At 42.6% G+C, this 142704-nt stretch overlaps 8 protein-coding genes across 18 annotated transcripts in view; 2 read left to right on the top strand and 6 right to left on the bottom strand.

Annotated features, from left to right (window-relative positions):
- Nucleotides 1-22023: 22023 nt before the first annotated feature.
- dmap1 (DNA methyltransferase 1 associated protein 1) lies at nt 22024-28384 on the bottom strand. The gene is made up of 11 exons (XM_042057711.1): nt 28254-28384; nt 27571-27681; nt 27340-27431; nt 26851-27049; nt 26432-26590; nt 26050-26217; nt 24954-25139; nt 24646-24717; nt 23761-23833; nt 23226-23509; nt 22024-22914 (listed from the first exon to the last, which is right to left on the bottom strand). Exons 2-11 carry the CDS (start codon nt 27661-27663, stop codon nt 22855-22857), a joined length of 1386 nt encoding a protein of 461 aa, XP_041913645.1. The 5' UTR covers nt 27664-27681; nt 28254-28384; the 3' UTR covers nt 22024-22854.
- Nucleotides 28385-28621: 237 nt separating this feature from the next.
- obscna (obscurin, cytoskeletal calmodulin and titin-interacting RhoGEF a) lies at nt 28622-76303 on the bottom strand. 3 transcript variants are annotated; one of them, XM_042057638.1, is made up of 75 exons: nt 76082-76303; nt 75032-75128; nt 74010-74276; nt 73674-73835; nt 73312-73416; nt 72830-73096; nt 72197-72466; nt 71660-71926; nt 71091-71354; nt 70474-70740; nt 70037-70306; nt 69667-69933; nt 69021-69287; nt 68384-68656; nt 67960-68223; nt 67502-67768; nt 67056-67322; nt 66172-66438; nt 65722-65988; nt 65327-65593; nt 64563-64829; nt 64034-64300; nt 63221-63487; nt 62789-63055; nt 62400-62666; nt 61817-62083; nt 61273-61542; nt 60685-60963; nt 60258-60515; nt 59655-59921; nt 57873-58139; nt 57093-57359; nt 55930-56196; nt 54819-55085; nt 54367-54633; nt 51548-54115; nt 51290-51371; nt 51097-51209; nt 50551-50660; nt 50039-50239; nt 49690-49775; nt 48926-49099; nt 48317-48476; nt 47886-47993; nt 47328-47492; nt 46612-46770; nt 46075-46252; nt 45748-45861; nt 45346-45513; nt 44929-45031; nt 44205-44334; nt 43968-44073; nt 41735-41849; nt 41426-41586; nt 41217-41329; nt 40713-40884; nt 40370-40460; nt 40026-40226; nt 39861-39921; nt 39679-39756; nt 39150-39322; nt 39021-39047; nt 38724-38876; nt 38487-38532; nt 38321-38398; nt 35595-37362; nt 35116-35277; nt 34851-34973; nt 34224-34397; nt 33180-33285; nt 32532-32771; nt 31929-32152; nt 31310-31406; nt 30845-30994; nt 28622-29599 (listed from the first exon to the last, which is right to left on the bottom strand). In XM_042057638.1, exons 2-75 carry the CDS (start codon nt 75066-75068, stop codon nt 29416-29418), a joined length of 18015 nt encoding a protein of 6004 aa, XP_041913572.1. In that variant the 5' UTR covers nt 75069-75128; nt 76082-76303; the 3' UTR covers nt 28622-29415. The 3 variants fall into 3 exon arrangements, with proteins under 3 accessions (XP_041913572.1, XP_041913574.1, XP_041913573.1); XM_042057640.1 differs by having other exon boundaries at nt 31310-31385; XM_042057639.1 differs by having other exon boundaries at nt 50551-50657.
- A 3229-nt stretch (nt 76304-79532) lies between these two features.
- Nucleotides 79533-88146, bottom strand: zgc:153738 (uncharacterized protein LOC558115 homolog). Of its 2 annotated transcripts, XM_042057673.1 has the most exons (19): nt 87991-88145; nt 87360-87687; nt 87079-87198; nt 86628-86819; nt 86431-86502; nt 85704-85909; nt 85003-85087; nt 84625-84735; nt 84401-84476; nt 84178-84284; nt 83871-83957; nt 83674-83735; nt 83453-83535; nt 83133-83240; nt 82188-82387; nt 81984-82070; nt 80971-81148; nt 79890-80128; nt 79533-79742 (listed from the first exon to the last, which is right to left on the bottom strand). In XM_042057673.1, exons 1-19 carry the CDS (start codon nt 87999-88001, stop codon nt 79626-79628), a joined length of 2469 nt encoding a protein of 822 aa, XP_041913607.1. In that variant the 5' UTR covers nt 88002-88145; the 3' UTR covers nt 79533-79625. The 2 variants fall into 2 exon arrangements, with proteins under 2 accessions (XP_041913607.1, XP_041913608.1); XM_042057674.1 differs by lacking the exon at nt 79890-80128 and having other exon boundaries at nt 87991-88146.
- A 956-nt stretch (nt 88147-89102) lies between these two features.
- Nucleotides 89103-97163, top strand: alkal1 (ALK and LTK ligand 1). 2 transcript variants are annotated; one of them, XM_042057756.1, is made up of 6 exons: nt 89103-89557; nt 89960-90238; nt 92571-92624; nt 93320-93400; nt 95359-95434; nt 96602-97163. In XM_042057756.1, exons 1-5 carry the CDS (start codon nt 89416-89418, stop codon nt 95421-95423), a joined length of 621 nt encoding a protein of 206 aa, XP_041913690.1. In that variant the 5' UTR covers nt 89103-89415; the 3' UTR covers nt 95424-95434; nt 96602-97163. The 2 variants fall into 2 exon arrangements, with proteins under 2 accessions (XP_041913690.1, XP_041913689.1); XM_042057755.1 differs by having other exon boundaries at nt 93317-93400.
- Nucleotides 97164-109525: 12362 nt separating this feature from the next.
- On the bottom strand, nt 109526-116866 carry mindy4 (MINDY lysine 48 deubiquitinase 4). Of its 2 annotated transcripts, none has more exons than XM_042057697.1 (18): nt 116527-116866; nt 116108-116227; nt 115715-115938; nt 115330-115597; nt 114954-115216; nt 114678-114730; nt 114288-114400; nt 114059-114175; nt 113689-113777; nt 113478-113579; nt 113295-113358; nt 113101-113166; nt 112885-112952; nt 112453-112516; nt 112109-112270; nt 111326-111506; nt 110571-110649; nt 109526-110211 (listed from the first exon to the last, which is right to left on the bottom strand). In XM_042057697.1, exons 1-18 carry the CDS (start codon nt 116626-116628, stop codon nt 110163-110165), a joined length of 2184 nt encoding a protein of 727 aa, XP_041913631.1. In that variant the 5' UTR covers nt 116629-116866; the 3' UTR covers nt 109526-110162. The 2 variants fall into 2 exon arrangements, with proteins under 2 accessions (XP_041913631.1, XP_041913630.1); XM_042057696.1 differs by having other exon boundaries at nt 110571-110655; nt 116527-116865.
- A 3378-nt stretch (nt 116867-120244) lies between these two features.
- Nucleotides 120245-132957, bottom strand: nexn (nexilin (F actin binding protein)). 4 transcript variants are annotated; one of them, XM_042057659.1, is made up of 15 exons: nt 132820-132957; nt 129707-130367; nt 129280-129471; nt 128673-128754; nt 128399-128547; nt 126893-127111; nt 126080-126256; nt 125341-125529; nt 124743-124934; nt 124152-124202; nt 122746-122940; nt 122295-122516; nt 121872-122060; nt 121342-121705; nt 120245-121103 (listed from the first exon to the last, which is right to left on the bottom strand). In XM_042057659.1, the coding sequence occupies exons 2-15, from the start codon at nt 130307-130309 to the stop codon at nt 121090-121092; spliced, it is 2838 nt and encodes a 945-aa protein (XP_041913593.1). In that variant the 5' UTR covers nt 130310-130367; nt 132820-132957; the 3' UTR covers nt 120245-121089. The 4 variants fall into 4 exon arrangements, with proteins under 4 accessions (XP_041913593.1, XP_041913594.1, XP_041913595.1 ...); XM_042057660.1 differs by having other exon boundaries at nt 126893-127093; XM_042057661.1 differs by lacking the exon at nt 124152-124202.
- A 7665-nt stretch (nt 132958-140622) lies between these two features.
- Nucleotides 140623-142412, bottom strand: LOC121678297. Its single transcript, XM_042057729.1, has 4 exons — nt 141838-142412; nt 141672-141729; nt 141193-141533; nt 140623-140865 (listed from the first exon to the last, which is right to left on the bottom strand). The coding sequence occupies exons 1-4, from the start codon at nt 142311-142313 to the stop codon at nt 140658-140660; spliced, it is 1083 nt and encodes a 360-aa protein (XP_041913663.1). The 5' UTR covers nt 142314-142412; the 3' UTR covers nt 140623-140657.
- A 71-nt stretch (nt 142413-142483) lies between these two features.
- Nucleotides 142484-142704, top strand: part of si:ch211-201h21.5 (uncharacterized protein LOC555526 homolog) — a 2407-nt gene continuing 2186 nt past the window's right edge. For 2 of the 3 annotated variants that reach the window (XM_042057733.1, XM_042057731.1), the window contains exon 1: nt 142485-142640. The gene's annotated coding sequence lies outside the window, so the exon portion shown is untranslated. Of the gene's footprint in view, nt 142641-142704 lie in introns of all 3 variants that reach the window. The other variant, XM_042057732.1, reaches the window with a different exon arrangement.

The raw sequence follows: 142704 nt of genomic DNA, 5'->3' as shown, positions 1-142704 counted from the left end.
ACAAAAACAAAAAATGTGGGTTTACTTGTAGGTACGAGGTGCACTGACTTCTAACAAGAGGAGAAGAAAGTGTGTTGGGAAAAAATAGATGTGTGGGTATTGGCGCCGTGACGCTCTGCCCGAGAAGCTTGACACTGTCTCTAATACAAGTGTTTAAATATTTGATGCGGTGGGATAAAGAGGACTCTCCTTTGAATGGAATTGAGTGTCTGGTGGAGAATCTATTACCGGGAGCCTGATGCGATTTGACGGCGGCAAAGCAGCCCCAATGTTATTCTTCAGTGGTTCCCCAATCCCCTTTCATTACTTCACTTAAATGTTTTTTTCGCTGTGCTTCAGTTCACGCTGATTACACCCTTTTTGGGGAGGCTCAGGGGAGGAGGAGGAGGCGACGTGACAAGACATGGGGAGAGCCGAATAGAAGCCGCCGTCCAGGGGCCATCTCTGGCCAAGCCGATTGTGCCGGCTGATTCAATCACAGTCAGAGAAAAGGACGCATTGTGGTGTCCCAATAGTTTTATGTTCAGCGGTTCCTCTTTTGGTTGAGTGCAATGTTTGTCCTCTCCCTCTCTCTAGCTGTTTCTTTCTCTCTCTGTGTGTTGTTGCCGCTGAAAGAATGTTTTTCGATCGCGGGGTCAAGGCAAGAGCAGCGCAGTTTGGAAGTTCGCCTTCACACCAGACTGGAGTCTCTGGGAGGGAGCGGCTGCCAAGGAGTCTGTTGTTTTAGCCTTTTCAGTCGCAAGAGTGGGTTCTGAATCATTCTCCCCATGATGCTTGTCTCTGAGTGGCTAGAATGTCTGGTATCCCGCAGCTACTTGGCAAATATTTTTAGAGCTTGATGCGGTACTGCATGAAGTAGTACAGTGAGGGAAACTACAGTTTATTTCAACATACACATTTACCTCATAGATCATATACAGTAATTACATCACATTTATATATGTCTGAAAGGGGTTGGCAGAGAGAGGTGAACAATGAATATGTATTTGGGTAAACTTATTGTGAAGAGCCTGATGTGTTGTTTATACACATATAGCATATCATATGTATATCATGTTTACAACTGCACATACCCAAATGTGGTTTATCCAGAAAGTGAACATTATTGGCACTGAAATATGTAGTTGTGCACATGTCTGGATTTTATACTCTCACAAAAGCTTCAGCTATTAACACCATGATACTTGCATCAGATAGCTACTGTATTTTCAGTTCCCCTATGTGTTGTATCTGTACTGTGCTGTATAACAAATGTATGTATTTATATATGTATGTGCTAAGAAAGCTAAAAGTGATTAGTACTGGATGTGTGCAAATGTACGTGTCTTGCCAGGAGAGGTGAGCGTGATGGGCACTGGATGTGTGGTTATGCATGCGTACTCTGATGTGGCACTTGTATTGTTTGTTAGTGGTGACACCTTCCCTGTCACACTCCCATCCTCTCCAACGTCTGTCCCAGCGCCAGGCGGAGGTCTCCCAGCCCTGGTTTGTGTTCTGCCGCGTCTCCAACAGATCAATAGGCTCTGCCACTTCCTTCCACAAACCAGGAAAAACAATTAAAAGCCATCGATCCTGCGCCTGGGCCTGCCATGAATATGCATGTCTCCTTGACCTTCAGATTGCATGTTCATGTGTGTTGGGGTGGCTCTTAAACATACCTATATCTATTAATGGCATATAATTATTAATGGCCTATCTTTATGGTATTGGACTACAAGCAATGACTTACAGATAGATTCATCCTTCTTCTGCGACTGCATTCTGGGCTTCAGGAAAACTGCTTTCACATACAAATCCCATCTCAGGGAAAAACTAAATGATTTGCACAGACAATTTAACATCAATTAATGGTTATTGTATATTCAGACACAATGGCATTAAATTACATTTTGTTTTATTGTGAAGGCAATATGATTCTTGATGACGACAAACTGTATATATAGGTCTTTGTAAAAAATAAGCATAAATATAACAGCTTGCTGTACATTTATCGCCATGCAAGATTCGGGACACTGTTCACAGAAAGCTCTTGCGTGGATGTATGTGTGTGTAGGTGTGTGTGTTTCCCTGCTGTCATTGTCAAAGTGGCGTGTGAGGACTTTAGGTGGATGTCCTGCTTCATCGGACCACTGACCCAGATTTGCGGGCAGAAAATAAACTGTGCGGATTGTATCCAGTGCCCTCTACAAGACACGGAGTAATTGGCCCAGCCACCCACACACACTCCTATGGACACCTCCTCTGGTTATATATCCAGGGCCTCTCACACCTCTCCCGTCTGGATTGGTGTGTCTGGATTTAAATCTCACACTGCTCGGAGGCATGGGGGGTGCTGTGTGTGTGTGTGTGTGTTGTGTGGAGGGGGTGGGGGGGTAGATTGGGCGGTCGGTCGCGAGAAGAGGAGGGAGGTAGACGGAACCTTTGGCATGTGCGTGGCTGCATCTCAGCTCTGATTTCCTCCCTAATGTGTCTCTCTTTACCGGGGACATCATTACGGGGCCTGCTGGCAGCAGGCAATCAGACAGCCCGAGCAGGGACAGGCACGCAGAGCAGAGCAGCCCAGAGCAGACGCTGGCAGAGGGGAGGGAGATGAGTTGGGGGTAGGTGGGTGGGGATCGGAGGGTGGGGGCAGGCTAGAGGTGGACCTGATGGATGTGATGGAGTTAATCAGCACTGGCCTCCCGCAGCAGATCGCACCGCTCATCCCACCCTAAACTGAGAGCTGCTCGAGCGCAGCCTTGGCACCCAGTGACACCCCTCCCTTCACCACCCTCTCCACCCACTCTCTCTCTCTCTCTCTCTCTCTCTCTTTCTCTCTCTCTCTCTCTCTGCCTGCAAGCATGTCTGTTAAACACATGACTTCTTTTTCTGCAGCCATTGTATGTGCATAGATTTCCAGGTGCAAATAACATTTTCAATTAACAACTTTTTCTTTTAAAAAAAAAAAAAAAATACTGTGACTTTGGTGACAATCTGCTCCATTTTTTTAGTTTCAGAACCTGCCTCAGATGGACAGCATAGCTCAGGCTCTCCTCGTCCTTCCCCTCATCTCTCTCTCTCCCCGCGCGTCTCAAGGGAAATCTGCCTCCGGATGAGGGGGGGCCTCTTTTTTTTAGCCATGGACGAACGCTGCTCTTTTAAAGCCCCACTCTGCTCCGCTCACAGGATGTTAAGTGGGAGCAGACGTCCCCCTGAGCATCTTCGTCCTGCCTAATTACCGCGGCGGCGAGGACATCTACATGTTAGTGCCATCGCGCCGCTGCCGCGCATTACCGCGCTTAGCGTGATGGACCCCGTGGCCACTGCCAGGCCCTGGCAAGGACGGCCATGTGCCACGTCACCCCGCATTAGCATACCCTGTGGTGCCCACAGGGCGTGCGTGTGTGTATGTGTGTGTGTGTGTGTGTGTGTGCATATGGAATGTCACACAGAGAGTCACAACGACAGCTGTCAGCCACCTTGTGCCTCCTGCCAAGCTGACCTGCCGGGCTGCACGCTTTAATGCAACAAGAACTCATTGGAAAACAAATGAGAAAAAAAGTCTTTGTTTCTGATGTACAGTAGATCAAACCACCTCAGCGCCGAAATGGAGACTCCTTAGTGGCTGTGTCTTACAGGACTCAGAGGAGGGAATGTGAGGATGGATGTGGGAATGGAATGTCGTTGTTTTTGCACTGGCACGTTAAAATATTTTCTTTGCACATTTTTGCCTTATTTTCTGTCTCTTGGGAAATGCTGGCCCTGGTACTGCTGTCAGCTGACCCTGATGGCTGTTTGGGGGAGATCCACAAACAGAAATGCCTGAATATGTCAGACATATTCCTAGAAGACATATCTCATCTCCTTCCCTCGCCCTCCCTCTCCCTCTTCCAGTCTCCTTTCTCTGTTTTTGTGTAAGCACATACAACACAACACGGTGTGGCATCCTTGACAAAAACAACAGTGACTTCTCCCTCCCTGGCAGCATCGGCAGAAGAGCAAAGCAAGATGGACATCAAGGACATGGCAGGAAACTCTGGAGCCGGCCCTCTCTGTCACATCCCAGCCTGTGTGAGTGAAGGCCGAGAGGAGCACGCGATGTGTGTGTATGTGTGTATGTGTGTGTGTGTGTGTGTGTGTGTGTGTGAGAGAGAGAGAAGAGGGGTTTGGAATGGGGGGTTGAGAGGGCCGACATCTCCCCTGTCTAATTGGAAAGGAAATGAGCTGAGAGGGGGCAAGGATGAAGTCAGTCACACACACACACACACACACACACACACACACACACACACACACTCTGGCAGTGCATTATCCCTGCTTCCCAGGGACAGGGATGCCTGGCTGGCTTCACTTCTCCTCTCACTCTCCCCGCCGTTGATACGAATGTCAGGTCACCGCCAAGAGAGAAGCCACAACCATCACCCCCCTACATACACACATACACACATACACACACACACACACACACACACACACATACACATAGTCGCACACACACCTTCTCACTCTGGTTCAAACAGACGCTCCTTGCCACCACTGCCACCAAGCTGTCCATCTGATGCTGATTGGCTGCCGGAACCTTGTGGCAGGACGGCACGGCTGTCAGAGACTGGTCACAAGGCATTTACTTAGAGACTAGATTCCAATTAGCCTACGGAAGGGAAGGGTGTCACCGCTGAGAGAGAGAGAGAGAGAGAGAGAGAGAGAGAGAGAGAGAGAGAGTAGAGGACAGAGAGGACTTGGACAAGGTGAGAGGAGATGAGCACGTCTGAGCTTTGTCCAAACAGGCGGAGGGTTTGGACAGTGAATTCTGATCCGAACACTTCCACCCTCCGGTGAGCGTGTGCACATAGACACAGACAGAAACACACACGCAAACACAAACACATGTGCACACAAACTCAGAAAGACAGAGAATCATCTTATTATCAGACCACAACAGCCAAATGACTGTGCAGATTTTCAGGGAATGAAAGCCAGCCAGATGTGCCTGAGGAGGAGGTGATGCCGATGTGATGCCAGTCTACAGCTCACACCCATGGGAGAGATGAACAATTTATTGGCCCTTCACTCTCCAGCTATTATCCCAAAATGTAATTACCGGTAGTGGTAGGTGGAATATGTCATTTTTTGGGTACATGATCAGCTCTCTCCTCTGCTACATCTCATCTTCTCTTCTCTCGGTCCACCTCCCCTCTCCATCTCCTCTGCTCTGCTATTTGGCCACCTCCACTCTCCCTGCCTTCTCCTCTCCTCGCTATCCACCTCTTCCTCTCCTCCACGCTTCTCTCTATCCACCTCTGCTCCTCTCCTCTCCTCTTCTCTTCTCTCCTCTCCTCTCCATCCACCTCCCCTTTCCCTCTCCTCTGCTCTGTGTCCACCTCCACAAATGCACGTGCGATGTCAGGGTGAAGCAGCTGGCGGCGTGTTTAACAGGTCGGAGAGATTGGCTGACAGCGGCGTGTCAGGGGACAGCGTCTGGCTGTGGCCCGGGTCACAACACATTTACTTAGTGACACACTTCTAATTAATAGCAACAACTGTGTCACCCTCATCACACAGATAGGGCCACGGCGGATGACCCCCTCCTGGAATTACAAACCCCCGACCCTCCGACCCCCCACCCACCTTTATCTTACAGCTCCCATCCCCCTCCCCTATCTCTCCCCTCACCTTTTATGTGCTCACCCCTCACTCCTTTGGAGATGGCTGCGTCTGGCCCCTTGCAGATTGCCAAATACATCATGCTAGTCGACACCTGCCTAAGTACACGACACAGAGTCGGCAGCCAGTCTTATGTGCACTGAATTCAGCGTATGAGGAAGATACAAAACACAAAAGTGCATTTTACAAGCACAACTGGATTATATGTGGTGTGAAGTGTATGGTGTTCATATTTTCTTCCTTTTTTATAAATATAAGCATTTTAGTTGAAGAAATAATGAATCGGAAACATTATTTCAATGATAAAACATAGGTTATAAGGAAAAACATATTTCACAAATACATTTTTCCACATTTCTCTTTCACTTCACTGACACAGAATGATACAGTAACATATAAAGAAACAAAGACATGGTAAGTAAAAAAACTGAAACAATAAATTTCAACTATTTTTATTCTACTTCACATAGCGGTAATTTGTCATGGATTACTATTTACACAGTGCTAAGAACTTGACTGTGCCTTAGCTTTTGAAATGCCTACTGAAAAACATCTCTTTCTTCCTCTCTCGGGGTGAGTGAGGGGTTAATATGGTAGGTAGTTAACACAGGGGAGTAATACGGTGCTGAGCAATAAATACAAGGCCAGGGGGTCAAAGTTCATTCCAATTATGTCCTGTGCAGGAGCTGGTTAAGGTGATGTGATTCCCTGCGTGCTGAGGAGTGCAGCTGCTTGGAGAGCTCTCTTAATGGACAGTGATTAAGACATGCGTGTTTTGATATATTTTTAAAGTTCTGCTTATCATAGTCTATTATGGGAGGTAATCCTAGTGAATATTTGGAGTACCTGGACTGTAAAAAATATGCATCACTGAAATAAGAGAAAGTGAATGCAGGTACCATCAACAAATTATAGATAGATTGTCTTTATTGTCCCAAAGGGATATTCATGTTCACACATATGTGTTCCAGTATATGTTCCATTGCAAAAACAGAAGGTAGGAAAAGGAAGTTAGACAAATTTCCCTTGGAATGTGGTGGGTCTGTCTGTGTGTCCATTTCCTGACACGACCACAGTGTTTGTTATCCTCAGTGGATTCCCTTTCAGCAAACTGCCCACTGTGACATGAGACTATCTTTCCATTCAGTTCACTCCCCCCACCACCTTTGTAAAGAGCTCACAGACGTGTCAGGGGAGCCTGTGGCTTCCAGTGTCTCACAATGGGACAGTGTCTCTCTGTTACTCCTCTTCTCTCTTCACTCCCTCTCCGTCTCTGTCCCTGCGTCTCCCTCTCCACATGAAGTGGACCGTGACAGATACTCAGTCACAAACAAAGCGAAGGGAAGATTGCCCAACGTCTGGATCGATAGTGAATTAGCCAGTGCACTGGTTTCACAGTGCAGTGTTTTGGCAGATCGATCCCCTTGTAGCTCCAGGGTGGCAAGGGGTGTGTGTGTGTGGGAGGGTGACATCAGTTGGGAAACGTAGGCAAGGGACAGGCGACTTCATGCCACCAGGAAATATATGCAGGATCAAATCTCTCCTGGTTGTGTGTGCCCTCCTCAAACTCACACAGACACACACACACACACACGTACACACACACACACATACACACGTACACACACACACACACACACACACACACATACACACATGCACACACACAGACACACACACACACGTACACACACACACACACACACACACACACACAAACCTGTAAGTAGAGTGTGATAGTGCTGTAGTTTATGGGCTTCCTTTTCCACTCTGGTGAGCCACAGGGGAGAGCCATACTCCCTCCATCTCCAGTGCCATAGGTGGGACTTGAGCTGAGCTGAGCGCCTCACTAAGCAATCCGCATTGTTCATCTCCACCTCTCAAGATCCAGGGGGGGCCCCCACAGGATTGGGAAGGGAGCGATGCATGTGTGTGAGTGTGTGTGTGTGTGTGTGACGGTGGGTGTGATGATGGACGAGCATGGAGGACTGATGGATTGGACCGATCGCGGGCGGGACAACATGATGAACACCATGTTCGGACGGGCCCAGAGCCCAGGAGGCTCATCTCCTCTCAGGCATTTACCTTTCCCCAGTCCATTACACTGCACCGCGCCGCAGCCATGGCCAGTTCCTCTCCACGCTGTCCCCATCACGCTCAGATACTTGGCTGCGCACATCACTAAACAAGTGACGAGGTGCTGGGGATATACTGTAAGGCGGGATAATGTTCCTCTCCGAGAGGGTCTCTAGAGTGACCCATACAGAGAGGATGCGTGCAAGCTGCATTATGCCATGGGTGACCACTCGGTCACTGTTTCCTGGTGACTGACAGCAGATGCATGTTACAAAGTTGAGTCTGTTTTACTGAGTCATTGTTACTTCTTTAAAAAAAAGTTTGATAAAAGGTTTTAATTTGAACCGGAAATTAATAAAAAGGTATTATTGTGTGGCTGAGCTGTGACAAATATGTATTTGGATCAATGATAGGCAGAAGACACAAGTCCCCCTCTATGAGGCCTCATGAAGTGATGAGACTCCAACTTGAGTACAAGCCTGTCATCTCATATTTCAGTTTTAGTTTGGTGTTACTTAATTCTTTTCTTCTTTTTTCTTTCTAACACATACCCTCTCTCACACACACTCACACACTACATACACACACACACACACACACACGCACGCACGCACGGATGGGCACACATGCACATTGTTTCTTCAAAAGCATCTGTTCATTAGCCCCCGTGGTAAGATAAGCGGTGTTATCTGTGCAGAGGGACTGCGTGATAATGGCTTTCACCAAATCCCCTGCGCTGTCACAGATTAAAATGCCCGACAGACACACATTAGGAATCTCCATTTTATCTTGCCTCTTTGTCTCCCTGCGCCATTAGATTTCTGAGCCAATCTATTGTCACACACCTGTCAGAGACACAAGGAGAAGTCAACTCCAATCTGATAGACCATTGTTTGCTTTCCCCTCCTTCAACCTCCGCTGCGATTTCACGTTCATGGTATTGATCGCCACTCTGCGCGCTTTGCTTGTCACCTTGGCAAGAAATTAAATATATGTTTGTGTATTCCTCAGACGTCCTCCCCAACTAGCTGCCCCGGGATCGATCGCCAGCGCAGGATCGAAGTGCTAAAGAGGCCACGAGTGCCATTGCTCGTTTTAAAGCATGCTTCCTACAGGAGGAGCATGACTGAACACCCTGGAGTGGCAGCTGCATGGAAACAAATCTTTGCTCTTTGTCTTTTTCTATCAGACAAACATAAAGGGGAGCAGAAAGAAGGAAGTACATGGCTGGGGCAGCCAAAGAGTAAGACATGGGGATGATCCACATGCTTCTACACCTCAAGTGGGTTGTAATACCATATGTTTAATAGCACTCCTATGGCCTTTTCAAATGAATCTTTTTTCAATTTAAAAATATTAATACAATTTCAAATTACAATGTAATTAACTGAAAGTTTTTGACTGCAGTTCATTGATATACGTAACTCACTTATGATGTTATGTATACCATTGAGGAGAGCTTTGAGACCACTGAGGATTTAGATATAAAATCAGATCATGTCCAAAAAGAGCAATTTTATTCCTGATAGGCCTAAGGTTTATATACCCTACAATATTGGGAAACAGATAGTAACAAACAATTATGCAATTTTGATGTGGTAGTTTTGAAAGTCTGAAACAACATAAACACTTTTTGTTGCAGTGAAGCGGTTTCTCTTAATTCCCAAGTGCCATTCCTCAGCACAATTGCGTATCTTCTCATCATCCTCTCAACCATATTCCTTGACATTTTGTCAATAGACAGCTGAGTGAATGAGTTTGCATTACACATCGCATTGCACAATAATTGATTCCACCCCCCCCCCCCCCCCCCCCCACACCCACACCCACACCCACCAAGCTAACAGACTCCAACTTGAGAGGGTCCAGGATTCCAATTTTTGCCCAGGTAATTGTGGCCGGGCCGGGAGTGGGCGAAGGCTGTGTGGCGCACGGTGATTCAGCTCTGCCGCTGCCTGACAGCTGGCGTGAGTAAATTAGGAGGAAGATTGGATCTCCTCCAGCTGATTGGGGAGGTAAATGAGTCCTCATCTATGAGAGGGTCTGTCTATGGCGGACGCAGTAGGGTGGCAGCTGTGGTCTGTGGTTCTGACTCAGTCGCTCAGCTCCGCTAACTTTTTTTTTGTAGTGGTGGTATTGCTGTGGGTATGTGTCTGTCTATTATTGAGTCAGAAGAACAGCCACATTTTCATGACAGAACACAGTTCAAACAGAAACATCTAATTTTATGAATTTATGTATAATTAACATAATACTACAATAATTTCCTTCAAAGTTCATTTTAGTTTCTAGAGAATAACCAAGCTTTGACTTTTATTGTTTATACTGTATTATATTAACCAACATACATCGTACCCACATATTAATGTTTTCTGTTAACATCCACCCACTACAACCGACTCTCAGCAGGTAAAACACAACCTCCACTCTGGTGAACAAATAAATTAACTTTACACTTCGAGGATGTGCAGGTAACAGACAAACAGCCACTGAGCCTTAACCAGTACCATAGAGGACAGGAGGGATGATTTCAGGGCAGTGTGTGTGTGTGTGTGTGTGTGTGTGTGTGTGTGTGTACGGGAGAGAGAAAGAGAGTGAGAGAGAGATCTGCGGGGGAGGGGGACAGACGTGAGTGTCTCACCCATGCCTTACAGCCACGACTGTCATCTCGCCGTTATTATGAAGAGTGAACGTAACGCATTGCCGTATGAATAGGATTGTCGGCCTGATTGTGATGTATAGGTTTTCATTACTGTTCCCTGGCCTTTGCCATTCGCCATGTAGGAAATCCTATTTATCCCCTAATTTGAGAGCCCCTCAACCCTGTCTGATAGCAATCAAAGACTGTAATTGTGTCCTAGGCTGACAGAGGGAGAGGGGTAAGGAGAGAGCAAGGGAGAGTGAGAGAAAGAAAGAAAGAGAATAAAATCTCCAACCAGACCATGCTCAACCCATTGTCCAAGCACACAAAGAAAAAATGGTATAGGATGATAGAGTATAGGTGTTTAGATGGATAAATGTTGTGTGTGTATATATATAAACTATAAAAACTATAAGTGATATAGTATACATGTCTATTTCCTTGTACTTGTTCTAATTCATGTTGACAAAAAATATTTTGCACAATGATTTTTGATTTGTCACTCCGTTTTAAAGATATACATTAATCATATTTCAGGGTGTTTCCAATTATGATTCTATTGCCTATACCTTCTAGTGTGAAGGTAAAATCTCATCTAAACTTATCTGTGCACACAATAACAAAATTATTTGGACGCACACCAGATTTCACTAAATTCCATCCATAGGGGGCGCTACACTTATCATAATTAGACCTGGCCTCATTCCATAATTTTCCCAAGTGCCAACTGACTCACTCTTTAAAATGACCGTCAACGGCCAATCAAATTTCAGCTATCAATACATGCCATTGTAAATGGCTAATCCACATAAACTTCATAGGTTAAATCCTAATGACATATACAAGCTATGTATCAAATATGACATACATTGGCCACAAGGGGATTCTATGATACAGTATGCACGTTTACATTTTAGCTCATATAGAAACTTCAGGAGATTGCACAAATAATATTTTCCTGCTTCATTCCTTTTTGCATTTGCATTGGATCTACACACATCTACACACCATGTTAACACAATTGCTTTCTCAAACTTTAGATTCGTTACTTCTTTTCAAAATCACACATCTATAAAAATTTCAGGATGTGGTCCATAATGATTCTATGGCCATTATTTTCTCAGATAAAGGTTCTATCATAACCAAACTTGGTTCACAGAATCTCCACCACACCCCAAGGACATTGTGCTTGGACACTGGTAATCACCACTAGCGGTTATATTAGTAGCTATATATTTTTTATTTAAAATATAAAACCATGATGTGTCTACTCTGTATCGCTCCTACTTTTGAGTGCTAATATCCACACCTAATTTTAAGTGGTGTTGACTCAATTATATTGATTTATGACACAATTTCAAACAAATTGCTTAATCATTTCTTAATGACCGATATCTAGCCCTCAACCCCTGATATCACATTTCCTCCATGTCTAAATAGTTAACATGTTAACTCTTTTATTAGTTCTCTTGCAACAGTCTGTGATCAAGACAAACATGTTATGCATATTAAGCTCTATTGAATGCCCTGTGGTTCATATAGTGCCTTTCTAATTGACAATTTTATGAAGAGCCTTCCAAAAGTAGACCTTTGCATTAAATGTTTGATTGCCCCTATATTAGACATCATTAACTCTGTTTGCCTTAATAAGAGGTTAATGAAGCTATCATAAAGCTTCTCCACTTCTCAGTTCATGCTTGCCACTGTATTTGTCCTCTTTTTAAACAGTAATAATGAGCAATGATGTCTGTGTTAAACCTGGAAAGGTCCTAAGAGGCCAATACATGTTACCTCTTGAAACTTGAATTTGTCTTTTTTGTGGGATACTGGCAAACATGCATCCTGAACATTTCGACACATTTGGTTAGTTAATTATCAGTTAAAATCACATCATGTGGAAATCACAGACTGAAATGTTGGAGGAAAAATGACCTGACAGCCAATATTATAAATATCTTAGGCAAAGCACTTTTCACTTCTTGATTCTCTGTTGCTTTGAATCAAATTAATAATTTAAAAAAGCTCTGAATGAAACATTTTAATCACACTTGGGTGCTGAACTGAATTGTAGAAATAAAACCCCCAAACTGTAGAGAGCATAGTGGCATCTTCAGCTAAGACTCAATCTTTCTCAGTCTCTCTCACTTACTCCCTCATCTGTAATTAACCCCACAGAGAAGCACTGCTGCTGTTAAGGCCATTGATTTTCCTGTGCTGGGATCCGGCCAGAATTACACTGGATGTCACCCTTAGTGTGGAATTAATGCACAGGCCTCAGGGGACATTTATCCACACCTGAAGGCTAGCTAAAGCAGTTAGCTAATTGTTTGTAGAATGATGCCTCAGCTGGCTTGGAAGTGGGCACTTGTACTATACACAATTCTATATGTTATCATATACTTTTACATACCTTAAATTATTTAATCTTACTGAGATGTTGTATGTCCAAATGAGTCTTTGTTTATCAAATGTAAATATTAAGCCTTGTGCAGTGTCATCATGAGGCTAGCTCAGCTGAACTAAAAGGACCCTGTGAAGTTATTAGTCTCACCTCCAATAATCAAAATAGCACAGCCTGGGACTCTCCAAAGATAGAGAGAAGTACAGCAATTAGTTCTGGACAATGTTATCCAATACCATCAAGGGTAGACTTTTTCAATGACTTTGACTGGGTTCTACTTTATTCTTTTTCCCTGTGCTTCAATACCAGGACACTAGTCACCATTGATCACATTTGGGAGAGCACCATTACACTCGGGTGGTTGGACACTGAATGTGAATGTTTGTTTAAAGTAAGCAGGGACTGCGTTGCATTGGGTCAAACCTGTTCAAAGTGGCTTGCATGTCCGGGTGTGCACATTACTATCTCTACCATGCCTTTTGGCCCCGGGGCACACCCCTTTGATTTATTAGAGGTGATGTATAATTTTAATGCTGAGCTATGGCTCTCAGACAGGGAGGTTCTGCTGTTGTGCCCCATGCTATAAAACATAGAGACAGTTTAAATATGGATCTGCTGGGCTGAGACTGACCACACATTCATCTCCGCCTGCAGTCCCAGCCTGTTACCCCCACCACACTCCTCTCACTCTCTGCTGACCCATTGGACCGGATCATACCGCTAATTAGCCAAACTCAACGGGTATCTGCCACGTACTTCACAGCCCAGCGTCCCAAAGTAAGTGTAAAAACATGGTCACGGTCCAGACCACTCCGCTCGTTTGGGGTGGCTGCACGCCCTGATCGACACCTTGTTTGAGACAGCTTTATATGTGTCACAAAGTACAACATGAAGTGATTAATTTACAGTTGTAAAAAAAACATGCTCCTTGAATTTGTATGGAAGTCCTTTCTCTAAAGTTTGGTGTGATCCATCCCAACTTTCCGGAGTTATGAATTATTCCATCCAGTTATGAGCCGCAGCCGCCTTTCTTAGACATTTCTCTCCCTCTCTCTCTCTCTACAAGTTCTTCCTCTGTCCATTAATCTCTCCAGTCTACAGTCACTAGAATGACAGGAGGGAGGGAAAAAAAATGCTGTCAACCGTGGCAGATATGGGACACGTCGGTCGTCAGGCTGAAGAATATCTCTAAGCTCTGTGCTTCGTCTGGGATTAGCCTGGCGGTCGAGCCCTGGATAACCCCACAGTCGCCAGAGCCTACACACACTCACCGCTACCACACAGTCTGCCGGCTAAACTTCTTCCTGCTCCCCGCTAAATGGGACCACTACCTCAGCTCAGGTGCGCTAACCACCTGTTTTAGGGCTTACCTGCATGCCATCGCTTTCCCCCAGAAGCTGCAGCTGTTTTCTCTCACTCTCTCTCTCTGTGTGTGTGTGTGTGTGTGTGTGTGTGTGTATGGGACCGAGGTGGTGAGGGGAGAGGCTGTGGATCTTGGGGAGAGTGGGGAGTGGGGGGGGGGCTCTTTGTCTCAGACTCCATGCCCCACCTCAGCAACTCAAGGCTCAGGGATCAGCTGCAGCATCTAATGAAATGTCAGTGACATCATTGGACGATTGCCAGTTCACATAACATAGCAGTGAGGACAGGTGAATGTCCTCTGCACAAAACCCTGCTGTTGGGATGTTGGGATGCAATTTTGCAAGAGACATAAACAACAACGAGAGTCTGACTGAAGGACTTTGAGGGGGCAGGCTCACAATAATAATAAAAAGGATTATTTCACATGATGAGTATATAGTGTACAGTCAATATGAATAAACCAACCCGGTCTCACGGAATAAACACATTTAAACAGGCTGTGTGTCAAGAAAGGAGGAAAAAGAAACTGTTGGGCAATGTTAACCTTAATTCTTTGATGTGTTTTGCTTAGCATCATAGCACTATGACACTAATGCTTCCTCTATCATCATTTCCTTTGGGCTAAAACACACTTTTATATGAGACCATCCCACCGACTTAATCTAAGCAAGGTGTCCTCAGAAGTGAACAAAGAGCCTTCCCAGGAGAGCATTCCAATTTAATCACACTCAATCTCCTCTTTGCTGTCTTAAGGGCATGAATATGAACACTGCCCCTGAAGAGAACACTACAGTGATGCCTATGATTGGGAACATAACCTCATCCACTGGCTGAAAGAAGTGGGGATGAAGGCCTGCAGGCACAGATGGATTGTGGGACAGGAGTGGAGACTCAAAGAACCTTCCTCACATTTTCTGATTTCAAGTTGTCAAGTCTGCATAGGGAATGTTAACAATCTTGTCCAATGTAGGAGATCTAACACAGAGGGTTCTCATAGGACATCTTGTAACCTCAAATTTCCATTTTTCATCTCTTGGAACAAAACGTATACCTCTACAAAACCCACTAGTCATGATATCCCAAAGCATGAAAACCATCAAGAACATCAGACAAGATCAAAATAGTCCCCACTAGATGGTGCCAATATTATTGCTCTACACCATCTGTTATTTTGACCATCCTCGTTTGCATTGTGCAAAAAAGTCTGATGGGGAAGATCAGCTTGTATCTACAGAACAGAGTGCTTAGCTCTGTCTACCAGGGGCCTGAGTTCTCAATCACAAGGCTCGGCTGAGTGCGCCTCGGCAGCTGATGCCCGCGCCCCCCGACAGTGACGTATAAGCACAATTAGCCCTGGGGAGAGTTCAATTATGATAAAAACCCTTCACACCTCTTAGGCCGTGATGGAGAGGCCGTCTTCCCCTGGCCCAAGCACGCTTGATAGAGAGAGAGAGAGAGAGAGTGAGAGAGAGAGAGAGAGAGAGAAAGAGAGAGAGAGAGAGAGTCTGGATTGTACACCCCTCTGCATTTCCAACCCCCTTCTCTCATACTGCCCTCCCCACTGGCTTCCGTCGCAGATAGATGTTTGGCCATTTTGATCATTTACACATGAGCAGCTAAGCAGTGCTTACCGCAGCCACCCAGCAACCAAATCTCCATTTGGACGCTGTGGTCGTTAATACCTATGCTAACCCTCCCCCTCTCAACGACATATAGAGGTATTTCACCACACAGCCAGAGATGTAGCGGGAAACTAAAAGGCAAGTTAAAGAGTAAATAACTTGAACAAGGTCCAGGACTCCAAGACTGTCACCAAAACAGCTCAAGCAGATCTCAGAGATTTTCATCACATAAAAGTCACCCTTACAGTTACGGGTTTGATAAATGGTTACCCCATAATGAGATGGAGACATCAAAGGGGGATTGAGAGAAAAGGGGGAAGACAGAGGGGTGGGGGGGGCGAAAGAGGGGCTGCAACCCAGCTGAAGTGAAGCTTCAGTAGATGGTGGGGGACAGAGGGTTGGAGAGGGAGGAAAAAGAAGGATCGCCTTTCGACTGTGTTCTGTCAAGGGAGAAATTACACACTTACCGAGGTTTTTTCTATAGACGACGGCATCCATAGATCAAACCACTGGATTTACGAGCCAATTTTCGACATGAAATATAGACGCCAGGAATCAATTTTACCAGTGTTTTCCTGCATTTTCCTCCTCAGTGGATCACAGCTGGTAGCTCCTACAGAGATTATCCTCTATATTAACTCTATTATTCTTCACCTTTGATGGGTTAATTCACCAAACCACACACACACACAAAACTATACAAGTGTAAACATCCAGTTTAAAATAAGCCAAGACCAACTTCTTAAATTAAGATCTTCACATAACAATGAGTTAAACAAAAAAAATATAGCTCGAAACCACATAATATATGGGGTCTCTAACCGCATATTGTCATTTTTTGTTCAACCCGACCCATGAGATGACCTTGGAAAGACAAGGTTCTGGCTTCTATGGTTTTGTTGTAATTGTTATTTACAATAAACCTAACACTAAAATATTAGCCCACGTCACTGTATGTAATTGAAGGGTTTCGGGGCTTTTGCCATTTGAATTACAGTTTTTCTCAGTCGCTTTGGTGTATTTCTCAAATCATCATTAATATTTGCATAACAGTTAGTGCATTTTCAAAATGATTAGAGCAAACTGCACCGCATAGTGGATTACCTGCAAAAGTGCGTATCTTGCTAATAATGCTTTGTTTATGCCTCAAAAGCAAATATTTAGACCAATGAAACTGTCAGTGGAATCAAAATGATCAATCAAAAGCCCTAATGCCATTGTTTATGTCAAGCTAGTCAAACTGTTCAGTGTTGTTGTCAATATTTTGTAAATATGTAAGTATTTTCTAATGAACAATGCAAGGCAGCACTATTTTCTATTTCAAAACTACAAAGTTAGACATATTAGATAGATATTGCGTGTGGAGGGGGTTGATTGCAAGACAGTGGATACTGTATGTTTCAAAGTTTTTTTTCTGTTGACAGACATTGTGACACTATACAGTTTTTTCTCAGTTGCTTTGGCACATTTCTCAGATCAGAATTGATATTCTCAAAACTGTTCAAAGTCCATATCATCTTATCACTTGTGCACATCATTAAAGCAAGTTTTTCCTCATCTTGAACAAATAGCAATGCTTTAGTACATCCATGCAATTGGTTTTGTACAAATGTCTACTGTTTTTTTTTTTTTCAATTGCTAATGTCATGTTGGTCAAAATGCACTATACTGGTCCTACCCCATAAAACAAATTGTCTTTATTTCATTGCTTGTGTCATTACATGCAAATGTGTTGAACTGGCTGTCATACATAGTTGTCATAGTACTGTTGGAAAACCTTATCAGACTGCAATACAATGGTTAGTTTCTGCTATCTCAAAGTGTAAGCTATCCATTTGCTGTCTAACTGTGGTTTTGAGCCGGGTCCTCAACAGTTCTGCTCTCTAAATCAACATGAATTAATCACACCGCAGAATAAAAATGACATATCAATTATGAATGTTTCCTGTCAAATCCAATACTGTAATGGATTTACTGGAAAGGGTCTTTATCGTCATCACATCATGAAGTGGTGATCTGTGATAGGCCTCGTGTTGTCATCTGTGCGGTCGCTGTTATTGATGCGTCTTCTTGACAGCCAATTTACAGGCAGTGAGCAGAGCGACTTCCTGCTGTGCTGAAAAACTAGTGAACATGATGGATGTGCCGGGGAGACTTGGCAGGATCCTATCTTGATCACTTCTGCACATAGCCTATTTATCTACTGTCCATTAATTAATCTGTTATTTTGTATATCAAGGTTTCACTATCAAGTCTTCAACCTATGTGAAACCAAATAGGCTTTTGAGTCATTCACTCCAACACCAGAAAATGAGTTTCATATCAATTGGCCTGACAAATGGAGGTGCGATCTTTCCAAGAGCCAAGCTTAATTCTGTCTCACCCCTTCATTTTACGAGTCTATCAGCACTGAAATTAACCCACTTCCACACGGCCATTTGCATACAAATGACTTTCTAATTACACATAGGCCTTTAACTGACATCCAAAAGAAATATAAGCACTAGCCATCTCATTCAGGTTGAGAGCTCACCACGCTGACAGCCCATCTGGAGCACCAGGACATTTCCTTGTGGCCTGAGGGTCATTTAGGTCATGAACCAACTTGACAAGCGATAACATAAGTAGGAATGAGTTAACAAAACTCTAAAAGCAGGTGTGACTCCGACATTCACCGCAAAAACCAATACCAATTTTAGACAACTCAACCAGTGAAGAGGATGGTCAGAAAAAGAGGACTGGTGGAGTAGAGTAAAAAAAGAAAACAAAAAATCCTTGCAAGCGCAAAAATAAATGCTACCCTGGAAATCCAGAGTTCTCGCAAGAGCTAAATTTGAATTTGCTCAGCGAGTGACTCTGGCGACAAGTAATGATGCTCATTACCTATGCCCATGAAACCGAGCTGCACCAATCACATTGGTGTATCTGATATAGGCGGGCCAGAGGCGAGCTAAACAGATGACGACAGCGCCGCAATGTCGATTTCCGGAAACATTGGTCGCAGTGTTATCCAATTGTGCTGACATCCGGAATCGCTCAGTAAATACTGGTCGTAGTGTTTTTATCCAATTGCGTGCAGTGATATTTCCAAATGCATGCCGACCCTCGAGTCTGGCCATTTTCATTACTCCCAGACCCGTAATCTTTCGGATTGCTTCTGGTCCTCCAGGCTAAATAAATGGGCCTACGGTCCGGAAGTAAATTTTCTATTAATTTCTCCCATTGACGCCTAGGCTGACCAGCTATGATGTGACTCGTAATTATCACCAGTTCATGTCAAACAAAAAAACAGAAAAACTTTTTAAAAAATTGCGAATCACATTGTGCTACATTTTCCTATGTTTCTAAACTATCGTCAGCCTGACCTACCACCCAAGTGTAAGGCTATTTTGCACTTTGTCAGTGGTCTGAAAATAGCGGGTTTGTTTTACATATATGCCTGCTGTAACAAACTATAAACCATTTCGTTGCTGATGAAAACAACTGTCTAGTTCAAAACTCCTCTGATAGGCGGGGGGGGAGTTTACTCTACTCCACCAGTCCTACCGTAGCTAGCATAGCGCTCAGATTTAATCCGATTTTTTTTTCTTTAGGTCATTTTGTGTTAACGATTCCCAGAACACTGAAAGACCGGGCTGCACAAAACTTGGTGGGCATGTAGCCCCACAAGGATGACACGGAACCACTGATTTTCGTTTTGATCTGTCGCTCACCCGCTGCTCCGAAAAGGAGGGTATGCCGGACAGTTTTCTGTGAATATCTCGAGAACCGTAGGACCTAGGATGACCAACTTTTTTTCGTATGTTGGTGTCAAGGGGCAATGTCAACCCATCCCATATCTGCTCATTTAAGGTATAGCGCCACCTAGTTAAAAATGAAAAGGCAAAAACGAGGCGTTATCGCAGGTTTGTCTGACATGTTCAAAATGGCACGAAATTTGAAGTGTAGGATCATTATGACACCCTCTGATGCAGGCAAAGTTGTGTGGAATTCGGTTCATTGGGGGCCATATCAGCTACACACACGCTCACACATAGGCACACACGCTCACACATAGGCACACACACTCACATAAACAGACACACACATAAACACACACGCATGCACGACACATAAACACACAGCCTACACACACATGCACAGGCTCACACACCATTCCTGTCAACATTTAGCTTTCCAAAAACGGTCAGTGTTTGCATATTTAACATGTTTCATACACGTGTTTCAACACTGCATTTCGGTAGTTGCTTTTACCTTACCATTACCTTATGCATGCCAGTTATGTAGGCCTATCCACTACTTAAAACTCCAAAGCTGCTTGCTGTCTGATTTTGGTTCCGAGGACACAAGTTCAGTGTATCAACAACACTCAATAACAGTTTATGTGATGTGTTAATCAATTAAATTCCCAACAACTTCACAACAGCTAGTTCTGGAGTAGACAGTTCAACTAGCCCGCTTGCTTAAGAGATTCAGGCTGCGCACTGCGCTGTCAGCACCCGCTGCCTTATTTGGGTTTTGGGTTGCCAGGTTTTAACCCTATGACAAAACGGTTGACATTGAAAGTAAGTGATTGTATATATGTAGGGTGTATTTCATACACAATCTGGCAACCTGGAAGATGTCAGACTAATAGAAAAAATGAATGGATCAATGATTTTAAAATGAAGTTTGAAGGCCATGCAAATTACGGGAGTTTTCCGGGAGAAATAACAAAACGGGAGGCCGGGTGATGACATTGAAATACGGGAGAACCCGGGAAAAACGGAGGTGTTGACAGGTATGGCACACACACAAACACGCACGCAGACACACATAAACACACTCACACACACAAAATCATACACACATGCAGGCAGCAGGCACACGCATGCACACACGCACACCATTAACCCACATACACACTCACAAGGGAGCACACATACCTGTATACAAAAAACAAACACATTCTATGCACACGCTCACACAAAAGTTACAAGGGTAGGGGATGTAGTAAGAGATGGAGACAAATTCACAAGCGTGATTTATTTTTTGCTGAGAGAATGTGCAGGACTGAGCGGCGGTCATATTTTGTACATCTAGTTTTTAAAATAAATTGTCGTCAACTTGATTTTCAGTTTAAATCTATTTTTAATGTAATTTTGACATCAATGTTTAAGGTCATATTGGTGTTGAATTGACATTGAATGATATCAAAATAGCAGCAAAATGACCTCAACAGAGCTAAATATTTTTGATGTCAAGCGTATTCTGAATTGACATCAAATGACAACAAAGCTTGACATTTAAATGATATCAAAATGCCATCTACAGACACACATTAACTTTTCATAAAATGTTCATTCTTGACAAAATGTTGACATCAATGTTGAAATCATATTGATAATGAATTGACATCAAATGTCCACTGGGCTATCAAGTGGAATTGAGTTTTATGAAAATAGTGTTTAGTAGCCAATGCTAGGCCTGCTTAACAGTTCAGAAACTGACAAGAGGACAGCTTGCCACACCCCGACGTCGCAAGTTTGGGGCACACACACACCCGCGATGCATCGGAGGGCTGTCAACACGAAGTGGGAGTTGAGGCCGTGTTCATGTTGTTGTCTGTAAGCCTACATGCACCTTGAGTGATCCTTCAGAGGGGTCAAAAAGACGCTAAGCCTATCAAACTGTCTGGGGTAAATGGGTAGCCTAATTACCACAGATCGCTGCCCCTCTGTTCAGACAGAAACAGAAGTTCTCTCTACATTCTACATAATTTTTAATGCTAGGCTACCTCGAATCAGTGCACGTTGATGGACTATTTACCAAGAGCCAAATTGGACCAGAAATTCAGATTTTGGTCAGTTTTTTTACTTTTGTAATCCACCCCAGAGATGACCATATGGGGCAAATGTTGATGATGTAGTCCAGATGATGACGTGAACAGTTTGAGATTGGGGTCACATTCTCTGCCTGGATTAAGGTTTCAGTCAATCCCTGGGCCTACCTAGCACACCACACCACATTACCCGTTTTAACAGAATGCGGTCAGTGACCTGACCATGCAGTGGTTTAACACTTCCACATCTACATCAGGGTCAGCACTTAAAACAGGCCACAATTGGTTTACTTTGTGTGACTCACTAGCAAACCATAAAATCAGATCGAATTCATCCAGTTTCCTTTGAGCCTTTCTATAAAAATACAACTAAGTTAAAAATTGAGGGTTCTCTCCGATTCTCTTTCTTGCTTACACACACACACACACAAATGATAGAAATAAACTATACACCAAGTTGAGAAAAAAGCAAAATACAAAAGCACAACATTTATTATTTTTTTTCAGAGGCCACTGTAGAGCAGGGAGAATGTGGTTGCCTTTTTGAAGCAGGTGTCACAGCATCAACCACCTATCTGCTCTGTAACAATCAGAGCACTGCACATAGAGGGCAAAGAGTGAAACCATAAACAAGAGATGCCTTGCTTTGCCCCCCATGTCAAAGCAGGACATTCACAACACAGTTTATTAGATTGAGGTCTGGACATACCAGTGACTAGAGAAGACAAAAAAAAAAAACATAGTACCCACAATTCCCTCAGAGTAGGAAAGCAGGATGAATCTGGCTTCCCCTTCCCCTCTCAATGCTTAATTTTGCACAGACAGGCCAGTACTGTTGCAGGTATCCATTAGCCCTGGCTGCCAATTTACAGTTCATCCGGCCTCGGCACGGCCAGGCTGGCCCGTGGTGGGACAGAGGCGGGGGAAGTGGTAATGGAATGGAATGTCAGCGGTGGTCTGTGTCACGGTGACGCTTGAGTCGAGTCCGGTGGATGCAGAAGAAGGGAGGTGGGGCGGTGGAGGAAGAATAGTTGGATTGGGGAGGAGGGGGGGGGGGTCTAGCGAGAGCGCCATCCGCGATTAGGAGGAGAGCCAGGGCTTTGGCTCTTCCTGGGGCGCTTGATGGATGACTAGCCCTATGAAATAATCCACCCCCCTCCTCCTCCATCCTCCTGCCTGTCCCTCCTCCCACCACATGGCCCCCTCTGCTGCGGGCAAATCCTGGAAACATGCCCTCTGCTCCCCCCTCAGTGCAATATGTCCATCTGATTAAAACACATCGTCCGCGTCAGGGCTTCTTCACCTTCTTGATGGATGAGGAACTGGAGGCCGATTCCCGTCGTTTCCGCTGCAAAACAGGACATGGACACGTTAAAAGCACTACACAGCTGTAAAATAATTAAAACATACTATTTGAGCTGTTATACATCAATGCAAAACCTTTATTGTTCAGTGAACTCTGGAAGGTATTTATTGTACATAGTTTCTTGAGCCTGTTCTACACAATCACATTCCTCTGTCAATCAAAAGGAAATATACAGTCAAGCCTACCGGAGTCTTGCATCCAGCATGGAAATGCATACAAATTCTTGTACAAGTTCATGTGTTTTATTAAAAACAGAAAAAAAAAAGCATCTTGGGTTTTTTCCTTCTACTCACCGAGTTCGGAGTGAGTGGGGCCCCCACCACATCGATGATCTGCTCCTTGGCCTCCGTCTTGATGTCATCAGCAGACGGCCAACTCTGACTTTCGATGCCCAGGCCCTCGCCCTGCGGAGGGACGGCCCCGCCGGCCTTGAGCAGGGCCTCGTAGCGGTGGCGCAGCATCTGCTGCTCATACTCGCAGTTGCTGTGCGCCTGCTTGAGCTCGTACAGCAGCACCAGGTCGCTGCGCAGCTCGTTGAACATCTGCACAATCTCCTCCGTGGGCATTGGGTTCAGATCTGTGACGGAAGGAAGACGGGAATTTGACGTTTTTTTTATTTCAAGAGTAACTTCTTGCTCCTTGTTTGAAATTGCTCTATAGAAAAGGGCATATTTGTAATGAGAGTCTTTGCACAATGAATAATAGTTAAGGACAGGTACTGGCAGAGTTTAACATTACATCAGCAGTGTGACGCCCGAGTGAGTGTTTGTGTATTACTGCAGCATAATAGTTTGTACATGTGTATCTGCATATATTCATAGAACTCACCAACGCCCTGTTCTGTGAGAATCTGCTCAATAGCTTTGATCTTCTTCTGGCCAACAGAGCTAGGGAGCTTCATCTGAGACACACACAAAAGCAAACAATCAGCACAGCACAAATAAGAGTTTACATCTACTAGACAGACTTCTTAACATTGCAAAAGGAAATTACACATTTTGACCAAGTGCAAATAGCAGAGAGCAAATAAAGTAGAACATTGGCGCAAATGGCCTAAAGTCTGCTTTAGTCTCAAGTCTATACTCTTAAGAAAACAGGAGAGCCTCTGGTCATAGACTCCTCGGTGGTGGCGCTACTCCATCTGGAGCGATCCCATCTCAAATCTCCAGTGGCTACCGACTGGAAAGGAGTGTGAGAGTGATGGCCAAAGAGAGGCCCCATCCCTCACGCACTTAATACCTATGAAATGCACTGCGGAGGGGGGCCGATCAAAATGTGTTTATCCACTGGAGCCTGGCAAACAGATCGCCCGGGAGATGTGAGTAATACACTTCTGCGGGCGCTTTAATGTATTTTGCATAGAGAGCTAGCACCCCTCATCACTCTTTAAGATGAATCCCACAGTGAGCCACTATTACTTTGCAGCCGCACACATACATCTCACGGGTGCTAATTACAGAAAAGGGCTACGCACGCACGCGCGCGCACACACACACACGCACGCGCACACACGCGCACACACGCGCACACACGCGCACACACACCACACACGGCACACTCAAGAAGCTGGTGAGGTTAGTGTAGTCTGGGCTTGACTGGGGCTATGTTGCAGGACAAAAGCAATGTCTAAAGAGAGTGAGGGGTGATGGAGCAGTGATGGAGCAGTGATAGGTAGTGTGTGTGTGAGAGTGTGTGAGTGAGTGTGCGTCTTACCCTCTGGCTGCGAAGCGTGACTCCAGCTGATTTGAAGTCTGGGAACTTGATGCCAGCTGTTTCAGGAACAGCCTGTCATGACAGAGAGAGAGAGAGACAGGACACAGAAAAAGAGAGAGTGAGAGAGATGACATACACAGAGTAAAAAAAGTCAGCCTCCCACTGCTGAGAGATTAAAAGGATGAAATATGATACAAGCATAATTTAGACAAAATTGTAAGGAATTTGACTGAATTTCATTTCACAGAAAATGGGATTTTATAGCTTTCCAAAATGTAACAGCTTGTGTGTGGTGCTGGGTGAGGTACCGGTTTCTCTGTCTCGCGTTTCTGTGGTAGCTTCTTCTTGGTGGCTTTGCGCTCAGCACGGCGCATCTCTGTGTTGGTGTCAGCCGCTGTGATGAGCTTCTGCAGGTCCTGGGCCTTCTTCTCACGCTCCTTCTTCCTCGTCTCAATCTTCCGCAGCTCCTGGACAAGATACTCTTCTTCTGCCACCTGCAGGAGGGCAGTGGAGAAGTAACATGATATGGTTCCATCAGAGCATCTAAAAAAACTCTGGTGGCTGTAAATAAGCAATTTTTAGAGATGTCTCAAATCATCAAAATCTATTAGTTAATTCAAACTCCATATACTGGTACTTCTTAAATACAGGGTTCCCACTCTTAAGTGAAATGTAAAATTCAATGACTTTTCCCTGACAAAAAACCTTAATTTCCATGACCTACTATATAATAAAGGGTACAATATAACCTTCATACAGATTATAGAACACCACGTAGCGTTCAGAAATCGTTTACTTTTTTGTAGATGAATAAATTGGTATTGAATAAACAAAGTTGGGCTAACCACAACTACTCAAGCAAGAAGTAAAGCTAATAACCAGATATACACCAAGTCTGAGTGGAAATATATTTTGGCAAGTACATTTTAAACTGCTACAACAGAATTCCCTGATATTCCAGGACTTTGTCCGCAAAATGATAAAAGTCCCTGACTTTCTATGTCTGGAACAGACTTTCCAAAATTCCATGATATTTGGGAAATTCCATGACCCGTGGGAACCCTGTAAATACTACTTACTTGAATTATAAATATACAAATATAGATTTGCAGGGGGAATTAAAGTAACATATCAAAGAAAAACAATAGACAAAAAAATGAAAATTAAAAATAACCCCACTCCTGATATACAGCTGTGTAGCTTATGAGTTGCTGCCACCTACAGGTGTACCAGCAGCAAAGCAGGACCACTTGCATCCATGACATTCACAAAGACCTCTCATTCACGCTGTTAATGTACACTCAAAGCACATATTGCAAAATCCATCGAAAGCTTTGGGTAGTAATAGCGATGGCATATATGTACATGTGAGTGAGTGTGTGTGTGTGTGTGTGTGTGTCTCACCTGCTCTGGGGTACGGTTAAAAAGTCTCTCCAGCTGCTCTTTCCTTCGCCGCTCATGTCCCGCATCGAAAATATAGATTTTAGGCTCTGTCCCCGTAGCAGCGCGTACTTTAGTGAGCTTGCCACAGATGGTATAGTAGCGCTCCTTCAGGTCCTCCACAGAGCGTTTCTGTTGGACGAGTCACAGCAAAGATGAGAAAAACACTCTATATATATGATGTGGTTTCCTTCTTTAAGTAAGTGAGTCCGTAAAAATCAACCTAAATCCATACATGGTCTGAGACTTTTGAAGGTTCAAATCTAGAGCAAAATGAAAAAAACAAAAAAAAAAAAAAAAAAACAACTACATATGTTACAGCTGGGAGCAATGGGTATGGTCTTACCCTGTACTGTTGATGGTCATAGCGGTCATGGATGACGATAAAGCGCAGGTCGAAGCGTTTACACAGGTCGAACAGGTGATCCGTCTCTGTCTTAGTCCAGCCGTCGTCATGCAGATACATCTGATATTCTTGTTCAGAGTACACAGGCACCTGTACTGCCTAAAACACACACAAAAAAGAGAGAGCAGTCAGTTGACTGCGGACTCTCGCCCCTGTCCAGCAAAATAAAAGCAAAGTGAAGCTAAATCCCTTCATTTACATTCTGAGCTGGATCCAGATGATCATGTCAGGACCAAGATATAGTGACCCTCTGCCTTGTATAAGAATATGAGGTACATTGGTCCAGTTCTTTTAATGTTATATAAGTGGGCACACAGATGATACCCACTGATTCTCACTGGCTCTGATGCATCTCTTACCTTGTTGAAACGGGCAAAGGGATAGTCCTTGCCCTCTTCCGCCACTCGTCTCCAGTGGTGGAATATGGCTCCGTCCCGCCTGGCTGGGTTGGCAAAGGGCATCCATTTCCAGGGCCGTACCTTCTTGCAGCCCAGCTTGGCTTTCACAGTGCGGTATCCCTGAGTAGTGTCACTGGGCAGCAGCGGCGGAGCGTCTCTACTTGAATACAAACAAACGACATTCTCTACATTTACTTTCATTCTGTTATCAGACACTGTTGTCCAAGCACAAACAGGATTGACATTTGGAACATCGGGGTGTGTGCTGGCTGATAAGTGATAACCCAACTGACACTGGTGTTCTTATAGGCTTTACAAATTGATCTACCAGAGTTTTCCCATTTCACAATGCACTGTTGATATAGCCTATATATATAGGAAAAAGCAACAAGTTAATTAGCAATTATGAACACTGCATTAAAGCAATGATAGCAAAGATTTAGTACTTACTTTTTGTCTGAATAGAGGAGAGCATAAACCTCTCTGTGCATGCCCTCTGGCCGTTTGAATGTTAGCGTCTCTGTCGTTTTCTTCACTTTTTTCTATATCAGGCAGAGGACACAAATCAAGAACTGAAAATGCCCATAAGCACAATTTCAGAAATAACAGGGCTGGTCCCCAGATAAGAGTGTAGACAGAAAACATGTCACTCCGGCACAGACAGCTTTTCTTCCCTCTTACCTTGTCAGAGTTGATGATGTCTTTTTTACTGATGGGTCCAGCATCGTCTCCACCTGCCAGCTCCAAGATGTCTCTCACATCAGCACCGGCCATGATGTAACTTTACCGACACTACAGACAAACACGGTTTTACATTTGACACGCTAAATGACAGTACAGTATCGAGATACCGCTACACACAATTTCTGCGTGCGTGCTCTAGGAATAGGACGAAGACTGGGCCACAGCGCACCAGCAAGCCCATAACACATAGCTAGCAACCTAAGGTCAATTACCTTGCCAAGGTAAAGCAAAGCAGACACTACGACGTCAAAATAAGTAGCTAGCGATGGCTAGCTATCGACGTGTGTTAAGGTAACGTTGTAGTTAACGGACATGTTAGCTAATGGGCTACAGAATGGGATTTCTGGCATGTAGATATTAGTCACCGTTCTGAATATTATAACAATACAGTTCTAACGTGTTTCTCGTAAGTCGCAACTGGGATATTAGGCAATCGAATACACAGAACAAAACAATAACGTTACAGGACTAACGTTACAACTGCGTTAGCTAACTCGCAAAGCTAAGTTAGCTGACTCCTAGCTGCGCGGGATTCACGGGAAAACACATGCACTGCAGTTATCAGATTTACACGTCCATTTGTATGGTGAAATTACACTTCTGCTGAAAATTCAATTTACCTGTCCACTTAATTGCTTCTTGTGTAGTTTATCTGTCCAGATTTGATTAGCTTAGCTAGTTTACTGCACTCTTCATTGATACAATGCAAGCCAGTTGAGTATTTCTTTGGTTTTAAATAGTGCATTGAACTTAGCTCATCGCCATCTAGTGGCGTGGCGTATCATTACAGCGAAACTTTTGAGGATTTTGATAAGGCTGGTATGGGCCTATTAGTGAAATGTTCCTAGCATATTATTCATGGACTTGATTTTATTAGATAGCCTAACATCCAATCTCTTCATCCATAATATGTTGGGTATTATCTGTAGTTATGAAAAATTGCAACCACCTCCTGTAGTGCTTAACAATAACATTATTCAATGGCTCCTAATTGTCAAACAAGTCTTTATTTGCAGTTTTAAGGCACAGAACCAGTGCAAGCTAAACAATACATTCTGAACATTCCCAAAACCCACAAAGACAGAATCGTATAGGCAGCAGACTGAAAAGAAGTTAATGCAACAGCCAAAAATGACTTGCCTCCATGCACTGATGTCCTATTATTGTAAGCGTATCCCTGATATCACAAAGGAAATGTATAAATACACATGAGCCAGAATTAAGCTTATTTCAAATATTAACCTTGTGTTTGAAAAACATTGACAAAAAACTGCAATACACTGTTTTCTTATGGTAAGATAAACTGAGATTCTAGGTTCAAACTAACCAAAGAATTTACAAACCTATGCAAAAAGGTCAATCTATTAAAAGTATTCATTTTAAATAAACAAAACCCTGTTCCAATGGCCTCTTTAAATCACACATTTTCAGTTACTCTCCATGTCACTTCCATGTAAACAAAAACAAAGTTGTTTACTAGCTATAAACATAGCAGTTCATAAAGTGACAAGTATGCTGTTTGTATACCATAAATTAAATTTAGACTTTTTGCACACTATTGTTGACAAATGTCTCATAGGCTACTAAAACCCTTTTCATGTTAAACACAATTATACAGCACTTCTTCATAACATGCTAAGTCCATGTTAGAATGACAGCAGCGTTAAAAAACAAAATTTCTCACAATATCTCATTCAAAGATCTCACAAATAGATTCACATTTTCACATTTTAAAGCAGTTCCCCTGTTGACAGTTCAGGGCCCCCTCCCTCCAGAAGTCCCCTACTGCAGAAGCGGGACCTTAGCCTTGGTTCGGATATGGTCTCGCTTGACCTCACGCTCCTGGAGGAAGGCCTGCAGTTTGTCAGTGGAGAAGCAGACCATGGAGTCTCTGGGTCTGGCCGCGGCACGGGCGTCCCCGCGGATCCAGGGGTTCTGGAGGCACTCCCCAGCCGAGGGTCTCCCCCTGCAGACAGGCAGGCAGCAGCCACGGCCATTTATTTATTTATGTATTTATTTATTGCACACTTTTATTTATGTATTTATTTATTGCACACTTTTTAGATACTTTCATCCTAACCAACTTCCAATACAGTGCTGATATACATTCTGGGTGGATGGTTGGATAGATATACAGACACACATACAGACAGACAGACAGACAGACAGACAGACAGATTTATTTCCTCATCAGTATGTGTGGGGATTGATCCCATGACCCCATGCAGCATTGAGCAACAGGAACACAATGCTGAAAACACGTATGTTGTGCCGAGACACATGAAAAGCCAGCAGCAGACACTCAGGGCCCTGCGCCTTCTGGCACCAAGATCAACAAAACAACAGTGCCAAGCTATAGTGTGCAATGAACATGATATACAACCATTGCTGTGCCTGGTGAAATAAAATGTGGAAAAGGTCTGACAATAAGCATGATGCACTTTGGCAGGATTCAAACCACTTTCATCTTTGTGACAACAGTTTTTTTTTTATGTAGCCCATTATTTACACATGGCCATTATACGCCCAGACGTAGAAATGTATTGGCTTATAAATAATGTTACTTTCAAAATGATTGAGTATTTCAGTAAATCCTGTATTATACTCACAGGAATGTGCAACACCACTCTTTTCAGGAAGAGCGACAGTAAGTCTGCCCTGATTAAAAAAGATTTCTCAGTATACCACCACATCAATGAAAACAATTAATAAAATCCAACTACTGTATTAAATGTTTTCCCCAAATCTCTCTTTGAGCTATCCCACAAGGAATGGCATTTCATTCATGAAATTTATGTGGCTTTAAGTAGCAAACCCATAAGTCCAATATTTATTTTTTAAAGGGATTCATACATTCTATCACTATTTTACTGAAGAAACTGTTTGGTATAACAACACTCTCAGTATTTGGGTTTTGTATTCAACATGTCTATTATCCCCATGATGTTAATGTATGCTGATAGCTATTGTAATTAATACCCCCTACTGTAGCCAGTTTGCACATCTGGAACTGCTAGTTGAGATGTGCACACTCACCAAATACAGACACATGGAGCCTGCTCATGGATGTGTGTGAGAAAGACCGGGCCTGTGGAATTAACATGACTCAACAGAAGTGTGTGTGTGTGTGTGTGTGTGTGTGTGTGTGTGTGTGTGTGTGTGTGTGTGTGTGCATGTATACATGCTTGCGTGTGTGTGTGTGTTTGCTCACCAGGCTTTGTTGTTGAGCGTGCTCTTCATGAAGTTGATGGCTCCTTCCGACAGGCCTGGGTAGCAGCGGCCAAACTGGATCTTGCCCTTCTTGATGTTGCGATCCCTTTCCCAGTTCAGGTCGGCATGAAACGGGCTGTCTGCGCTGAGCCTGAGCACATTATATGGGAACACCATAAGATGATGTGGTGCTTTTCTGACTAAGATGAAGTGTTGCTGCTATGCTGTCATGGCCACAGCGTGCCAGTGTGGAGCCATTGTGGAACACAGACGGTTTACTTGCTCCCATGACATCATTCCAGTGTTCTTAGCCAGGTGTTTATGGCATCTATGTGTTTTATTACCAAATATGACAGCTTAAGATATTGCAATTCTCAAAAAAGTCAAATGATTGTCAATATGGCACTATGTTGACAGGAAAGGATTAACCTCTGAAGTGGTAAATTCAGATTCAAGACATACTCACATGATAAAAGCCAATACGCCAATCGCCCAGATATCTGTTTCAGGTCCAACTCCTTGGCCTTCCAAGATTTCAGGAGCTTTGGGAAGGACAATGTAAACTGACAAAAACATAACAGTTGGATAAAATGTATCCTTAAAAACTGATGATATGTTGTCATCCTCTGGATTTCACATTTTGTAGATCCATTTTTCAATGCAGTACATTTGGAAATTGCATACACTCACTCATACACTCACACACACACTCATATACTGTATAGACAAGCATTTCTGTATCTATACAGTACATATAAGTCTATACACATACATACATAGATACATGCATACAGATAGACAGACATACAGACATTCAGTGGAAATAAAGTTAGCATATCTGACTACATTGTCCCAGTTTGAGTCATGTAGAGACTTTGAGTCATTTTGTAAGAATATTATAAGTACTAGGTAGGCTAGTATTCATGAGACACTTAGAGACTAACTGTATATCATATTCTTTGTCAGAGTACAAAATGTGTTTTATAACAGACCTTTGGATAAAAGACTGATGAAACCTCTGAGAGAGGATCTCTCTGGCCAGATCGGACGTGTGTGGTGTGTGTGTGTCACATGACTTTCCTCACCCTTGCTCTCCGTCAGCTCTTTGAGGTGTTCCACGTTGACAGCCTGGCCCGGCGTGTAGAGCTGCGCCGAGCCCAAGTCCACAATCTTCACCACATTGCCGTCCGTCACCAGCATATTGTCCGACTTGAGGTCTAGGTGCATCATGCGGCGGCTGTGCAGGTAGTCCACAGCACTCAGGATCTGCACCAGTAACTCACTTACATCCATCTCTGCATAGGCATCCCTGAAGCACAGCAGACGTAATTACAATGGACCTTAAGGAATAGAAAGACTCATATTTATAGGTCATTGACCCTTCAGTCTCAGTAAATGTCAATGGAGACTGCTGGCCTGGTCCCTCTAATGCAGGCAGGCCAGACAGTGTGACATCTGCACAACATGCTTTGACATTTGGAGGAGTGTTAGTGACGCACAGCGCCCAAGATAGCAGCTGACTCTAAAAAAAGATCCTTTTTTTTTTTGGATCCATGCCAGACCTGGGTCAAATCTAGGCCAGACCTGGGCCAGATCTGAGACACATTTGAGCCAAATCGGATCTATGCCAGATATGCTCCGGAGCCGCCTGCTATCCTGTTGCATCGCAGCTTTGCGGCGTCACTTGCCTCTCAGCCAGGTTGTAGAGGAGCTCCCGTCCGGCACACAGCTCCTCCAGGAGCACCAGGTAGTCGGGGCTGATGATGGCCGAATGCAGCTGCACAAGGTGTGGGTGGTTGAGCCTCTTGAGAAGCTGGTACTCCCGTAGGACCAGCTGCCGCTGCTCGGCCCGGTAGGGCGTGATCTTGGCCGCCAGGTGCTGCTGGCTCTGCTCCTCACGGCACTGGGCGACCACACTGAAGCGACCCCTATTGGAGGAGACACCAGCACACTTTAATACTCCACACTAATTATCACACCAAGCCACCACAGTGAAGCTACCCCACATGAACACTGGGCTACTGTAACTCACTGACACAACCCATTTTCACAAAAACCTAACTGGACCTGACAAAGGAGACTGAACCACAAATTAATATGGACCTGGGAATCAATTGTCACGGTTTCAATGTTATGATTTTGATATACTGTAAGGCTGAAACAAAAAAAACCTGATGCAACATGATAATACTGAATTACTATGCTACTATCTCAATAAATATGATGAATTGAACCGAATGGCATTACACTGAAATATGCCACTAGGGGTGTCAATAATGTGTGGAAATGTGATGTCCTAATATTCCAATGAATCACAAACAGACTTAGTTTGGTACCTGTTGATCTCAGAGAGGAAAGAGTAAATCTTGTGGGCCCCCTGGGCCCCTGATACAATGACCTTTGATCTGAGCGATTCCTTTTGAATGAGAGGAATGTGGGAGTCTGGAGAAGAAGGAGAATTAGGGAGAATTAAGCACCCGTCATGCGGGATTCATTGTATTCAAGCTTAATGCCACTTTAAAAGATTAGTTTTACGCCACAGTTAGATGACTTTCACTTAAGGAGGATTTTCCTTGCGTCAGCCTACTGCCAATTCTTTTCACTCTTATTACTTCATTGTGTTAAGCTGGCTTGAAAAGCCAACTCACCCCTTTCTTCTTAGTATTTGGGCTTGTTATTTTAGGCTTTCCTTAAACTTCTGAACAGTATCTCCTCCCACAGATTTCTACAACTTCCAAACCTAGCACATTAGCTTCCATCTAGCATGTGACAAGTCAGGCAGCTTAGGCAGTTGCATTGATACTCTTACCTTTTAAAAAACATTTATAAAACCTGGTGTTTAAATATTACTGTATGAGCATTCAGAGCAGGATAATGTAATGTTCTATTGGCTGAAGATCTTACAGAGGCACTTCACCTTTGAACTCAACTACTGCCTTGAATTCTCTTCTTTAATTTCCTCATGTTTGTCAACTACTGCTATGATTACTGCAACAGTAGCATCCACATTACATTTAGCAGACACTTCTTGACCAAAGTGACTTACATATGTCAGCTATATTACAAGGGATCACATTGTCCCCGGAGCAACTTGGGGTTAAGTGCCTTGCTCAAGGGCACAACGGTGGAAGCCGGGAATTGAACCGACAACTTTCAGGCTACTGCACGCTAATCCAGCTCCTTAACCACTACACTACCACCGCCACAAATATGTACATGTGTTCAAAGTAATTTTCAGTTAGCTGCAGTAATGTTTGCTAGTACACACTGCATACACTTTTAAAATGGTAAACTAATCCTCATCTTTTCTTTTCAATGTCATTGTTAATATATTTTACGGCTTAGGTAGCTCTTTTTTTTGTTTGAAGTCCAGGTCTTGCCTTCATGTTGGACCACCATGAAGGCCAGGATTGTGGGATCACTAAAGGGTCCGGCTCCTGTTTTAGTGACGCAGCCGACTCTGAACACATAGCCCGGACCCTTGGGCAAGGTGGTGACGGTGTAGCAGCTGTCAGTCACGTCCTCTGCCAACAGCTTCCACTCCACAACGCCACCTGTGATGGCATGACACAGGCCGAAAGAGTATCAGTGTATTGTTTTACTACTACCTCATCTGGTCACAAACAGAATCAGTGTCTGTGCATCTTTCACCACAAGCTCTGAACATGCACTATCTGTGCATTTTTACAACCATCTTACAATCACCATTTCTCAGTACACTAATTGTGTTAACTGTGTGATCCATGTATGACTGATACTACTGGCTTTTCTGCTTTTCTGTACTAAAATACTAGCAGATCTCATCTTAGGTGTGTACCAGTTGTGCTGAACAATAAGTAGTACCAGCACGACTTTGCTGAAGACCTTGGATCTCAGTCTACCTGCAGTGTTGTACTGTAGGCAGTAGATGAAGGTCTGCTTACCTGCAGTAATGTACTCTAGGCAGTAGGTGGAGATGTGCTTACCTGTAGTGCTGTACTGTAGGCAATAAGTGAGCGTGTGCTTACCTGCAGTGCTGTACTGTAGGCAGTAGGTGAAGGTCTCGCTGGACTTGACAGGTCTCCACACCAGCAACACGCCACCTCCTGCCAGCTGGTGCACATCTGGCCTTGCTGGGCGGACTGCCACCTCTGGGGAACACAAAGGCATGGTGTGGAAACAGACCATGAGGCTGCCTTCATACCCTATCTGGCCTCATATAATTCAGTGTTCATATTTCCCACCTGTTAAGTGAAGGATTCAACTTATTTCATAGAGTATATTTTTCATCACCTTTGCTTTTCTTGAAGGTGGGCACTTTAATGGACTTTAAGAGCTTGGCGGCTTTCTTCTGAGGGCTGCTTGGGGCGGAGGCGGTCAGTGCAGGTGCAGAGCGAGTGTGGGCCTTCTGCTTCTTCTCTGGAGCCACTGGGGAAGGACCTTTGTAAATGGGCCCTAAAAGACCACAGCACTTAAGGTCACTTCACTCTGACATTTCCACTAATAAATGCAATAAAAGACCATTTATCCATACTGGAGATTTTTTGTTAGATACATTGTTATTGTTATAGTTATGGTTATTGTTATGGTTGGCATTAACCCTTAAAGGAGTACCGTCACACCGGTGTGATGGGAATGTTGGGAAATGAACGTTCTAAAGAATATCTGGGTTCATTGAATTCAACATAGAATTTTAGAACCTTTAATTGTTTCGGAACTTAGAACGTTCAAAAACCTACACCTTTAAGGGTTTTAAGCAGTTAATAGCTCACCGCCTTTCTTCTCCTCTTTGCTGGACTGTCTGGTGAACAGCTTGGTGAGACTGGAGGCCGAGGCCCTCATCTTCTTCTTCAGCGTGAGCATGGGGCTTTTGGGCACGGCCTGCTCCGCTTCCTTCTGCTTCCTGTCCACTCCCTCCGGCTGGGAGGACGAGTGGCCCGTCCAGGACTGCCGACGGAACAGCTTCATGAGGCCGATCTTGGGGGACTTGCCGCTGGGTGGCTTGACCTCCAGGGCCGGGGCAGAGGCATGCCTCTGGAGGACCTCGCCGCTGCCCGGGATGGTCGTAGGCACCTGGTCAGAGAGTCGTGAGGGACTGCGCTTCAGGGAGAGGTCGCCCCTCTCGACTTGCAGGCTGAGCCTTGATCCGTATCTCCGGCTCGGGGGTGTAGGGGGCTTGCGAGCTTCCTCCTGCTCTTCCTCCTCCTCATCGGAGCCATGCAGGAAAGACGAAGGCGAGGTCATCCCAGAGGAGGACAGCCGTCTCCTGGGAGCGGCCAGGCGACCAGGGGAGAAGTCGTCCAAGGAGCCTGTTCTGCTGGAGACTCCAGAGCCTGGTTCGTAAGACTCCGCGAGAGAAGCCTGGGAGCTGCTCAAGTTCTCCCCACCGGCCAGAGGCCTGGACGCCTCTCGTGTCCTCTCAGGAGCCTGGGGCTGGCTGTCCACAGTGCTATCCTCCTCCGCAACCTCCTCCTCACCCGCCCTTTGCGTTCTGGGCTTCACTTTAGCCACCACACTCTGTCTCCTCCTCGCGTCGCTGACCTCTGCTGGCTGTGGTGATACACTCTGCTGCGCCTCTTCGTCAGTAAAGTCATCCTTATGGCTGAACGCCGTGTCCTCCTCTTCCTCCTCCTCTTCCTCGCCCGGCTCCCGAAGCTCGGCGGACGCCCGCGACCTCCTGGTGGACTCGTCCAGGGAGCGGCTCCTGCGTTGGTACGGGAGCGGGTGCGTGAGGCTGACGCCGCTGTCGAACGAGCAGGACTTGAGCATGGCCGAATGCACCGAGCCCCTCCTCTGACCGCGCACGCCCCCTTCCCCGGCGCCTCCTACGCCCGCCTCGGGCGCGTCCTCCACGTACTCGATGAGCGGCTCGTTGAGGCGCCCCGACAGGCTGGAGCGGAGCGGCTTGCGGCCGCGCTCCTGCTTGCGCGCGGCGTGCTGCTTGTCGCGCAGCAGCATGTGCCGTGCCGACATGGGCGAGAGCTGCTGCGAGCTGTTGTAGAAGGTGCTGCGGATGAGGCGGCCGCGCGGGATGATCGCTGCGCGGCTCTCGCTGCCCACTGAGCTCTCGTCCCCCTCCGACAGGTACAGCGACGGGCTGCTGCTGCGCTGCTGTGGCTGATCCCCGGGTTTACCCGTGGGGAACACCAGTGCCCCCCGCTGGCCGCTCCGCCTCTCCAAAATCAACTCCTCCTCCTCGTCCAGCCTGGCTCGGCCCAGCTCCGCCAGCGTCCGGCCCCTCTCTGGAACCTGTGCGTGGGGGTCGTACTCCCCTTCCTCCTCCAGCTCCTCCTCCTCCAGCTCCTCCTCGTCCTCCTCGTCTTCGTCCTCGTCCCAGTCCTCGTCCTCGGGGCTGAAGTGCTGGAAACACTCCCAGGCGTCGGCCTCGTCGTACTCGGAGGAGGAGCCGCTGCTCTGGGAGGTGCTGCTGGGCTCCTGAGGCTCGCGCGGCGCCGTGACCGACACCTCCTCCGGAGGAGCGTCCAGCAGGTCCACCATGGGCCTCAGGGTAAGGACGGAACCCAGGCATGTGAGCGAGCGCTGCAGCAACACAGTGGACACCAGCAGACTGCATTAGACACCACTACACAAACAACAACAGGGAAATGAGTTTGAAGAAGGACTACTGCTGTACTGTATATTACACATACACATACACATACACATACACATACACATACACATACACATACACATACACATACACATTGATAAAATATGATCTTGGCATTATAGTCAACTTCTATTTGACAATTATTTTAGATTTAATTTATAGTTTTATCTCAGAAATATAAATTACACAAGCAAAGCAACAACATGCAGTTCAAAACAACAACAAAATTCCTGGTAGCATGTGGTGGTAAGACAGACATATCTCCCTGTATGCTCCCTGAGCACCGGATTAAGGACTGCCCACTGCTCCATGTGTGTACAGTATGTGTGCTCTTAGTGTGGGTGTGTGCTTCTAATGAACTCACTGCTCCAAGTGTGTGTATGTATGTTCGTACACTACCCATGGATGGGTAAAATCGAAAGAACAAATTTCCTACAGGACTAATAAAGTATAACTTAACTTAACTTAAAGGGAAACTTGGCAGGATTTCCCCCTCTGCTGGAGAAATTGCACATTATGCTATTTCAAACTGTGTGAAAAGGTAATGATAAAGCACATGGATTTGTTTACAAGCTAGCGAACTGTTAGCATAAGTTTGGCAGAACTATGTGGATGTTACAAGGTAAGAAACACGATTTAAAACGAGTTTCTTGTTTCTCACTTCTCTTTCCGGGACGGTAGTCTCAATGTTGCAAGGTTGGTTTTCCGCCTGGGGACGCTAGGCGCAGCGGGGAAAGTCACCATTTTCACCGGAACAGGTCATTTAACCATCCAAATGATTTCTAAACGGGTTTATTAAGTTGAAATAGTTGCCAAGTTCCCCTTTAAGGAGACAGATGAAGTTAAGGTATTGGAGATCAGGAGTTAGGGGTTGTTTGGCCTTACCTGCCACTTCCTCCTGGAGATGAAAGATCTCAGGTTCTTTGTGTTTATGTCTCCAGGCTCCTCATCAGCACTCTGACCCTGTAGCCCAGTAACATATATGTTCAGAGTAGCAGTGATGGGCTTGTCAAAAGAGTTCACTATGGTCAAGACAGTTAAAGGTACTTACCTGAAACCACTCGTGAGACAAGCATTCAAAGGCTGATGGTCGCATTCTAAGAAAAACATACATCTTATTTGTCCATTGTAGATATTGTAGCAATGGAAAATCAGCATAGCTTTCACTGACAAATGAATAAGATATAATCATAACACAAACATAACACAACCCCCCCCAACACACACACACACACACACACACACACACACACACACACACACACACACATGGAGTCTTGGGACTCACTCTGGAACTGGGTGGAGCACTTTGCGAAGGAAATCCTGGGCCTCCGGACTCCTGCACGTCACCTCAGGGGTGTCCCAAAACAGAGTTCCCTCTGCAACTCTCATGAGGGTCGCCCGATCGTTCTCTCCGAAAAACGGGCAATGGCACGTCAGACTGCATAGACATGACAAGACACCGCACACATCACGCCACTACCAGAGACTGCTCAAATAGAAAACACCATGCTCCTGACCTCAGTTGAATCATTAGAAAAGAGCACGTGGGTGTATTTACACACTTTCATTGATTTGTACTTACCATAAGTAAGCCACAACACCCAGAGCCCTAGGGCAGAGGAATTCAATGTCATTATTTGTGGCATGAAGAATAGTTTGCTTGGGTTTATGTGATCATCTAGTTGTTACTCAGTAAAACAGATACTTTTACCAAATGTCGGTTCCTGTTGTCACAGGTTCCTGGTGGACAACTTCTGGTGCCACAAACTCAGGAGTTCCAAACTTGCTGTACTGGTGCCTGGATGAGTCTATCTCCTGGCAGAATCCAAAGTCAATGATCTTCACCTCCTCTCTGGCTGGAGATACCATCAGGATGTTGTCAGTCTGGAGTGGGAATGACAAGAGGGTGAATATGACATGAAGGGGTGTAAAAAGTACTGTGTCAAACTGTTTTTCATATACCGTATTTTCCGGACTATAAGTCGCACCGGAGTATAAGTCGCACCAGTCAAAAAATGTCTCATGAAGAGGAAAAAAACATATATATAAATATATATATGTTGCACCTGAGTCGCAGGACCAGCCAAACTATGAAAAAAAGTGTGACTTATAGTCCGGAAAATACGGTAGTGGTGTTCTCAGTTCATTTTTTAAGGAATACACGTCCACGTATATGTTTACATCATGTTTCTTTCCCTGTTTTGAAACATAACACAGTAATACAACACAATAAAACTCACTTTAATATCCAAATGCAGGATGCTTAGACTGTGAATATGAGCAATGCCCTCCAGAACTTGCTGAATAAACATCTGAACCTAGTGCACACAAATAAATATGATTATCATGAACATGTGCTCACCAGGCAAATATATACTGTACATTATAAAACAAATAATAAAAACAAAGCGAAAGACCTTACCTCTGTTTCCTTTACAGACCCTTTCATCAATAAATGGTCAAGAAGTCCCTGAGAAGAACACCTGTAAGCAAAAATAAATTACCTTAAACACACAGTCACATTCACTGTCCTGACATACTCCTTAACTGCACATTGACAATAATAGCAGCTTGTATTCATATGTACATTTCTGTAACCAGAACCAGAGTGCGTCGGGTAACAAAGAAGTCCAGGAGGCAGGCCACTCTGGGGTGGGCAATGCGAGAGAGTAAGTCCCTCTCCTGAAAGGCCCTGGTCCTTGTGCTGCTCTTCAGAGGCAAGAACTTGGCAGCAAAGGGCTCTCCTGTCGCCCGGTGAGACACTTTCTTTACCACTCCAAACGTGCCCCTGAACCAGAGACATAATATTTTAAGTACAGCACTAATGTAACCCCCATTTGTCTGTGATCATTATATAGAGTATTTAAGGAATACTATCCAAAATGTACTTTAACTTTTTTACAAACACTGTGTAATAATAAGAACACTTGCCTTCCTATCTCATCATGGACTTCATAGACTGAGAGCAGCTTTCTTCTGCCCAATTCCACCTCTGTCCCCTCCAATGTTGCTACCTCTGGGACTGAAGAGAGTTGGACAGTATTACAATGTAGTGGTATTTTTTTTTATTATCGTTTAACTTCATTTCAGATACAATAGGTCTGCATGGTCCTTTGGAGTAACTTTAGAATGTCTTTTCCCCTTTTCGCGACACCTCATTTGCATGCATGTGGTCGAGTCTAGTTTTACATGTTTACATTTATTGTTGGACAAATACAAAACTTTAAAGTAAATTAAGTTGCTGTCCAGTGACTAGACAAGCCCTGTGCCGTACCCTCCGACTCCAGCGTGAGCTGGGCATGGCAGTCCACCAGGCCCGTACTGTTCTCCGCCTCACAGGTGTACGTGCCACAGTCCTCCCGCGTCACACTAAACACATTCAGAGAGCTCCGCGCCCCAAAGAACACCATCTCCACATTCTCACTGGGCAGCACCTCCATTCCATCCTTCAGAAACACAGAGCATGATCAACACACAGATACGACTTCTGACAGACAGATGTATATCATAGAGGGAATAGGTTTTATGCAGAATCAAGGCGAACTTAGTTATAAATGTTCTTCGTCTTTCCTGATGTTACCCTATTATAAAAGTGGTTTTATTAATAGACCTATAGATAATGTTAACTTGTGCAGCAAAATTGTGCACATAGGTATGGTCATATTGCTGAAGTGGTATTATTATGTATGGTCTTTAGATTATTGATTTATGCTGCAATTATTATTTATGCTGAAATATGTTGTGTATAGGAATGAGTTCTACTGTAACAGTTCTGCACCTTAAGCCAGTAAATCTCTGGTTGAGGCTGTCCTGTAATGATAGTAGTGAAACTTGCAGGCTGTCCGAGTTTCACACACTGATCCTCTATGGGAACCTGGATGGAGGGTGGATCTGAGAAAAAACAACATTATCTCCATTAACCTACCAAAATACTAAACCACTAAACCACAGCCTGTTCAGACAGACACGCACACGTAGAGCACATACCTGTCTCTATTTCCTCCTCTTCTTCAGCGACAGCAACCGTCTCAGCAACCGCTGCAGGCTTTTTAGACACAGTTTCAGCCTTTTTTGACACTGTTTCAGCCTTCTTCGGAGCCATGTCCTTCTTCTGCTTGGGCCCAGCTCCCCCTGTGCTTGCAGTAGCTCTACAAAGACAACGGAGAAGCAAACAGGTGCTGTTTCATAACTCCTCTCAAGATCTAGCCACTAGACACCTGAAGTTTCAGGATGAAGTCAAATTCACATTCAAAATCATTTAACTTCAGGTCGCAACTTCTCTGTCCACACACTCACGGTTCAGCGTAGCCGGGCTGGAAGAGCATTTTGCAGATGCCAGAGGGGGTCAAGTCCATCTGGAACCAGTTCTTCACCAGGGAGCCGGACCAGGTCTCGGATTCTGCCTCTAGTTCTACAGGATCAGACATGATTACTGACCACCTCATATTGGTGACAGCTAAAGAAAGGACCACTTCACACTTTTAAGTGGACTCCTGACCAATTTTTTCCAATTACGCAAATGTCATGAACGATCAATGGATTAAAACACTGTAACTGTCACTGAAATGAAAAATCACCACCTTCCCCAATACCCTAAACACACTTATTTCAAACATTAATTTTAGCTTGACAGACCTGCCATAAACACCATAACCTGCTGGTATAATCCTTTAGCAGAGTCAAAATAGGAAAGGTCAGACTTACCTTTGGTGATAAAGGCTCAAGGCAATGCATGTGTCACGAGTAACGTCAGTCACACACATTAATCTGCCTTTTGCTTTAATCACTGTGAGAGGTGCCAGGCGCAAGACCTTTTTTAGGGGAGGCCCAGTAGGGGTCCACTCGAGACCAAGCACATGGCCAGCTCATTTGGATAGGGTGAGACAGAGAAGGTATGTGGACATATGGACATGTGGTGGACATGCACCAGTTTGGGACAGGAGAGACAGGACGACACATACAGCATGCACCAGGTGTGTGTGTGTGTGTGTGTGTGTGTGTGTGTGTGTGTGTGTGTGTGTGCGTGTGTGTGTGTGTGTGTGAGTGTGTGCGTGTGTAGGCCTACAGCGTGACAGGATGACACACTTACATGAGGATGGCTTGGTTTGGCCCTTTAGTCTCCTGTTCTGGGACTAAAAGAGGAAGGAAGTGGGATGAAGAGGCATGATATTAGAGAGAGGGTGGGTGCATGTGGGGGGGGGGGGGGTTCACATGATTGACACGTGTCCAAAAGCTACTGATTAACCACTTATCAGGCATAAGTGTATCGCCTGGCTCTTGAGAGGAACCAATGAATGATGATAGTCATGGCATACATGTAATGGAGCATGAGGATTCTTTTGAGGAGTCAACTCCTATCTGGAGCGTTATCTGAGACATGGGCACTATCTATTTACATGCATGAATATGAACACAGTACAATGGACACAACTACATACATTCTGAACTACACAGAAGTGATTTGATTGTTTGGACTGAATGACATTCATGTCCTTGTGAAATACTAGAATGAAATGAGACTATTATGAGATTCAAAGAGAAACAGTTATGATGATGAAAAAGATCTAAGACCTTCCAGTAAATGATTTACTAAAAATGAGTGATGGACTGTTTTTGGAAAATATGAAAAGCTTTTGGAAATCCAACCATGATCAGCCACATCGAAGGAAAATTACTCGATAGAGTCCAATTCCTGATCCAGAAATTGGACGTTTGAGTAGGAAACAAAAGGAAAAGTAGCACGGCAAGGCAAAAACAACTTAAAAATAAATGGAGGTTTCTTTCATTAATATGTAATGAAATAAATGTGTTCAGTGTTCAGTGGAAGGCAGACACTGTTGTTTTCGGCGTTTATGGTTTTCACAAAACAGGGGTTAGGTGGGATGGGAGGGAAACTGAGTCATGACAGACAACCGCCAGGATCTCTTACGTATCTCACGCGATGGTGGAGAAGGTGGAGAAGGTGGAAAGGACATGGGGGTAAAATATGGGTTTGAAGGATGACGTGGCATGTGCTCAGTCGAGTCCTCTGAATGCTCCTTGCTTTCACGCTGGCTTTCAGTGCAGGCTGCTTCTACTCTTCCTAGTGTTGCAAAAAATGTGAACTTGCCCGGGATAAAAAAAAATAGGCTGAAGGGTGACATTGGCATGTGTTCAGTCGAGTCCGCTTGGAGAGTTTGGAAAAGCTTCTGAATGTTCCTCGTTCCATGCTGGCTTCAGTGCTGATATTTCTACTCTTTCTGGTGTTGCAATGAATGTGAACTTGCTTACATCTCTGACCTTTCTTAAGGTCATGCAGTTATTTGTGTATTAACTAGCTTCATGTCCTCTACCTTTGCTCACACTTATGATAGTCTCATTTAGTAGACTCTATTATTTAAAGTCACTTAAGCACAAATACACATTCTCACTAGAAGCCTATGTGTGTTTCCTGGGAATCTACCAGCTGTGCCAGTTGCACCTCAGGGACCACTGGTTGGAATGCATGGTCAGCATGAACTTTTACCTTGACTCTATGCTCCTCTCCTACCTTTGGCAGAGACTGGTGGAGCTTTCTCTGGGACAGGTTCTGTGGGAGTTGCAGGTGGACGGCAAAGTTCAGCTTTGCACTTGGCACTTCCGATCTTATTCCACAGCTTTGGCAGGCAAAAGGAAGGAGAACAACCACGCAGCATAAGTAATACACACAAAATATCTTGTAATCTAGCAAAAGTCACATTGACTAAAGTAGTAAAGTACAATGAAAAACAGATGTTTCCATCCGTACCTCACACTCGTAAAGCCCCAGGTCTACCTTCCCAGCCCTCTTTATGGTCAGTGTGAGCACTCCAGTCTGGGGCTCACAGTCAATCTGGTACTTCTTCTGGTTCTCCAAGAGCTTACTGTTTTTGAACCACCTAATACAACCAAACATTCATAGAATCTTAACTATCTCAAAAATTCTGAAATTAATTCTGAAATCTGAAATTCTGATCAGAGGTACATCATTAGTAGTGAATCAGAGAGTGGTTATTATTTTTCTGCAAGAATAAAAGGCCATACACACAAAAACACTGGACAAAGTCTAGAAAAGTATGACAATTGTGATTTACTTGAAGAACAAAAAAATTAGGGCTGTCAAAATAACTGATTAATTTCGATTAATTAATTTGAGAAAAAATAACTGATTAAAAAAAGTAACGCAGGTTAATCGTTTCTGTATGACCTTTGACCGTTGTAGTCAGTAACCATTAGACTGTAAAATGAAGGAGAGAGAAGAAAATGTGCTGCCTAGATCATTGATTGAAACGACTTGATGGTGTTGATAAAAATAAAGTGTTGATTAAAATAAAGTCCTCTGCAATGTATGTGATAAAAAAAACTTCTTCCCGAAGCACTTTTGAATTTATTTCCTCAGCATAATCGATTGACAGCCCTAAAAAAAATCCTTGAACTTAATATCCCAAGGGATATTTAAAAACTCACTTAATTTTCTCAATGCAATGAAATACCTTATTCTGGGTAAAGGAGTGCATAGTGTAGAACACTGGAACTGGACATCCTTCCCAATGTCTAGCTGAACATTCTGAAGTTTAATCTTGAAGCTAGGAGGCACTGCAATACAAAACACACAAAGACGTGCTGTATTCATTTCAGAAATATTTTGTTGCATAATGTGCATGCATGGGCAGTAACTGCCCACAGAAGATAGATTAAAGCAGAAGATTTCTCCACAGATTCCCCACAGATATCAAAAAAATTTTGTATTTAAACGTTTGTACATTTGTGAACAAGTATAGGCATACAAGAGATCGTGTTTTGTATTGCTGGTGGTTAGTGAGGTTCCCCCTTCAGCGCTTTGGGTGACTTGATAGAGGGCTATATAAATGCAAGTTGTTTTTGTTGTTATGTTTTGTGTTAAAACTCACCATCCACCACAATCTTTGCCAGGGTGCTGGCATTCCCCATGCAGCTGGTGGCGTAGCACATGTACTGGCCCGAGTCCTCCATGCTGACTCCAGTCAACACCAGACAGCAGGAGCCAGTGTTGCTCTCAGAGACCATGTGCTGCTCATCCACCTCAACAGCCTGGCCATCTACAGACATGTCCACCACAAAACACAAAACAAATTAAACCAAAAGGTCAATGAGCTGCACTACCGTTTGTATGAAAAAAAAAGAAAAACATATATATTCCATTCAGATTGAAAGGCCATACTGTAGATTATCACTGCTAAATTTCTATTTATTTTCTAACTCAATACACTTTAAATGCCAAGAATACAGTAGATATGTTTCAATTTGAGAGAATGTTTATGGCTCATAATTACCTTTGTACCAGGTGACTTCCGGTCTAGGAGATCCTGTGACCTTGCAGGACAATTTGACTGTCTGCCCAAGTTTGGTGGTGCAGTCGCCCAGTAGTAGGTCAAAGTGAGGTGCACCTGATCAAACATATAGTCACAACTGATTATACAAGCTTTCAGAATGCCATTACCCAAATGAATATAACTGGTTTATTCTAAAACAGATTAAGTTTTATAGTTCTGATATAACTGCTATAACAAGATAATGTATTATTTTGAAGACGGGGCATTGTTGCGCATGGAATATTTGGTACCAAAAGCCCGAGCTGAGAACAATGAGAAGTAACTCACAGCGCGAGGGGAGGCAGCTGCACTGGTGCAGCTCTCTCAGGTCCTTGAGCCAGGACAGTTTGAGGAGGACGGAGCGTGACTGCAGGGTGATCTTGCGTACGGTGCCACGGTGCTCGTGCCATAAACCCCAGGCCCGCTCATCTCCTTCCACAGACTCCTTCACCTCAATATCACCCAGCTGAGCAGACACACACACACACACACACACACACACACACACACACACACACACACACACACACACACACACAATAGAGAAATAAACATGCCTAAGGTCATACCCCAAAACTCATACTGAGATACAACTAGAAAGAAATACTCTTAGCAGTTAGGAATCGTCACATTAATGCCTGTTATGTTTAATAGCAGCTCTTGACAAAGAAATGACTCCTAAATCAGCCTGCTCAGAGCTTCTTTTAGCCTGAGGAATGTAGACTTCAGACTGTAAAATTCATATTTGTAAGCTAGGCATTTCAAAATTCAAATTTCACATTGCAGACAGCTCTGTATACCCAGTGGCCCCTCACTCCCTTATACCTTCATCTTGTTTTTGAATATGTAGGTGTCACCGTGTGTGTCAGGGTCTTTCTTGAGCTTGCAGAAAATGACGCAGTCTTTGAAGAGGAAGACGTGACGTTGTTGGCCGCGGAATGATAGCTTGGTTCCAGGTGACTCCTCCCACACTGTAAACGGGCCCTGTTATGATGACAGAGAACACAGAATAAAACAATTTTAAACAGCTCAGTGACTTGATGAAAGGTGATTATGTGCATTTTCTTTGCTGTGCAAAATCCAAATACATCCACAATAATGCAAAACTTGATTAGCCTACACTGCAGTCACACAGTGTGTGGCTTTCGTCAAAATAGTAAGAAAAAAGGATTCTTCTCAAAGTGTGAGGTGAACAGTGGCATATAGCAAAATGCTAATTTTCTATTTGAAAGGCACTGTCAACAGTTATGTCATGAAAAATGTAAATGCTTCTAAGAATACAATAATGGCATGTATAACTGAAGCATGACTGTTGGCAACTGCTCTAGTATTCTGTGTATGTTGATTTGTTTGAGGTGTTTCCAAAAATATTTAAAACATAAAAAATACATAAAAAGAGCTGAAACACAGAGCTGTATTTAGAATGACTTCCTAATTATACGTCCATATTCCATAATTATACGTCTTAATTTTTCATCGACAAAAGCTGTAGACAGAACTGTGTTGTATGGTAATGAATCCATCCATCCACCCATCACTACCTGACGAATGGGTTCTCCAAGTCCACTCAGTGGGGCGGGGTAATTCTCTATCATGGCCACCTGTTCCATGTTCTCAGCACGCCAGGGCAGACTGGACACCACAGAAAATGCATCCTCCAGCAGACAGCAGCTTCGCTTAAACTTGGCCTTGTTCCTTATGAGCTCCTATAAATAATTAAAATCCAGCGAAATATCTGATGAGTATAAATGTGTGCTTATGATTCAACTATATAATTAGTGCAGCAGTTTAGGGAAAATGCAGAAAGCATGAAACTTGGCACAGGCCAGGGATACTAATACCCCAAGTGAATTTAAAAAAGTGCAGGCAGTATTACCCCTTGTGCCCAGTTTCATGCTCTATGCGAAAATTAAACCAATCCGATACTTCCGACCAATTAAACCAATCCGATACTGCTCAACTAAATTTGACTCAAATAATGGAAATCTACGTATCAGCTGTTTCAAATATGAGGTGCATGAGATCATGATGTTTCATCTAAAATCTAGTCTTTGATGATGCTCAAAATGCTCAAAGAGTTCTCTCTCATGAAAGCATACCTTCAGCAGGGACTTGTACATCTCTATCCTTTCCAGTGGCCTCTGTAAATAAGTGCTGACACTTAGTACTTCGGTATGTCGGCGTGCCAACTCAGTCTCCTGGTATTTCTGGAATTTCACAAAAAAAAGAAACAGAAAACATCAGTAGCGGTATGATGGCTTCTTCCTCAAATAATATGACTGTTGCACAAAATGCTCATTTGATGATAGATAATGTACTCTAAGTGTTCAGGTTGTAGGGCAACAAGCTATCGATATAATAATGGTTTCATCTCATAGAGTACATATAACTGATGACACTGTATTTCTGTACTACAGCTGTAGTGTACAGCTGTACTGCAATTTGCTTTAAAAGCTTGCTTTAAAAATGTTGCATTAATCACCAGCTAAATGAATAAATGTACATTATAGATGGTGTTCTGTCACATTACCTGGAAGAAGTGCTGAGTGTTCTTTTCATTGAGGCAGGCCTCAGCTTGGGACTGGCCCACAATGTATTGAAGGTACTTCTCAAAGTCAGACGCTTGGCTCACAAAGCACATAGCCACATCATCGTCTGTGGAACACTCCATCAGCTTAGGAAGAACTGACCTGTGGGGGACATCAGACATACCCTATTAATCACAACAGGACAAAGACCCAAACACATGAGAGGAGGAGAGACTTAAGTGCAGACATGTTTTAGCCTGAGCTCACAAAAACGTAGGGAGAAGCAAGCCAGAAAGGGGATTTGACAAATCTCTGTGGCAAAAGATTTTCTGAAGTTACACAATAACAAATACCCTGTGGCACCACGTAGGAGATAGGTTGTGCACAGTACAAAGATCCTAAAGTAAGCACCAGTGTAATTCTTTGATTGGTTAGGCTACGTTTCAGGATATGCGGCCTGAAACCTTTCATCCATGAAGACACTGGGGGGCGTTTTGGCACTTGATGGAACACTTTCCATCCATCATTCCATTCTTAACCTCAATTCTCATTGACACCAGGAACAACAACAAAGTGAAAAACTGAAAATCACAATAAATAACAAGCATTACCTCTCATGGAAGTTTGTGATCTCTTTGATGTTGCGGAACATGTACTCCTTCTGGCTGAAAATGGGGAGAGGCACCTTGGAGCTGGTCTCTATAAAGCGCAGATGGTGGGACACGAAGAAACTCAGCTCCCTCACAAACTCTTCCTCTCCACTGAGCAGGCCCTGGATCAGCTCACTACAGGGACCACAGAGACATCACACAGGTCTCACTCACATGATTTGTACATCTAGTTGATATGTTGTGAATGTGCTTTTTTGTCACTAGGGAGCAGCCCAGTACAATGTTTTCCATTTCACACCAGTTATACTGTATACTTTCTGTCATGTTGTAAAATAACTTGGTGTTTGTCTGCAAAATTACAGACCAGGTCAAGGATTCCCTGATCTAAGTATGTTAGGCTACCATGGTCTCCTAACTACTGGCATGAGAATGCTATTGATCAGCAATTTAAATATGTTCTTAGCTTGTCCACCCAAAGCTATAACTCAGATAACAAACACAGACCTTGGCACTGATCATGCATACCAAAACAAGGGAAGAGAAGCTTTACTTTTGGGTGTAACGTAAATGCTTCTTAAATTATTCAAGAAAATGTTCTGATGGGATGTAAATTTAGGTGTGAGAGATGATGAATGTGTTAGATACGCCAGATAAGAAAAAAATACTAGGAAAACTCCCTTACCAAGACAATTCAATCTGAGTTCCCACAACAAATCATACAGTGATATGTATATTTAGTTATGCATAATATTATTTTCACTCACCTCACAGTGTTCTTGAATTCATCCTGGCTGGGTTCCCTTCCCGCTCTCTCATACAGCTGTGGCTCTAATAACATTGAAAATGGCTCCTGTAGAAAAAACAGAAGTACCAGTCATTTTCATTTTGTACCAAACATGATCATAAACCATAACATGACTGTTTCTGAAAGCGTCCCTAATTATTTAGCAAATGTCAAAGCGTGGACTTATTTGAAAATTCTTACAATGTTCATACTGTGCTGTGTTCAATCAACTTTAATCAACATAAATATACCAATTCAATCATTAAAGCATGGAAAATATATAATATAACAAATTCAGAAATGTGAGTGTGAGTGAGTTTCCATCATACCCTTCCCCTCTTTTCCAGGTATGCTGGTGACACCCAGCCTTGGCGCGCTGGAGTGATTTTGGTCGGTTTTGTGCGCACCAACCAACGTGTGGGATGCACAGAGTCCAGAACCTCCACATATTGCCCCTCTTTCAGCACAAAGGTCTCCTTGTGACCACCAGTGGGGTTGCAATCACATTTGGCCACATAGATATCAAATATCTGCACAACATTAGCAGAAATAAATGATTAATCAGTACTACAGTTTAACCTAGTGAAACCTAGTGAAAAATAGACAGTATAACCACTTCAAAAATGTTTAATACTAATCAATTATGTGAGTCAGGGATGGCATAATAGGTGGCTGTAGGGGATGGGGTGTTAGAATGATTCCTAGAGGATTCCTGCATTGACAGGGGGGCCCATACAGCTAAAGGGTCAATATTATTATTATTTGGAAGGCCAAATATTATATAATTTCATAGGACCCAAAATGTTTAGCAGCGCCCCTGACTTGAGTTGTCCAACTGTACCTCTCCTCTGTCTTCCTCTCCGTCAGATTCTGAGAGGGACTCATTGGCAGATGGCTTATGGGAAGGTGAGTATTTTGGAGATGGGCTCCTGCTCACAGCAATACCACCTGCTGAGAATACACCAACATGAAGGAATTACAGACATGTAGGGAAGTGTAAATGAATTATCATTCTCGTGGTATGGTGTAAGACAAGACTTTTCTGACATCTATGTCATAAGAAAAAAAAAATCATATTCCATTTTTAGCGTTGTCTTATCCTACATAGAGAACTAGTGATAGCTTGCTTTACATCATTGGTTTACTAACTGAGCTAATACCACGGGAGGAAAGGTGATTGCACTATTTTAAAAAAGTGAATGAGATACAGAACAGTTTCATTTCAAATCAACCCACAAGCCAAAAACATCTACAATACTGCGATCATATTTTAGTTAAAAGTCATGTTTCCATTATTGTTGTTTTTTTTTTTCTTGCCAAACAAAACAATTGAACATGCTCAGAAATTATTAGTTATCCTTTAGGAAACCAAAGGGTGTTTACTAACCCTGGATTTGAAGCTGTGAGGAAGGCTTTTGGGGTTGAAGATCGATGCTTGGAAGCTCTTCAGTAGTTTCTGGCAGCTCACTGCCTGATGGTGCCTTCTTCAACTCTTTTTCTCTGTTAATATACCGTAAGTGTCAGTGTTAAGTAGTTCATATTAATGTCAGGTACAACAGATCTGTTTATTGCTTTCTCACTTGATTGGGAAGTCTCTGGAGCCAAAGTCAGACAGGGATTCTGCCCCATCTGGTGCTGTGTCGTAATCAGAGGGACAGGACACTAGGGAAAATAGAACCAATGAGTACAGAGACAATTTGAACTAACATGGACATACGTACATACATACATACCTACAGTACATTCATACATTCATACAGCACTTTATGTCAATTAGGCCTATCAAGAGAGTTACAAATAACAAACTAGAAAATGAATATTGCTGTAAGTGAACTCACCAGAGCTCGCTGAAATAAGACTTCTGCGTTTTTCTTTGGCTCCAACATGTTGGTCAACCTTTGGGAGATCATACACCTGCCTCAAGGAGCCTCCTTCCAGTCTTAAAGGTTCTGATACAGGTTCCAGTTCCGATTCGGTTCCGATTTCAGGAACTAAGGCAGTAGCTGGTTTTACATGAACTTGTGGAATAGGCCTTGGAGAGGTCTCAACTGTTACATTTCCATTGTAGCTTATAGTTCCAAACTTGTTTACTGCTTCACATGTGTATATTCCTGTGTCCTTCTGGGTCACATTGTCAATTATCAGTGAGCAGGAACCATCATCTTGCTTCTTGATATGGAAGCGTGTGCTTGGTCTGATCTCCTCACCATCTTTCAACCAACGCACTGTATTGGGCTTACCCTCTGCAATACACTGAAGACGAATGGTGCCATTTAACTCCACACTTTGGTTCTTGAACACTTCTTTGAAGACAGGCCGCATGTCCTTGCGAGTCTTGTAGCCCTTGAACACTGCTTGGATCTTGATGGCTGCTTCCAGCATCTCTGGTTCCTCCTCTACATTTATATCTATGCTTGACGCTTTCTGTTCTTCAAGCTCAGTCAATTGTTGCTCTGAAATTATAGCTTCCTCTTTGTGCCCTGCTGAAATTACAATGGGTTGCTTGTTTATCTGAACAGGTTTAGACTCTTCTGGAGTTTGTTGTGCGGTTTTGATAGGTTCATTGTTCTGTTGCACAGGAATAATGGATTCTTCTTTAGGTGTTGTACTTGGCTTGATGGGTTCTTCATCCTTCTGTATAGAAACAATGGATTCCTCTGGATGTCTTGCTCCAGTTTTGGTTGGTTCTTTGTTCTCCTGCACAGGAATAATAGAATTTTCTTTAGGCGTTGTTCCAGGCTTGATGGGTTCTCCATTTTTCTGCAAAGAAACAATGGATTCCTCTGGATGTCTGGTTGCAATTTTAGTGGGTTCTTTGTTTTTCTGTACAGTAATGGTGGATTCATCCTTTGTAGCTGTTGCAAGTTTGACAGGTTCTCCATTCTTATGAACAGGAACAGTGGATTCCACTGTATCTTTTGCTGCAATTTTGTTGGGTTCTTTGTTTTTCTCAATAGTAGGTTCTCCATCCACAGGCTGTTTGCCAGTTATGGCATTTTTGTCCGTCTCTACAAGAGCAGCAGGTTGTTCAGGAGGTGCTGCTGCTGCTTTAATTGATACTTTGTTCTTTCGAACAGGAACAGTTGGCACCTCTGGTAATTCTGTTGTAGTTTTAACTGGTTCATTGTTCTTCTGAACAGCAGGTATTTGTCCTTCTGAAGGTCTTCTTAAAGTCTTATTAGATTCATCTTTCTTCTGTACAGCAGCACTGTATTCCTCTGGAGTGTTTTCTGCAGCTTTGCTAGGTTCCCCATTTTTCTGGATAAGAGCAGTAGTTTCTCCTGGGCCTTCTTTTGATATCTGTCCAGCCATCTTACTTCTCCGAACTGGGACAGTGATTTCCTCTATACCCTTTTTAGCAGTTTTGACTGATTCTTGATTGGTCTGGATGGAAACAGCACTTTCTTTTGTGACAGTAATTTCTTTGGTGGGTTCCTCGCTTTTCCTGGGTTCCTTGGTCACTTCGGTAGGACTCTTGATGTGTGCCTTGCTTTCCTGAGGAGATACCGTTATTTCATCTTTGTTGTCTGTAGATGCGCTAACCACTACTTTGTTTTTCTGAATTGCAGCAGTGTCTTTAGTCACTTCAACAGGACTCTTAATGGTTTCTTTGCTTTTTGCTGTCTCTTCATGTTTAACCTCTGTAGGTCTGAGACTTCTTCTCCTTTTTGGAGGAACAGGCAGCTGTTCTGCACCTTTGATGGTCTCTTTGGCGGTCTCTTTGACGGTCTCTTTGGTGGTCTCTTTGATGGGCTCTTTGATGGGCTCTTTCACCGCCTCTTTTGGTAGGACAGCCTCCCGTAGGCCTTCATCTTGAATGCTGACAGAACCTTGCCTCTGTTGTCCAACAGACCTTGAGACCACTTTAGGGGCTAGTTCTGTCGGTTCCTCTTTGGCATAGTTACTCTCTTCAATCTTGGACACGCCGTCATCTTCCACTTTTTGCCTTGTTAATGTTTTCTTCCTGAGATCTTTATCCACTTTTTTATTATCACTGACATCCGTTTCAGGCTGCTTTACCACTGTCTCCTTTTCCAGTTCTACTTTCCCTGCCTTAGCCACAGGTTTAGCAGGGGGTACACCAGGCTTAACTGTATCTGGTTTAGGTTTTGGCTCATCCTTAGGAACAGGCCTGACCTCTTTCACTGCCACAGAGGCTGTGGTTTGAACAGTACCAGCAGAACATGTGTAGCACCCTTTATCCTGGGGGTTAATATTAATGATTCGTAGCTCTAGCTGACAGCCATTTTGCTTGATTTCATACTTTAAACCAGACCTCAGAGGAGCGTTTTCCTTCTTCCACTGTGCAGTGACTCCAGGTTTAGAGAGTTCACAATACAGAATGAGAGTGTCACCCTCCTCTGCCTCTTGATTTTGGAGCTCTTTGTGGAAGACCAGTGGCACCTCTGCAAAAACAGAAAACGCTGCATCAACATGAGGCATTTACATTCCATAAGCTTGTAATCTCCTCTCTGAATAAATGTACTGTTGTGTAGATATCAGGGATTACTTAGGATATAACCTAAATATATCACTTGAGCCTATAAAAAAATATACACACAAAAAGAAAAAAAAATAACGCCAAACCACAGCGTTAACAAATTACATATTTGGTCCCAATATTTATGGCATTGTATGACATTTTAGATTATTGTACCTTTTACTTTTACAAAGGCAGTTGTCTGCTGATCCCCAGTAGAGCATGTGTAGTCTCCCTTATCCTGGGGGCTGACATCATGGATACACAGCTGCAGTTCACAATCAATGTGCTTCATCTCATACTTGCCACCAGGCCTTAGTAAAACCCGACCCTTCCTCCACTGCACTGGAATTCCAGGCTTAGAGAGTTCACAGTTCAAGAAGATCGTTTCACCCTCCTTTGACTCTAGGCTCTCCAGTTCTTTTTGGAAGAAGAGGGGGTACTCTAAAAAAAAGAAAACACAGGAGGTAAGCAACTGCATGAAGTATTCTGATTAGAGGATATCCTTTGTTATACTGTACTATTGTGCCACTACTCACAGTTACCACTAAGCCTATTTTCCTGAGATTCAGGAAACTTTTGGTGAATTACTAAGGTCCCAAATTATTTTGACCAGAAATGAGTTTTACCTTTAACTGTTATAGTGGCTTTGGTCTGCTGATCTCCAGCGGAGCATGTGTAGTCTCCCTTATCCTGCGGGCTGACATCCTGGATACGTAGCTGCAGCTCACAGCCATCCTGCCTCATCTCGTACTTGCCACCAGGTCTCAGCAGCACCCGACCCTTCCTCCATTCCACTGGCACGCCAGGCTTAGAGAGCTCACAGCACAGGAGGACCGTCTCCCCCTCATCTACTTCCTGGCTCTGCAGCTCTCCCTGGAAGAACAGGGGGTGCTCTGGGGGAATCAAATCAGATCAGAGCAGAGCAGATCAGGTCAGTCAATTTGCTGAAAATCGGATCATTCTATTTAAACAGAGGTATTCACATAATACTTGGCACGTGGTAACTTTATTGATGGGAAGGCTTATGACCAGAGTCTTGCTGTGTCTGTCTGATTTAACAGTCCAACATTAATCAAGTCAGACCTCAGACTTGGCTCTATGTCGTTCTGAGTTGACTAATGAGTGGATGCGATTGGCTGCATGCATAGGGAGGGATAGAAAATTGGATAACCTCTCTTCTAGTTTTACTGTGTGGACAGTATGGAGTTGCCTATTAATATGCGAACAATTTCAAGCAAATTAGTATGTTCTTTCATGTCTTTAGATTGGCAGAACTTGCAGGCAGCTAATACATGGAAATTAGTGGTCAGCTATGTTAATGGAGAAGTGTGCGAGTTGATGTCCTCTCTGATTGCCATGGTTATGGAAAAATGACAGACATTTAAATACAAGGAATTGTCATGAAGCAAAATTGGGGAAAGGGAAAATGAACAGAACATATTGAATTTAATACATACAGAAGAATTGCAGACATATTTATTTACTTTAAGTGATCCACACAGAAGCCACTATATACTGTAACAGTAGACATTAACTGGTTCATGCATTATGGTCTGATATATGTCTTGGAATCTCACTAAGTGAACTCAAGACTTCAGTGACCAGGTAGGTAACACTAAATGAATAAACAAACCGCCTCCCGTGGAGAATAAATGTCCATTGGGTCTACTGGGAACTATCTGAAAGAGGAGCAAACCCACACCTACACTCTGAGGTCTGTTAAGAGCTATACAGTACCTTTCACCCTGATTGAAGCTGTGGTGTATTGGTCTCCAGCCGCACACTTGTAGTCTCCCTTATCCTGTGGGCTGACATCCTGGATACGTAGCTGCAGCTCACAGCCATCCTGCTTCATCTCGTACTTGCCACCAGGTCTCAGCAGCACCCGACCCTTCCTCCATTCCACTGGCACGCCAGGCTTAGAGAGCTCACAGCATAAGAGAACTGTGTCGCCCTCCTCAACCTCCTGGCTCTGCAGTTCTTTTTCAAAAAACAGGGGGTGTTCTGGGGAGAGAAAATATCGAAATTTGGGAACAATTAAGTGAGCCAACTCACTTCACAAGCAGGCGAAGAAAACACAGGTCGTCTTAGTGACCTTCACTTGGAGTTGTCCAACTCTTGAAGTTCTTCAGGCCCCTTAAAGAAAACTCCTCAAGGAGTTGGTGAGTGGTGACAATATAATATCCCACAATTACACCAAATGTGTTTTTGCTCTTTTCTCTTATTCTAAAATATGTTCTGTATGGAGTGGACTCTTTTACATTTTCAATGGAGTTTCCAATTCTCCAGTAACCAAAAGACAGGTCCCAAGAGAAACAGTGATGGCATAACATGGCATGCACTGAAAGGGTAGAATAATAAAAAGAGCAACCCTGGAAATATTACGGAGAAGCAAAATGTGGCAACATTTTGTTACAGCTAAACAAATCAATACTGTATACAGAGAGAGAGAGAATGCTGATTTAGCATTTAATAGTAGTGTAATATGCACAAAAGGGTAGTTTGTTTCACAATCATTTTATTTTTGTTTGTCCTGGTCCTATCATCTAATTTTCATAATTAAAGTCTTTCAAAACATGAGCCTATATTTTGACTCACACTGGCATATGTGGATCATTTTAAGTACTTGTGCTAATGGTGAAACTATCCACATAAGGAACTGATAGGAAGCATCTTGGTGGCCCTCACAGCAGTAGTGACTACAGTAGATTTGCTGGATACATGCCCGAGTTAAATGCTATCTGGGGTGGACAAATTCCTGTTACTATTACTATAAACCTATTAACTTAATTTCACGAGGTTGAGGACGGGTGAGAGCAGTGTATACCCAAATGGATTCATGGTCTGTCCGAGCCAGCAGGGACCTTCAGCACACATGCATGAAGGAACCATTAGCATACCTTTAACTCTGACTTGGGCTGTGGTCTGCTGATCTCCAGCGGAGCATGTGTAGTCTCCCTTATCCTGAGCGCTGACGTCATGGATACGCAGCTGGAGCTCACAGCCATCCTGCTTCATCTCGTACTTCTCACCAGGTCTCAGCAGCACACGACCCTTCCTCCATTCCACCCGCACGCCAGGCTTAGAGAGCTCACAGCACAGGAGGACCGTCTCCCCCTCATCTACTTCCTGGCTCTGCAGCTCTTCCTGGAAGAATAAGGGCTTCTCTGGAGAAAACCAAACACAAACATCGGGTCAGCATGTTCATGGTGCATAACTAATCAGACATACACAAACATACTGTACACAAAAAGTCCCCCTAAGTGTAGGGATTTAGGAGGGAATTGTGCATTCTGAATTAAACATTAGTTTAGATGCACAGGATAAAACTGACCAAGGCGCTGACAGAATAAGACTCACTGTAAATTCTTATTTACATTCAGACATAAGATTGTCTTACAGTACATGGAGAAACAGAGACAAAAATGCATACAGCTGGTCTAGGCGGCGTGCCATGTTTTTCTTTCCAGTGTGTTTTTTTGTAATCACTTTGTTTAGTGAGGCGCCAAGCTGTAAATGTCTGAAACAATTTTTGTCTTTTCCCTGGCCACGTTGAAGTCAGAATTGGCCATAAGCGTGGGTGTTCACCAATGCCTTGACCTGTCATATTGTATTAGTCTGCATAGGGCTGTGTAACGTAAGCTAAACCAGATCCCTTTAGGACATCGGAATACTTCTACCTTTTACTCTCAGTGAGCCTGTGGTCTGCTGATCTCCAGCGGAGCATGTGTAGTCTCCCTTATCCTGCGGGCTGACATCCTGGATACGCAGCTGGAGCTCACAGCCATCCTGCCTCATCTCGTACTTCTCACCAGGTCTCAGCAGCACCCGACCCTTCCTCCATTCCGCAGGCACGCCAGGCTTAGAGAGCTCACAGCAAAGGACCACTGTCTCACCCTCGTCTACCCTCTGGCTCTGCAACTCCTCCCGGAAGAAAAGAGGATGCTCTGGGGGTAAAATGAGGGGAGTAAAAAAGTACTGTGTCAAACACAAACTAACACATGATGATGAAATGTAGTGGGTGAACAGAATAGGAGTAAAGTGTTTAGTTGAAAAGCAGAAAAGCAAGTACTGTCAGTGACACGGTAGATGCAGTATATCTTCTCTTGGATGAATGGAACTAATAAACCAGAACGACAACAAAACAAAACATAGGCAGACTCAACTGTTGCCTCATTGTTATTTATTTATTTGCTAGAACTGAATTTACCTGCTTACCCAAACATCCATAAAGTCGCACACCTTTTATACCAGCATACAGGAACATTGCTCTTAACAGCAGCGCTTTCAGTGAGTAACTAAGAGAAATAGATCAGCAGGACAACACCTAGTACTAAAATAACCCTGGATGAATTGTTCCCCTTTTTCTACTATCAACAGTTCTCTACATCAAACCGACACACCCCAAACCTTTTCTGTTCTCTGTGTTACATTCACCATGACAACAAGAACGCTGACAGCTTCAGCAAATCTAGGCCAGGAGCTGCAGGCAAAGTTGCATCAGGGTTCTATACTCATCTCAAACATATGTTCTTCATTCTCAATTCTCAGTCACATGAAAAGAAATATTGTTACTATAATCTATCTTAATCTACAGCACTGCATAATTCTTCCAAGCGATTTTCAGATCAGGCCCACAACTTTAGCTGTCTTCTGTAAATGCCAGATCAACACGACTTAAGCTGTCTTTGACTTCTTCTGTAATGTTCTCCTGGGTTCAGCAGTCATATTTATGGAATATTATTCCTTCATGTTTGTGTGTTTATTGTTCCTTCAAAAGTTCTGAAATCTCAGGTTTAGGGTGTAAAAGACACTCCATGTTCTGTAATAAGCTTTTGTGCAGTTCTTTAGCAGATTAGGGGCGTGTGCACACTGGGCACGATTCACTTGTATCATGCCGGAGTACGGTTCTCTCACGTTCTTGGTCCGCACTCTGCATGCTATCAAACTGTATCCAGGCACGGTTCAGCTGCTGTGTTCCAGAATCTTTGCATAGGCGCGATCATAAACCCAAATGTGCCTTGCCCGAGTCCACCTCATGCGGACCCGGGCACGGATAAGGGTACTGTGCCCGGGTACAGTACGGAGCTACTCTGGTCAAAGGAACCGGACTTTGCGGGTCAAGCTTACTCGGGTATGGTACGGATGGCATAGTGTGAGTAGGCCCTAGCTCTGGTCTTGCTGACGAGTTAGATTAAATGGTTGAGCGAACCTCATTATCTTCACTAAAATAAAATCAGGTGTACTCCTGACCTCAGTCCAATAAGCACATTCTTTTATGTGGTCTGTAAGAACTGCTAATGGCTAATGGGTACGTTTTGTGAACAAAAAGACATTTACTTGGATGTGCTTGCTGTCAGTTTTGCTTAGAAAATGGTTGGTAAAGCACTTCACAGAAGCTTAATACAAATTTGTGAAAGTCCACTTGTCTGTGATTTATTGTGTCACAGCTTTGATCATACCTTTCACTTTGACAATGGCAGTAGTTTGCAAATCTCCAGCGGAGCATGTGTAGTCTCCCTTATCCTGAGCGCTGACGTCATGGATACGCAGCTGGAGCTCACAGCCATCCTGCTTCATCTCGTACTTCTCACCAGGTCTCAGCAGCACACGACCCTTCCTCCATTCCACCCGCACGCCAGGCTTAGAGAGCTCACAGCATAAGAGAACTGTGTCGCCTTCCTCAACCTCCTTGCCTTGTAACTCTTCTTGGAAACGCAGGGGATGCTCTGAGGAAACCAAACAAAAACCAAATAAATGTTAGCGCTCCTCTTCCATGTCATCTTGAGAATTTGCTGAATGGATCATCTTACTGTAGTATTTGCATACAACATTAGTACTACTAATATCTACAAGTGACAAGCGATGCCCTCTGTTGCATGGAGTTCAAGAGACTTCATGACCTTTGAAGTCAAAAAAGTAGTATACATCGCACACTGGAGGGTATATTTTGCTGACTTTAGCGTGAACAACGCGTTTCGCAATTTGCTTCATCAGGTTCACGACCTTTGGCACTTCATGACCTTTGTCAGACCTAAAGGATACTTCTCTGGAATCCATATTACCTTTGACAGTGAGAGTAGCGCTGCACTGCATATCACCAGTGTCACACGTGTATAGCCCAGTGTCTTCTTTTTCTACACTGTGAATCAGCAGAAGGTTCAGTTTCCCTTCCTTACGCAGCTCATACTTTTCTCCCGCTAAGAGAACCACGTTTTTCCGCTTCCAGGCAACTGGGGTGCGCATGTCAGAAGTCACACAGGATAGAGTGGCCGTGCCTCCCTCGAAGATGGTGGTGTCTTTCAACTTCTGCTCGATTAAGACTATGACCATGGAGACAGAATGGTTGTTACTTTCAAAAACAGAGCACAATCGCATGACAGATGTAAAATGAAAAATGATATCTTGTACTGATGGTCATGAATCTTCCAATCCCTTGCATTAAATATGTCAAACTCACTGCTTATCCTATTTTCCTGTGGACTTCCTCACCTTTGGGTTTGCTTAGCACACGCAGGCGAGCTGAGGTTCTCTCATTCCCCACGGCAAACGCCACGATCCCGGCCTCCTCGGCGGTGGCCCTGGTGAGCACCAGGTGATGCTCCCGGCCTCGGCAGCTCATCTGGTTCATCTCGTTCCTCTGCAGGACGGTGGAGCCCAGCCACCACACGCCATCAGCGTAGTCGTCATGGGAAACCTCACACACGAAGTGGGCGTCCTCTCCAGCTGTGACACTCAGGTCGCGTAGCCCTGACACTATCTTCACATTTTCTGGAGGAGAAGGGAAAGGATCCATGCAGTTCTTTGTGGTATCAACTCATAACTACTGTATACATTTAGGGCCAGTGTCCTATACATGGATTAAGCCTAGTCCTACACTTAAAGAGAACCTCAATGGAAATCTCTGCTCAATCTATATAATACAAGGAAAACTGGCCTTTAATTATATTTCACTGTAGTACCATACCTGTGTGACATATGAACAGAGAAACTACATTTAGACACACAATATGTTGGCTGCTCAAGGAAAGCTCAAACCTAACACACGCCACATTACAAAAGAAAAGCATGTTATCTTACCTTTCACCTTAAGTTTCGCACTGGTCACCTTGCCTCGCGTGTTACAGGTGTAAACTCCGGCATCCTCTGGCCTCACCCGGCGGATCTCCAACACATGAGTGTTGCCCTGTTGCTCTAGGGAGACCCTAGCCCCTTGGCTGAGCATTTCAGCGTCCTTCTTCCAGATCACTGGGGCGTTGGGATTTGAGAGCTCACAAGTTAGGGTGACAGACTCTCCTTCAGTGGCCTCCAGGTCCTCCAGCTCCTTCTCAAAGTACACAGAGGCAGCCGCTAAAGGGGGAATGGACAGTAGACAATAAAGTACAGTTACGATGGCAAATAAAGCTTGTGAAATTGTGACTGAATCCTAGGAAGCTTCTGGAACTTGAATACCAAATTAAGCTGGAATGCTTTTAATCTGTAATTCATGTTCATAAATACTCTCATTCAATTGCACTCCTAGGCAGTGTACAGAGAAGTAACAATCAAAATGAAACATGGGTTCTTTGCTCCTCTGGGTGAACGTTTCACTACAAAATGGCCCTGTCCATGTTATTGCACCTACCCCTGACATTTACTTCTGCAGTGGTCCTCATCTCTCCAATCACACAGCTGTACTCCCCAACATCCTTGGGTTTCACGTTGTTGATTTGCAGCTCAGCGAATTGACCCTCGTATTTAATCGCGTACTTGGTACTGGGCAGGATCTCGTCTTCGCCTTTCCACCACTCCACCGAGACGCCGGCCTTGGAGAGCTCACACCTCAGGATCACCACTCCTCCCTCCGAGGCCTCCTGGTTCTTCAGACTTTGCTTGAACGTCACAGGAATCGCTGAGGAAGAAAATCCACTATGCTAGGTCACTTCATAGATGGGATATAAATCCTTATTAACAGAGCTCTTGCCATATTGTAATAGAATGCACTATAAAGGACAGTGTACCAAATTTACTAACAGTTTCCTACATCACTTTAATATTCTGTAACTGCATTGCCAACCTTAAGCAAATGTGTTTCCTTCAGCCTTAGTTTTACTATACATATCACTTTCCACTTTATTCTGGAGTATATAATGTTACACTGTACTAAATAGTTACTATGTAACAAGAGTTGTGTAATATAAAGTGTGAGAACAAAAGCTTCCTCCTACCAAATATTTTAATGGTGGCCTTGGTTTTCTGGTCTCCACACACACAGCTGTAGACACCACTGTCTTCCTTCTGTGCCTTCTTTATGAAGAGTTCCATGGTTGCGTCTTTCTGTATGATTTGGTAGGTTTGCCCAGACTTGAGGACCTCATCTCCCTTTCTCCACTCTACTGGGATGCCTGGTTTCGACAGCATGCAGCTCAACGTGATACTGTTTCCTTCCTCAACCTCCTGGTTAGCCAGCTTCTTTTTGAAAGTGATGGGGGGAACTAGAAACAAACAAACAAACACACCTGCTTAGATATGCTGACAAATATCGTACATCAATCAAAAAGGAGGCAAGTTACACTGAGTTCCTTGCATGCCTAGTGAATGGCAAACCTTATATTACCTTTCACAGTGAGCTCAGCGCTTGACTCAGAGTCTTTGCTTTTGCACGTGTACTTCCCAGCATCACTCTCCTCTACACTGGATATCACCAGCTTGGTGAATTTGCCTTCCTGTTTCATCTCGTATTTGTCCCCGTGCATCAGGACCACTCGTCCCTTCCTCCACTCGATGGGAGCGCCAGGCTTGGACAGCTCACACCTGAAGACCACGGTGTCGCCCTCCTTCGAGGCCTGGTCCTGAAGTTCTCGCTTGAAGGTCACAGGAAGAGCTGTGCAACCAAGCCAAAATGAAATATCATGAAAATAAATTTTTGGAGTCATCACCGAATCTATCTGAACTAATTCTTTGATTTTGATGATATCTGCAGTAATTGCTTTTTCCACACATTAATCCAATAAGTTGTTTACACCTTGAAAGAGAAAATGAACGATACCTCTCACTTTCACTTCTGCCGTAGTCTTCAGGTCCCCTACTGAGCAGCTGTATATGCCAGTGTCCTCCAAAGACACATCGTTTATGAGCAACTCCACAATCTTCCCTTCTCTCTTCATCTCATACTTCACTCCTGCAGTCAGCAGTTCATTCTCCTTCCTCCATTTGACCATAACTCCAGTTTTGGACATCTCACATCTCAAGGTGATGGTGTACCCTTCCACGGCTTCTTGATTCTTCAGATTTTGCTTAAATGTCACAGGGGTTGCTGAAAGAGGGGGTGACAGTGAATGTTTCATCAGTGTGGGAACAAGATGCATGAAGTAATGTAGCATCAACTCGTAGATAGGTTCATGACTTAGAGTGTAGCAGAGAGAAGCAGTATAGTAGCAGGATAGCATGTTCAAGATGCAACCAATACAAGTGGGTTTGGGTATGTCTCATCTTGCTCCTCCTAGTTAAGCTAAGTAAATACCCTTAAAGGTGCAGTCAGCGATTGTACGCGCCCATAACATTTTTTGTCACATTCAACAATCATCTTCTCATGACCATTAGCTGCCCATTCCACGAGTACACTGTAAAAAACCCTGTAGGCAGCCCAGGCTCCGAAAACTGAAAACAGTGGGGGCAGCCTGTAATGAAACCCTGTGTGGAGTTTCTATGGGAATACTGAAGGGAGGGTTAAGCTACCTCTCTGGTGTGTTTCGTTTGGTCCTTGGTTAAACTATAATGTATGTTGTTTGATTGCACCTTTAAGGTAACATCCCACACACACACAATGTCTGTCTTTCTCTTGAAATCCTATTTCTGTTACCAGTTATGGACACGATGGCTGCTGTTTTCTGCTCTTTGCAGACGCAGGTGTAGACGCCACTGTCTTCTGGAAGGGCTTTCCTGATCAACAGCTCCACCACGCCCTCTCTCTGCCTCGTCTGATACTTCTCGCCGGTCCGCAGCAGCTCCGCTCCCTTGCGCCACTCCACCGACGCGCCGGGTTTGGAGAGCTCACAACGTAACATCACGCTGTTGCCTTCTTCAGCCTCAAGGTTCTTCAGCTCTTTTATGAACGTAGGAGGAAGAGCTGGAGAAAGACACAGAAAAAATAAAAAGAATTTTGAATACTGTGGGTCTCAGTTTGTGTCTTCTACGTCCAACAGAGTGATAAACAGGACCTTTGACCTAAAGGTCAAACCTATAGAAATGTATAAGAATATACCATCAAAAAGATGAAATATCATTGTAAAAGATCAAGGGAAATAATATTAGCCTGTAATGTGTCAGTAAAATATTTTAAAAAAATAGCCTTTTTGGGCTTTCCGGAGCATTGTACAGACTTGTCTTACCTTTCACATTGAGCTCTGCCCCGACTTGGGCATCTTTAGTCTTGCAGGTATATCTGCCGGCGTCGCTCTCCTCCACCTTCCGCACCACCAGCTTATTGTACTTTCCATCCTGTCTGATCTCATATTTCTCCCCCGACTTCAGAATCAGTCTGCCTCTCCTCCACTCCACTGGAGCTCCAGGTTTGGAGATCTCGCAGCTGAACACGGCACTGTCCCCTTCCTTTGCTGTCTGGTCCTGAGGCTCTCGGTTGAACGTTACCGGATGCGCTGAGGTTATAAAATCAGAATTAGACTGGCAGAGCCCCTCGAATGAACATTCTCTGAGTATAGTTTTACGGCATCTCTTAAAGAAGCTGACGTTCACAGTTGTGCTGTTTTGGTTTCAATAGAAACATGCTGTTCAGTGCCATGTTGTGATACAAAAATGCACTCAGAATGCCATTCAGAAATACGAGGCATAGAAAGTGTCTGTGCGTGAATGAAAAACATTCAGAACTGTGACTTAATGTGTTGCCAATACCATTTGTTTAAAAAGCCATGCTGAATCCTGCCAACAACATTATTAATAAAATTGAGTATATAAAGAAAGACTTATTGTGATTTCATTGGTGCAAAACTCATTTGTGTAACAGGCCAGACTGAATGCTGACAACAATCGTACATCTTGTAAAATCAATGTTTTACGGTAACACAGTGATATCGGTTTGCATTTATAGGGCTAGAAATATGACCCTCTGTGGTCTCTGTAACAAAAATAGACCCACCGTTCACTTTGACTTCAGCTGTGGTTTTCTGTCCCCCTGTCACACAGCTAAACGGCCCAGCGTCCTCAGGCTGCAGGTCTCTAATCTGGAGCTCAGCAAACCTTCCGTCATGCTTCATCTGGTACTTTGGCCCGGCCTGGATCCCCATGTCCCCTCGGTACCACTCGACTGGGACTCCAGCTTTGGAGATTTCACAGCGGAACACCACTTCGCCTCCTTCCAACACCTCCTGGTGCTTCAGGGACTGGATGAACGTGGCAGGTACACCTACAGAAGCAATGATGACACATATATATACATTCAATTACATATAATGGCAGCATTCCACCTGGCTTATAGACCAAAGATACACTGAATGTTGTTGCAAAGGCTTAAGATTGCACATTGCCCCGTACCAGTGACTTTGATGGTGGCCTTTGTCTTCTGTTCAGCATACACACAGCTGTAGACACCACTGTCCTCGGGGACGGCCTCGAAGATGAAGAGCTCGGCCGTGGCTTGTCTGAGCCTCATCTGAAACCTCTCTCCGGGTTCGATGAGCTCTCCACCCTTCCTCCACTCTACTGGGACTCCTGCCTTAGAGAGCTCACAGCGCAGGGTCAGATTGTTGCCTTCCTCAATCGTCTGATCCTTTAGCTTTTCCTTAAAGGTGACCTGAATGACTAGAGAGAAATAAGTTCAATGTAAATGGGCGTAATGTAAATTTAATAATCATAATGTAAATTCAAACACCAATAAATATACATTGGATTGCCCAATCAAAGAATAGAATAGAATAGAATAGAATAGAATAGAATAGAAAAAAATATGTGCATATATGAGCAACTCTATCTCGTCACACTTACTATTCACTGTCACAGTGGCAGTGGTCTTCTGATAGCCACAGATGCAGCTGTAAAGTCCACTGTCGGCCAGTGTGGCATTGAGGATCTTCATCTCCACCACAATGTCCCTCTGCTTCATGTGGTATTTGTCCCCGCTCCAGAGGAGTGCCTCTGCTCTCCTCCACTCCACTGAGGCGCCGGCCTTGGATAGCTCACAGCGCAGACTCACTGTACTGCCCTCCTCCACCACCACGCTCCGCAGCTTCTGCCTGAAGGTCACCGGCTGAGCTGGAGACACCAAGACACATCACAGACAGGGAAATGAATCACATTAGCAAAGTCACAAATCTACCTCACAGATTAGTAAGAGGGATAATAGTGTTATTAATACCAGAGCAGACAGGTATTAATTACAATTTGCAGCAATAACAATAAAGTCTGAACACCAGACGTAGCTGCAATAACAATAAAACCCTTCCTCAGACGGCTTGCCCCAAAACGTCAAGTCATTAAATATTTGCTTGGGAGCTACGCCTGGTGTGCAGACTTTATTGTTATTGCTGTGACTTTTGCTGTTGTCCAGCACCCAAAACTTGGTGCGTGCCTTTTGTACACTTTTCATTAAATACAAAGCTATGCTTTGCAAACCATTTATAAAACACCATAACAACATAAGTCAAAGTAACATCTCATACAAAATTGTGAAAAACGTTAAAACCTGAAATAGTGCAAAGATAGACATAGAGATACACCAAACTATGCATTATGCTAAACAAAGACAAAACGTTTAAAATAACATGGACAAACCAGCATAGCATAGACAGAGACATAGTTGGTGAATAGGATCTTATCTATGACAACCAACCTTTAAGGTTGCTCCTGTTTGTAAAAAAAAAGCTTCTCACCATTAACTTTGAGTGTGGCTGTGGTTATATGGTCTCCACACACACAACTGTACATGCCACTGTGTTGCACCAGGGCTTTCTTAATGATCAGCTCCACCATCAGATCCCTCTGCTTGATCTGGTACGGTCCCTCACTGGTCAGCCTCTCTGCCCCCTTCTTCCACTCAAACGGTGCCCCAGGCTTGGAGAGCTCACAGCGCAGGGTCACGCTCCGGCCCTCCTCCACCTCCTGGTTACGCAGCTCTCGTCGGAAAGATATTGGAATGGCTGGGAATGGCAGACAGATTCAGTGATGAGATTTGGACAAAGGTGACTTGTTTCCAGTGTATCTGTCTCTGGCTGTGTGTGGTAGTGTGTGTGTGTGTGTGTGTGTGTGTGTGTGTGTGTGTGTGTGTGTGTGTGTGTGTGTGTGTGTGTGTGTTTTATGCAGTTCCTGCATAGTTTACCATTTACTATCAGGCTAGCGGTCGTCTTTTGGTCCCGGCACACACAACTGTAATCTCCACTGTCATGAACCTTAAGATCATTGATTGTGAGCAGGATGGCGAACTTCTTCTGCTTCATCTGATATTTATCTCCTGCTCTCAGCGTCTCCGCTCCTCTTCTCCAGATGTAGACCACGCCAGGCAGGGAGAACTCACAGGACAGTGTGACACTCTGCCCCTCTTTGCCGTCCACATCCTCGAGCTTACGGGTAAACTCAGCAGGCACAGCTAAAACCAAAAGAAACATTTCACATAGAAGATCATTTTGGCAAATTGGTAGCTATTAAAGATTTATAGTATCGGGTATAGCACATATTTGTGCTATTTTTGACTTTAGTATCCCTAATTCTCCATCGTAAATCAATGTAATGGTGAATTTTGCAACAGTAAAATAGTGAATTATGCAAAGGTAACATTACCTTTCACTGTGACTGTGGCCTTAGTGCTTACTGCTCCAGCATCACACTCATAAACCCCAGCGTCAGTATCAATCACCTCCCGGATAGTGAGCCTGGCCTCGTTCCCTGACCGGCTGGTCCAGAACCTGGAGGAGTTCCACACCAGGAATCCGTCTTTATACCACAGGATGTGGCACGGTTTTGACGTCCTACACGACAGAACCAGAGTTCCTCCCTCAATCGCCTCTGTGTCCTCCAAAGGCCGTAGGATCGTGGGCCTCCTCTCTGGTGATCAGATGCCAAACACAGAAAAAAAACAGACAGGTTATAAGTCAATATGATTACACTCCTTTGGATATTCTGTGTAAATGTTTATCTTGGCTGATGCCAGAGGGGTCTTTACAAAGACCCATCTTCATTCTTCACCACATGTTATGGTCATTACCTCTGACGAGCAGCGAGGCATATGATCGCTTGTCTCCCGCCACGAAAGAGATGGTGCCTGAGTCTTTCCTGGCAAGCCGCTTGATGGCGAGAGAGTGATACCCTCCCGGATTCACCTGGATCTCATTAAGGTCGTTCGTGTACAGCTGCGTCTCGTCGAGGTACCATTTCACCTCGATGAAGTCGCTCGGGCAGATGCGACACCTGAGCATGGCCGTATCCCCCTCCAAACACTCAATGTCCTCCAGTTCATCCAAAATCAGGACCTTCCGACCTAAGTGAGGGGGTCACAACAAGGTCAAGAAGATGAGCCTTATGTTAAGCATAACATAGGTCAGATACAGAAAATAGTATCACTTTCTGCCTACAAAGACTTTACAGATTGTTTGCTGAAATTTAAGTTCTGTCTTTCTAATTGTTAACTGAATATGACCTTAATTAAACCCACCCTTAACCAAAAAGCAGATTTTGTTTATAATATGACCATCTGTAGACAGTCTACAGAAGACCAACCAAGGGTGACCCAGGAAACACATGGCTGAGACATTTGGCTAACATCTAGCACATGCTTGCATGTGATTTAAATGTTCAAAAGCTAAATTCTCCCACGGCCCAATTTGCCCCTATCCCTGTCATACCGTGCACGGTCAGCTGGGCCTTGGACTGCATGGTGCCAACGTCACACGTGTACACATCTTCATCGCTCCACTCCAGGTTGAAGATGGTCAGGGAGAGATAGACCCCCTTCTGCTTGGTCAGGTACTTGGAGCCCGTGCTGATAACCATCATGCCCTTGAGCCAGGTCACCTTGGTGGCCGGCTGCTTGGTCTCACATTCCAGGATCACCATGCTCTTCTCCTCAGCGCGTGTGTCCCGCAGCTCCTTAGCAAACGTGTGCTGAAGGTCTACAAGTGTTCAGCCAAGAGTAATCATGAAGAGGAAAAGAGGGAGGGAGAGAGAGGATGGTTGATTTTCCGTCAGTTTAAGCAAGACCACATTGTAATATGGCACCAGCACCCACACTGATACACACACACACACACACACACACACACACACACACACACACACACACACACACACACACACACACACACACTGACACACAGAAAGAGAGAGAAAAGGACAGACATGCAGACACTCACACACACACACACACAAAAACTACAAAATAAAAGTGAGTCATTCCTCAATGGCCATTTAAAATTGTGAACATTTATTTCTTCGTTCAGTCGGCCCACTTCAATAAATAAACATCACACTGTACATGAGGGAATTCCTTGCCTTTGACCACTAGCTTGGCCCTGGTAGCGATCCCTTCAGCTTCACAGCAGTACTCTCCAGAGTCCATCAGAGTGGCGTTGTGTATGATCAGCTTCACCAGGTGATCCTTCTGGGAGATCTCGTACTTGGGACTCTCTCGGATGACGTGGCCATTTTTCAACCACTTGATGGACGTCTCGGGTCTAGTGATCTCGCAACTCAGCTCGGCGTCCTCCCCTGGGGTGACCCGCAAGTTGAGCATGTCCCGGAACACCCTTACGGGCTTCTCTGTAGAAAAAACAACAGAGGCCACACAGCTACATTTACAATGAATGGAATTTCAACATGGGAGCAATGGCAGGTCATAATGAGGAAAGAGTGGATGGATCACCTTGGACAAACAACACAGTCTGGCAGCTGAGGTCTTTGATGGTGAAGATGATATCACCAGCGTCTGAGATGGCGACTTCATCGATGTTCATTTTGTGCCTCCGGCCGTTGCTGGAGAGTAGCATCCTGCCATTGCTGACCACGAGCTGACCATTCAGAAACCAGAAGGCTTCCTCCAGCAGCTCGTGCGACAACACACATTCAAAGCTGCAGTTGTCCCCTACGAGGACTGATGTTGTCTTCAGCCGTTTGGCAATGGTAATGTGAAGATCTTAACAAGAAGTTTATTTTTTTTAACCCAAAAGATTCACATAGCTTTTATATGTAACAGTTAATGAATGGGAAATTATGTAAATAGTATAGTATAATGTAGTGTACTAGAACTGTAGTAAAAAAAATCTAAATATATATTTTTAAAACCTATTGAATTGTGCATACCATGAACAGTGACAGTGGCTTTAGTCTGGCTGGTGCCCAGGTCACAGACATACTCCCCTGCGTCATCCTTGCACAGATTGTGAATGATAAGGGCCAGGGATCCTCCTGACTGAAGTATCTCATACTTCTCACTGGCCTCTAGGACAATCTCATCTTTCCTCCAGGTGGGCACCACATTGGGTTTGGAGGCCTCGCACGTCAGACTGATGTCGCTCCGCTCCTCCCCAGACATGTCCTCCAGGGACCTGAGAAAGACAGCTGGCCTCTCTTAGAGACCAACCAGGCAGCCAGCGCACAGAATTAAAACATCTCCCTGCATGGGCTACACTTCAGGAAAATGCAAATCTACTGTAATTTCAATAATTGGGCTTTACTGTACATACAGCAAGACCAGCTAAAACAAAGCCAAAATACTCCTCACTGTTTAAAAAAAAAAGAATTATTACAAAACAATTGTATGCCCTAGAGTTTATAATTTTATCTGTTTAAATAAAATAATAACTGATATTCGTTAATAAAGTCTTGATCATCCAAATTATCAACCTATATCACTAAATACAGCATCAATTCATCTAAGAAGCCCTTACTGAACCTGACTGTTGGTGTTTTGGTCTCACCTTTGACCTTCAGTATGGCTGCTTCACTGACCCCGGGGGCTTTAAAGGTCACCCTGCTCTGCTGCGGGGACAGCCGCCTGAGGGTGAGGCTGTGGATCTTCCCGGTGCTGTTTATCTTGTGGATGTTGTTTGTGTGGAGGATCCGGTCGTTGAGGATCCACTGCACACTGGGTACCTCGTAGTTCAGCTCGCATGTAAACGTCACGTTGGCATCCTCCTCTACCTCCACATGCTCCAGGTGTTTTATGATCTTAAGTCTGCGTACTACCAAAGGATACATTGTGGCCAAATAAGGTTAATGGTAAATATGCCATTTTACAGAGGAATAACCTAACCAGCCAACAAAGTGAAGGGCATTCATTTTATGAGGTGGTTCATACTAATCTTACTAATTCCTTGCAAAAAAGCATTACCCACCTTGGCTTCCAACTTCACAGCAAGTAAGGAGGGAAAAAGCTACCAATCAAAGTTTTATAGCTATGTTTACTAATACATATTTCTAAATAATTGCTTCTAATGCATGTCTTCCATTATGCTTATTATCCATGAGATGCCTTTTTTAGACTCACCTTCCACAGTGAGGATGCCCTTGCTCTCTGACCCTCCAGCCAGGCAGCGGTACTCTCCTGAGTCCGCTCCTCTTAGGTTCTGAATGGTCAGCTCAGCCCGGTTCTTTTCTCTTTTTATGCTGTATTTCCCCGAGTCCGACAGCAGGTTCTTCCCCTTGAACCAGCGTACCAGGCGGGGAGAGGGGTTAAAGCCGCAGCTCAGAGTGATTGAGCCGTGTTCTTTGGTGGTTGTATCTTCAAGTGGCTGGACAACAGCCAATGGGCGCTCTGGTTGATCAGAACAGAAACAATGCAACTTCAGACAGATACGTGCGCACACACACACAAAATAGGTCCTTCATAGGTTATGTGCAGAACCCCTCTCCAAAGTTTCTGACAACGGTTCTGACCAAAAGGGTCCAGAACCGAACCCTTCAAAATAGACTTGACCTCTCTTGGAACAAGAATTATCAACTTTTTTTCTGACAGTCTTCTTAATCCTGAAGTTGTTGAAGACTTCCTGTCTTTGACGGTAAACTAAAGGAGATGACACCTTACCTTTGACTGTAAGCTGTGCAGTGGATTTGCTCTTGCCAAAGGTGAACTGCACAGGGCCGGACATGGTGCTGTTGGTGGACGTGAAGATGAGCCAATGCATGGTGCCCTCCTTCTCGATCCGCACCTCTTGGCTGTCCACCAGAACCTGCCCGTTCAGGGTCCACTTCGGGGGCCGCACTGACTTTATGCTGGTCTCCACACGGAACTTGGCCTCTTTTGGTTCTATCACCACAACCGAGGTGAGCCCTCGCACTATGCTGATGGCCTGCTCTGCAAGAACGGACACCATTCCAACTGTATCAGCAGCCATGTCTCAGTTTACTGGTAAAAACAAAGTGGTCTATTTCATTTGCTCCTCCTGTCACACATTCATTCTTTCACTCATAATGAGAGTTTCTTTCATTATTTCTTCATTGTTCATTTTTTTCATTCATTAAAAGTGTTAATTGTTGTTATGTCTTATCCACTTTGAGTTTCATTCATTCATTAATTCATTCATTCATTCGATGACACAGGGTAATAATGCTATGATTAGAAAAAAAACAGAAAACAGAACAGCTATTCCAGCTACTCTGACACATTAGACCAGTTAAACTTAAAAAGACAGCTTTGATCAGAATCTGAGCATCTCACCCTCCACCAGTAGCTGACATGACGTCTTATCATCACCAGCATCGCAGGTGTAGGTGTCCTCGTCAGAGGAGGCCACATCCTCTATGATCAGCTGCCGGTACACGTCATCACTGTGGATCTGGAACTTCTGGCCTGCAGCGATCTCGCGGTTATTCTTGTACCATTTGACCTGGGCACTGGCACGAGACACCTGGCACTCCAGGAGGCCTCGGTGCTTGTACATGGCGATCTTCACCTTCAGCGGCTTGATGATCTGAACTGGGAGTTCTGGGACAAGAGAGCCACTGGTTTACCTCGACAAAAAAATTACTTATTTAAGTGAATTTAACTGCTGGGAACATGGGTTCTGTTCTACTAAACCTAACTTTAAACCAGACCATAGCATAACATCCTGCAACAACATTTCCTTGTTTTACAAAAAAAGAAAATGCTGCATATTGAGGTAAAAGAGGGAAGACACACAAATAACTCAAGCTCTTTACCTTCAACACTTAGTGTGGCAGTTGAAGATGCACTCTCTGCAGTGAACTTGATTTCACCAGCATCTTCCGGTTTAACAGACTTAATGATGAGCGTATGCTTTTTCCCTGTATAAAAACAATGGCATAACCTTGACTGTGTCTTTAATTGTGAATGCAGTGATTGTTGAGGCTGAATTGCATAATTCAGAATAACACCATGCATACAAGGCAGAAGTATGATCACTGAGACTGACAGAATATCTGATTATCTGTAAGGAAAACCTTCTGCCGTGAAAAAGCATAAACCTTGCCAATTGGAAATTACTTCCTAATGCCATTGCTGATCATCTCAGCGGGGCCAACAAGAACTGAAATTGACTTACCCTCGTGTTTAACTTTGACATTGTCTCTGGCTTTCAGTCTGCTGTTGTTGATGTACCACTGTCCAGCTACATCCTCCAGGTTGACCTCACACACAAAAGATACACTCTCTCTCTCAGTCACATCTGCATCCAATAGATCCCTCAGTATTCTGATATCCCTGGCTGGGAGGCAATGGAACAGTTACAGCTGAGGGGGTTAGATTAAAATATTCACAGACATGTCCTGGTAACAAAATAAAAACACATGTGTTGTTGTTGTTTTTTCACCACAATTGACTTAGCCAAGATTATAAGTTTAGTTTGTAGATGTTATGCGTTTGCAGTAACTGTTGATACCTCTGACCACAAGTCTAGCAGATGTTTGAATACCCTCTGCTTGGAAAGAGAACACGCCTGTGTCTCCCAGGGAGACCCGGGTGAGGGTTAGGATGTGTCTCTTGCCCTGGGTACTGATGCGGCAGTTGGGCTTGGACTTGAGCCGGGTGCCATCCTTGGTCCAGGAGCCGTCCACGTACCCATGGCTGAGAGTCACCTCGAATGAGCAGGACTCTGTTTCCAGCAGTTCTAGATCCTCCAGACCCCTCACCACCTGAATCTTCTTCACTGATACCAACACATCAGTGATTCATAATTTATTTATTACAATACCGGTATTCATTTATGGTTACTCTCACTTTAAACACAAACACAAAAATTGAACTGAAGTGCAGTCAGGTGCTAAATACAGAATGCTCGCCTAATTGATAATCAGTGTAACTGTATTACAACATGGTGTTACTTGTGATTGCTATCTATGGCTAGGATTTGGGGTTAATGCATTTATTACTAACTTAACTTAAAGCCTATAGCTAAAATGCTAGGCTAACAGTATCAGACTGGGTTATTTTATGTATGCTCAGAGAAGAGAAAGGTATGTATCCTCTAATCTAACTCAGGTAGATGGCAAATAAGCTTATTTACCAAAAAGTTCCTTTAAGTACACTGTATAAAGGCAGTTAAATACAAATTGGGACTCAAAATCTCTCAGCCCATGTAGTGGGCTGTAGAACTGAGAGAATGTAGTTCCACAAACTCCCAGCGGTTCCCCAGACCCTAACCCTAACATAACCCTAACCCTAACCTAGAAATGTGGGAAAATAGGGCTGTGGGACCATTGGGCTGTGGGAACATAAGGCTGACCCCTCCTGGCAGTATACAGGCCCATGACTGTAGAAACAGCTGCTCGGCTGCTACATTCCTGATCTGAATTGAATCAACACCTCGCAGATTACATCACGTGCCATGGTGTAGTTAGACAGTAGTAGTGATTTTTATCACTTTTCTTTTCTTGAAGAAGAATTACGAGAAAGTATACTTACATGCCATGTTGAGCTTTGGGTTTGTCTTATCATTCATCTCTCCTTCAAGGTGGATGGGCCGCCTTTTACCATGAAGGGGTTCTCTTCAGATCAATCTCTGATTCACATGGGTTAGCATTAGCATAATTAAACACTAAAGCAACAGAAATAAATGTTATCCAGTAAATTACTAGCAAATATTAACACATTTTATGGACAGTATTTTAGGGTCTATTATACAGCCACATACAAGACATCATGTGAACATGAGCACTGGCCTAGACATCAATATCCAGCAATAGCCAGAGCTAAGTATTTCCCCATTTGTCTATGTACATAGTAAAGTATGTCTTTCAGCAGGATAACCTCTGGCTTGATTCAAGGACAAGGACTTGAGACTGGAGAAACTGAGACTAAAATACATTTTACTCATGGCTATGTAACTGGTTCCATGAACTCATATAGTTATGATGACAGTGAAATGTGATATGGAATACATGTCAAACAACACATCATTAACAACAACAACAATCTCTGATTAACGACCTGCCATTGACACCAGGACCAGCGAGATCTCAAGGCCACAAACTTCAGTTCAGTTCAGAATTCCCTCACAAAATGTGTGTGCTCTCAGTAGAGCATACACACAGCACTCTGTATATGGGACAAGTGTGAACCTCTCCAGGAACCTGATTTTCCCTTTTAGCACCCTGACAATCAGACACCTGACACTACCTCTCCCTATGTCCAGCACTGGTCAGGGATATCAGTCACTGCAACAGGGACAGCTACCACATCCAAGGAACATTATTAGATTGGATTAAAACTTTTTAGGACCATGCACATTCTCTGTAGACAACAAATTATGTTTCTATGCCCATGTCACAATAGCCTCTGTTGGAGTCAATAAGGTTGGAGTTCACAATACACATTTTAAGTTTAAACATATAGCCTTTGACTAAAAGTCTGCAAATCCATGAGCAACATAAATGTCAAGTTTCATAATATTTAAATAAATCCATGTTACAGTACACCTGAGGCTGAAATTAGGTCATTTTCTGATCAACTCACCTTCTGTGTTGGGCAGTTGGAACATGGGAGGCAGCTCTCTTTTTCAGGGTTGAAAGAAAGAAAAATTGTTACATTTCACTGAAAATGGGTAAATCTCAGGTGCCATAAACATTTATCCTTTTTTTCTTCTCACACGTAAATCCCCCCAAGATTAACAACAAAAGTGTGGTGAGGGAATTGTGTGGCCAGGTCAGTGTGCTACCCCCTGTTTCCCTCGGTGGATGCGCGTTGTGCCTTGCGTTTTTTTCTTCCTCCAGCTTTGGTAAAGCCTAATGCTGAACAGCTGACATATCTCCCCTCACACTCTCTTCTCTAAAATAGCTTGTGCCATTCTACACACAAAGATAGCTACAGCTTTCTGTACCAGGGCTAGTCCTGTCTCCCGCTACCACGGCCAGCATCAATAGGAGCCTAGCCATCACGTGCAGGTCGCACCCATGATAGACGATAGCTGAAACAATTCAGGGCAGGTTCGGGGCTCTGGTGCAAGGGCTTCTGCTTCAGGCATACCTACTGCTGTTGTAACCTGAATAATACTGTCCTATAAATGTCAAAAACAAGACTAGTAAAACAAGTTTAATAGCCACCCCGCCCCCCCCACACACACACACAAACACACACAACACACTCCCCAAGAAGAAAGTATTTGTCTTTTATAGAATTGAGAAAAGAAAAAAAGAGTCCTGAAATTCCGACATCCAAACCACAAATGTCTGGAGTCTCTTGCTCTGTACCCAGATTTCCTAAAGTAACAGTGAAAAACAGATTTTTGATGTGCTTCTTGTTCACCATCATTTCCGTTGGATTTTGTCAGGCTCCACCGAGATTGAAGAGATTGAAAGGTCATGGGAGATTAAGTGATACAAGTTGTCATCTTCCAAAGGCATCACTCACACACGCTCTCTTCTGTCACCATACAGCTGCCATTTCCCTACGGAGTTCCACTGAAGTGAGCCTGAAAAATGTGATTGGAGCTGTCAGGCAAGATATGGGATTTGAGAAGAACTGGATCTTTTCTCAAAAAACCCACAAGTTGCACATGAGTCTGGTCAAAGCCAAGTACATTGGAAAATGTGATTGTGGTCTGACAGTAGAGTGTATAATCAATCAAGGGCTTTTCTCATAATTCACTTTTGAGAAGAGCATTCCTTACATCATATATGCTTACAGGTCCTAGTCTTTATTAGTCACTGGAACCATTCTACTGTAATTTGCAGTGCTTCCTCTATGGGTGCTTGCTTACTTGTGTGGGTTTGCTTCTGTTTGCACAGCACACACTGGCCAAAGTTATGCTTCTCTCGTTTTGTTTATCCCTGTACATTTGACGGACAAGGGCATGTGTCCAGCGGGGCTTGGGAAAGTGTGTTGTGATCTCTGGGCCTGGCCACTGACCACAGAGACACCCTGTCTGGGATGGGTACTAGGCGCTCCGGATGAGGGGACACGGCCCTCAGGTGGTGAGAGTCATTTTCACAAGGTCCACTCTCAGGTTTTTCACTTGAAACAGTAAGATAGTAGTCTGGGCAATAAACTGTTGGTTTATGTCTTTATTTTAATGCATATTTGAACTAATATATTTATTATACATATATATCTTTCCAATGACACTTACTATAAATACATTGTGTGCAATGTGTTTAGAAATTATGCAAGCATTTACAAGTTATTATAACTAATGTAATTTGGACAAAGTTGTGGACAATCAGCAAGTTGGACCATTAGGTTTCAATCTGAGCGCAAATTCATAGTCTCTCTGAATAGATGTCAGCATTGAAGATAATCTGATGTGTATAACAGCGTGGGCCATATGAGATGATGTTTTGAGTGTTTCTCCCTTTCAGTAATGTGGCCACAGGGAGACACTATTGATGGGGCATATATGAGTTAAAAATAGAACCCACACCAAAGATGCCTGGGCAATGTGAGGATGTGTTGAATGAATTTAGAACTTGACAAAACAGCTGAGCAGCACCTAAGCTCCCTGAGTCCTTGTTTGGAACCTGTCCCTATGCGTTTCACGTTTCCTTTGGTCTTGGATTTTTTTCTCACTGCTGACAACAGACTTCACTGCCCTGAGGCAAAGGCCACGAAGCTATTGGTCAATGCCCTCGCTTTATTAACAAAGGAGGCAGGCTTTCTAATAAAGCTCAACGCAATGACACCTACTTCATATGTCTGTTGATCCTGTCCTTTGTTTATGTGTGATAGAAAACTGCCCCTTGACACTTTTTTCAGTGCTGAATTCTCATGACAGTAACATTGTTAAAGTAGCCTACACCATGACATGCTTCAGGGACAGAGATACCACTGCCCTTGACCTGCTTTTGACCTCGCAAAACATAGGAAACAGCTGACATCCATTCATACATTCATAAAGAAATCTTCAAAACACGCTCAATGAGAACTCATGAGACTCTTCTAGTTATGGGAAACAGGATTCGTCCACATCACACAATTGACAGTCCATAAAATACTCGTGTTTACCGTGGGCTTGTCGTGCTACGACCCAGGCGCTGCTGATCCAACATAATCTCCCAAAGCCCAGTCTGGGGGACGTCTCAGTTTCATCCGAGACCAATGACAGCAGCGCAAGGCATAACTGGGCCTGTGAAATCCCCCACTCCCATTAGTTGCCCTTGACAGAACTCAGTCTTCACACCTCTATGTATGGCCTGCGGCTCACAACTGTGAACTGTGGGTGGGAAGGCTGTGATTGTAGCCAATGAAGTTACACTAGTCACAAACGTGGCATTTTTTATGTGCTGCCCACATATTTTATTAACAATGATAGGAATAAATAAATAAAAAGGGTTGGAAAAGAAGTTTCCTACAATACAGACTGTTCCGATTTTAAGTGTGTGATGTTACCAACGACAACCAAACATGAATTCAACACATCTTAAGGAATGGAATCTGAAGCGGTGACCGACAAACAACTTCACCTAAAACGAGGTCAGCAACCATACAAGATTGCAATACCTCCATCGCCATAGAATATTTCATCAGCATTCATGCATCATATCATATACATCACATGCATATTCCATACATGTTTGTATACATCCCGGTTCAGATGACACATCAGTGATGAAATAGTCTTTTCTCCACAAACTTATTTTCAGGAAGTCCGATGACTTCATGATGCATAGACAGACAGTATGATGACACCACCAGGTGAGCCATGTGACCTTGTTCATGGGAGGAGAGTTTGCACCCTCTCATATATACAGCAGTGACTCTCTTTAGACACAGGCCGTGGTGCAGACCCATTAATAGACTTCAATTACTGCACTGGCTTTAGTCGGTCAGCAAAATAGGCCTGCTCATTAACTCCATGTGGAAATTCCCCACTCTGATTAATAACACGGCTTCACATTTTGGACAATGCTGTCAGCAATAGCTGAACATTTAGACATGATATTTAAAATGAATTTATGCAGTCCACCAAAGCTTCTGCAAAAAATACTAGAAGTGTGTTTATTTTCTCTCTCTCTCGCCGATATCCACAGCGCTCTGAGCTGGTGTTATGAAGGTGCGGATTGAGTTATTTCTTCTTCTTCTTGGCATCTTTGCCTCCCTTGGCTGGCGCCTCTTCCTCCCCCTCTTTTCCAGAGGCCGCCTTGGCTCGCTTCTTACCCAGGGGAGTCTTCGCATACCAAGCCTGTGAGGACACAATGAAATGCATGTTTGCAAAGACACACACACAAAAAAAAACACCTCAGCCCAATGACAGCCTTCTTCTTCATACGTCTGATAAAAATGGATAGTTCAGGTCTTTTTTTAAACATATGCATGACTGGGCCTTTACTTTTAGAGCCTCCTCCTCATCCTGGAACACGGGGTCGATTTTGGCAAGTGGGGTGATGAACTCCGCGGCCATCAGGGGCCTCTTGGCCTGCTGCTGGATGCGCCGCTCCGTCAGAATGCTACGCACCACCTGCACCATGTGACCTTGCGTGTAACCGTCAGAGATCTTTGCCAGCGAGCTGAAGTCCAGGGTACTGGTCACCTGGCCACCGTGGTTCTCAATGAGCTGTCGCCATATCACTAAGAAAGTGGTCCGAGCTATTAGATTCTGATTTGATCATATATCAATAGAGAATGATCAGAATGTAAATGTTTATGACGTTGGTGGGAACACCTACAGTAATAGTATTTATTATACAGCGTATTACACATTGAATAGAATAAGCCATCCCATCAAAACAGACTGATATTTTTTGATAATTACCACTGAAAACGCATAATGATTGTGCTTTGAATTCATAACTTTCATGTCATATTATTCTCAGAAGAAGCCAACAAACTTATTTGACTATTTTAAAATAAAATAAAATAATAAAAGACATTTTGAATAAATGTCTTTTATCATTTCGGCAAGTTGACTCTTGACACAGCCCTAATTAACATCTGTCCAATCAAGAGACTCCTGTGTAACATAAAGAAATCCTGAATAACTTGTATATGAAAATTACCCTGATAAAGGCATAATGCCGAAACTTTAGTCGAATAAATATTGAAGCATACTGAAGTTCTGAGTGTGCCACGACACTTTTTCTTGATTCAAAGAATTCTTTACCGCCGTGAGCACCTCACAAGGTGGGCGTTTGCAAACAACAAACAAGACTTCATTTTGGCAAGTTACCATATAAAAAGCAGGATAATATATAGTCCGCTTTAGAAATAAATCCGTTCAAGACCTCCCTACTGCACAATGGGATCCAGTTTCTCCTGTCTTTATTTCTATTTCAATTCGAGAATGACTATACATACTGTAGACCAAATAGACTATATATTATCCTAATAAGCATTACATCCTCATTTTGCATACTAAATAATATCATAGTACAGTATACCAATATTGCATGCTGAAAACTTTAGCCTCTTACTATATCTGGATGCATAGTCTGGACGTGGAATGAGGATGATCTTGCTGTAGACCTTACTGAGGGCTTTTATATCTGCATTGAATGGCTCTCGAGTTGTCCCAATGATGAGGACTCGATCTTCTCCTTTGATGGTTTTCAGGATCTTTGGCAAGTCCTTCTTCAAACGCTTAGGATCTAACTGAATGAATGAATGAATGAATGAATTAAAGGGACACTTCACCCATTTACATTAAGCTTTGTATCGTTAAAAAACCCAGTCATATATGGGATATATGCCATATATATGCCAAAACTCCCATATTCCAGGAAGAAACGTTGAGCAGAACCTGACTTAATAGGGGGAGCCCATCTGCTTCTGGCTCACTACAGCTCTAATGGCAGCACACGTGCAGCCGTGGCCTACTGGTTAGCGCTTCGGACTTGTAACCAGAGGGTTGCCGGTTTCGAACCCCGACCAGTAGGAACGGCTGAAGTGCCCTTGAGCAAGGCATCTAACCACTCACTGCTCCCCGAGCGCCGCTGTAGAAGGCAGCTCACTGCGTCAGGATTAGTGTGTGCTTCACCTCACTGTGTGTTTCACTAATTCACAGATTGGGATAAATGCAGAGACCAAATTTCCCTCATGGGATCAAAAGAGTATATATACTTATAATTACTATACTTGAATGTAGAAAAATCTATTTGCTTGTGGAGCACTTTGGGTACAATTAACAGATTGGCATTAGAAGATTCCTTTGTGGTTGATAAGATATTAAAAGCTCAGAGATAAGGTGCTATGTCATTCAGAGCTTTGTAAGTAATTAACATAATCTTAAAATCAATTTTATAGGAAACAGGGAACCAATGCAGATCAGCTAACACAGGGGTGATGTGCTCTCAATGATAACTCCACATTTCTACTACATAAATGACCCAATTTAAATACACATTCATCTTCCCAGCGCTGAGATGCTCCTTTAATACGTTTCTGAGCTCAGTAAATGATTCTGTCCTGATAAAACTAAATACATTACCTCTTTTTCCTCCTTAGGCACTTTCTTATAAAACATCTTTTCAGCGTCTCCTATCCATACAACTGAGGGCTGCAAGGCTCGTGCCACCTACAAAAAATGTCATAGAGATTTCATTACTAAACATGAACACATATATAGACCCAATATTATAACACAACCAGGTCTACACTAATTGTTGTAGTATCACACATTTCAGACGTTCACCTTAAACACCATATGAAGCATCATCTGCAGGCCACTCTTGCCTGGGTATTTCCCCACCAGGTTGAGAGGTGAAAGGTCAAACAGGTTGGCACCAGTCTCTTTGCAAATTGCATGCACCAACATCTTCTTGCCCACACCTGCAGGTCCTGCAAGAAGCATGGCCTTGATCAGGGGCGCCTTCTCATGCACTATCTGAGAGCCTGTGAACGATAAGATAGATATGGAGATATCAGATCGGATGTAATAAGATAGTAATTTCTCTTGTATTAGCCACATCACAGTGTTTCCCATACATTGACTTATTTGTGGCGGCCCCACAATATCAACATTGACCACCACACAATGATTTTCCTGGTTGTACTAAATTGTGCTTGAATCTGGTTGGAGTCATAACCGCGCTGCACTAATTTGTTAAAAACTGTTGCATTCGAGTTAATTCTGCAAACCTACCACCACAAATAGAATTCTGTGGTAAACACTGCATCATGTATAAACCCTAAGACAATATGTTATACTAATAATAATATTACATAAAGTTAATTTTTAATCATAATGAAGTATGAAGAAAAGAAATGTATTCCCATGTAAAGCCCACCCCTGTGTATTAACCTCATACATGAAGATATTTTACAAAATCAATGTACAACCTTTTAAGGATCTAAAAGCCACAGAGTCAATTAACTGTAGCAACACTGGATTTAAGGGGAAATTGGAAGGATAGTAAATGGCCAATAAATGCCCTGGACATTAAAAAACAATCCAGGCAAAAAACAACTTGACATTACAAGTGAGAGTTCACGCTAGCCATTCCAAGTAATAAATTACCCATTTTATTTTCTTTATCTATTATTTTTTCTTTTCTTCTCAAGGGAAATGTTGTGTAATGCCGTTTTATGTTACACTAAAACGTCAGAAACAAACACATAACTGTCGCAGAAGACATACCCAGCGGTAGTATCCCATAGAGGGCCATAAGCTGACGCACATCTGATAGAGATGGCATGGGCTCGATGTCTGACTGCCTTAGTGTTGTTCCCAAGTAACTATAGTCTCCTGTACACAAAAATAATACAATTAACAGCTTGACTGCTAAAATATGGTGCAAGTATCAATGAAGATGATAATGATTGTTGATTATATTATTACAGTAGTGGTAGTAGTAGTAGTAGTAGTAATAGCAGTAGTAGTATCAGTTGTGGTGGTAGTAGTAGTAGCAATAGTAATAGCGGTATGAGTAGTTGTGATACCAGTATATTATGTTATACCTAAATAGTTCTTAAGTTTGACATCATCTGCCTGCTTCAGGAGCCCCTGCTGCACTAGCTCCTGAAACAAGGACTCCATAGTCCTAATATATAAATATATATTTAATACAGGAGCTTCAAAGAAACAGACTTTCAATGACAAAAGCATACCACAAAAAAATCATGTATGTGGTAAAATCATCAATTAATATAATTTCACCACTAAAAAAAACTGAACACACCTATCTGCTGTCAAGTCCTTGTCTTTCTTTTTCTTCTTGGCACTTTTAGCTCCTTTCTTTTTCTATGTGAAAAACATGCATAGTTATGGTCTTTTGATGGATGCACACATTACATGTACAAAAAACAAACATACACAAGGAGATGCAGCCCTTGCAGACATAGCACCGGAGGTCAGGCTCTTCACTGGCTTGTATACCTTGGCATTCCCCTTGGCCTTGCCACCCTTGTCTTTGTCCACAGCCAACTTCCAATTAGCCAGTTCCTGTCTCATCAGCTCATCCACCTGAGTGAGCAGCAGAGGGAGAGGGTCCGTTAGTACTGAGCGACTAGGCGCGAGGATAAGTAAGAGGCATTTGTTCTCATAAGCCGAGCCAAGCCAAGCTTCCTGAGCCCTTCCTCTTGGCATAACTTTATCTGCCTAATGCTTTATCGGCCAGGCGTTATTGGCGGAGTGGTGATGCGCAGCAGGAGGGGTGGAAGAGAGTCGGTCCTCCCGTCCTCACCTGGAGTCGGATCTCTGCCTCCACCTCCTTCCTCTTCTCCTCTTTGATGAGCTCCCCCTCGTGCCTCTGGCTGAAGTTTTTGGACTCGTCCCGATTCTGCCACACTTCTGCGAGCAGTGCGGGACACACAACTTTGATTAAAAACACTCTTTTTACACACACAAACAGGAGGGTGCTTTAAGATGTATTTGTTTTGTCATCAGTAAGTCAATACCACAAATACCATTATAAGTTTTCTGTCCAGCTTCAAGGTCTTCCAGAAAAGCCGACGGCAGCATCTTCAACCCCGGCTCTTCCTCCTATAATTGCATGCAGGCAGTTAAGAGCTACTCCCTGCCAGGACCTGGTCCTCAGGGACCCCTGTGTATGCTGGCTTTCAGCACCAACTTTAATCCCCACACAGTCAACAATACGGTACGATCACACAGCCTGCGAGCGTGTATCCACCTCTTCTCCGCCTTTTCCCTTGTCTTTCTTTGCTTTATCCTTCTTTTCCTCCTTTCCCTTGGGCTTTTTGTTGGCATCCTCTTCCTCTTTTGCCGCCAGCTCCTCCATTAACTTAAACAAGGGCAGATGATTTATTGTGAGCCATGCAGGACAACAAGCACAAGCACCAATTTATGACAAAGCAACAGCGTGAGGGCAGTTAACATGATTCAGGTGTCCTGCTGGTCTCAGTCGGGGTTGAGCGAAGCCGCCCAGTGTTGGTCAGCTGTATGTATTTATATCTTCAGCTTTGGAATACATTTTGCCTCAATTACAGTAAATCACCTGTGTATTAAGAGAGCACTAGCCCACTGTAAAAATGACAAGACATATTAAAACCTGCTGTGGAGTTTTCTCAGCAAAAATAAGAGCCGAGCCTCCATCTTCCTCCTCTGGGTAGTCAGGAAAGGAGCCTGTTGCATCGCTGTAAAACAAGGACAAGGTACTGTTATACTTCTAAAAAGAGATCTTTGTATTGACGTGTATTTAACAAGCAAACTTTCAAACCGTGAATTAGCAAATTATTAATTAATTAGCAAATTATTTAATCTTCATCTGAGCATCCTTAAGTTCAAGTCGGAGTTATCAGCATTTTGCCTCTGCCAGTTGAGCTAGTAGGGGAATGGAATAACTGAATAAACACAGATTTCAAGTCCATGACAAAGTATAAGTCTAAACCAGTGTTTCTCAAACTTTTTCAGACCAAGGACGACTTAACCAATAAAAAAACCTCAAGGACCACCTAGCTAAAAAAAGGACCTACAACAGTAGGCTATATTACACAATAGACCTACTCACTGAACAACCTTGCTTATTGTCTTTGCACCTTGCTTAGAGAATTCATATGATTTAAACTGGCATAGCTTACATAGGCAGTGTTGCAGAACTGTTTGGATACAAGTTGATTCAATATTGCAAATAACTCATCTATATTATATTTTACGTCTGCTCGCGGACCACTTGGGATAGATTGCGGACCACCAGTGGTCCCCGGACCACACTTTGAGAAACACTGGTCTAAACAATGCTCAGTATCTCACTGGCATTCAATGAACCACTGGCGAATCTGGTCTTTCATGGTCTCCTTGATGTCAGGGCCCTCCAGGTCTCGGATCTTGTCTGTGATGGTGGTGATGGCTTTGAGGTAGTCCTCCTCGTACTCGCTCTGCTTCTGCCGCCGCCGGGCCTTGTTGCCGTACACCGCAGCGGCATAGCTACATGGCTGATTCGTCTGTGCACCCATGACCTACAGAGAACATTTTCAGAGAGAAGAATTCAATGGAATTCAGATAAATTCCATGGAATCCAGTGGCATGGGGACATCATTGTAATATTTCACAGGCCTAGGCTGTTTGGCAGGGCTTTGTTATCAAAATAATACTTCTGCATTGGTTACTTATCAATAAGTTAGTCTGGCCCTAGAGGTTTTCAATCATGCATACATGCCTGCATTCCTCAAAAGGGAGTTCACAACTTGGGTTGTCAATCAATGGACAAAAATGGTGAACTAAAGTCAAACAAAGATTCTGTCTAAAAATAAGTGTAGAGCTCCATCTACTGGCAGCATGGACCACAAAACTGAGAGAAAAGGCAAAGTTTACATCTTTGACTGATGGTCAGTCTCTGCTTTTGGTTGATGATGAATGAGGCTTAAGCTATAGTAACAAAAAAATTAACCTGTGCCGACTATGTCATTTCAATTAATTTGATTCAAAATAAATAAATGTAACCTAAATGTAATTTAGATGTATATAAAAAAAATCTCACCATGCCCAAAAATATCATCTCCTCTTCACGTTCCCTCTTGGTTTTCTTCCTTTGCACAAAACCTTTCCACACCTATGAGAAATGGATCTACATTAAATCCCGCTTGAATATGTTTTGCTCTCACGTTACGACTATGAAAATCTCCCATGTGTTGCTAAATGTGTAAGTTATGTGAAGTAGCTGACAGACTAACATGCCTTCTGAATTCGAACAACCGCCTGGTCGATGGCGTCTGCGCCCAGGTTCCGGTCCTTGGCCCTCCTCTGTCGTTCCTCATCGCGCTGGATCTGTCTCATAAACTTGGCACGCAGTCTGCCCTGCCTGGCCCTCTCGGCAACCTGGATCACCCTAATGGCCTCCTCCAGGCTCAGGGTCTGGTCTCTTATGGGCTAGTAAGAAAAGCAGCATGAGGTTTGGGATATACAGTAGGCTAGACAGTTTTGCATGGAGAGGTCACTTTAAAAGTATGTTAGAAAGAATCATGATTATGACTATGCCCCCAGAGTGTAGCACTGTAGCTGCCTGGCTACTCTAGCTGTTGGCTGCAGCAACTTAAACTAGGTAGCACCAATTTGTTTTTTTTATTAAAGTGACCTCGAAAAACAGAGATCTATGTGAAAAATGTCCGGAATTCTCCTTTAAACTCACTTTATGGTTGTCCACCACTCCCATTATGTCCAGGATGTCGGAGAGCATCTTAGCTCTGTCCTGCAGCACTTTTTTCCGTTCACTTATGAAATATTTCGGAATGGGAATCTCAATGGCTTCCTGAAAATAATAACAATGACATCAGTGTAGTATAAAAAAGCATGTAGGCCAGAAGTAGGCCTGAAGTGTCAGATCAGACTGAGATTTAATAATACCATATCATTGGACTTCTGAATGTCTGAAAGTCTGAATGTTTTCTATGTTCACTTTAGCCTACTCACAGGTGTCAGTTTTAAGTCTTGAATGACATCATCCATGTAGTGATACTCAGAAAACTCTTTCTCCACCATCTCATTTTTTAGTTCCACCACCCGACCCATTACACCATCAAGGACTTGACGAATCACGCGTTTTTTCTGAGGGTGTGTGATCTGGTCATAGGCCTCTTCAATGCGTCTAAAAATTTGAACATAACGCACATACAGAGTAGCCAGACGTTGGTAGAAGACCACTCTGTCCTTCTCCGGACGTGCTGGTTGGGCAGGGAGCTCCTGAATTAGCAGGCTATTCAGCTCAAAATGGGCATCAGCCCAGAGTTTATTGTACGTGCTGGAGGAATGTAAGATAAGAGAAAAGGGGAATTAACTGAGGGAAACTGACAATGTTAGCGAAACTAGAATAATAGGTCAAATAAACGTTTTACATTTTTGGGTAGCTATTCATGACTTTCAACACAACTAGAGTTGGCCAAACATTTGCACACGTAGACTACTGAATGTCCAAATTGCACTACAAACACTGATCATAATAACTAAGGCTAACGTTACTGGCAGCTAGCTAACATGATATTGAGCTAAGAGTAACAATAGCTTTGCGTTCTTCACCAGTCAAGTCTGTTTGCTAAATACTGACCTGTGAGACATGGCCAGTCTCGACAGCTAACAAAAACACCTTTGATAAAGCGCTGGTTGCCTCCTTTTGATTTAAAGCTGTTTTATGTAGCAACACTAAAAGAAAAACTCCTCAACAGTAAACGAGTGAACGTCGTCTCCTTGGATACCAGACGCATGGGAATGTGGATCAGGTGTCAAGACTGTGCGTGCACGCACGCCACCCACCCATACTGGTAGTTGCAGCCTTTTATGATAAGTTTACTTTTTCTTTGAGTGTTGTTACTAGTTATCTATAGGCTACAATCAGCCACGTACCTACACAATAACAACAGATTTATTTGCAGAGAATACTATAAAAAAAAATGTTGCCATGCATTAGTGGGCACGTGGCTAAAAATAATCTACCAACTAACTTCGAGAAGTTTTAGAAAATTAGGTAACGTTGAAAAAATGAACAAGCAAGCGAACGAACCTATTTTAGCAATGAACGAACCTAATCCCATCGTTGTGACCAACCAGGAAGAATAAACTAGGCTATCTAAACATCTGGAAATGGTACATTTTCAATCATCTTTATACTACTTACTGAATGGAGCGCGTGGCTGGCCCATTCATGGCCTCGCACTGATGGCTCCACTGGTGTTCTGCACCTGTCCAGAGAGGCGTGCTATATAGCCTACTTACATAAACGAAAGGTAGGCCTACATTTAAAGGTGAAAATGATTAGGGTTTGTCTTAAAACAACTCAAACATATCATTTTCTATTCCCCTCACACTTGTTACCTTAACATTAAAAGATAGAAAAAAAAGATTGAAATGTGGTGTTCAACGCCCTTGTCTACACCCTAGGCTTGGCATTAGCCTAATATTGCTCAATGAAGTGTTGTATGCCCACGATATGGGGAAACCATGTGTTCCCATCAAGAAATAGAGGCTATAGGAAAGAAAAGCGCATACCAGTGAGGCAATCGTAGCCTAAATTTCCACAGACCAAGTAGAACACACCCGAGCTCTCCAGGATAGCACATATTCCCGTACTTAGTGCAGTCACAAGACCCGAACATCCATGAACAAAAGCATGACACGATGGTAATAGGTCAGCTTGGCTATAAGCCGCTGTGGACTGCGTAGCCTATAGCTTTGTAGAGGTCCATGTTTTCCACCTGTCAACTGGAGAGTTAATTTGGAACTATGGATACCAATCGCAGCGTTTGCGCTGTAGTATTCTTACTTTCAGTGGTCTTTCAATTGAAATAAATGAAGAAAGAAGTGAAGTCACTTTTATGTGTAGTTTCGTGATGTCTTTGGACCAAAAGGAGGGGCGACTGACAGAGGGAGCGAGCTGGAAAAAAATCTAAACGAAAGATGTCTACTTTTGCCACCCACCTGAAATCGATAGTGTTGCATTCAAGAACCTCACACTGAACGTATAAAAACGGGACGCATGTGCCCAGGAAAGATACGACTCACAGAAACCTGTTGCCGACTTTCCGTTGGAATAGCATTTTTGAAGACTCAACAATATTCTGCTGCCATCAATTACGTAGGCTACTCGGAGCGCACAGTATTTGACGACAGTGAATCGTGTAAGTTGTGACTGTAAAGTTATTGTTATAACCTACAGACACTTCGCCACTCTCGTAAGCACATTTCCAATGTTCATCCATACAACAATAGTATAAATTTAGTCTTTGACTAATATAATTAGGCTACACCTTTTGGGTTTCTTGGATAACACAATGCGCAATCGACTTAGTTATTGTAGGAAAATGTAAACACATAAGTATTTGGACCTTGCAGTTACTCCCTGGCTGGATATTTTGGTGGCTAAATTACTATGTTTAATGTTCTAGTCAACAAAGATGGTCCTGATTTAAATATAATACTGAGTTACAAGTTCATCGGTGTCACTTTGTAAGTTTGCACTGCAGCCTGCTCATATGTGAAAAATGTTTGTGAAATGCTCCCTAATTTATTGTGTTTGTTAGGCTGGAAAGCCATGCAGGCGGAGAGGAAATGGCACATACTTTTGAGTATAATCATTATGCTCATTACTTCGAGCCAGTGCATGGACAGCAAGGAGGCGAAGCTGAAAGAAAGAAGAACACTGTTGGATTTAATCTTACAAGTAATTGGCGACAATCAACGGGACAAGCTCGCCTCCAGACGCATCACCAGTGGCCTATTCTCTGTACCTCAAGACTTGAAATTTTCCTCGCGTGAAAAATCCTCATACTTTCCCAAACAAGACAGAAGCAGACCAATAGGTAAGCAAACGATGTTATCGTTCATGGCATGTTCACAAATTCCTTGTAGGATTGTGTTAGACTTGCTAAACTGCAGCCAATAGCCCGGAAGAAAGACACTGAGATATTGTTGGTTTTGACACATTTGAGTCTAAAATCCAACTTAGGCTAACTGTGCACTTTAAGCACCAGCAGCTATAGGGTCTCATCCAGACATTTCAGCGTTAGAAGTGCTATTATTGTGTGTGTGTGTGTGTGTGTGTGTGTGTGTGTGTGTGTTCAGCATTTAGTCATGCACCACATTTGATGTCATCATTTGATTTTTAACGTGTTACATGAAAGTCAGACGAAGGTACAGATCTTTACTCAAGTATAAAAAGATTAGTAGGCCTACTTCATGCATATGTCATACCTGGACTTTGTTTTCTACACATTTGGCATACTCTTAATTACACATCTAAGGAAAGCTCTTTTGAGTTGGTTTTACATAAAGCATCATATGACCTGATCTGAGAACAGCCTCCTTCGGAATTCTGGATAGAAATATGTACTGCATACCACAGCTGTAGGGACGTTTCATGCTATTTACAGTGTATTGCACAATTTTATCCTTAGTCAACAACATTAAAGAGTTGTACCATGCACTACATTTAGGGAACACATTTCAGGGGCACTATTGAAGTGTCAGGACATGTTCTGGGAACTGTCATCCAGGAATTGTATTTTCTAAACCAGATAACCATATCGTTTAGAAACATAACAGCTTGGTCCAATGGGTCTACATAAGAGATACAGCAAAATAACTGATCAGAAGACGCCTACAATGCATCTTAATGAGAAGACAAACTGCAGCCACATTTACCTGTTCAACTTAAAATGTAAAGTAAAGTGCAGCGAGGTGCAACTGTAGGTTCCATTCAATTTAAAACTGATTTTGTCTGTGGCTCCAAGAGAAGAGAAAAGAAGTCCATATTCTTAAGGAAGTGAGCCACTTTGTGTGCACTGGGATATTCAACAGGTTAGACTTATACAGAGAAAGAGGAATAAAGCATATGTTATATGTGTGGCATGTGAGCTTGTATCACTCACTGCTCATATGAGTATGATTCCAATACAGTTTGAATTGCTATATAGATTACAGCAGTGTGTTGTCACACCCGTCACAGGAGGTGTGAAAGCTTTGATGTCACATCCATGTGAGAATTAGAATGGACACTAAGGCGTTGCATAACAACGTATGCTGAGTGGATTTTGGCCAACTGGAAATATGTCAACATATTGTATTTGCCAGAAAACTGTTATCATGTTCTTAGTGCAGGACATGTCTGTCAGTTTGGTCTTGTTTAAAAAGGATGTTGGAAGTTGTTCTTCACAATGCAGTGATTTGACCATAAGGTCTATGGACTGTTGAGCCATATTTAAATTGTGCACACTGTAGCTTTCATAAGTATCCCCACATGGTCTTGTGAATATATGTATTTGTCTGCTTAGATAAAAAAAATCACACATTCCCAGATAATTGTTTTTCTAATCCTGTTTATTACATGTATGTACAGTACGAACTGTACTGAACCTTTCCTGTTTCCATTCAAAACTAGGTTTACAGTACAACTAGTCATCCAGTCATCTACGTATTAGTCTTACATAAGTTTTAGTGTGGGTACAGGGACAGGTTTTATGATGCTAGCAAATGACATAAATGGCTCACTGTATCATAATCGGCTGGCTAACTATAAACTGATTTGTGTTCCTTAGACATGCCTCTGCATTATACTTTGTATGTAATGACACAGATTATCACAGATTCATACATCATATATAGAACCTGTTGGCTATCCCTTTGTCTAGGAGCTAAAATTAGCTGAGGCGTGGAATTATGTCTCTGACACTGATAAGCATTACATTATTGTAAGCAATAATCTCCTTACTGTGTTAGCTCAAACACATCTGACAACCATTTGCTCTGCCTGTGTGGACAGTGTATTGGGGTCATCTTGGCTGCAGATTATTATTATGGAAGACCTCATTCATACATATTTAGTGTGTCTGAAATGGAAGTTGTAGTTGTGAAGAGACAGATTTGACATGTGTGACTGGTGACATAGACAACAGTTGCCTTACTCATTATGGCATTATAATGTTTGAAAATCAAACACATTATAATGTACAATATATATACACCCCATGCTCAATATCTGTATTGCCAAGATTGGATAGTTACTTAAAATAATGTGTGACTTAATTGTAACTAATGAAACTTCTCAGGTAGCATATATGTTATTGTATGGTTTATTTGCTTATTGTCCCTGGGTTATGGGAACAATGATAACAGTGTTGAACTTTTCTCTTCTAGAGGTTGTCCCAAGAGACACAAGCCTGAAAGACAGGTTCATAAATCATTTTACAGGTAAGCAAAGGCTTCCAAATCAATACAGTAGCATAACTATGATGTCCACATGGTAATCCTAGGATAAACATGGAACAGTTTAAATGCTGGGAAGAAGCAACCTGAAAGCGATCAGTTGTTAAGACATTTCCTCTGGAAACCTGCACATGGTCCATGCTCCAAAGCACCCTGGCAAGCACAGGGAAAGTTCTTTGGGGGCTCGTGTGGAGCTGGAATACTTTGCTTGTCCCAGCCATGTGTATGAAGGAAAAGTATGTCTAAGCCTCTTATTTGTCTCAGGATCTGTGTGTAAAACCAGACCAGGCAGCTGGAATTGGTGTGAAAATCCATTCTCCGGAAGCTCGCACAAAGAGGCAGCGAGTGCCTTGCAGAAATCATTAAGTCCCTTGCCCTCATGTGATGTCATGCCATGCATTTGCACCCTTTTCTTATTGGGTCAGAGAGCTTAATTAACATCTGAATTATTACCAAACACAATCAAAGTCCCCAAAGAATATACACACTAGGATTCTCATTTTTCCTTTATTAAAGCGGAGATCTGCAAAACACATACCCGTTAGTAAAGTTAACAAATAGATATAATACAAGGTTGCAATAACAAATTGTCCAAGGAACAAATTGTCCACCTGTCTGTGAGAAAGTAGAGGTGAATGTCTGAAATGTAATCCTGATTAGAGTTTCTTTTTCTCAAGCAGGACCAGTGAAGTTCTCATCTGAGTGCAGAACACATTTTCAGAGACTTTATTACAATACAAGGGATTGCTCAAGACCAGCATGTAAGTCCACCACAACACAGACACATTCCTATTCAAGTCGTGTTATACAAACTTCAACCTCTCCCCCAACAGACCCAAAATAAGAATATAATAATGCTGATTCTGTTGGAGCAATATCAGTAGAAATCAGTGTCAAAGTCAGCATGAAATTCCAGTTGTTTGATTCGGTATCATCATGGAAAGTTTATGAAGCGAAAGAAGGCACAGTTTACCAAAAGCATAATAAAAAATATATAATAAAGCTAACAAAAACCTCAGTGAACTTGGAGCGCTGGAACAGGCCAGATGTCTGTGAGGAGAGCAGCTGCAAATTTCCTCATAGGTCTATAGGGATTCCCACCATCACTAGAGTGCCAATATACTCAATCAGGTGTGATAGAGATTGTTTGCATGTAGAGAAAACATCTTGGATGTAACAATCTCTCTGCAAGAACAGAATGTATAGATGTAAAGAAATGCTACAGTTTCTTCTGAAACCTTTACCACATTGACCATACAATGACCATGTATCAATCATATTATTAAGTAGATCAACCCCTGACACTGATAAAGCCAAAGTGTAATAAGTACAATTACTTTTCATCCCTTGTGATTTAAATGCCATGTCATGACCTCTGTGACCTCCTAATCACTTTATTGATACTATATGCACTATAAGCAACTAGCTCAGACTCAGTTGCTAAATGTGTCAGGGTTGGCTGCCTTAAGCACCAACTGTATTGTGGATTATTTTCTTTAATAATCTGCCTAGTCTCAGTCACCACAAAGGGTTTTAGAGCACTGTTTGTGTGGACCTTTACATAACATACTTCTGAAATGGCTTGCAAAATAATACATGTCTGTTTATTGTATCTTTTTGCTTGACTGTGGCTCTGAAAGACATACGATACATTTATTCCACTTCTCCATTTACTGAGCATACAGAGGACAGGGTCATAAATGCATTTTCCCCCTTGCAACAAAATCTTAAACATTTCATCATTGCACTGTGGTATGTCATTAGTCTAGATGGCAAATCTAGTTTGCGGAAACAGCCACTTTTCGCCCATCAACTATGATTTTCTGACAGCAACTAACTCCATTATTAGTCATGTCAGAGAGACCCACCCAGTGAGTCTGGACCTTGCTGTCCACTGGCCTCAAGGGTGCTGTCCGACATTGCAGAACCTTGTTGATATGTATCTGTTACAAACTGTTGGTCTTTTGTTTGAACGTAGCCCTCCTACAGTATGTTAAGATATTTGCTCTCTTGGATCAAGCCCTCTGAAATTCTCTGTTGTTTGTACAATAATTGTGGGAAGTGTCTTTCCAAGTTCTCCTTTTGTGTCATGGGAGTATTGTGACCGGCAGAGGTCTTGGATAAACATAGGAGGCACCTAGAACACCAATTATGTACATTTAAAGTAATACTAGCTCAAGAACACGTTTTCCGCTTTTGATATTTCTCTTTGTTTTTAGTAGATTTAGATATCATGCCACTCTATACCAAAGAGAATCCAGGCCTACAAAACACTCTTAGTTTCAGGACACTTCATTTACTGTTCTGGTGCCTGCTGAAAGCCATTGGCAACAGGATTGGCATACCACCCTCAAGAGTGAAAAGGGAACAGGGAGAATGACAGCATTTCTTGGACTGCAAGACAGTAAGAGAATGATGGGTGGGGCAGATTTGTTTAGAATCTGTGTCTCACTTATGAAGCGTTATGAATTTCCGCTCGCCAAGAATCTCACCTTATTGAGCAAATAAAGTATGGCACCGTTCCCTCCCTCCTCATACATGGAATACATTGTCTAGCCTCTCACCATGTGCTAACATTCTTCTCCATAACGGGAAACTAGGAACAGACCTCATGATGTTATTGGTAGTTAAGTATTCCAGTTCAGAACTGAGCCAATGCTGCTGAAAAAGTATGGAAATGGGTGAACTGTGGGAACTGACTCTTTTTTGTCATTCACAGACTACAAAAGATGTGCAAGATTGCTAACGCGGCTAGCATTGAGTCCGCTCTGTACACAGTCGTAAGTGTTATGCATGTAAGTACCAAAAAAACTGATTCTCTGCATGCCATTTAACATGTCAGACTTAATTGTGTATCCATGAAAACACTTAACACTTAAAAGACACAAACAAAACATTAAATCATGGGACTTTTTGATGTTGGAAACATTGGGCATACAGTTCCAATTCCAACAACTTTTCAAAGATCGAAAAAGCCAAAGCATCACATCACAAATTAGCTGATAACACCGCACTTGGGGGTTCTTTCTTTTGTTAGATCTGTGAGTAATTATCACAAGCTTGGTGAAATCTTGAGAATGAATTGCATGTAATATCACTTTAATAAGAGCCATGTGTTATCTATGTTTCTGGGTTGCTTCTTCGGCTTAGGGCTTATCCTGCATAAACAAAAATCAGAGCTAGTATTAAGTACAAAGACTAACACAGTGCCTTGTAAGAAGTAAGCCCCCCTCTTCAATCTGTTTTATATGGACATGTCTGTCTATTTATAACTGAAACCAACTCTTTGCCCTTTGCCAAAGGACTTAATAGCAGTTCAGAATAGCAAGTGAGTGTTATCATTTGGCAAAGTTTCATAGGATCCATGTTTTAGATAAACCCCATTTTGAGACAGAGGAGAGAGTGCCGATGAATACTGTTCCCGGAATCAGCACTTACACATTATCTCTAATAAGCTATTCATTACTCGTACTCTTAAACAGGGATTTGATTCGCTGCTGAGGTGCCAGTGCATACCACTGATTTCTATTATTACTTAAAACCCACAGAGCTAGTGCTCCTCTAGGCCTTTCTCCGTGTAAAGAGCTGATTATTGTGGAGTTCTGTGGAGCAGTGGGTTGGGGTTATCAGTAAGTGATCTGATGGCATGCTATGCAGGTTCTCTAAGATAGCCAGCCATGCACTGCAAAGGTCATCGCAGCAAGTCCATTTCTAGTTTATGAACAAAGTCCAAAGTTTTACGTGTTGTTTTTATTAATGAATGATGATCTCCGTAATAGCAATAATATGCATGTTTAAAATGTTTAGTATGACAACATAGATTTCCACATCAAATTTTCTCGCCATTTCTTATTGTCATAGAAACCAATGACAATACACCTATGATACCTCAAACCTATGAGAATACACCATGTAGTGTTGCAAGCTATGAGAAATCAGGTTTGTGTTTGTGCCCTAACCAGGTTCAAGACTGATGGAAGAAGGGACTGGTTTTTCTCCAAGGAAGTGCCTTCAGATGCCAACATTTAACTGTTGTCATATCTGCATTCAAATTGTATTAGTTTTTTTATTGTTGTTCCATTTTTTGTTCCATATTTTTACTGTTATGATTGGTGTTAATATTCAGATGCTTTTAAAATATAGTTTTATTGAGCACTTTTGCTTTTTTATATCATGGATCTTTAAAAATATTAATTTAACATTCAGTCCACTATTTATTGAAATGTTATGTAAATAGTAGTTCATGATTATGACAGAAATATACTATTTAATTAACTCATCAAACTTGTTTTCCTTAAATGTGCTGTACAATTTTTGTTTCCCTAGCACACTATGATTCCAAGGTTATTTGCTCTGTAAATATATAATTCTGACAATGACCAACCCTGGTCTTATATTTGTTTATGTTGCTGTCTTTGATTTTCTTTGGCACTTACAGAGCTGGTTTCAAAAAATGAAAACGTATAATGTGCGAATTGGTATGGTTGGAGATAATGCACTGAGATTTTTAAACAATAAAGGACATATTCGTGCACATTCCATTTGATACGGCCATCTGCACTCCTTATATTCAGATTCTCCCAAAGGTAAATATTCTTTGTAAACTCGGCCTTGTAGACCTTATTCTTCTTCTGATTTGTTTGACCATTTCTTGCATCAACTTGCTGAATGATAGAGTAGTGTGTGGAATGGGACACTGTTTAATCAGCTGAACAGAAAGAAAATGAAACCATTGGTGAATGTACATAGAGTGGTCTGGACAGAGGAAACAAATGTCAAGTCTTGGTTAAACCGAGTTTTTCCACAACAGCTTCACTTTCTAACATTTCACTCGACACATTAGCAGAAATGTTTTTGTCCTGTTTTGGCTAGTTGTGGCTGAAAATCCTGAATTCTTTAAATACCCATCAACCTCATTTGAAGATGGGAATGAAGAGAATTATACTCTTCATTATGAACCATGGTTGAATTCAGCTTTTCAGGGGGATTTCAAAACAGCAGGCAACGAACATTCTCAGGGGGACCACAAACTCAAAGTTTCTCAACTTCCTCTCTCTCTCTTTCCCTCAAACACACACACACACACAAAGCAACTTTTAAACTCTGACCCTATGTACTTCAGGGCTTTGCTCATTCAAAGACAATTACACGGCTTTAATTGTTTGATAAATAGTTTAATCAAGCAATATTTTCATACTTCTCTGTAAACAGAGTTTGTTGAAACAAATTTGAAACGGAACACTTCCTGATAATTGAATAATATTGTCCCTTCTCTGAACTGCCATAACTGAGTCATAGCCAGGCATTGAATAAAATCTGTCTTGCATGTTGCATAATTGTGTCCTCAGAACAACTCTTATTGGCTCTGATTTTTAATATAGGGGGACATTAATTAGTACTGTCAATCATCCCTGGTTCATATAGACTTCATATGAACCAGCTTTAGTAATCTCTATTGCATTATTGACTTCTATCTTATTGCACGTGAGTCATCTGCTTCTGTCAAATCAAATGAGCCTTTGAATGACTGAGCTCTTTGACAGGAGCCAGTGAACTTCGCAAACACCTGTTTGCATATTGCACACTGCATTGGTCAATGAATATCCTTGTCAAGTATTGTTATGTCTTGATTGTTTGGTGATTTAATATTTGCCACTGATTCTGGGTACTGAACTGATGTCCATGAAACCGAAACAAAAAGGGGGATATCTTAAACATTAAATTATTGAGAAGAAGAGAATCATATCAGTGGATACATGAATCATGAAGAGAGTGTTAGTGCTAATTTTAATGTGTTCATGTTGTTTCAGTGGAAATAGTTCTGCCTTTCTAAGTTTAAAGAGAAAGTTTATATTGGCATATTATATAGCCAGCAAAATGAAAACAATTAAACTCTAAGGATATACATTTTATTGCTAGTGTTCTGCTAATCCTAACCTACATTATAATGTAATTTCTTGGATTTTCTTTCTTTTATCCATGGAGATGACAAAACAGCTATGGGGAATATGGCATAATTGTTGTTTGGGGACAGATATACACATCTCAAGCCCCTCGTCGCAAAAGAATATAACTGGATTAACTAACAATTAAACAAACAAGAGGCTCGCCAGAGCTCCGCCTGTCAAGTGTTCTCACGCCAGCATGTCTCTGCAATCTCCACCAAATGATTTGAATCACCAGGAGGAAAGGATTCAGGGATGATCATTAATCTGCTCTGCTCCGCGGCAAGTACAAGGCTGCTCAAGTCTGAAGTGCTGACATGCAGGCCTAAATGAACGAATGAGCGACTCATTTCACTAGCAAGCTTGCATCTTTTTTTCAGGATTTTTGACACTTTCTAAACATGTCATGCCATTTTGCTATAACATGAACTTTCTTTCAGAAAACTTATATTCACTTATAGAGCGGCAAAACATTACACATGTCTCATGGCGCTTTACAGAATGTTAGACAGAAGTGCATTCTAAGTGTGAGTTTTGCACGTTAGGCTGTTAGAGGTGTTATAGGAAAGGAAGTGGTCTCGGTAGACATGAGTCTTAGAGATAGGCAACAGTGATGCCCTTGCTTCGATTACAATTATTTGTATATAAAGAGGATGAATGTTGTCCTTACTGACATTTAGTGTTGTCATGACATAAGAATAATCTGGTCAAATGTTATGTGGCACAAGGGGACCAGAGAGTCAGTGAGCAATGGTGTCAGTGTATATGTGTGTGTGTGTGTGTGTGTTAGTGTGTGTGTGAGTATATGTAATTTAGGCTTGTTAAACACATAAAATGCACAGCTGTCCTCAAATTCTGTTCCACTGAAGGCCATTTATTAATGGGAAGGTGGGAGACAACATTTCTTGGAGTGAATTGAAAAAAAAAAGTCAGTATGCGGTCTAGAATGGAACTTCTATCCTTGCAATATAAGGTTTATCGTGACCTGGAACTCATTATCAATCATTTATATGAAAGGCTGCTGCGTATCCCAAAAGGCAATGTCACACTATGGGAACATGTCTTGGTCATAAACATAACCTAGATAAATAGAGAGACATACTGTGTGGTCAGGAACCAGGAACCCTCTGGCTGTCCAGTGGATATTTTCTCTAGCAAGTACTGCGTAATTACTTTGTCACTGTGATATAATGGAAAAAGGCATAAGGTGACATCACATAATGTATGTCACAGGGGGGATAATTTATATTATATATATATATATTGTAAATAAGTTATTTTGTTTTGTTACAGCTCCTGGTCAGTATGTATATGACAGTCTGTGGTGAAAGACCCACAGTTTGTTGGGACTTCTCAACGGTGTTGTGGTTAAGATTTAGTATTATAATACTTTTAGGGATTGGTTTTCATTTTAGCACGTCATGTACATCTCCAGAGACGTGGCTGGGACAGATGTTTACAGCATTATAAAAAAGGAGGCAAACTTAACTTGTCCCAGAGGATAATAAAAGTCAGCCGTCTGAACCATTCACAAAACACTTCCCCATTCTCAAAGACACAAGCAGAATACACGCCATGTATCAGAGGGTGCCATTCATTCACATCTCAACTTTTATGTGCATCTATGGCCAAACTCGTACAAACAAATAAAACAGATGCATCCTAGATACGCTTAAAACCTTTTGAATGTAAAACTAACTGAAACGATCTAGGCGGTATTACTTCAATAACCAATACTGCAGTCACTGACAAAAGTTTAAGACCACCCTTGAGAGAATGTGCTTTTGTCTTCTGGACACTGTGATTGCATCAGAAATTATATTGATCATATGAGACTGTGTTTTGACTACTTAAAAAAAACACACACACACACACACACACACTGGTTAAAAAGCATCACTTTTGTCAATGAATGCAGAAATACTACTAATGATAATGAGGGTTGGTGGTGGGGGTGGTAGTGGTGAGGATCTAACGGAGGTTTATTGTAGTCTGAGTGTCTGAACCCATTCTTCTGTGAAACAATTAAGAAGCTAAAATATGGAGGGCTGAGCCTGAGTGATCGCTCTAACAGGATTACCCAGCTATAAATAAAGGGGGGTCCGCAGAGGCGTGCCAGTGATGGTTTTTCTCGGGTGGGCAAGGACACTCGATCCTAATCGGAGCAGGATATCACTCACAGCAAAGACAAACAGTGGAGATTAAGAGAGGAGACAGAGGATGCACCAGGGACACCATGTGGGAGGGCACTAACACAATTACACACAAGCAAGAGCAAATCCTCCAGTTACCAGAGAGATGCCCCGTGAATAAATACAAGGAAAGCCGGGTCATCCCCCCTTCACCCGGCTCGACTCTGAAGTGTGTGTGTGTGAGAGAGAGACAGTCAGAGAGAGGTAGAGTGCATGTGTGTGTGTGTGTGTGTGTGTGTGTGTGTGTGTGTGTGTGTGTGTGTGTGTGTGTGTGTGTGTGTGTGTGTGTGAGCGAGAGGGAGAGAGAGAGAGAAAGAGAGAGATAATGTTTGTGTGTGTGTGTGTGTGTGTGTGTGTGTATGTTTGTTTGAGTGAGAGTTTGTGTGTCCGTTCAGTTCTTCATCACTGAACCGAGGAGCCCTCGGCACGACGCAGCGGAAGGGAAAGACAAAGAGGCTGGTCTTTACCCGCTGCTCGGACGGGCGCTTATTGCTCTGATTACCCCAAGAGTGACTCATCCTCAGAATGGACAAGCCTGGGTTCGTCAAGTTTAGGGAATTTGCGACTCTGTCTGCATGGGCAACTTTTTGTATACATTTTGGACTTTTTGCCTTTACTGTTCCAGTGGGAGAGAGATATGGGGTGGAATCGCTAAATGACCGCGGGTCGGTTTGGAATCTGGGTCCCCGTGGGCACTTGGACCCGAACGTGGCACAGACACTGCAGTGGCTTACACTACAGTGCCGTCATGGGCAGCCTTTTTTATACTAAACACAAAACCAAGAAAGACAGCTAGTCAGGGGTGTGGTCATTGATGATACTGTATCTACAAATGTAGATTGCACCATTTAATTGTACAATTTCAATCACAAATGAATCGACTAGGTTACATGCATATTCCTTGGTCTTGCGGAAGAGGGCTTCACTTATGCAGATATGTACTGGCTTTAATCATTCAGCCTTGAGGACAGAGCAAGAATAAACATTTTAATCCAATTTAACAAACCCCCAGGGTGCATATGAGTAACAACTCTTATTTATAGCCAAAGTGTGTAGTATCTTTAATGCCCACACACGGCATATTCTTTGAAAGACCCTTGATCCATTTTGTAACGTCTTATGTTTTATTCATCAGCATCAGTTTTGGAGGTGGAAAAATGGCAATGTGACTAAGAGATGACTTGCCTGGAACATGGGTACACTTCATATTTCACCAAGTCAAACAGTTTTATTCCAATCCCATTGCATCAAAAGCATGAATGAACTTAAACCTATCTTAAAACAGTATGTACAGAGCTAGAGTGCTGCTAAGAGAGATCAAGATGTGCAGTGTGAATTGAGCCAAAATCAGTAATACCAAGGGAGAGACTTCAATCTCCAGCATTTGCATTCCGCATCAAAGTTAAGTAAAGGGTTTGCAGATGTGACCAACTCAAACATTTCCTGCTGCAAATATGACTAAGTGCTTACTTGTGCTACACTTGTTTCAGTGATAGTCTCGCATGAATGAGGCCAGGCGGTGGTAGTGGTGGGGGGTTGGGGTTGGGGGGGGGGTCTTTCCATTAGATAGTGGACCTTCAGTCCATTTCACCATCTAATAGCATTAATAATGAAGCAGATTATAGTGGTTGGCAGAGTCTTCAGGGTTGATGGATGCTCATTTGTGAGGGCGCATACAAAAGAAATGGCTGCAAAGTGACTTCCTCCGCGATGGATAAAGGCAAGCTTTTCATCTGACGTGGTGCCAGTTGCTCCGTCTTTGATCCCTGGCATGCTGGCATTGGGAATCGCTCTCTCCACCTCTTCATGCCACCAGCACCCAGTGAGTGCATGGCATGAATTAAAGAAATCTGCCAACACGTTTCGTTTTCAAGACATGAATGGCACTGACACTGTCATGCACCTACCCACTAAGTGTCCTCACACCACACTGTAAAACAATTTGAATTGATTTTCTGCAGAATCTTGAAAACTTGCAGAAGAACAGAGTGGCCTGAGATCACTTGGATGAGTGGAGCAGTATTTGTTTTTTTAGCTCTGTGTTCTGCCAAAATAAAAATAAAACGGAATTAAGGATGAAGCTCTGATCTTCAGGTTTGTGTTGAATGAGATTACATTTCTTCAGGAAGATGCCCTCTTTATACAAACATATGATAATATATGATGTGTTACTGTCTAACTATTGAGTTTGTCTATTTAACTGCATACTCAGTAACTATTTAGTGCTGAAAAACTGGTGTTTTTCCACTGAAAACACCTTGGGACCCAACAGGATATTCAAAACAACTTCAAATAGATAGATAGAGCTTCTCAGTGAGAAACAGTTCTCTATCTCGACGTAGTCCACGTTTGAAACTGTTACACGTGATATGATGTGAATGAACTATGTGATGTAAATAGTTTCAACACTGCTAGACACAGTGTGAAACTGATACAGTGTATCATTGAGAAGTCGGATCCTGGCACCTTGTGATAGTGTGATATTAGAGTGTGTGGGTGGATTGCTCTATTATGGAGGCTCCAAAAATACGACACCAGATGGTTCTTGACTGAGCACTGCTGTTCTGCTTGCTGTGTATTTGATCACATCAGGATCATCCTGACCTGAAGATTTTCAAGAAGAGAAAGATTTGTTTTCTTTTTTTTTGTGATCGCCTTGCTACTGCTGATGTTTTTTTGTGATTGATTACACTTAGCTTAGCTACAGAAGAATAACATACGATTATGTTTTCCATTCATAGCATGACTTTTAAACCATCAGACCATCAGTTGATGGCAATACATTTACATAGATAATATGAGATTCATTGTTTTTTTTAAATTATTATTATTAAGTTCCCTGTAGCCTGTCCGACACCAAACCGATTCTCACATCTGAACTGAGATTGAGAATGGGACTGAGAACGCTATGTTCACTTTTGATTTTCAAGGGGCGTAACCAGATGTGAAATTAAACTTAAATTGGCACATTACACTCTTAATGAATCTTTTCGGAAGTATAGCAATCACGTCTTTGTTGTAAATGGTTTGTAATGCAGTTGTTTACTCAATTCTAAAAAAGATATAAGTCTGTGTCGTTTAATACTGACATCCACAGTGCAGGCATTGGTTGTGTTAAAAAGCGCTCTTAACCGTACACCCCTGTCTGTCATCATATAAACTCCGCCCATGCTGGATGAGTGGTTGGCTCCTAGGTTTTCTATGGTTTTGGAAGTCGCTGTGAATTGAAGAATCGGCTGTTGTATCCACAGGCCAAATTCAAATGTGATGTTAAGTTCACCCAGGCTACTTTTACTCACTCAATACAAAAGTGAACTAGATGTACCGCAGAGCGGTACAAAATATGACCACCGCCCAGTCCAGCACATTTTTTCCACAAAAATAAATCACGCTGAAAGGCCTATATGATTCTAACTGTCTCACTAAATTGCATTATCCACACTCAATTCTCACTGGTATCTGCTAGACAACAAGTACCAAAACATGATTAGTTCATAGATTTCACATGTAAAATTAATTTTATACAACCCCACCCCCATCTTGCCTGTTCATAATTCTGAGAAATTCTTGAATTGTGTGCATGTATGCGTGTACACGTTTATGTTTATGTGTGTGGGTGTGTGTGTGTGTGTGCGTGCTTGTGTGTTTGCCTGCGTATGTGTGTTTGTGCATGTGCATGCATGCGTACATATGTCTACTGTGTGAGTATGTGTCATACATATGATTACTGTGAATGTATGTGTGTGCGTGTGTATCTGTTTATGCACATGTGTGCACATGGAATGGGTTAACATGACCCCTGGAGACAAACATACGGAAAAAATTGGTCATCCTAGGCCCTACGGTTCTCAAGATATTCACAGAAAACTGTGTCTGCCCTACCCTCCTTTGGGGGGTCCAGTACAGCGGGGGGGCTACAGATCAAAACGAAAAACGATGGTTCTATGCTATCCATGTGGGGTTACATTCCCACCAAGTTTCGTGTACCCCGGTCTTTCAGTGTCCCGGGAATCCTTGTTGGTGTACGGTCAAAGATTGTTAAGGCGGAGCAAGATACTTCGTCGTAGTTCATGTCTATGGGCGCGAAATGGGGATCGAATCCTGTCTGCATAAAGAGGCATGTCGATGACGTATTGACGAGCGTACGTTGCAACCGGCCAACAGCAGCTGCATAAATAACCGGCGCACACCTGATATAAGGTTGATTTTCTCCAGACTGGAATGCTCAAAAATGCTAAAAATGTACCTGAAATGTTCAGAAGGGTTTGAGGATCATGAAAACGTGCCCGAAATTCACATTCCTAACTCTATAGAACCAAGACCTTAGCATATGTGGTGAAATTCTGAGCTATGCCCATAGACTTCAATGGAGCAGTCGCTGCCTCTGCTCTGCATAAAGGGGGATTTTGACCCCCCCTTGTGTGATCCGGGTTCCCGGAAGTGGCTCCTGATGAAACATCTTGCTCCGCCTTAACAATCTTTGGTACGGTCACTAAATGTACACATAAATTATTTTATTGTAAGGCCCCCCATGAACGAAAGTTCACAAAACTTGGCATGCATTCAGAGGGTGTCATAATGATCCTACAATTTCAATTTCGTGAAGTTTTGACCATGTCAGCCAGAGATATTGTGATGAAAACACCTAATTTTTTGCTTTTTAATTTTTAACTAGGTGGCGCTATACATGAAATAAGTGGTAATGGGATGGGTTGACATGCCCCCTTAAATGCCCACCAAGTTTCATCTACCCCGGTCTTTCAGTGTCCCGGGAATCCTTGACGGAAATTTGGACATGCGAAAAAGAAAAAAAAAAAGAAAAAATGTAGAAAACTACAGTAGAAAAAAAATAGTGACAGAAGTAAATTCTGAAGCTATTGCTTTACTATAGGGGTTTTCAACTGACTGGGACCCAGGGACCACCATTACTAAGGAAGCAACCTGAGGCCCACTGCTGAATGGAAAATAGTGGTTCCTGCATTAAAACTGCATTATTATGGCCGCTGTGCTAGCGAAGAGGTGGTCGTATAGGTTTAGTCAGAGTTTTTTTGTTCCTGGTTTTTGTATTTTTTTTCCTTCACTAAATTTGTGTCAATGATTCCCAGGACACTGAAAGACTGGGCTGCACGAAACTTGGTGGGCATGTAGCCCCACAAAGATGACACAGAACCATTGTTTTTCGCTTTCGTGAATATCTCGGGAACCGTAGGACCTAGGATGACCAACATTTTTCATATGTTGGTCTTTTACATCGTTCCAGGGGTCCAGTTCGCCCTGTCGGGACTTATTTTCCCAATAATGACCGGCGTTCTATACATTATCCCTTACATAAGTGTTACATTTAGTGACTGTACACCAATTGGCCTGTAGATGGCCGGACAGTTTTCTGTGAATACCTCGAGAACCGTAGGGCCTAGGATGACCAAATTATTTTGGGATGTTGGTCTCCAGGAGCCATGTCAGCACATCCCATATCCACTCATTTGAGGTGTAGTGATAACATGCACACATACACACACACACACAGGCACGCACGCACACACACCAATGCACGGACATAGACACACATAAACACACACGCATGCACACACACACACATGCACACACACACACATGCACACACACACACACACACACACACATGCAGGCAAGCAGACATGTGCACACACACATAAATAAACACACACACACACACACATACACACATAAACACATACACACACACACGCACACACACACATACACATACACACACACACAAACAGAGAGAGAGAATCAGTTAATTAGTGAAATCACCTGTGTTAAGCGCACAGGTAGAACCAATACATGGCAGGACTTTTATTTTCTGAAGCCAAACTTTTACATCTCTGCAGACAACTAGTTGAAAGCTCCTGCTTCATTAAAATGATAAAATTGTTGCCAGTGATCAACATAATATTCAACATACATGGCCTTTGGTTATAAATGTGAAAAAAGTGCACTAACAGTAAAAGAAGATACAAAGGGACAAGAGGGAAAGGGACAAAAACAAATGTCCTGTGCTTTTGTAATCTGTGATCACATGGTCACATCCACATCACATTATACAGTATGTGGTTTGTCTATTTTACACAAGTTAATTAGCTATTGCTCAATATGTCAATGATCTGCTCAATTAAAAATGCATATCTGCTGTTTCAATATAGCTTTTGAGCAGTCATTGTGGTAGGAATAAGATACTTTGTATATAAGGTTTTGAACAGTTAATTTTTGTGCATGCTGTGTGCAAGCATGTGTAAATAAATCGAGAAAGATCCATATCCAAGATCTATCCATATATTGGTGTCAAATCCACTATCAGTGAGGAAGATTCGCTAAAAGAAAAAAAAGAGTCTATTAAGAGACTATTAAGTAACAAATGCTGAGCTCCAGTGTGGTTATATTTGGAGGAAATAAACCTATCAAGAATTCACCTGTGTGCAATAAAGGTCTTTGTGACATCAGAAGGTAATTCAATCATTTTTTCATATATAAAGGCATTTATTAACTCACACATAAAACAAATAAACCGCAAGCACAACATCAGGTGACAGAACCTGTTATTCTCTGTTTGAGACATTACACTCATCTTTTTGATGACATGTCAGTGAAGTCTCTGTGAGGTCATGTGCCAATCTGCACTTGAGCTGAGAGGCAGCTTCACCTGCTCAGAGAGTACACAGGGCTTGAGAAGGAAGAACAATGGCTATGAGAAGTGCTCCTACCCCCACTATAGGTACTGTATTAGCACATGCTTAAGGGAGCCAATGCATTTAATCTGGCATGACTGAGCACAAGAAGATCTACAAGTAAAATATGGAGAGGTTCCCTGTGACTGCATCGAGCACAGATTAGGCTACCTGACTAGTAAACACACTCAGGGCCACAGGTGTCATATCATCATATGACAACACAGTAGTTGAGCAGACCGGATTCAATTGCTTTGCAGAATACATATATATTATATATATATATAATTTTTTTGGTAGTTGGTCAAAGGTGATTTTTTTTGCCAACACTTTGTTGCCATAAAATGTACTAAAACCACAAATGACCCAACTGTGTTGAATGGAGAGTATCAGCACTCATATGTTACGACATGAAGTACACGGTCAAGCCCTGATAAAAGCTCAATAGCAGTACCTTGACTTAGAGTGATCTTTGTGAGCTATGTGGAGAAGAAAATAAGTTTGAAAGCAGCAAATTTTATATCCACTAGTAATTACGCCCCAAAATGTATTCCAGATAAGCGGGGGATCGTAAAAAACCAAAACCGCAAAACAAGTTCTGTATTTGCAAAAAAAATAAAAAATCTCCTCCTGTGGAGTATTAAAGCGTAGAGAGCCAGCTCATGCACCCAGAGTCCAGCAACATTCTATGGCTTGGCTCCAAGCACCACTCCACCGACCATATCTTCTGCTAACATCTGTGTGGCTGTGAAAAGACGCCTGCATAATGCGGCAGCAGCATGCTCAGGCAAGGTGGTGGCTGCATTCAGGTGACTTTCAGTAATAATTGCCCAAGTTCAGGACTAGTATGGCCATGGCTTCTCAGGCACATTACTGTATCTATGCATACTGTACTGGTATACCTTGAGTTCACACTCAGGGACGCAGTTGTGGTTCTGAGTGGTACAGTTGCCCAATATGTCCCCTGAACTATAAGGACCAAACCAACATGATGGAAGGACTTAACCACAGTGGCACAAGAGTAGAAACAATGAACAAAATTACTTCTACCCCTCATAGCAGTCCAGGCTAACATCTGACGTGAACTCCTGCAGATCCTACAAAGACTTAGTTCACATTTGTCACACTTAGATGACCGGTCTAGAAAAAAACAAAGGAAACCTGTTTCATTATTCCACGTAGGCCTACGTATAAACGCATTCCAGACATGTTTCCATGCCAACTCAACAGAAAAACCATGGGTGTATTCAGGTGGAAAACGGGCTCTATAGATAGAAGACGCAGAAACTTCTTCGATCTCCTGCAGGTCCTGAAAGGAGACATCTTCCTCTTGCACAACACATTCAGCTGACGAATGCTGTCAGTAGTTAACATGAAAAGAATCAGTTAGGCCATGCAATCATCTTTCACCTCAGGAAGGACGGCTATTACTCACAAGATGGCTAATGGCTCTCACTAAAGCTTCGTCTGAGCTTGTTATACGGTTTCCCCACTGTGCGCCTAATGCAAAATTAAACCAAGAGGGGGGCAGTTTGAGAAAAATGTCAGACACACAGTTCAAGGTCTCAGCGCACTTTTGGCCAGAGAGGATGTGAAGCATCCCCCACGTCAAGAGATCGGAGGCGTGGGAGTGGGGAGGGTCGGGGTGGCGAAATGTGAACATATGGGATGACTCAGACATCATGTCCTCTTGGACTCATTTCCAGCAGCTGGCTTGAAGCACTTTGGCTTTAATATCTATGTGAATTCCTTACCCCCAAAATATTGTTAACAATTTACAACAATAACAGACTGTGCACATCAAGATAAACATCTGCTCTTTTTTGTCATTTGCTGCAAGAGTGTCCTGTGCACTACTTCACCTTGCCCCGTGGTTCTACCCACTTATAGGAGATACACTTTGCATCTACAAACAGAGCAGAAGAGAGCAATGATCAATAAGAGGATTGCCCTCATCCTGGACATCCTAAAGGTCAGTAATTTCGCATCGGAATTGGCCCCACAACAACCCTGATACTGTACAGAACCTCACAGACACAATAGACCTTGTTTATGTTTACTGTTTGGAAAACAATTCCTTTGAAAGGCTTATGGTACTCCAATAAATAATGTCATACATACACTTATGTATAGGCACATCAAGGACAAACATTACCTAAGCATAATGAATGTTAACAATGTCATAAGACAATGGAGAAAAATACATTGAAAAGATCTAATTGACCAGATAAATTATATAACAATAAGTTATTTTTTAAAAAAGAAACAAAAATGATAATACAGTACATGTTATGTTCATTTAGGCATAGGCACATAAAAGGCTTAGTTTTCCTGCACATCGTAAATGTTAATGTTAAGGTGATCTGGTGTAATCATGTTAGGAAAAGGACATGTTAAAAAAAGAGGAATTCTTAGAGAGGAGAAGGATACGTTTATAAATATGGTCTATATATGTGTCCTGTGCTTCTATACTCTAGATGTTTTTTTTTTAAAAGGATGACTTGGATAGCTCTCTGAGGATTCGCCCCATTCATACGAATGACAAGTTAAGATGTTCATCACACATGCAGTTAGTCATATGCACAGTAAATACTGTGAGCTATACATCATGTGGATGAGCTGTGAACTTGTGGAACGAACCATGTTAAATTGTCTGTTTGGATGTGTATAAATGTCACATCAAAGTATAGGCTCTGTATCATTCCAGTCGACCACTGCATTCTTCCATCTACGGATTAAGAAAGAGACATGATTAATAAAATGAAAAGCAAAATAAAATAAAATGATTTGCATGCTGCTAAAGTATTGCTTATAAAAGGGCCAGTGAACTGATGTGGATATGGGTACTACGCCTGATCTATAATTATTTTCCTATTAGTTATGAGTGTTCAGCAAAGCAATAAATCCTCAGGCAGAATGCTGCTTCGTTTCAAAGCACCCTGCTTAGCAGCTCTTTTGCTTATAAACAACTTCTGTGGCTTTCCCAGAAAACTAATATTACAAATTCTTAAAAATGCTCGTTCGTCTTAAAGCAGCTCTGGCAAGTGCCTGTAGTTTGGGTCTGTGGTCTGGGGTCAGTTTCCTCACCTGGTCCTTATGCAGTGCTCCAGAGGAGGAATAAGATCACTGTCCACACAGTCACCAACAGCAGTCATCTTTGAAGTGCCTGTTGCTGACGGCAGGAAGGATAAGCGGTAGTAAATAGGTATGAATTACTGCCATGATCACAAACTGAGTACCAGGTAACTGAGTACCATGATAATCGAGTACCTAGGGACAGAGACCAGGTAATCAAGTACCATGCTAACGGAGTGTCATACTATATGACATATGATATGTTTCAGGTACATTCAGAAAGTTTGATGGAGGTAAGCCGTTAAGAAATTCAACAGCTAAACAAATACCCCATCATTGCTCTCACCAAAGCCCTCACTTGTTATGTGAGAGGATTGGCAGGCAGGTAGTCTTTTGTTATAATTGGTGGGATTTTACAGTTCAACAATTGAATTTTATATTTATTTGCCCTGAATTAAGTCTGGCGCTGTCACGTTCACATAATTGATTTTCTTCCATGCATACAGTATCTGTCAGTGAAAGCTGCCAGAATATGAGAAGGACTTGAGCCAAACTTTACAAAAACAACAAAAAAAACTGACAAAAGTTCACAATTGGAATTGCACAGCCTTCCTTTCAAAAACACAACCTTTCTTTGGTAATTCAACATGCTCAGGGAACTGTATACAGTGAATAACGTCAGTTAGCAGAACATGTAGTTACATTCCCTGTGAACTAAAAAATTAAGGACAAAGGGAAACTGAACTGGAATGGACAGATGGACTTACAGACGGTCAAGCATATCTGCTCTTGCTGGTTGGCCAAGCCATCATAGTAGTAGAGGTCAAAGGTCATCTTCTCCACCAGGTCAGACGTCAGGTTCTTGTTCAAGGCGAAGAGCACACTGAAATGGCTCTCACTGCATACAACCCAGATTGGATGTCTGGGATGCTTCAGGTAATCCCCAACCTTTAGAATTTAAAAAGCATTTTAAAATGTACTTTTGTTCATTATATACATCTGCATATATCTAATGTGGTCTAGCCACATACATTGCTATTACAATGCAGTAACTATTGGTGAGTGTCTAACTACACTACAATGACAGATTCCTTACAAACCACAAGGTGGCGCTTTAGTATGATGCCATGGTATTCCAAGAGTCTTTGACCGGGGGATCCAGTCAATGCATTTACATATAGTATAAGTATAAGTATATATACTCTTTTGATCCCGTGAGGGAAATTTGGTCTCTGCATTTATCCCAATCCGTGAATTAGTGAAACACACTCAGCACACAGTGAATACACAGTGAGGTGAAGCACACGCTAATCCCGGCGCAGTGAGCTACCTGCAACAACAGCGGCGCTCACTGGCCCTGCCATCATACCTCTCTGAATCCGTGTGCTTCTGCTCCTAAGGCTCTCACTGACCAAGCTCCGCTTTTCTGTAGACTGGTCTACCCCAACGGGGGAGCTAGAAGTCTCATTTACCCCATAGCTCAGAGATGAGCTATGAACAATCATCCCTCTACCAGTATGACCTGAAATAAATTTCTTAAATGACCGTACCTTACAGATATTATAATGTTCAAACAAGGAGAGCAATCCGATATCACTGCGGGCGGAGACTCCCTTCAGCAAAGTGAACATGCCATTCCCTGACTCCAGTGTCATCTCACCGTTGAAGACATTCGAGACAGCCCTGCCGCACAGCAGGAGATTAACCAGCTCCTGGAACAAACAAGGGGCCTTTGTCATTAACTGCGTTAACTGTGTTCACAGCTCCCTCTCAGATCGTCAGTCCTCTCTGCACGGGATCATCAGAGCCTGAGTCTGATCGGGGCTGGATGTGTGTCAGCATTGGCAGCTCTCCACATGTTGCATTTCAGTGGAAACCTCAGCATGTCACAAACCTGTGTGCAGTAGCCGTGGGCTCCTATCAGAGTGGTTGTGGGCACATCCATGTCACTGCGCAGTCTGAGGAGGAAGGCAGACAAAGAACAAATAAATGTACATGGTGCACTTCAAGAATGCCTACTACTGGCACACTGTGACAAACCCATTTGAACTTGAGTAGCACGCAATTACATCACGTTTTAAAAATGCAACTACCGCAACTTTCTGGAACTACAACTGTGGAGACAGCATAGAAGAGCAGAGCTATGCCATATGTCAAAAGCTAATTCTCTTGCATAGACATTTCTTCCCCAAACTACATTCCTTGAATTAGCAGGCGCCTTTAATGAAAACCAACAGAGAAGGGAATGCACAGAGTACTTTGGATCTTCAACTTTGTCTATTTAGAACTATCTGTCTGCCAAAGTGCTCCAACATTACTTTCTTACCCTTCAATCGATCTGGAGAGGATGGCAGAGACAGTGAGTAGAATACACCCAAAGGGACCGCACTCAAACTACAACAAATCACATCACAAGAGCTGATCAGAGATGTGAAACATCTATACCAGCAATGCTAGTACACCGCAGAACACATTTATAAAAGAAACTGAGTGAGATGTCAAAGAGAGACAACATGTAATCAAGAGTCTTAACATGGTTTACCTGGAATATATGCTGCTCCAAAAATGATCTGAGCTCTTCCAAACTGTTAACCGTATTGCAGGTAATCTGCAATATTACACATGGAGACATTACACAAAATAGAGACACATTTACAATATGTATTGCCTCCATTTTCAATAAAATTACATTTATAAATGTTTCCAATGAACGCTTGTTAGGTCTAAATGCCTCACCATCTCCAGAACCCCATCTGATCTGTAGTGTCTCACTGGAGTGAAATGACTTCTTTTTGAGTTTCTGCAATGATCAAGCATATAGTCACAATGACATTGCTGGGGGACCAAATGTAATCCTACTCATAATTTAATTTCCTTCATGCTCACATGCAAACGGTTGTCTATTGCCAACAATCTTACATTGCCACAATAGCTTTTCTTCTGTCTCCGGCTCTCCAGAGGATGTCAGCGATAGCCAATGCTAGGCAGCGAGTCCGTTTTGATTGTGATGGCTGCAACTGCCTGCAGAGAATTTCAAATAAAGACGAAAGCAGGTCATTATCTTTTTAGTGACACTTTCTTTCTGTCCTACTGTGCCTGTAGAGGAGGGTTCTGTGATGGCATGACTTACCGAAATGGTAAGTCACATTCTGTGTCCTCAAACAGAAATTTCTGCAGAACGCAAGCTTGTACAGAGGCCAGCACTCCACAAGGACCTCCCTGCAGAACACACACAGGTGTATACATATTTTTGTTGTTGTTGTTATGGAGAATAACAAACCAGTGTCAGTACATTACTCAGTGAAATGCAAATTGTAACATTACAACTTTTTGACACTTAGCTATCAAGACTTGCTGTCATACAGTATGAATTAAGCACCGTTTCAAACATTATGACTGACATTCAGACAACCGTCTTAGTTCTAATGAGTAGTAATGATGATGGAAGATTGCACACTGTAACATTCTCTCCTGGATACGAGCCTAAGTTCAAGCCACACCTTTTTCTGTATAATCCCATATTTTAAACTGGGTTTATCCGAAAAAACAAAACTCTGACATTTCCATTCTTCGCCAAAGCAACTGACAGGGGAACCAAGGAGGAGCTCTTTCAAGGCCTGCAAGAAATTATGAGTAACAAGTAAATATAAAAAACGAGTAAATATATCACCCAAAAATGTGAAAAGTAACCAAAAACACCCTCTGAAGTTCCTGGCCAAGGACTCTTACAGTGGCAGTGGGAAGATCTATTGGATGCGAGTCAAAAGTGTGTTGAGGCAGACAATGATTGACAGTCGGTCTAGCGAGACCACACAACTCCTCCTCGTTATCATCTATATCATCTGAAGAGGAAAAGACACATTACTCTCAGAAATAGAATAAAAAAAAAAACGTCCTGTCCTTCAAACACAATAGTTGAAATTCATGGTAAGAGGACATAATATCGATTTTTCAAATGTTCAAATTATTACTAAAAAAAATAACTACATGATTATTATGATCTTTGGTCTGTTCTCTCATTCATCAGTGTATACTCTGCATTTGAATTCATAATTTACGAAAACCAACAAAACAGTACAGCTGCTTACTGTATCTGCTAAAGACTGAACACCAACTTACCAAGCGTCATCATATGAACTTCACTAGCCATTGGACTCACTTCCCGTTTGGGTCTAAAAAAGAAATGTTCTAGTAAGAATTTCAGGATCACTGAAAGTATGCTCAAACTGAAAGTGAATAGGAATTCTCAGCACGATAGCTGAGTATTAATCTTGAAAGCAAGCGATTGCAGAAAATCCCTTTAGATTTAGAAATACACAAAAGACATACATTTAGCCCCTACAATAGAGGAATATTTCTCTCAGAAAATGTTAAGTAAATAGATATTAAGCCTACATGTCAGACTGAGGCTTGTCCCAGTGGACTTTCTCAAATTCACCACAGGCCCTTGCTGGCGAATGGCCCTCGGACGGCAAGTCCTCGACCCTCTCCCAGTAGGCTGGGGGTGCTGGGATACCCTTCTCTGGAAAAACGCTGTCAGACGTGGCACTATGAGTCATGCTGCTTAACCAGGTGTTGTACTCCTTCATTTCTCCATCCTTTGCTGAGAGAGGAGAGGGACCTGCCGACTTGCGTGTTACACGTTTTTTACTACCATCCTGATGGGAAAGAGAGAAGGGGGGAGTGGGAGGGGGGTCATTCTGACGCAGAGCTACGGAAACACAACACACAAAATGTGTCAGCTGTCTTGCAGGCTGAGACAAATGCTTACCAGAGGAGAGTTGGCTACTGGCCCTGCCATCATACCCCTCTGAATTCGTGTGCTTCTGCTCCTAAGGCTCTCACTGACCAAGCTCCGCTTTTCTGTAGACTGGTCTATCGCATCAGAGGAGCTAGAAGTCTCTGAAGTGCTAGACAAAGATAGTCTGTCTGATGCACCCTCAGTGAGACTGGAATTAGTGTTGACTGGAGATTTTGCACCCTTTGAGTAAGATGTCAGCCCTATGGGAGGTGAACTGATAGTTTCACTTTTAGACAACCTGTAAATGATATAGGCTATGTTACTTGTGTGTTGAATTTCCATGTCAATTGAAATCATCATTCTAGGCTACTGAAAGTAGAATACAGTAGAATGTATCAAAAAGCCATGTGTATACCTTGACACATTTGATTTCTGCTGAATAAAGCCTGTTATGCTGTCATCTGTTCCACTGGCCTCTTTAGGCATCGTGACAGAGCTGCCAACAGAATTTGTCAGGTTCTTCTCAGCTCTAGGTGGCTGAGAGTCATTACTTTGCTGCTTTCTCTTGGTGCCTCCGCTCTCTTCAGTTCGGTACCACACAATGAGTTCCAAAAGTGTTTTAAATGGAAACTCCTGTAACTAAAAGTTAGGGAAATGTAATCTATAGTGATGCATATAGAGGCCATTTTTCATTAATCGCTCGGGGTAACAAAAAATAGCCAAAATGGCTCAATAGCTCTATGATGTAGTTAACCTAGTGTAGTGATTATTGCTTAAAGTTGGCAGAATACCTACTTCTTATTCTTACCTTGTTTTTCTTGTAAAGATTATCAAGATAGAGAAGTCGGCGCAGATCTTCCCTACTGTTTATGCTGGAACTTGACCGAGGTAATTCCTCGTCCATACAAGCAATAGTCTTTTTCAGTCCCTGTGAAAGATTGGTGTTTGAACAGTGTGTGGCAAAACTGTTCCCATGTGTGTACATTGTTGCAATTAAATGAGGGCCAGGTAGCAGTTACATGAATAGCTCAATGCTAACAAACTAACTTCAGCCCTTTCTTCTTTTTGGAAGAGCAGAGAGCAGTCACTCGCTGTCTGGCTGGGCCTGTCCATACATTACATTACCCAGGCCTATTTGCCATATTAGCTACATTTGTCAGTAGTACCATTTCCAGAAACTAAGAATTACGTCTTTCACCTCACGTTACCAGTTTGCTTTCAACTTACTTTTCGGCTAAGATATTCTCTGACGAGTGATGCAGATACTTCCTCCACCATTTTTCTTCTCCCCATAACGTTACTGGAAAAGCTGGGACCAACACGGATCATAACAACGTCACCATAGGTAGCTCAAATTCGGAAACCCGTTGTGTATTGCACTCATTTTGATAGCTCTGGCAAACACCAAATTACACTGCAGATATGAATCGGCGAAGTCAACACCAGACCCAGACGACAACAAACCATAGAAGCTAGACAGTAAAAGAAAACCCCACTCATCTAGCTAGCTATTTGTTAGCCGCAAGTTAGCTAGCCAGTATCGCGCTGTCTCTATGGTTACCTCTGTGTTCAGAACCACGTGTCAAAATGGACACGCCAGAGCCGCAAGAGCCGTGCAACAGAGCCACCTAGTGAAAAAGAGACGGAGTAGGGGAGAGTGCCTGGTCCCTATCTTTTACTGTCTATGGCCGGTCCACAGGGGCAGTTGCATAGCTGTCAACATTGAGCTTTGAAATTGGTTTGCTTCATAATTGCAAGCTCGTGCATTGGTCAGCTAAACAATACAACAAAGTAGCCTACTTTATTTACGCCTAACAACAGCCTATATTAATTTGGTCAACTTTATACAGCCCTAGCAAGGCTAAAGTTCTGTAGCCTAATCGATGGCCCTGTGCGTTGTCATTCTCTCTGCAAACAAAAAGTGTGCGTTCCAAGTAGCCTATAGGGCGTAATTCTTCTTCATAAAGTTGAACAAATGCATTTGGTTATTTTAGAGAGAAAATATAAATAGCCGGTCATGCAGTTTATGGGATACAGTGCAGAGTTGGGAAGTTATGGTAGGCCAACTTAGAGTGAATTCAAACGGGGAATTATTTCTCTACTCGTAGCCGAGTGGTAGGCCGAGTCGCCGTAGCCTACACTATGCGGATGGGTGCCACTGAATCGTGCTCTCACGACAATCACGTCATCATCTTAAATAGTCTCACTGTCGCCTTCAAGCAAGCAAAACGATGCTTTGAAAACATCTGTTTCGTTGGAAGTGCAAGGGTGTAGCAACAGGACAACAGTACAGAGACTGACAAGTCCGATGGTAGAGCTAATGTTATGAGATTGTTAAAATACGGGATATTTACGGGAAAATATTAAAGCGGGAAAAAAGTTAAAATACGTGAGAAACCCGGAAAAAACGGGAGGGTTGACAGCTATGGGCAGTTGTAACATTCATTCAGATAAGTAAAGTCATTCTTTAACATTTCTTTATTTCATTTGTGCACTGGTCTTCACTAAGGTAATGTGGCTCCAGGCTAGCCTACAAAAACAAAGAGTAGTAAAAGAAATTTTGATTTTCAAATAGGCTAGGCTAAGGCCTAGCCTGGCGGGCCAGATTTCTAGGCTAGCTAAGGCCTGCATTTGAAATACAAAAAGGCTAACGTTACCAGGATAGCCTACTTTCAAAAATCAAAATAGATAGATATATAGATAGATAGATAGATAGATAGATACTTTATTGATCTCCAGGGGAAATTCAAGAATCAAGACACTGAAATTATGGCTTACTTCCGTGAAATGTTACTTAACTGAACTGTGTGTGAATGTTGGAAAGTAGCCTATTAAGTGTGCATCTGCAGACTCCAGTTAAGTCATTTATACAAACGGAGTCTGCAGATGCACAGTTAAGTGTGTGTGTGTGTGTGTGTGCGCGCAGAGGTGGACGAAGTTGCCTACAAAATCCCTTTACTTAAGTGAAAGTATAGATAGCCTTGTCAAATATTACTCCAATACAAGCGAAAGTTGAAGTACAGAAGTAGGCTACTTTTAAAAATAGGCCTACTTAGGCTATTCAGAAGTAGCCTACAGGTATTTTCCTTTTTAATGTATTGTAATGTAATGTTAATTTGGCCATTAATAGGGTATGCATATTTTGGTCGGTCATAGGACTTGAACAAACCTTTAGTTCCTTACATCCAATAAACACATTTTACCTATTTTTATAACTTTGCAACTGGATGCAATAATATAATTTAAATAAGTATTCATTTTCTGTTCACAAATCTAAAACATTTTCACTGCCGAATACAAAACCAGAGAACTCAGTTATGAGTAGATTATTATTAATGATGTAGGCTAAAGATCTAGCTAATGGTGAATGTCAGGTGATTGTCTAATTTCATTCCAATTTCACAATGATCATGGAGGATAGCCTGGTTAACACCAGACCACTTCTCAAATCTCAATTGCTAACAGGTTCGTCTCCCAGGCTACATGGAGGATGTTCTGAATCTTCTGATGAAGAATATGTTGTCACCATCATTACCACAGCCAATTCAGCCAAGTTCAAATTTAATTATTGAAAAAATTAACTTCAAGATGGTCTATCGTATTATTGCATTCAAGGAACAAAATGTGGTTAAAAGTAGGCCTAATGAGTACTTCATGCTCATATTTCAAATGTAGTGGAGTCAAAAGTACAGTATTTGTCTTTCAAACATAGTGGAGAAAAAGTTTCCAAAAAAAGTTTCCAAAAATATTTACTCAAGTTAAGTACAGATACTCAAAAATCATACTTAAGTACAGTCAAGTAAATGTAGTTACTGTCCACCCCTGTGTGTGTGTGTGTGTCGATGAGGGTAGAGAGAAGAAAATTAGGGGTGATAGCTGACTATTGAAATGTGTTCTTTATTAATCCATAAAAAAACATATACTTTTAGGCCTACCTTGAAAAGTAGGCTATTCTTGTAGAAAGAATGGCCACATGGCTGCTTTCTCCCAGGAAGGAGGAGAGGTTAACTGAGCATGTGCAGTATATCATCACTGTATCATTCCTGATCCCCTTGTTGCAACCATCCCCATTCTCCCCTAATTTATGACAAAGCCAAAACAATGTGTGGGTGCATGAGGAGATGGGTTGCCTACTATTCTGCCTTGACCTGAATAGGTCAAGACCAGGGGTCAGCTCCACATGTGGCCCTTCAGCCCCTCTCTGGTGACTCCCTGGCTTTTTGTCTAAAATTGAAATAGTACTATTGAAAATAGTACTGGGCCATGGGCCATTACATTAGTCATGGGCAGACCCTTAATCTTTCAGATTTGGGTCTGGAATCTCCAGGCTACCATCCTTACGTTATTAACTACTGGAAATGTGTAGCCTATACCCAGAGTAAAATGTATAAAAAAAACAGAGAAATGTTTTGAAAACTGTCAGCTGAAATGTATCTGCTTAATATGTCATATCCTGGTGCTCCTTACTTTACCTTTATACTTTGCTGGACTTTTCATTATTTATACAGTCTATGTCTTACCAGGTCAGTAATAGTGTAAAAATATTTGGAGTAAAACAAATCAAATTTGTTTGTGTAGATCGTCAGGGAAAACATTTGAACACTGAGCAGAAATGTTAAGGTTATTACATGCTAACAGAATTGTATTGTTATAATTATCATCATGAATCTGATTATTATAATGTGGAGAAAAACATTGGGCAATGTAAAACGGTTAGGGTACTTCCAACAGGGTACTTCCAACCCCTGATTTAGGTGATGGTGTGTGAAGCTAATTCAGACCAATATGCTGAGGCCTCCCTGGATTTCATGGGCTCACATATTTGTGTGGCCCCAGACAGATTTCTTTTTTTTATTTCTGGTCAAAAAATGGCTCTTTTGAGAGTTAAGGTTGCCAACCTCTGAGCCAAGCCTCATCTTAATAGAAGACATCATCCAACAAACTCTGATATGGACAACTTGGTGATTTATTGTAACTCATGCTTGAACCAAATTATGTTACGTTAACTATGAAAAAGACACCGGTGTCACCAGATTGCTATTTTAAGTTTTTTTTTATTATAATTTTCATTTATCAGAAATATTCTGTCTAACCAAAGCCTTATTTGTAACTACTGTTATAGGCTAGTGCTATTACAGTGCCTTAATGTCAATTCTGCTAGAGTCAACATTCGGTACATGAAAAACTTTTGGAGATATGAAAACTTACATTCAGTCATAATGAACATAAATCAGATACTTAAATCACAAAATGTAAAAGTAAAAGATTCTAAACAGAAATTCTAATTGGTATGCAAAACTACACTTTTGATACTCATTTTGAGCTTAAAAAAGAAACATCAAATCATAAGAAGGAATATCATTTTAGATAATTTTATCTTATTTGTTACTGTTGTAAATCATCAGTATAATGAGGGTCTCGGACCAAACCCTGCAAAAGTTTCATGTAAGAGTTTTAAAAACAGTATAATTTATGCACAATTCATGATAGCAACCACACATGGGAGCAAAACTTGAGTTTTGGCACAGATTTCTTTTAGATTTGAGCATGATTACTGTCAGTAAGTGCAGGTTTGTGTACAGTTATATGTAAACAACATTTTTGCACTGATAGCAGTTTATGTTCTCCTTTGGAGGAATGGTAAGAGAAAGAAAGAAAGAAAATATGACATAATAATGTAATGCTGCTGCCTCCTCCCTATTGTTTGGCCCTACCATGAGAAATGAAGATCAAGATTTACAAAAAAACAACAGAAAAAAACCAAGGGGAAAGTTCCACAGAAGGGGTGAATCAGTAGTCCTCCGCTAGAAAAGAAAAAGAGAAGGCTGTTATCCAAAGAAGCTTGAGGATGATTAAGATGCTGTTGCGACCATGCTGTTGGCAATAGTGATGAAGATAATAATAAACATAGATGAGGAAGAGGTGCATGCAGTCCACTCTGGGTTAGTCAGCAAATGTTGAAGGGGAGATCATGCCAGCGTGCAGTGAAGTTAGTGGGGGGAGCACTTGAAAGCAAGAGCTTAGTGGGGGGAGCACTCTTACTTTCCACTGTGAGGATGCATGTGCTGGCGGCTGTGCCTCGGCTGTTGACGGCTTTGCACATGTACTCTCCCTCGTCCTCAGGGAAGGTTTCCGGCAGGTAGAGGCAGTATGTCTCCCCGCGCTCAATGTACTGGTAGTCCTCGCTGTCCGGGAGCATTTCTCCCTCGAACCACCAGGTGACCTCGGGTTTGGGCTCGCCTGTGATCTTCACTGTGAACCGGACAGGCTCGGCGTCCACCACTGACTGGTTTTTCAGGGGCTTTTTGAACCATGGGGCCCCGGACCTGGCGTGGTCCTCTTCATCATCGTAGGCTGCTGAGCCGTTGATGATGCTTCCCTCTTCCTCTTCCTCATCGTCCTTTGTCTGCCACAAAACACATCACAGATCTTACCACAAAAACACATTCTTTTTTTAAAATGGAAGTATCACGCCGCCAAACACCACTCATGCATGTGGCACTGTCCATGCAACAGGTCAAAACTCAGTGTCAGTCTTAGCTCTTGCACAGTGGCATCCTCTTGCAATTTACTTTTTGGAGAGCCGCATCAATCTCCTGCTGTTCAAACTGCATCCTCTGCAACTTCTGCTCCTCAATCCTCCTCCTCTCCTCCTCCTCGCGGGCCTTGGCCATTTGCTCAAAGCGTGCACGCATGTCCACCTTCTGCTTAAATGGCGCGTCCATCTCTTTTGCAGCGTCATGTCTGTTTTCCTCTTCATCCTATGCAGACAAAACCCCTCAACTTAAATTCTGTTATGACAAATACTTCAAAGGATACAAGGGTCCAGTTTTCATTATGGCCATAGAGCAAGGCTTGTGATAATTAATATTGAGTTTATTTAGATAGAAATAGTCTCAGGCATGGACCAGGAGAGCGGGCACTCAACTCATCTCTGAAAAAGACAGACGTTAATTTCTATTGGAGACGAGTGAGAAAGCATGCTCTTGCAGTACCTCCTGGAATCGTTCCGCTTCCCTCTCTTTGATTTCAAGGTCAATGGCTTTCCTTCTCGCTCTCTCCTCCTCAATTTTCTTCTGGATCTCCTCGTCAGTCAGCTGCTTGATCTTCTCAAACTTGGACTTCAGGTTCTTGGCTTGAATGGAACCAGTTCGCTTCAGCTTTGTGAGCTCTGCATACTCAGCACTCACCGTCTCCGAGCTTTCATTCACCTCATCCTTCAAGAAATCCAATAAGTCATTAAGAATGGTTAAAGTACTATCTACCCCATGTATGTCATTTTATAAAATGCTATAATAACATAAAAGTACGACTTCTAAAACCATTAATTACTGTCCATTGTCACCATCAATGTTCCTCGTTGAGCACTACAGTAAGAATACTAAACTAAAAGTGTCGAAATAGTTGTTATATCTGAATGTTAGGGCACTGTCAGAGCTAACAGACCTCCTCCATCTCTTGTCGAAGCTGTTCAAACTCCTTCTTCTCCATCTCCATTTTCTTCCGCCTCTCCTCCTCCTTGCGTTTCCTCCCGGCCTCCTCTTTCATCTTCAGCATCTCCTCGAAGTTGATCTCCAGTTTCCCAGGGTGCAGGGCTTCCTGAGATGTTGTCTTCACCAGACCCTCCTCATCGTCCTGTACCTGTTGAGACAAACAGCCAGCCACTGCATAACCCCATAGTCTTGGCTACAGATCTACACTACAGATCTTATAGCTATGCATTATGTATTAGTCTGAAAGTCTGGTGATTTCTGCATGTAATGAATATGGCTGGTGATAGCGTAGCAAGCTTTTGGCTCTAAGTGCAACAAGACATACATATACAACATCTATACATTTGACAGTATATTCATACATGCATGTAGCCTGGAAGCCAGCCTGAATTTAACCCGCCCCCACAAAATTTGAGGTCGGGAAATTCAGTCTGGACCCGAGAAGCCTCTTTGCCAGTATGAAAACTGGGCGACCAATCAAATCGTCTGGGCGGGCTTTATACGATGATGGATATATGATTTTGTTTGCAAAAAAGGCTGTCGCTAGAAGGGGTGTAAAGGTACACATATTCATAGCAAACCATTTAGGTAGCCTACAGCAAGCTAGGTTCGATACATGTATAGGCCTACTGAATGTACCAAATGTGGTCTTCAACAGTGGTCTTTTTTGCTTGCGGACCATGTTTCTAATTCAAGTTCCCACACAAGCAATAATTAGTGGACCATATGTCAGTTTAGTCAGTTAAGGTCAAAAACATTCGACAACTTTTCAAAAACTATTTGACTAATCCCATTGTGCATCAAAAATATTGTCAGAGAATTTTAGGCTAGCAGTACCTACAGGCTTACTGTACCATTTTTTTTGTTTACCAAACTGTGATTTAAAAACCGAGGTACAGTAGGCTACACACCAAATCGTGATTTTTGTGTACCGTTACAACCCTAGTCGCTTGAGAAGCTATGTTAAGATGTTGCTATCACATCTGTTGTGCAATATATTGACAGCGCAATAACTTTAAAAAACGAACAGAAAAAAGTGATTAAGGCATTTCCCGAGAGGAAGGATGTTTTGGCTGTTCTCCCTACAGGATCCACGGTATAGGCCCGCTTGAAACGCCACATAATCACGTCCCAATGGTGTAGTATCAGACTCAAATTCTAAATAGAATTGAGTCTGGCTACGTCAGGCTAACATGCATGCACTCTTTGGAGCTTTGGATAACAAAACAAGGGATTCTCTTGAAGATGTCTTACAACTGGCCAAGGTTTTGTAAGAACATCCTACTCTGAGTTCAAGAGTATAGCCTTAATGACATAGGAACAGCAGTCAGTTCGAATGTGAAATGGAAAGTGTCTTACTTCTCCATCTCCATATGAAGTCATTGACCTTTCCTGATCCCCTCCTGGGCTCTTAAAAACATAATTTGCAGAACAGAGAAGCGTTGAACGTATACCATTTGAGCACATTCGAGTTAAAATAAAAAAAAACTGGCTTGTTGTGTTGATAGTTGAAGTCAGACTTCATTAGAACTTTATTAGGAACTGTGGAACTCGGGGTGAACAAACTGTTAGCTCAGGGGTATTGATCTGTTTTTGATCTGTGCTCAGATGATATCAGAATAATAAGCAAGACTGCATGCTTTGCAAGACACTGCAAGACTGCATGTTTTGCAAGACACTTGCCAGCTACGTTGTTATTGAGTTAATTCAACTGTGTTAGTTTTAATTAAGCATTGCATAAATTGACACATTAAACGCAGACTCAACCTACAGGGAAGCAAAATGAGACGGAGACATGTGCTGGTATTGCAGGGTCTATTTTCCTGTTTGTTAGAAATTAGTGTTGGACAGGTGGCAGGTCTGATTCATGCTGACACGTTACGGGACACACGCCAATTTGTTTTTTTTTTGTTTTGTCTTTCTTTGCTGTCGTTTTTTCCCCCACCCTACCATGCTCTTGCGAGCCTCGGCAAAGAGCCTCTTCTCCTCCTCCAAGCGGCGCTTGGCCTCCTCCTCCTTTCTCTTCTGCTCCTCCTCCCTCCTCTGCCTCTCCAGCTCCTCGAAGCTGATGCCCAGCTTCCCCGGTTTGGCACCCTCAGCATTGATCATGGCCAGCAAGACGTCGTCGTCCTCATCTAGGAGCTATGAAAAAAAAGACAGAGTCAGTCAGAAATGTGCGTTAATACTCAAAAAACTTAATAGGCACTACACTGCATATGTTATTAAAGTCATTAAAAATACTGTAAGCTATTCTGGATGACATCACATTTGTTGATACCAGAGAGTGTTTTTTTACCCCTCCCCTTTCGATGATTGACTGGAACAGTCAATACAGTACAGTGTATGATCGTTTTTTTTTTGTACACAGATTAGACAGCTAGCGGATTGTGAGGGGATATTTGCTAAATGTGACGAATAGTGTTACGGGTTAGAAATGTCTTAAAAATTGCGTACAATACCTTTGTAGTGACATAGCTGATACACAGTGTAGTATATAAAAAATAAGTCAATACAAAACAATATCTTTGAAGGATAACGCAATACAGACCATGCTCTTCCTGGCCTCTGCGAAAGCTCTCCTCTCCTCCTCCATCCGTCTCTTGGCCTCCTTCTCCGCCCGCTTGCGTTCCTCCTCCACTCTTTGCCTCTCCAGCTCCTCAAAGCTCAGCCTCAGCTTGCCTGGCCTGAACTCCTCCTTGTCTCCGTGGTCATCTTGCATGCTTTCCTCATCATCCCCCTGAACAAAACAACAATGTAACTATAACAAGGAATTATATAAAATACATGCAAGATATCATATATCATATTAATTGTAGAAAAGTTAGAAAAAACATTGCATTGAGTTCTTGTGCCAGTTCTTTTGGCATGTAGTTTTATATCAATGCATCATGTCCAGCCGTCTGTTAATTTCTAGGGCTGCACAATTAATCCATTTATTTTTATTGAAAACACAATTTGGACCAGTGCAATTTCCTAATCGCAAAGGCAGCAATTAATTGTGCCGTTCATAACTCTGTTCCTATGGTTAATCTTGTCTCATCTATTTTAATATTCATGTCATCCTCCTTGTGTGACACACAGTGAAGCTCAGTTAACAGAAGAACTGTGCTTACATGCTCACCTTTCAGAAGTGGCCCAATTTAAAGCAAAATTTAAAATAATTAACTTGACTCAAATCTTGACTCAAAAATTATATCGCAAATCAAATCGCAATTGGAATATCTGTCAGAAAAAAATTAGATATTTTCCCCACATTGTACAGCCCTTATTGTTTCTGTGTTCATTACCATTTGGGACTTGGCCTCCTCAAAGGCTTTCTTCTCCTCCAGCAGGCGCCGCTTGGCCTCCTCCTCAGCCTGCCTCCTCTGCTGCTCCTGCCGCTCCTTCTCCAGCTCCTCAAACGTCATCTTCAGCTTGCCAGGACACACCTGCTCCCTCTCTCTGGGCTGCACATCCTCCTCATTCTGTGGGAGACACGGTCGAACATTAGCTGTACTCTTGGGTATGACAAAAAGTCATGATGAAGGTAATTTATTAATGCAGCATGAACATTACATCCGTCAGTTTACAAATGGCCTCTACAGAATCTGCCTTACCAAAAATACTATAAATACAAGAATAGAATGACATGAAAGAGAAACCATCCTTTTTACTGTTTATTGTTATTTCTAATACAATAATGGAAAAAGAACTGACAGAGAAGCTACACCAGGCGCATAACTGAAGCGTTTCATTTGCGACATGTAAAATCCATTTTAGAAGAATGGTCTATTTTTTTCAAATGTACGCGCCACTATCACGTCTGGGGCAGCTACTTCCATTGATTATAGTGGAAGCTAATTTTTGCAGCAGACGCAACGGGAACGGAACGTTTCAGTTACATGCCTTGTGTAGCTTAGCTCTGAGAGAACAGACACCCAAACAGAGGTGCTTGTTAGGATGCTATATATCATAAACTAATGAATAGTAGCCTATTTATCGGCTGACAGCAGAAATGTTACTTTCTGATACAATACTCTGAAACGTCTGTAAAATGTTGATTATCTTCTCCCTAACACATTGTAGGGAAGAAAAGGCTTTTATGGGATCTGTTTGTGCACCTGTGGGGCCATGGAGCGGCGCTTAACTTCGCGGAAGGAGCGCCTGTTCTCGTCATATCTCTTCTTCTTCTCCTCCTCGGCCTTCTTCTTCTCCTCCTCCTCACGGCTCTTCTCCATGTCCTCGAAGTTCATCTTAATCTTACCTGGAGGTTTGAATGGCTTGGCTGGGACCACTCGCACCAGGATGGTATCGTCTCCTTCCTGTAAAGTAGAGTGTGTCTTATGACAGCCACAGCATTGTGTCACTCTAGGAGGAATTGCGAAGCGTTCTTTCTCCTCTCTCATTCTCTCCTCTTCAAACAGACACACACACACACACACACTCACTCACTCACTCACTCACTCACTCACTCACACACACACACACACACACACACACACACTCATCACCAAATCTACAAGCTCACTATAACACATAGACAGACACACAATCACAACAACAACAACAACAACAGTATACACTACGGTTTCTCTGTTACACACACACACACACACACACAAACGCATTTCTAGATAAGATCACTCAGTAAGGAGGACATTCCTTTGGCCTCTCTGGCCGCCATTTGCACTGGGTCAGTGTGAGATAGGGAGTTCTAATTCTGTCCGAAAGTGCGGAGGGACTGTGGCCAGTTTCGCCAGACTGCGGTGTGGGAAACACTTTCCAGTCTCTCACGTCGACGTTGGACACGCTTGCCAACTTCCTCTGTTTTGGCTCTGGCTCTTTAATGTGTGTCAGTGGCCAGAGTTAACACCTTACAAAATCTACAGCACCCCGCATGTCCTCCTGTGCAAATAAAATTACAAGATTAAATGCATTGTTGATGGGGATTGAGTGCATTTAACCCCAGGGCTCCAGTGATCTATATTAATAGATGATGGTTTCCTGTTCACTAATGGCACATTCAGCGTCATGTTTCCTTTTTGGAAGGCTTTGCTGAGGTGAATGAGCTGAATACTGAACAGGCCAAATAGACGCCAGATCTAACTTACTCTGCCTTCTGACGTATTGTACTGGTGTTAGAGTATCGTATTCAGCATACTGCATATGATCTGAAATGTAGAAAAAGTCAACTAACAATTTTAGGGATCCAGAATACATCCCTACCCAAACTGATTCATGGGAGATCTATAAATGTGTCAATGAACACCAAGTGCCTAGATCAGTGACGCCACACACTTGTCTTCTGCCATTCTACTCCAGTGCAGGATTTAGGCTCAGCCTACACATACGGTAGAGCTTTCAACTGTTACTTAAAATAACTCATCAGGGTGTTTGCTGCGGATTACCTGAATCATTACTGATTCATGGAACAAGATTCACCCCACGGGGGGCAGATCATTGACCTTTGCATGCTGAATCTGTACTGCCACTGCCCTTCACTACAAAACACACACACACACACACACACACACACACACACACACACACAGAGAGACAAACATACACACACAGACAAACAAACACACACACGCACACATACTGTCCTTCACCTTTTGCCATCTTACCTCCTCGGCCTTCTTGGCCAGCTCTTTCTGGATCTTTGCCTTCTCCAGGGTTTCCTGTGCAACGCGTTTCTTCCTCTCCTCCTCTGTCCTCTTCCTCTCCTCCTCTTGCCTCTGTTTCTCCATCTCAGCAAACTTTCCCTTCACGCTGCCTGCAGAAGCACATGGCCACCCTCCTGTAAGTCGCTTTGACTTTTTTTGAAGAGGCTGCTACGTTTTACTGCCCTGTCCAGAACTCCTACTCCACTCTAGGTCAAATCTCCGGGGTCAACCCTACCTGTGATCTTGGGAACATACGATTTCTCCGTTTTTGCTGGTTTCACGTCCTCCTCATCGCTGGATGCTAAGAGCTCTTTTATCTGCAACAGATCAGATGGTGAGAGCGCCGTGAGGTGACGGTTTATCTGGGATCATCTGCCTTGCACAGTTGCTAGCTCAGGAGCCATGCTGGTACCAGCAAGCCCGACTGCCTAATCCCCATAAGGGAGGCATCACATGACCTTGAAGGAAACTGCTGATTGGGTATATCTCCTGTGACATGGTAAGGGATCAACAGGCATGCAGACAGGCAAGACAAGACAGAGTGGACATCCGGTTGATGAGCGGCAATCATTATGCCAAAGACAACAATTATATGACAACTGTACTCTTAATAAAGAAGTAAAGTCTTACTAAATCATCAATTTTAGGTATGAATCCATCATACATAAATAATCATATCATAGCCTATATCAATATAAATGTAAATATATGTATAAATATACAAAATGAATAGATCAATTGCCACTTTCAATGTACAGAAATTTAACAGGGGTATGAATAGCCATGTCTGCTAAGACAACATCAGTCAGGGCTGGCCAATGTGAGGTGATGTGAATGCTGACCTCCTGTTTGCGGCGGTTCCACTCTCTCTCCTTGATGTACTGCTCCTTCCTCTTAGCCTGCTCATCCTGGTTCCTTGCCCGGCTGCGCTCCTCCCTGGCCTTCTGCATGGCCTCAAACTTGTTCTTTACGTCTCCTTTTCCAATCTTTGGCACGTAGCTCCTCTGCACTGGCTTAGCGGCTTTGAAGAGTTTCTTTAATGTGAGTGTGTGTGTGTGTGTGTGTGTGAGAGAGAGAGAGAGAGATAGAGTCACTTACATGGAAGAGACACAGAGATTAGATAAATGCAACTGAGAAAAACACTAGAAGAATCATAACCACGCATAAGATGACTATTCTGATATTTGACTATTTGACTTCTGGATATGGATCTGGATGTTCATATTTTGAGCTTTGACACTCACTGACACAAGGCATGTGGTGCCGTACCTCTTGTTTTATCTGCACTTCATTTACATTATCATCTTCCTCACATACGACATCGGCAATGTTCTTTATGTCTGTCATGCTGGCGTCCCTCTGAGCTCTCCCTTCCCCTCTGGCTCCTTTCCTGCTCCTCGTCCGTTTGGTCTCAGTCTTAGCGTCTGCTTGACTGTCAGTTTTCTTTTTGTCCTCATCCATGCTCTCAACTCCATTCATAGTTTGTGTCTCAGGCTCCTTGGCATCACCATTCATACTGGCCACATTGTTTACCTTTTCAGTATCAGCACTGCTTTGTACATCCTTCATGTTAACATCCTCACTCACACTCTCTGCATCCATCTTTACATCCTGCATAGCCTGTGCATCCTCACTTTTGAGTGTGTCAGCCTTTTCCTCTTCCATTGCACTCTTATCCTCCTTGGCCTCATCTGCTGTCGTTGCGTTGTCATTTGAGCTTTGGACCCCCTCTGTGATTTTTTCTTCTTCTTCTTCTTCTTCCTCTTCCTCAGTGTGAACCTCCTCTTCCTCAGTGTGAACCTCCTCTGTGTCATTCATGCTATCAACAGTCTCCATGGTTTCCAGGTTGCTCATGCTCGCCACTTCAGCCATGGTTGCTCTCCTTCACACTCAGTGACGCAGCCCACTTTCAAATTCCTTGTACTGGAGGCTGTTTGGACAGAACGTATAGATGCACATGAGTCTGCATGTCAAAGTAATGTTTAATAATATTCAAATCTCCAAGCCTTAAAAAGAATATAACTTTGGATTCAAGAGGGGAGGATATTGTATATGTATACCCCAGCTCAGAAGAAAAAAAGACATTGAATTTCATTACATCAAGTTTAAGTCATGTTACCCGGTTTCTAAACTAAAACATTTTTGTCACATACAGCAAACATCTCATCACGATCCGCTAGCTGCCTGTCCCCTAAAAAAAAAGTGTAAAAAAACGAGGTCTTTGTGGACAGCCCAGGCTTAAAAAACGGCAACAAAAACAGCCTGGTCCAGCCTGGACCATGAAACATAGCAAACTGTTCCAGCCAATCACTGACGAGATGCGCATTCACGCCAGCTTCAATTGCACGGGAGGGAGGGGCGAACTAGCTCTCTGTTTTGTTTGAAACATCAACAGAAGTGACATTACCCTACCGTACTCAGAGAACCTTTAACCCTGAAAATAAAATGTATGCTAAGAACTATATCCTTCGTCAAAACCCTCAACAACAAAACTTCAAAATCATTTAACCGTTTTTTGAATAGTGAAATCTTTTAATCTAAATATATAGGCTAGTCCTTAATTTGTTCATTTTACCCTGTTGTGTCTTTGAAACAAGATGGCGGCCTCTTGGCCTACTCTGTGGGAGCCATTGCTGAGAGAGATTGAGGCGGCTGCCCTAGTATGCTGAGCCACTACATTGTCCAGACCCTAATTATAACCCACTTCTGTGTTTTAGGACATGTGACCTGGGCTATTTTGGATCAGAGATACGTGGCGGGACAGAGAGGGGGTCAGCACCACATGTCGGTCAACAGACTCCTCACAAAAGTGCCAGGAGATTCTTGCTGCCAGGCCTGGGCTAACGGTCTGCAGTGCCAGTCCCAGAGTTGTAAAGCCATATTTACTCTACTGTTTGGTTACTGTACTGCTTTATTTCTCATAGGGACCACCTTTACAGTGAAACTCCCAAATTAATTGAATTGTGCTGCTGTAGTAGTATTGGGGGATGTTTAGCTGTCAAAATGCTTGGTTGCTGGGTTTGAGCTATAAACCTTTTTGCCCCTGATGAACTTAACGTCACTGAGCTGTATCATGTTCCCAACACTTGCTGTGCTTAAAGTACTTTCTTCTAGCTAAACCCAAGGGCATAGCATAAAAGGAGACATCGCTACTTTATAAATATGGTGTCATTAACAGTTGTGTAGTAACAACTTACTGCTTCAACCCCATTGTTGAATTAGTTAATTCTTATCACCTGATTTACAATGCTTAATTTTTTTCCTAACCTGGAATGCTTACACATGGCACCAACAATAGATGATTCACACAATGCCATTTGTATTGCATGGCATGGCACCACCTCTAGGACCAGGAGACAGCCACTGATCTATTTCTGTTGACACTGATAATACTCTAGGAATGAACAAAAGACAGTTGAGATTACCCCCCTTTTACTGTTTTGGTGGTCTTGTTCTAGAAGGTTCCAGAGATCAGACAACATCTTGCAAAACCACTACAAATGCTGAAACTAATGGAAGTTGGATCGCTGCCTCACTGCCATTTCATTGCCTAAATGACTTGCACTGTTTCAGATACCTGAAACAAAAGACGAAGTAGCCCAAATCCAAAAGGCCTAATTGTCACTGCTGAATTTGAATGTCATTTTTTTTTATTTAGTGTTAAATATGTCTTTGTGTTGATCTATTTCTCATTAACATATCATAATCATTTTAACAACAAACTATATCACTGTCGCAAATGTACACAAATGTGTTCATCAGAACAATATGGCATAAAAGCACAAATCAGTGTTTGGCCTACATTAGCCTAACTGCCATATGAATCATGGATAACCTACTCCTAATATAGGCCCGGTCAAATTACTACCTATTTATGGCAAACATTATTCACCTGACAAGAATATGGAGGAGATTTACAAGAAATTATCGTTATATACTTTCACTATTTAGATGATTACAATCAATAAATAAAAGAAATGAACAAAGTTTCTCAGAAATATGTTCTTGGAATAGGACATCGGATTTTTGTCCAATACATAACAAAACCTCTTCTAGTTACCTGAGAATGCTGTTAAAAGGAAGAATACTAAAGGCCCAATGTTGCCAAAAGTAATTTAGGCTACATGGCAAAGCCTACACATAAGCTATTGCCTGCCCTGCCCATTTCACTGTGATGAATTAGTAGCCCATTTAAATCGATCACTTGTAATTTTGAATTTTCATAGTTATTAATAGACCTAGTTGTTATTTACTTAAGCCAAGTAGGCCTTCATGTAGGCCTTCATGTTCCTTGATGTGGAAATTAACGGTAGCAGGTGAAGCAGGTGCATTTTTATCATGGTACATTGTCACACGAAAAAAAACATTTGAAATTAAATTACCTCCTTCAGAGTAATATTCCACTTCTTTCTCTCATAGAAATCTCAGGTTATATCGACGGAGAAAATGCCAACCACAAATCAAAATTCCCAAATGTGTGGAGACGGTCGTGTCCGGCTCCCTCTACGGGGACGCAAAGTCGAATGGGTGAAGTTACGTAGCGGTAGGCAGTATCCATAAATGTGCTGTTCCTCTCGCCGGTTACCGCATTCCAGGCGGGCCTTCGATAGCCTCAGCTGTTCCAGCACATACGCATGGCCTTTCCGACTCCTTCTTTTAGCGTCTTTAATAGACATGATTCAAACTGACATGTTGCAGTTTCGCAAGTTGCTTTATAATTTCCTAAGTAAACTAAAACGACATGGGTGCAACAAGGACACAGATATCTCTTTGAATATTGTTATTTCAATATAGCATAGCCTACATTTGGGTTATTCTTAATTGATGCAATCAAGGAAAGGACAGAATGAAACAGTAGGTGTTGTATTTAATATTTGATATATAAATACATATATTTGATTAAAACCGCATGTGACGGGCCATGCTTTTCAAAATATACAAGAATCCACACTCAAGGAGCCATTGGCGGGGCCATAGGCCTATCAGCAGCCGTCCAACAGCCGGGAGATGTTTGTCCCTTAACAGGCAGTGGCCCAGATATTTTTCACACGGACCTGTGTGGAGAGACTGATAACCTAAAATATCACTGAATGGGTAGTATAAGGAATAATTCAGAGTGCATGCATAGCCTCACATGCCTGCAAATGGCATCGTTATTGTCATAGTCTTCCGGTCTAATAATCAACTTACTAAGTGCAGCTGTTCTCCAGTGGTTTGTAAATTCTAATCTTTAACATTAGAATATCTATGTGTGGTCAGTAAACCTGTTTTCAAGTGTTGTCCCTCCACTATGTAGCCTACAGTAATGTCCTTTAGTAAGTAGGCTAGCCTAATACTCTCAGGCTTTCCCCAGGGTGTATGAATGGAACATTGTTGTTCATAACATTTTTCCAGCCCTGATGTGACTGTCACTCCTCTCAGCTGGTGATGACTAGGGGTAGGCCTACAGTACGTTTCACAAAAGCTAGTTGCTAACTCACAATGTAATTATGTAGTTGTGATGCTATGTTTCCGATAGTTACAACTGTCCTGCTGAGCTGCAGTTGTCTGACAATATTGTGTATCTAAATGGCTTAGGTCTTGACTCCTGACTGCCAGTAATAAACATGTGTGAACAAAACCTATCTCTTATTAAACTGTAAGAACAAGGAGTTTTACAGTACACACAACTTAGCATTAAATTAATGCATCTCTTTAAACAGGCTTCAGACACCCGCAGCACACATGCCAGTGCCCTGGCACAGTGTAACATGAGACCCAGCATGCACCTCTTTCAACTGGGCCACTAGGAAACTGATGCTGTCATTGGACAAGATGGGGAGTATATGGCAGATATCAAAGCTTTATAACATAGCCCAAAGAACACTTGTGAGACAGAAACATATTTACGGTTTTGGATTTGACATGGATTTGTTTTGGTCTTTCATCAGTCACCACTGATCCCCAGATGTGACCATTTTCATTGACCTGGGATAAGAACGGCAAAGACGACACATTCCACAGTAAATATAATTCTGTGAATATTCTACATTGCATGACCAAGTCTCCTTGCATGGGTCAACATTGGGTCTTTAGTTCCCTGAATTCCCAAGGCCAGAGTGGACTGTCCTGCCCTCGGGTGGTGTGTCTATGCTTCTGTGTGTCTGTGTGTGTGGGGAGGGGCAGGGGGATACTGGGGTGGCTTCCAGATCTGCGGCCACAATAACGGAGCTCTCCTGAAATAGCCCCCCCACCTGTGTCCTCTGCTCAACACCAAGGAGACAGCTCGCCCAAGTGGGGACCTTCCTGGGCCTCAGCTGCCACCGACGGGCCCTCACACCTCTTCAGCCAGCCACCAAGTGTCAGCGCTCATCAGCCTGTCTCTGCCCCCTGCTCGCTGGGGGAGGGACCCTGGCAGCCCCATCCTCGTCCCCCAGGCTCACAAATAATAATAATCCTGACAATCATGCACTGTATGTGCTGTACACCTAATATACATCCTTTTTGGTTAGAAATTACAGTGCGACACCCTGTGGAAATGTCACTTTGTTTTCTGAGAGCGGATGACTAATTACTTTGTCGGGAAAACATGTCCACAGACAGGCCTGATATGTAAAGTCATAATAACAATGCACTGTACATCCAGGGCATGTCCTTTCCGGTTAATAGTTGCAGTGCATCTGCATCACACAGTGGAAATGTCTCTTTTTTTCCTGTGTCACAGAGACACCCTGGCCCACTGAACTGGGCTGTCATCACAACAATCAATATCACTTCCCACATCTGAGGAGAGACATCAACACGTGAAAAAGTAATAACCGGCCCACAATATAGCCAGTAATAGAGAACAGTAGAATGAAAGAAATGCTGAGACTAATTGAAGATACTGACAAATGTCAAGCACATCTCCTCAAAATGCAATCACACTGTCTCAAACGGAGGATGTATACTAACAGGCTCCCTGTGGGGATATTGTCTACATAATGCAATAATACCAGTATGTATTATTTGCTACAATATGAGTTACCCAATGCTTGCAATGCAAGCATTTGAGTTATGGTTTGTATATTTGTATTTGTTTTGTCATTATGCTATTAATTGAATTGACATTATTGTTTATTATTGATATTCTCATTAATGTAGTCTTACCAATATTTGAAATTGTTCACTGTTAAATGTAACTATTGTATTGTTTTTATTTGCATGTCGCTTTGGACAAAAGCGTCTGCCAAATCCCATAACCAATAAAGTGTGTGTTATGTCATATACTACAATAGAATCTGCTACAATAGAAGTCAAAGGAAGAGCCTCCATACAAGAAAAGAAAAGCTACATGCAAATGACTGATCATATTGGGGCTACATGGTGTGTGGTTCATTACATAAAAGATAAAGGTAAAGAATGGTGCATAGGACTAATGAGAGTTCATGTTAATTCATGAGATATTATACAAGCAAGCTGCTAGTTAGTTGAATTTTCGTTTCAAAACATGCTTAATGGCCAATACAGGATGCCAGTGGTAGTCAAGCCAATGACGACACATTTATGAGAAAAAGAAGTAATAATAATAATAATAATAATAAAGCTTTATTTGTATAGCACCTTTCATACACAGAATGCAGCTCAAAGTGCTTTACATTTGAAGCATGTAACACAATAGTAGTCAGTCAGTCATTATCAATCACTTTTCTTTGCTGTTTATGATATGCTCAGCAACATATCAAAAATATAGAAAATGACGTCATAAGACTGGCAGCCTTAACCCTCTTACCCCCCACAAGCACGCCATATGGCAACTGTGGCAAGGAAAAACTCCCATATTCCAGGAAGAAACCTTGAGCAGAACCTGACTTAATAGGGGGAGCCCATCTGCTTCTGGCTGGCTGCGCCCTCCAATAGTAGCAGATGTAGAATAATCTGAAAATGTAGTCTACAGGATAAGATGAGTTAACTAAAAGCTTTCCTGTACAGGTATGTTTTCAGATCTTTTTTAAAAATATTTACTGAACTCGCCTGCTTGATGTACAGAGGCAGGGTGTTCCATAGTTTGGGGGCATAATGGATAAACGCAGCTTCTCCACTTTGTTTGTGGAGCACTTTGGGTACGATTAAAAGATTAGAATTGGATGATCTAAGTTTCCTTTGTGGTTGATAAGATATTAAAAGCTCAGAGATATATGAAGGTGCTATGCCATTCAGAGCTTTGTAAGTAATTAACATAACCTTAAAATCAATTCTATAGGAAATAGGGAGCCAGTGCAGTTCAGCCAACACAGGGGTGATGTGTTCTCTCTTCTTAGTCTTAGTTAAAAGTCTAGCCGCAGAGTTCTGTATGAGTGCCAATTTCTTTAGATGTTTTTTGGGAAGACCAGTGAAAAGTGCATTGCAGTAGTCTAACCTGCTAGTGATAAAGGCGTGAATTAGTTTTTCTGCATCTTGTTGAGTTAAAAAGGGCCGCACTTTGGCAATGTTTCTCAAGTGGAAATAGGCTGTCTGAGTAACTTTACTGATATGGGGCTTAAAACTTAACTCTGCATCTAAGATGACACCGAGGCTTGTTACTTTTGGTTTGACCTGGTGTGCCAAGTTCCCCAGATTACTAAGAATAATATCTCGCTTTAGTTTTGGTCCAACCAGAAGTACCTCTGTTTTGTCATCATTTAGTTTCAAAAAGTTTTTGCTCATCCACTGATTAATGGAGGTTAGGCATGCAGTGAGGGAGCAAAGGCCATCTGGGTTAGTTGGCTCAACAGAAAGATACAATTGGGTATCATCTGCGTAGCTGTGGAAGTTTACATTATGTTGACTTATGACGTTTCCCAATGGAAGCATATATAGAGAAAATAGCAGGGGACCAAGGCAGCTCCCCTGGGCCACACCAAAAGGCAAGTCATGTTTTTCAGATACATGATCTCCTAGACTGATATAAAAATCTCTGCCAGTAATGTAGGTTTGAAACCAGTTTAGAGCATTATCAGAGAGACCCACCCACTTCGCAAGGCGGTGAATTAGGATGCTATGATCAATGGTGTCAAATGCCGCACTCAAATCCAGAAGAATAAGGATTGAGACTTTGTTTGAGTCGGTAGCTAGTCTGAGATCATTGACTATTTTTACTAGAGCCGTTTCTGTGCTGTGATTTGATCTAAAACCTGATTGGAATTTTTCAAGGATACTGTTTTCGTTGAGGAAGGTATTTAACTGATTACAAACAACTTTTTCAAGTACTTTGCTCAAAAACGATAGATTTGATATAGGCCTGTAGTTGCTCAGATTGGTATGGTCAAGATTTGACTTTTTAAGTAAAGGTTTCACAACAGCGGTTTTAAAAGCAGTTGGAAATATACCTGTTTCTAATGAGGTATTTATTACCTTGAGAAAAAAGGGAGCTAAGCCATCATATACTTTTTTGAGGAATGTAGTAGGGATTGGATCTAAAACACATGTTGAGGAGCCGGTTTGAGTTATAATTTTACCAAGCTCAGATTGAGTAATAGTGCTAAAGGACCTTAATTTTGGGGGGCTGTTTTTGGGTGTACTATCAAACATATTACTTGTGTTACCAATAGCCTCCCTTATAGAAATGACTTTGTTTTTGAAGAAGTCTGCAAATTCTTCGCATCTTAGAGAGGATGCCTGACTGAGTGCAGATGTTTTGCATTTCACCAGGCCAATGCAACCAATAAGAATACCACTGAGGATTGAGACAGTCAGTGGACATGCAGGTGGCTGGGTCGTAATCTGATGAAGCAGCAGGTCATGACCTGGACAGTCTGTGACCTCTGCTTCTGCACAGCTGACCAGCCTATGCAGTCTGCCATGGTGGGAATACAACACAGTTATGTGCAGTACATGCAACCTCCAAGACCATTACATTTTTGTCTCTAAGTTAGCTCAGTGTACATGTCCCATCTCATAACAAGAACTGTAAATATAGAAAAAATATAGAAAACTTGACAAGCAGGGAACATTTTTCTACTTTCAAGTCTTTCCAATCCACGACCGCCGCCATGAACTACTTCAATGCTACATTTTTCAAGTTCCAAGTTGCTAATGTAAGTGTCAATTTCAACAAGCTTTTAAATGTGTTTGGTGTAATATGGAAAAAAGATGAAATAGTGTTCAATCATATAAAAAACTATTTAGGTAAATCAAATATACTGGACAAAAAAGCCTGATAACTTGACACTCAGCTGATAGCTTCCCTTGTTGGGAGTCACTTTGGGGTTAAAACGCGTCTGCCAAATGTAATGATAATGATCACAAATGGGGGTGTGAAGACAAGTGGAAACCTGGGAGGGTTGGAAACCACTGCCAAAACAAGTAAACCTGTTATATATGAAAATAAACATATAGACTTATCATGCATATCATCTTAGACATCCTTAATTAATCAAAGGACATTATGCCGAGGGGGCTATAAAAATGACTACAATTCCCATGAATACAACAAGGCGACAATGCCATGCACTCCCAGCTGTTTGTTTGTAATTAGGGAGTCTTTCGCCAAAGGGATCAGCTGTCAGGCTCCCCTGGTGGACTCTCTTGCAACAGGTGTGTGTTTGAGGGGGGGGGGGGGGGGGGGGGGTTGTCTGTCGCTAGGGGAAAGTTTGCAGTTGGTCAGAAAGTGGAACTCGAACTGGGTGAGAGCCACTTTAGATCCTGTGTGTAATGGTTCATATGTTTTTCCAGAGTGATGTTTTGTTTTTCATCCCCACTGCTTCCATTATGAGGTTGCATTAGCTTGCATCTCTGCTCACTTGCCATTTTTGAGTCGTGTGACTTTCTATTTCTGACTTACTATTTCCGCCTTCCTTTGCTGATTAAATTTTACACCTGCACATCTTAAGTAACAGCACTGGCTAAAAAAGAATGTGAGATCATAATTCACTGTCTTATTTAAGCAGGAGCATCTCTGACAGTAGCTCTTGGAAACATTAGATGTGGCTACAAACCTATTTATTGCGTCTAATCCATGACCAACAAGTCATGAAAATAATGAATAACTTTAAAGTTTATATCTGTCGTTGGTATCTGTAAAACCAGAAAGCATTTCAATATGGGGACCTTTAGGGCCCAGCTGACCCACACAGTTTTCACAGGAGCACGGTGGGAGTCCCATAGTGACCCGAAAGCCATGGGACCTCTGTTTCCTCTTTACATCTCCCTTCAGATACCTAATGTCATGGCTATCAGTTAACCGGCTGCTATATTAAGGCTTCCGACAAGTGAGAGCTGGCCTGCTGCCCAGGTGCCCAGTAGGCCGGTTGACTTATCAATCCCAAATAACTTTCCCATGATCCCAAGCCTTGATTTGGGTCAAAGATGGAAGGCTGCCTTTTTAAACATTAACATATTTGGATTTAAAATATTATATTAAATATTAATTGTCAGCTACATATCATGGTAGGGAACCAACTAAATGGCTGCAGAAATAGTCATATCAAACAGCAGTAATTTGAAGTAGCCTACTTGTTGAACAAATGTCAACAAATTATAAACATTCTCTTTCTGACTTAATGATGTTCTTAATCTGGGGCAAATAATATTTATAATATTAATAAGCAAAGACTTCTTATGAGACAGATGTGTAATAAATACATATGCCCTGTTGTGTATGCACAAAACGTGTCTTTGTTTTAGTTGATAACACGTTAAACTTGCTCACAGGAGGATTTAATGAACGATGAAATCTAAAATGTTAAGGTCATATCATGAACAATATAAAGTTTATGGTTTTATAAAGATACATGACAATTGCGATTCTTGTGTGTCCCCACTGAGATACTCTACAGCATACTTTGTTTCAGTAGACATCAATACTGCCCTCTAGTTGTCAACGAAGGATCTCTAGTGGTTGAACAACACACATTTAACCCTTTCCCAATGTTCTTCGTTACCTTGTCCAAATCAATGGCACATATTAGGCAACAATATGTTGGGACATATACAGGGTAGATTTGATATTCTGATAAGGCAGGTCATGGTGACAAGCCCAACATATGCTTAACCTCCATTCTAATAGATCCGTAAACTTGCTGCTGCTTAAGCATAATGATCAGTGATAGACGTGTGAGTCAGTGTTTAAGTCCTAGTGAATTTAATCATATTCACTTCATTAGCTTCTTGTCTCTACGGCAGCACACAAAACTCCATGCAGTATCGCAATAAGAGAGAAAAAAAAACTCTCAAGTGAATCTGCTCAGTGAATTATATAATCGCTATCACAAATATCTTTATATTACATCCAAGGTTTGTCAATGGCTTTGTTAAAGTACATCCTCCTGCTTGACTCAATTAGCAGTGTCTGAGGTGGGGCGGATCGTGGGAGTGTGGTGTATCTGTCACTGAACTTCGGAGGCCGGGATCGCAGGTGACCATGCCAGAATATTGGGGTCTGGAACCTCTTGGTGAAGGGGGACACAACAGCCCTGTGCAGTTGCTCCACTCTGAAAAATATATGGATGTATGTCAGTATGATGTTGCACTCAGACATGCCTTTGCCATCAAGGCTTGAGATCATGGGAAAGTTATTTGGGATTGATAAGTCAACCGGCCCACTGGGCACAGCTGTAGGGATAACCTTTCCTTTCCTAACCTTCATACTCACTCATGTCATGTTGCTTAATTATACACAGTAAGTTTACTATGATGACATCTTTACAGCTTTGACTTTCACTGGTTTGAGATAATATTTGCCATACCTCTGAACACTGAAATTGAAAAAAAAAAAAAAAAGAAACATAAGACAGCTCTCTGTCTGGGGTGAAACAAACCTCTGGCATCCTGAGCCTCTTCCTGTTTCTGTGAACACAGGCATGGCCTTGTTCATGTCCTTTCCCTCTCTCCCAGAGCCTCCAGGACTCTTGAGCTTGTTTCTGCACTGGCCACTGGGAGGATCTGGCCACTTTCTGCACCACACAATATTGTTTTTGTGCGTCGACAGGGAGATGTCCTTCATGACATCACTGGTCACCTTTTTTTTCACTCCCCTGTGTCTGAATGCTTGATTCCAAGACACTAAGTTAACATTGGCCGGTGACCGAAACAAGCTGTGCTTTTTCATCCTGGAGGTTTGATGGGATGGGTCTGGTGTAGGTGAGACGTCTCCTGAATTCTGGAATGTTTTTTCTCTATTAAGCTTGAATCAATTCATGGTGTTGTATCATCTATTCAAACTACTTCAATAAAACATCATAATTGATTTTCTGAAATTATTAGAAAATTGTAAGATAGAGTAGGCCTACTCACGCACTTGATATGACTTAACACAGCATGCAGGCCTAATGCATATTGGTCCCTCAAGATCTTCACTGAAAGTTTTTAGATCATTTTTGTCAGACAAGCAATGGCAACTCATAACATCAACAAACACTTCCAGTTGTAAAAAATAAGCATATAGGCTCCCTCGTGATACTTACACAGAACAAGGTTTCTTTGGGTTTTTATCACTAGACCATTTCATCTTGTTTTCAGGAATCACTTTCTCCTTGTTGTCTCCAGTCGCACTCTCATGATGACATTTTTGTCCAGTACTAGGTCTACTTGTCAAATCACAGTCAGGATGGCGATCCACTTCTTGGCCCTGACTCTGGCAAAGCTTTATGCAGCGAGCCCTGCCCAATTTGGATCGATCAATAAACACCGCTGGGATGTTACAGTAGTTTACAGTTCTTCGCGTTCCAGCTCCATCTTTTCTTTGATCTATGCTTATTTTCAGGAACTGTCTGTCTGTGGTGGAAAAGTCGTTGTAGCAATCGAACCATGCTCCAAAGTCACTATGGTCTGGACCATGTTGATCAATGTTACCGTCACAATATGCATCTCCGCACTCAATCAAAGACATTGTAGAATGCCGTTCTTGATCCTCATTAAAACTACACGTGTTTTCTGTCATGGCACACACCGCGCGTCTCCTTCTGTCATATTGACTATAGCATTTGTGGTTGTGTCCAGAGCCATGTAGCTCTGGTTGTGACTACAGTAGGTTGCTATTGTTACCTTGCCTGTTCTAGAACAGTTGCGTCTGTGCAGTGTTGTTGTTGCTGCTGGGTCTGAACAGGAGGGCACTAGGACCTGTGGATGACCTTAAAGAATTTTCATTTTCCCCTGATCTCTGATCAGGTATCTCTACTTTCAGACCATGTATCCTTATGGAAACGCAGTGAAGAGCTGCAACTGAGCAGTAACTTTTGCTTAAGTAGGTGTTACTCAAGTATACGAGGTATGTTCCAGATGTTCAATCCGTAAAACTTTAAATCACTACAAAATCTCTGCAACCAAAACAA

This window comes from Alosa sapidissima, chromosome 12 (assembly GCF_018492685.1).
Source record: "Alosa sapidissima isolate fAloSap1 chromosome 12, fAloSap1.pri, whole genome shotgun sequence".
NCBI lineage: Eukaryota > Metazoa > Chordata > Actinopteri > Clupeiformes > Clupeidae > Alosa > Alosa sapidissima.
This window is presented reverse-complemented; position numbering and strand designations above follow the sequence as displayed.

What these genes read in the sequence shown, in the direction of transcription:
- dmap1 (XM_042057711.1), bottom strand. Translation starts at nt 27,663, where the DNA reads ATGGCCGGTGCTGATGTGAGAGACATCTTGGAGCTGGCAGGTGGAGAC. An exon ending in ATGACCATCAACAGTACAGG is followed by an intron (nt 26,218 to 26,431) that starts GTAAGACCATAC and finishes CTCGTCCAACAG; the next exon opens with AAACGCTCTGTGGAGGACCT. An exon ending in TCACGCTTCGCAGCCAGAGG is followed by an intron (nt 23,834 to 24,645) that starts GTAAGACGCACA and finishes TGTGTGTCTCAG; the next exon opens with ATGAAGCTCCCTAGCTCTGT.
- obscna (XM_042057638.1), bottom strand. Translation starts at nt 75,068, where the DNA reads ATGAATGATAAGACAAACCCAAAGCTCAACATGGCAT. An exon ending in CAGAGATTTACTGGCTTAAG is followed by an intron (nt 40,885 to 41,216) that starts GTGCAGAACTGT and finishes GTGTTTCTGAAG; the next exon opens with GATGGAATGGAGGTGCTGCC. An exon ending in TTCCTCTCTGAGATCAACAG is followed by an intron (nt 32,772 to 33,179) that starts GTACCAAACTAA and finishes CTCCTCCAATAG; the next exon opens with GGGTCGCTTCAGTGTGGTCG.
- zgc:153738 (XM_042057673.1), bottom strand. An exon ending in AGATGATATTTTTGGGCATG is followed by an intron (nt 85,910 to 86,430) that starts GTGAGATTTTTT and finishes TGTTCTCTGTAG; the next exon opens with GTCATGGGTGCACAGACGAA. An exon ending in CAGTGGTTCATTGAATGCCA is followed by an intron (nt 85,088 to 85,703) that starts GTGAGATACTGA and finishes CTTGTTTTACAG; the next exon opens with CGATGCAACAGGCTCCTTTC.
- alkal1 (XM_042057755.1), top strand. Translation starts at nt 89,416, where the DNA reads ATGTGCCCAGGAAAGATACGACTCACAGAAACCTGTTGCCGACTTTCC. An exon ending in AGACAGAAGCAGACCAATAG is followed by an intron (nt 90,239 to 92,570) that starts GTAAGCAAACGA and finishes TTTCTCTTCTAG; the next exon opens with AGGTTGTCCCAAGAGACACA. An exon ending in GGATTGCTCAAGACCAGCAT is followed by an intron (nt 93,401 to 95,358) that starts GTAAGTCCACCA and finishes TGTCATTCACAG; the next exon opens with ACTACAAAAGATGTGCAAGA.
- mindy4 (XM_042057696.1), bottom strand. Translation starts at nt 116,628, where the DNA reads ATGATCCGTGTTGGTCCCAGCTTTTCCAGTAACGTTATGGGGAGAAGA. An exon ending in CAGATGGGGTTCTGGAGATG is followed by an intron (nt 113,167 to 113,294) that starts GTGAGGCATTTA and finishes GTAATATTGCAG; the next exon opens with ATTACCTGCAATACGGTTAA. An exon ending in CCCACGGCTACTGCACACAG is followed by an intron (nt 112,271 to 112,452) that starts GTTTGTGACATG and finishes TGTTTGTTCCAG; the next exon opens with GAGCTGGTTAATCTCCTGCT.
- nexn (XM_042057659.1), bottom strand. Translation starts at nt 130,309, where the DNA reads ATGGCTGAAGTGGCGAGCATGAGCAACCTGGAAACCATGGAGACTGTT. An exon ending in CTTCATATGGAGATGGAGAA is followed by an intron (nt 122,941 to 124,151) that starts GTAAGACACTTT and finishes TTGTCTCAACAG; the next exon opens with GTACAGGACGATGAGGAGGG. An exon ending in TTCGACAAGAGATGGAGGAG is followed by an intron (nt 122,517 to 122,745) that starts GTCTGTTAGCTC and finishes GATTTCTTGAAG; the next exon opens with GATGAGGTGAATGAAAGCTC.
- LOC121678297 (XM_042057729.1), bottom strand. Translation starts at nt 142,313, where the DNA reads ATGACAGAAAACACGTGTAGTTTTAATGAGGATCAAGAACGGCATTCT. An exon ending in CCAAAGAAACCTTGTTCTGT is followed by an intron (nt 141,730 to 141,837) that starts GTAAGTATCACG and finishes AAAAACTTTCAG; the next exon opens with TGAAGATCTTGAGGGACCAA. An exon ending in GCTGTGTTAAGTCATATCAA is followed by an intron (nt 141,534 to 141,671) that starts GTGCGTGAGTAG and finishes AAAACATTCCAG; the next exon opens with AATTCAGGAGACGTCTCACC.